This window comes from Agelaius phoeniceus, chromosome 2 (assembly GCF_051311805.1).
Source record: "Agelaius phoeniceus isolate bAgePho1 chromosome 2, bAgePho1.hap1, whole genome shotgun sequence".
In the NCBI taxonomy this organism is placed as follows: domain Eukaryota; kingdom Metazoa; phylum Chordata; class Aves; order Passeriformes; family Icteridae; genus Agelaius; species Agelaius phoeniceus.
This window is the reverse complement of record NC_135266.1, coordinates 6,345,536-6,479,329: the sequence shown is the minus strand read 5'-3', so window position 1 is coordinate 6,479,329 and position 133,794 is coordinate 6,345,536. Positions and strand designations below refer to the sequence as shown.

Sequence of the window (133,794 nt, the reverse complement as noted above, 5' to 3'; positions counted from 1 at the left end):
TTTTTGGTTTTATACTCCACGAGACAGTTCAGGATCTGATTTCATGAGCTTGCTGCCATGCAGGGCCTTTAGAAAATGTTGGAAATTCAGCATTTACTCATAAGGATTTCCTGAGAGAATCTTTTCTGTGGTCAAAACTCTCTGTTTTCCCAGAGTCACAGAGTGGTTGGGGTTGGAAGGGACATCTGGAGCCACACTGCTGCTGGTAGCTCCATCCTATGGATTATTTTAAAAAACTTCTTGGACATGAAGAAAAATGTTTATATTTACACTTAACAGATAAGAAGATTTGAAAAGCACTAACAATTTCAGCACAGGGAATTTTCAGGGAAATTAATGACTAGCCAAGGTTAATGGTCCTCAGCTTCACATTGGCCCATCAACTCTCCCAGTCAGTCATTAATTCCCAGGAAATGCCTTGTGCCTTGATTGTTATTGCTTTAATACATTAAATTCAACTTAAAGGCTTGACTTAATGTTTAGCCACTATAAAGTAAAATACAAGGAAATATTCCCACTGGATATACTCACTGTCAAATATATTTTTGTTTACCTTTTTCTCTGTAGGCATTTAAATAAAGGAATTGAATACTCATTGACCAATTTACTTTGGTTTTACTACTCACAGTACTCCAATAGTCTTTGTCATTTATTTTATATTTCATTAAAGATAGCTTATCTTTCAAATTTGATTGAATGCGCCAAATATAAATTATTATATTTAATGATAAGATGAGAAAATTAAAATTTGATCAGAAGTAGTTCTGTTGTAGCTGATTAGTGCCATACTAATAAAAAAAAAACTTGCAGAAAAATAAAAGACACTATGGGTATTTACAACCTCCAGCAGAAAGTGAAAAATCAATTACTATTTTGGCCCCAGACCAATTGAAAGGTGGAAATGTGCTGGTGCCAGTTTTCCTTGTGAAATTTCTGCCATCATGACCTCCACCTCAGGGAAAAATGCTGTGGACAGGATGATGCCAGTTGTCCTTGTGAAATTTCTGCCACCATGACCTTCCCCACAGGGAAAAATGCTGTGGACAGGAATTTTTTCTGCCATGTTCTGATAAACCTGAGTTGGATTTGAATTTTTTTAAGAAGTCAAATCAAAAAAGTTCCACCACCCAGATTTAGTGTGAATTCTGGTCTAAAAGCATGGCTCCCAGCAATGCTGGAAATGTTCTGGTTTTTTGTTGGTTTTTTTTTTTTTTTTGAGACATTTTACTGTTTAAATTTTTAAATTTTTACTGGTTTTTTACTGTTAAAATTTTAAAATTTACATGTTTACTGACATGTTACTCATCACATATGCTTGGCCACATTTTTAAACACAGCCAGTTCATTTTCCTTCAACACATGAAGAATAAAACTGCTTTCCTCAACATCACACTCAGACTGTCGGTGCTTCTATTCCATTCACTGGCTGAATAATGTACTTCTTGCCATTGTGGAAAGCAGTTGCACATGGGCTGAAAAGGCTGTTCCTGGAACTTGCTTTACCATTTCACAGCCAAGCCCAGTTCCTGGTGCTGCTCCATTAGCGCCAACAGAGTTATGATGGGGATAAAGCTGACACTGTAATGTGCCCGTGTGCTAAGGTGAGCTTTGATTTGATGTGCACATAAAAGCACATCAGAATCACCACTGGATTCCTGTATTAAGTTTTCAGGAGTCTGGGAAATGTCATGCAGTCACTGTCATGCATTGCTGAAGACAGCGTTCACTTAAAAGTCCTTGGGATGTGAGATGATGCTAAGTCAGGCCAAAATATGAGACAAAAGCTGCTTATAAAGGGATGCAGGCTACTTAGTCTCTATTTTGACTGATACTTGCTGGATGAGTGACATTGTGTAAGTCACCTTATCTCTGCATCAGTTTTGCCAGACTTAAAAATGAGAAATCTCATAAAGTAAAATAAAAAAAATATTATTGTCACTTTTAATTTGATACTCCACACTAGCAAGCCTGCCAAGGCAATGCTTGTAGTGTAATTCTGGGCTTCAATCAATTCCCCCTTCCCTGGGATCAGGGGCCTGGAGGATGCAGGAATTGGAAGCAGAGGGTGGAGATGTCCATGGTCATGTCATGGTTCCACTGCTCATCCATGGTCAGCTTTGAGCCGGAGTGAGGAGACCAGCCAGAACCCCAGGGGTTCATGCTGGGCATCTCCTCACCCCACAATCTGGATTGTTGACCTGGCACAAGAAGGAGCTGGCTGCAATGATAATGTGGTTAAATCTCCCAAAAGGCCCAACCCAGCACTGGTGAAATGCACACAAAATCTGGGCAGTCTGTACTCATCCCACCCCTGCAGAAGGGGAACTACAAAAGAAAAGCTACAGAGAAAGAAGAGTGTCAGGCATCCTGAATGGAGAGGTTTTGCAGCATCCTGAGACCTCTGCACAGCTCTGCCTGCAGGTTTGGGGAGATCCATCCATCCATCCATCCATCCATCCATCCATCCATCCATCCACCCTCCATCCATCCATCCATCCATCCATCCATCCATCCACCATCCATCCACCCATCCATCCATCCATCCATCCATCCATCCATCCATCCATCCACCCACCATCCATCCATCCATCCATCCATCCATCCATCCATCCATCTATCCATCCATCCATCTACCATCCATCCACCCACCATCCATCCATCCATCCATCCATCCATCTATCCATCCATCCATCCACCCATCCATCCATCCATCCATCATCCATCCATCCACCCACCCATCCATCCATCCATCCATCCATCCATCCATCCATCCATCCATCCACCCACCATCCATCCATCCATCCATCCATCCATCCATCCATCCATCCACCCATCCATCCATCCATCCATCCATCCATCCACCATCCATCCATCCACCATCCATCCACCCATCCATCCATCCATCCATCCATCATCCATCCATCCATCCACCATCCATCCATCCATCCATCCATCCATCCATCCATCCATCCCTCCTCTGTGAGCATGACACCTTCATAACTGCATTTAGAGCACTTAGCCTGGGTGTGAGTCAGGGAGTAGCTTCAGAGATGATGCACAAATGTGAGGTACCCTGCAAAAATCTGTGTTTGAGGTTGAGCTATCTCCTCATGCAGGACAGAGCTGCTCCAAATTTTCCATTCTTGAAACGAGAGTTTCTTGCCTTCTCCTGATGAAACCTTTGAGGTGTATTGGGCAATCTGCCTGGGCATTGGCACTGCTGGTGTCAGCTTTACAAAACTGCCAGCTCTGCTTTGAATGTGCCACCTTCCCTCTCTCAGCTGGCTGCTCTTCCTCCTCCTTCAGTGTCACTCTTGTCACCCGTGCCTTGCTCAACCAGGGGACATGGTTATGGAAATACCAGGATGGAACTGGGCAGGGGCAGTGGCTCAGGGCAAAAAAGAGACAAAAATTCCTGGCTGAGACAAAAATTCCTGTCTGTGTGTCTGTCACACCCTTGCTCCCCTCAGCAGGTCCTGTACCAGAGCCAGCAGCCTCACAGGGCTCTGAAGCAGGACAGGGCTCTGGTGTGGCCCATGTGCAACAAGATGTGGAAGAAAAGGAAGTTTGGGAATAGAGAGTTCAGGAGAGGAAGGGTGAGAAAGCTTCTAGTGAGAAGTTGACAGGAGGACGTGGGTCTCACCTGAAGAAATGCAGCGAGTGCAAGCAGCTGTCACAGCTCTCAGCACATGAAATTGTTGAAATTGGCTTGCAGTGGGAAAAAGCGGGGCTGTCCTGGGAACTAAACCATCATTTCCTGCCTGTTTGGGGATGGAAGAACCTTCCAGACACTGGGTGAACAGGGAGCTATGCCCAGCTCCTCAGGGAGCTTGGGGCCAGGGCACTGTGAGGCTGTAAACTGATTCCATCCCTCTCAGTGGGGTGCTCAGGGCTAATGATGGTAATTGAAATGTCGACCTTAACAGTTTAATTGCACAGCAAACAAGTATCATCCAGCTCTACAGCATTTTTATATTTATAGAAAGAAATTGTTTTAGCTGCTGTAGTAGCTAGATGCAGAGTCAATTGTTAGAACTGCCACAGATTATCACCTCAAAACCATGTCTGAATCAAGGTATTGCTTAGTATGTGTTAAAAAAATCCTCAATTTTCCTATAGATACCACTAATATAAACACTTCATAGCTGCTAATATTGTTTAATCTCCCCTCAGCCAGCTGCAGAAGTATCCACATTTAATATGTTTTCAACAATTGGTCATTACTTATTTAAATATTATATAAGGAATTTTAATAATTTATCCTATAATAATTTACTTTATAATAATTTCTACAATATATTGAATTTTTCCTCAGTACAAATAATGGTGTCAAAACAGAGACTGAAGCACAGAGGGATTCTGAGGTAAGTTGCATTGAATCTAATAAAAGCTAATGACAATAATAAACAAACAGCACAGCTACTCTCTGAAGGCACTGGATTGCGTAAAGAACTATGAAAAAAAGCCATGTATGAGGGCCTTTCTTGTAATTTTTCAGGTTCTCTTAATATCAGCCATGGCCAGTGTGTTGCCAGGTTTTTCAAACAATACTACTGTGCCTAATTAAAGCACAGTCCTGGCTGATCCCAAACTATTTCTCAGATGATTTCTGAGAAAACTGCTTCTGAGATTACTTCTCAGGAACCACAGGGCACCATGACCACTCAATCTCTGCCCATGGCAGGGAGGCTGGAACTGGAGGATCTTTAAGGTCCCTTCATCCCACATCATTCTGTGATTATTTTCCTGCTTTGTGGGAGCAAACTCTGTGCCAGAGGTGTGAAACAATTCCAGGGCTTGTGGTGCACCACCAGTTTTGAAGCCAGGCCACTGTGATGCCCCCAAGGGTCTCATCTTCAGCATCTCACCTGGGACTTCCACCCTGTATCCCTCTTATCCCAACAGCTGTGGTGGGAGCTGATGGGCTGCAGGTGGGACTGGCTTCTCTTCTGTCTTCCTTTAGCTCAGGGAGGATGTCACCAGCATGCAAGTCCTTTCTGCAAACATTTTATTAATACAATTTGAAAACAACTACCACAACCCACTCATCCCTCCCCCCTACTGCAACACACCATCAGACACCTTTCACACACTCCCTCTCTTTTCATCCAGTCTAAGTTTTTCCAAAAGATCAAAAGCTGCTAAGACTGCTGGCCAAGTCATATTTTCCTCTTGTCAGCTAGTACTATTTTCTTAGCAGACACACAGGATTATAGCTGCCCCTTTATTTTTTTGTTCACTTTTGTTTTGGTTTTGTTTTTTGGTTTTTGGGGTTTTTTGTTTGTTTGTTTGTTTGTTTCAAATGAAACTTTGCTAAGCATGGGCTGCAATTGTAAATAACTTGCTGGAAAGCTATAGCAAGCTGTTCAAAAGAGCATTCTGGCAGTAAAATTTTTTCTAGCCAATTGCATTCTCTGCCTCTGTCTCTCTCATCATTGCCACTGCTCTTGAAGCAAGCTGCCTGTTACCATCTGAGAAGGAGCTCACAGAGGCCTTGATGTGGTTTCATGTGCTCCTTGCCTTCTAAGGACTCTACGTGCAGGTTTGTCTCATGCATCTCTCCTTAGGCTGGGTCACGCAGCACCAGGGTGCTGCACAGCTCACCCAAAAGCCCAACAAACATTTTTATGTAGTTTTGAATTATGTTTTTTAGCCTGCAGCCCATTGCTGTCTGCCCACCTTTCTTAATATTAGTAATCAAGCAACACCCAGGCAAGGGCTCTCTGAGGATGTCGATACAGCACGGCTGAAATCCACCTTGACAGATCACACTGAACAGACAGTTTGTCTTCTAGGATCCATTAAATGAAGGAAAAAGAATTATAACATGTGCTCTTTCTAGGTGTCCAATACTCTCTTTATTTGGCTGGTTTATTTGCCCTCTAGAGCTTCTCCTCTGCCTGCAGCTTCCTCACTCTGTGCTGCACTTTGGCAAAACCCAGGTCTGATAGGGAAGCTCAGCCCACAGAGGTTGTGCACGGGGAGCCCACCTCCCTGGTGAAATTCAGTTCCATCCACAACCTCTTTTCATATGTTCATATTTATACAAAAGCAGCCTTCATGCTCCTGACTCCATTTAATCTTCCACATTTCCCCTCCAAACAGCTCAGCTCCTTTTTATTCAAATCCTCCCCAGATTCACTTCCATTGTGCATTGCAGATGCAGTCCCTTGGCGTAATGAACTCCCTCACAGCTGTAGCAACTATTGTTGAATTGTCAGTTCTATTTAAAATGTCAGGATTAACTGTTACCCAGCTGGTCATCTGAGCAGGAAGAACATGGGTTCATTTGCAGTTGCCTGGTACATGGGAGACGTGAGAGATTTCTGCAGGGCAGCACCACGGCTTGGTGGGTTCAGAGTGAAAAAACTCTGGTCTCATTATTCCCTAATTAAATGCCACCTCTGCCCTACAAATATCTAAAAGAGAAAACACAAAATTGAGTCTAATTATAATTTTCCATTAAGAAGTCACGGCCATGTTTTGTACAGAATAAAAAAGTTCATGCTTCAGTGCTAGAAATAGTTTGTTAATCAAAAAATAAAGTGGCCGAGGCTCTCAAGCCTCAGGATCTGTGTCTTTTCAAAACAAATATTGCAGTTTCACAATACTTGCAACACAGCCTGATCAATGCTAGCACGCAGCTTCATGGATGGATCACTGGTGCTGGAAGTGCTCTCTGTGGAAATTTTGATCCAGTTCTACTCAAAGTCCATAAAATCCATAGGGAATCAGAATTTTGAAAGCAAATATTTCTAAAGCACAGACTTCTGGTTTGGATCCATACTCAGCCTAGAAAGAACATACTTGCTTGAAATGGATTGACTGATTTGACATTAAGATGTTACAGACTCCCTGATAAGTAAGTTCTACAAATCCTATCATTTTATCCACTGTCAGTCTTGCTTTAACATTTCCTCTCCTAGACAAGAGATCATGGCTCTGAGACATTTGTCTCAATTAGTTTGCTTGCCAGTTTAAACACTTGTCCCAATTTAAGATAATTACTTATCATTTAAAAATAAATTCACATAAAAAGGTCTCATTAGAATTGTTTGCAATCAATTTAAATAATTAGCCAAAGATATTATAACATTTTAGACTGATGGTACTGCATATGAGATCAATTTATCATTTCTTGATCATGATTCAAAACATAGGTAAAATAATAAGAAATTGCAATCCAGCCTTGGGGAGTGCTGGGATTTGACTGCCTGAATTTGTTTCTGGGAAAAATATCAGCCAGAAACCATAGTTGGGAATTCAGCTGTTGCTTGCTTTCACTTATTTTATGGAACACAAGAACACAGCACAGATATTAGTCTGATATAAATGTGGGAGGGTCTTAAAGTCAAGAAGCCTCCTGTGCTTCCAGTGAAAACATTATTTATGATCCTCTGGGAAAAGCAGCACCAGGTAACATTCAGCAAACTGCCCAGGGAGGAATGTTGGGCTCAGACACCTCTGCAAATTACTAGAGACAATTTTGTATTTTGTAGGGCCAGGACAGCTTTTGCTGATACCTTGCTTTGTGAAAGAATATAAATATTAGACTAAAAATAAAACCAAAGATTGAAATTAAAGTTTCATATTCTTATACTTAAATGGAAATATAATTTCTTTGTGCACCCCTAAATGTATTCTGTTCTAATGCATCTGAGAAGTGACATGGAGTAGATTGCTAAAATATCTATTTTCATATATATGCATATAAAATAGAAATTCTATTTAGTCTTCCCTTTCCCCTTTACAGGCTAAATAGGAATTGTAACTTTTAAGTAAGTGCTCCTTTTGTTGTCCTTCCAGTGTCATGTTCTGCTGGCTAGGAAGGAACACCCTTCACGATGATGCTGGGATGCAGCAAATTCCATCATTTTTTTGCAATATTGGAAGGGGACAGAGTGCCCTGCATTTTAGGGTACCAAAGTGTCCTCTAAAAATCTTTTCCAGATGTTTGTTTCACTTAAAACTTTTTGTTTTCAAAACATAGCTTTCCAAGTTTGCTCTTGGATGTCTATTGTTTTGTTTTAAGGAGAGTAAAAGTTGTCACATATTCTCATTATCAGGTGTTGGAAAGTTCAGGAAAATCTTGTCAGCAAGGTACATTTAAATTATAACTGATCCTAATTTCCTACCTCTTTGGAACACCAGGAAAACACTTATTTTTTTTTCTTATTACTGCCTTTCCTGATTCATCCAGTGACCTTCCAGACCAAGAGAATGTCCCCTGATACCCCAAAGCATAAAATTCCCTCTGTTTTGTACCTGGGTATTAATTTTGATTCACAACTTCTCTCTTCTCTCTTCTTCTGGACAAAGAGGATTAAATTCTCTTTCCATTTCATCCAGTTGCAAAACACCTGCCAAGGTCAGCAGGGCCAGAATTTCACCCAGAAGTTTCATTCCATGCTAGCTGTGAGGTTCCTGGTGCTGATGGCACATCCCCAGCTGGAGCTCTGCTGCACTTCCAGAGCTCTGCAGGATCCCACTGGGATCACATCCAGGGGATGAAGGGCAGGGCATGCCCTCAAGTGATTTCAGTTCTCCAGCCAGTAAATGGACATAACTCAGAGGGGTTTCTACAGAAATACCTATTGCAGCTTCTCTCTGCTTTCCTTCTCTTTAGCAAGGCAGACCTAAATACAGCTTTTGCTTTTTTTAAAACTATTATTATTATTATTATTATTATTATTATTATTATTATTATTATTATTATTATTATTATTGTTATAATATCTGTTGATGATATAAACATAAACATACCATATATAATATATAATCATATATATATAATATAACATTTTAATATATATATATATAATTTCACATGTATCTGTTTTTAATATACTTTTCCAAGTATAAAAATAGTGTACAAATGCTTGCATATCTGCTATGTCACATGTTTATGTCTTTTACTGCTCTTTAAGAAAAAAAGGGGGATGGACTAGTGTTATTTAGTTTTTTACTGTAGGAAAGTGAAATTAAATATAACTGTGTTGAAGAGTGAAATACTGTTGTTTATATACATATATGTGTATTTCTATATATGCATACATGTATATAAATAAATAAACATTTATATACGTACATATATAAAGACATACACACGTGATTTGAGTTTGCCTGGCCAAACACTAAATTGCAGACTATCCCTCTGGAGATAAAGCTATTTTTTTGACCTTTTCCAGCCTTCCCATGGCTGTTGAACTGAGGAATGTGGCAGCAGTGTCAAGTCTGTGTCATGCCTCCATCATGGGACTTTGAGTGTCGTTCAGCCCACAAGAATAGCTCACTATATGCTCTACACAGAAAAAATAAATTAATATAAATGTGACTGTACTGAATCAGTGGATTTAAAAATCTTTGTGTGTCAAAAATTCACTTTTGGTGTCAGTCCAGCCAAGTACGGTCTCATGGTCATATGCCTCTCACAGTCAACTTCCACCTTGAGAGAGTCATGAAACCCTGCTGCAAATGAGCCATTCTGTGGTTTAAGAATGCATTCAGAATTTAGGCTGAGCGTTGTCAGAGCCATTATTTAGGATGTTTGAGTTCTGAGAAAGCATCAGTTCCCGTGCACCTCCATTCATGCTTTGCCTAGACACAGCAAAGTCCTTTTCAGGAGCATCACTGCAGTCCAGAGAAATCTGGGCACCTGCACGGGGCAGCACTTGAGTGTAGAGATTGACTTGTCATGGCCTGAACTGTGCTCCTCTTTTAGCTCTCCTTTCATCCATCAAGAGAGAGTGAACTGTATTTACAAATACCAGAATTAGCTGCACCATGTGATTAGTTAAGCCCTTTTTTAAAAACATGTGGGCTGGCCCCCTCTCCACCACAAGCCTTATAAATAACTTGCTTCCTGGCTGTTGTGTTGACAAACTGAGCTCCTTCCACCACCCCTGCCACCCCCACCTTCTCCCTTCACCAACACATGCTACTTCTCCCAGGACTTCAAAGTTTATTTATCAAGCATTTTTGAGGGGTGGGAGGTGAGCAGGAGGGAGGGAAGAGGAATCAGATTGTTCCAAAAATCAAAACCATCAATTAAAACCAAATCCTTTCTTATTGCATAGTGGGACACACAGGAACTAAGCCCCAACATATTTTGAAAGTAACACGAAGGTTAGCATGGAGTTGCTCAGGAAATCTTGAACTTCAGGAATCCTGCAGGACTTTTCAGGTGGCATTGAGTGGACTGAAATCCACCCAGGTTCTGCACAGAGCCAGACACTTCCAGCCCTGTCCTGCTTGTCTGGCTCAGTGATGCTCACTCAAATTCCCATTCCCAGGCTTTGCAGTCTTACCTAAAGGCCAGCTAATGACTGGCCTCCTGAAAATCCCTCTCCAGTGCCAGTGATTTGATCTTCAGGATATTCAAAATGAAAATATCCCCCAATTTAAATGCAAAAGCCCTGCTTTATGCATGCATGCACAAACATAAAATACCTTCCAGCAAGTGCTTCACGTCCAGTGCGTTACGCACAGGGCTGAAGTTTTTTGGGGTTTTTTTTTCTGTCACAGCCATCAGGATCCAGGAATAAGCAGCAAGAAGTTTCAAGTGACCCACCACAAGCGTGTTAAATGCACAAACTTAGAGGCAAGGGGTTATCTCTGTCTCTTGTTTGGGAGTCTCCCAAATGCTGACTTGTTTTTTTACCTATACGAGGCATCTGATGTCACTCCCGTGTGTGGGTGGAAAATGCTGTACAAAGGTTAAACAAGTTCTTTCATCCTTGCTCATGAAAGTAGGCTCATATTGCATTTCCAGTAACTAAGTGCATTACTATAACAGGTTGGGGATTTACTTTCTGCGTGCGTCTGTACCTCTGGTGACTAACTGGCCATGTGCTCTCCCCACTCATGATGATGTTGCTTAAATTATTGCTTAATCTGAATGCTCTGTTGGCCAGAGTTCAGAAAGGTACTGCAGCCAACATTTCCCACTATCAGTGAGCAGCCTTTCAGGCACAGCACCACAGAACCTGCTCTGCAGGCTACAGAAATGAACTTTTTAGAAATAAAGTGTAAAGACTGCATCCCATAACACAGCTTGTTTCTTCAGCCAAGTACTCAAACAGAAAGATGTCATGAGTTTAACATAGGAGCACAGGAAAAATCCCACTAGTGGTAGCTTACTATTAAGCAAAAGCTTATAAATTTTGCTCAATGGAGGCCTGAAAGAATCTAGAACCACTGGAGTTACGTCTGTGGATATTATGCAAAAAAGCCTCTCATAAAGTGATTTTTTTTCCCCAGAAAGGCTGTTTAACACATGGCAGCCCAGGATGCTGGAGCAAGCCTCCCCATGGCTGAAATGAGCAGGCCATGCACAGGTTGCACCCAGAGGTGCAGATGGAGGCTGAGGAGCTTGACGTGAGTCATCTTCTGCCAGCGTAGCTCCCGTGCTGCAGGAGGGGAGGTGTATCAGCACAGAGGTGTATCAGCACAGAGATCATCTCAGCTACCTCAGGGAGCCTCTCAGCCTCCCACACTCTGCCAGCTCCACCTTGGCCAGCCAGTTCAGAGGAGCTCAGATGTGTCTGCACGAGCCCCATGAGCTGGAGCGCAGCACAGAGGTGTGAGGTGAAGAGTAAGAACAAAAAACCCAGGTGGCCTGGCAGAAACTGAGCAGAAACTGGGGTGTCTCATGTCTTCTTGCAGGGCTACTGATGGAAATGAACCTGAGAAAGGGATGTGTGATAATGTGGGAGCATCTGCAGAACACACACAGAATCACAGAGTTGTTTGAGTTGGAAAAGGCATCAGTTTCACCTGCACACCTTCCAGATCTACCACCAAACCACGTCCCTCAGTGCCATGCTTGCACTTCCATATAAAAATAATTCATATATTATATAGTAGACCAATTTTTGTTTTTTTAAATACCTTCAGGGTTGGTGACTCCACCACTTCCCTGGGCAGCTTGTTTCAATGCTTGACAACCTGTTTCTGTGAAGACATATTTCCTAATATCCAATCTAAACCTCCCCTTGCTTCTCTCATCCTCTAATTTTTTTCTTGAGAGAAGAGACCAATGGTTACTTGCTCAAAACCTCCTGTCAGGGTGTTTTACCAAGTGTAAGGTCCCACCTGAGCCTCCTTTTATCCAGGCTAAACACCCCCAGCTCCCTCAGCCACAGACCATGAGATTTGTACTCCATCCCCTTCCCCAGCTCCATTGCCCTTCTCTGGACACACTCCAGAGCCTCAAAGTCTTTATTGTTGTGAGGGGGCCAGAACTGAACACATTATTGGCTGAAACTGAAGAAAAACATGGTGACAACCCAAACAATGCCAGGTGAATGGCAGCCCAGTACAAGCATTGACAATTAGTAAGAATTTAGAAAGTCAAAGGCACTTTATTGACTTATAAACTGCAACACTCTGGAAAAGGCTTGGTTCACTCCTGATGACAGCTCTGCAGGAAAGCTTCTGTAGAGTGTGGAATCTGTGGGAAAAAAAATGACAAATTGTGTATTATGAGGTGCAAGACAGGGTGGAAAACATTACAAACAGCATAATGTGATAGGTAAATGAATAATGCACTGCCAACAGGGACACTGTTCAGTTTTGGTCAGTGCTTTTGGAGGAGATAATACAACAACAGAGGGGATTCAGATAAAAATAATTAAAATAAATAGAGGAATGAAGAATTTTCTATGTGAAAAGATAAAAAGGATTAGGTCCATTTAATTTAAAGACAAAATAAGAAGAAATGTATTAGAGGTTTCAATATGATAAGTCTAATACAAATTAAATATCCTGTGCTCCTATTCAATGTTTCTCTCATTCAAAAAGGTGGAAATGTTACATAATAAAAATCCATAAGGAGTGATAAAAGACTGCATTTTTTTCTCACAACACCAATACAAAACCATTCTCTGAAATTCTTTGTTCTAGCAAAATTAAAATGGACTGAATGCATATGAAGAAAACTGGAATATGCAAATTCACGGAGTTCAAGAAATATTTTTCAATAAGTTGTAAACACCAAACACATCTCTGGATTAAACACATCCTGCTCTGATATCATACCAATTCCAGCATACACTCAGGAGAGGGAACAGAAAGCATGGGAGGGAGGGTGCCATGAGAATGGTTTTTCTATAACAAATGACATTATGGCTTTGGATAGCTCATGCCCTGTTCATACTAGGCCTAAGTTGTTCATGAAGGCAAGATCCATCCTTTTCCAATGGCAAAGCTTCTGGCCCTATCCTTGCCCTTCTGTAAGCTCATGAACTTTAAACTCTGTAACTCTGAAAACCCACTGTCAGTGCAGACCCAAATCACGCCTGCCCAGTGCCTCAGGCTGGGATAACACACAGGAGAAAATCCACTTCTGGTGTGAAAGGGAAAAAAATATTTGCCTGACAAATTATTTAAAAACAAATAATAATTCTGAGAGCTATTTGTAACTGGAAAAAAACTAACAAGTCCCAGCAGAGACAGACTGGCAGGCAGAGAGTGGAGAAAACATTGCAGAGCTAATTAATTTATTACATAAATCCATAGCTTAACAAGTGATTAGCACTCAATATAAATGCCATAAGCAAAAAAAAAAAAAAGAACATTAGAGCTTTGAGGAGCATCAACCAGCATCCTTTTAGGAGGGTAGGACCAGTGCAGTATTGAACCTTCAGGAATGAGTGGCTCATAACACACTGCATGGAGTGGCCAGATTTTTCCAAAACCAGAAGCTCTTCCTTCCCCATAGCTTAAAAAGCCAACAAAACAAACCAAACCCCAAAAATCTCCAAGCCCACATGCAGTACAACGAGGGAGAGAGAGAGAGTAAAAAAAAAAAAAAAAAAAAAATTTAAACCCCCTGGTCTTCGTAACCCAGTTCCTCCTACATGCATTTCCCACAAACTGTCAACATCCCACAGGAATCTACCCACGTTACACATCACAGCACAATGCTCCCAACAAAGGCAGCTCAACCCATGATGTTCCAGGCAGCCTTTCAAACCGCCTTCAGTGCAAGCTCCCCAGCTCTGTAATTAGGTGTTAAGTTTGATCAATCCGGGGATTTTTGCAGGCAGAGGATTCTTTGGCTGCTCAGGGTGATTTATGCCTGCATGGTCTGGCTGGAAGGAACAAAGGTTGGTCCCATGAAGAGAATGAGACTTTCCATACTTCTAGTGAAGCAATTAAACATATGTTCGGGTTCACTCCTATTTAAAACAGCCTTTAATCAAGCGTGGGGGCCTCAGTGGTCCTGTCAGTCCCACAGAACTCAAACAGGCAGGTGACTGCTCGCCTAAACAGGCTTTAATTTATAAACATCAATAATAATGTTAATCATCATTATCATAACAACATCTGCTCTGTTTGGCTTTACATGACAACACCAGACTTCAGGAGGGGACTATGATAAATTAAAAGCACAGGTTCTTGCCATAAACAGAGCTGGGGAGACAACACTGGGGATAACACTGATCCTTGCCAGTAGGGTTTTCTTTGGCAGGGTGTTGCAGGGTTAAAATGGCCATTCAAAATATTGCTTTGGTGTGTGATTAACTCTGAGCAAGTGAATGTTCCTACTGACCCTGAGAACTGAAGGGTGTGTCTTATGTTGCATTTCAGTCTCCAAAATCAGGGGTTAGGACAAAAGAAGGTGGAAAATACCATTTTAGGACACCAGCAGGTAAAAGACAAAATATAAGAGAAACTTTTAGGGCCATGTTAGCAGCCAGCTCTCCAGAGGGCTGCCCAGCATGTTTTCAGGTTTTACTAATCATTACATTGGTAGTGTTGAGAGAGCTGCTGCTAATGACTCTTCTACTCCAAACTCTCTGCCTGGAATGGGAATAACAACAAATTTGGCAATCAATTCTCAAAGTTTCAGCACCAATCATGTTTGGCACAACTCACTAATCTAAACATGCATCTGCCTCTGTTTTCACCACACATACCTTAATTACCACAAAACCTGATTTACATCGTTATCTCTCAGGTGCATTCAATGTCTTCCTGCGGCCCCTTTCAACTTCCAGATGAACTTTGGATACACCATCAGCCAGACAACACATTGTGGCTCTTTGCTTTCCAGTGCTCTGTTAAAACTGATACTCTGATATTCCTTTTATTTTAGTTTAGTTTAGTTTATTCTATTTTATTTTATTTTATTTTATTTTATTTTATTTTATTTTATTTTATTTTATTTTATTTTATTTTATTTTATTTTATTTCTTTTTCTCCCCATAACTTTCAGTTAGCAATTATGAGAGCAGTACAGAGCCACGGGCATGGAGAACTCAGTGGTGTTCAGGGACAGCTGCCACACTGCAGGTGACTGTCTGACCACTGTGATAAAGAACAACAGTTCTGCTTACTGTAGAAGGGTTTTCCAGGTGAATTTTTCTTTTTATAATTCTAATCTTTACTCACATTTTCTTGTCTTCCTAAGAAAAATTACAGCATTTTATTACTGGTTGATTTTCTGAAGTAACTTTGTTTTTGCAGTTGCATGCGGTACAACCAAAATCTTTGCATCTGCTATGTATATGGGCATGTATATAAATACAGATACATGCACAATAACACATGTGGAGGTATCTTGATTATGCTCATTTGGGGGAAATATTCAAAATTACAAAAGAGCAAATTCAGTGGTTAAAAGACATATTTTAACTGGGACATGGTGCAATTCTTCCCTCTGATCTCTAATGTGACCTTATGCAAACCACATTATTTCAGGAAATGTTCTGATCTTTCTAGTCAATGATTGTGAAGCAACATTACAAAAGAGGGTTTTCAGGCATATTACAGTTTCTTATTCCATGGAAATGCAAGGGAGGAGGAAAAGCACTCTTACCTTACGTAATCATTCAACACTTGTATTAATGATACATTCATACACCTAAGAACTTTCTGGGGTTTATTTTTATCTTAATATTAATGAAAAACACACTGAAAGACAAATCATAAAAATGAGAAGTTTAATGTCTGAATCATCACTGAAAGGACAGAGTGACAACATATGGATGGTCTATTAGATGGTTCTAAGCCTCTAAACCTTGGGACTGGCCTGAGTGGAGCATCAGACCTCTGAGTTCATGGTGATTTAAACATGAAACATCTGGGGTTTTAGACAATTGTGTCTAAAAAGTAAACCTTCAACTCCCTCCAATATAGTTATTTTTTAAAACATAATGGGTTTTGGTTCTTAAAGTACTTCTGCAGTATTTTGGAATAAGAGAGGTTGCAGTGGACCTTTGCCCAACAGACACATTTGGGAGGAGGATTTGGGGCCAAACTGTTCTGTGTTGGCTCCTCGTAGCTTCACAACACTTGGTGTCATGGATTCCCATCCACTGGGTCCTCTGACTTTGTCAGCTCAGTTTTCCACACCCTTGTGAGCTGCTGTGCTTGAGGATGTGGCACAGGGGAGGAGGGGATAAGGTGGATGAGATCCACTGTGGTTCATCCCCACGTTACACTGGAGAGCTGCATCAACAACTGACAGACAGACAGACAGACAGACAGACAGACAGACATGTTCAGCCCACACCTTTGCCATTGAGTGGCCACAGCCCACAGGAACCAGGAGAGGAGGGGACAGGTTGGGCAAAGAGCAAATGTGGGGATGCTGACCTTTTTGTTTGTTTTTGTTTGTTTTGCTTTTTGTAAAACTCGTGGTGATAGAAAGCCAACATAAATTACAGTTACTCATCATATCTGCAATTATTAGGGGGAGCTGTTCCCCGTTTCAGTCCTAATTATGGTACTAGTAATTTCAGATGTTTTTTTAAATCAGTGTGAGGGACTGCAAAAAAATCTCCCCATGAAAACAAGCAGTGACCATGAAGGTGTAAAACGAGATAATTACAGCCTGAAACAAAGGAAAAAAATGTTGGCATTCAATTACCTCACCGATAATTAAAACTTGCATCTGATGGCCTTAACTGAAGCATCTACTTAGGAACAGAAACCATTTTGTTCCTTGTTGGTCCCAATTTACATTCCTACAACAGTGTTGGAATAAAAAGAGAGGCCAGTGACTAAATGGAGGTGTCTGTGCAGCCTTGAACCAAAACTCTCAGGATTTAAATTCCCTTTACTGCAACATGAACTTGGTTAGGGGTGATTGGCTCTTTGCTGTCATTCACAACAGAAACAGCCAAGCTCAGGTTCAAGAGGCTTGAGAGCTCTCTCAAAAGGCTCTTCAGGCCCACGTGCCTTTCTCTGACTCCGTGGTGGGAGAGCAGTGGGCTCCTCAGGCTCTCCAGAGCTGCTGCAGCACACCTGCCATTGAAAACCTCCAGCAGGGAGGATGAACAGCAGAACTGCTTCCATTTTTCAGGTGGAAAATAGTCCATTGTCAACAGACTCCCCCACAGAAAGCAAAGAAGATCACCTGCAGAGCACTGTAGGGTGGTGATGCCCCCACCCACAGCAGGTACAGCATCTCTCTGAGCACCAACAAGGGAACCTGAGCCTTCCTTTGTTTGCTTTCTCCTCTAAAGGTGTGTTTGGAGGCTGAAGCCCTCCAAGAACATTGAGGTGGGACCAGCCCATCCCATCTGGGGGGACCCAGCAGCCAGACCCCAGGTATCTGCACCAGCTCCCAAAGGAAACTGTCAGGGCTGCACAGCAGAGAAGAATAAATAACACAAAAGGAGGAGGAAGAGCACTTATGAGAAACAACCTCCAAATGATCACATCTTGATGTATTTATTTACACTACTTTTCATAAATTCCACCAGCCACATCCTTAATCCCAAAGATTCTAAACTATGCAGCAGAGCCATTATTTTCCCTGGACAAGGATACATTCATTTTCAAGCCGTTCCTTGGAAACCCTTCTACAATTAAGTCCTTATTAAAACCTTTCAGAATAAATAACAGGTAAACTTAGAGCAGGCTCCCTCCATGTTTTGCCAGTAGAAATGAAAGTGCTGTGTGTCCTGAGGGACAAGTGATTTGTTGCCAATAACTTAACAGAGTGCTCCTTACAAAAATATTCTCTCTTCTTCCTTTATAAGGTCCATGTCCCAGGTGTCTGCTCATGCACATTCCTAAAGTGGATGGGTAAGAGGCTGGGCAATCTCTGCTTCTTCAGGATTTTTAAAGTACCCTTTTAAACAAAAGTTCTTTTAAAATTAATTCATGCCAAAAAGAAGGCAATACCTCCTCTTTTAATGCCCTTAACTCTGCAGGAAAACAAATGGTTCCACAGAACACTAGCAGCAATCAAAGGGCAAACTACCTATAGTTAATCAAAGTAAACATTACAGAGGACACAAATTTGGTTTCTCTTACAGTAAATGGATGTGTATAGATGTCTACTTGGGTAAATGGGCTTCTCAGAAGGTTGGGGTTTTTTTCTGGAGAACACCCATAAAACTTGGAAATAGATATTTTTATGTCCTACTGTGTAGTCACTCATAAACTTCATGTACATTTACTGTAAAATTACCATTGCCACTGATTACTACTGACTTATTGCAAGCCAAAAATTTCTTTTAAACAATCTCATAAGGACTATATTTGCAATATTTTAAACAGCTAAAGTTAATGATCAGAGATGGAATTAAATGGAGCCATTATTTGAAAGCTCTGCTACCATGCAAGGTACTTTTCCCACAATATGCTCATCCCAGCCACGCTGGCCCCCTTTCTGCAAATTCTTTTCCTGCATTGTTCTAGCCCAGCAGTCATTCTGCATATTGACGTTCCTGTGCAAATAGACACGCTTAGAAATGAGGTTCCTTGGCATTTCCTGAACTTCAGAGTGTTTTCAAGTGCACTTCCTAATGCCTTTTACACTTGAGAAAGACTCGTGTAGTTTTAAAGAAGAAATATGAATTCTCATGGCATGAACACATGCTCTGGGATGAATATAGATTTTGCAATGTGTGCCATGCTATCCACTCAGAATGTGCTGCTGCTGTAGAGAGTCACATGCTTGCTTCTCTTGAATAGAATTATGCTGTGAATAAGTCACTGTGAATCAAAGTGTCTCCTAAACCAATAAAGTACTGTACAACAAGCTCAGTAACAACAGAACAGGGTTCAAAGGGTTGCAAGCATTAAATAAAATGTTGAGATGGAGGTGGTCAAACACACGAGGGGATGTTGAACCCTAAAGTCTTTAAGAAACTTTTAGCCTGGTTTAATTACTCAGGAAAGATATTTTAATGCTGCTTTCCAAGAGGTCTTTATCTTGCTGCATGTTATCTTCCCAATAAATTTCTCTTGCCCCTCAGGCCAAATCATTTCAGTAGGAGTGCATTGATCAAGTAGTGTAACGATTCTCTTCCCCCGCACCTGACATTTCTACCATTTCATTTTTACAGGTTTTTCTTTGATTTTCTCAATCATTAGCTGGTTTTATATCTGTGAGAGTGTATGACAGAACAGAGGGGATGCATACTCGGGTTTATTCAGCACAGCTCTATCATCCTGGTTTTACACCAACATGAAATTGGTTTAACACAGTGATAAACCAGGCCTGTAACAGCCAGTCCTTCATATCTCAGGAAGACAGAATTAATCTCTGGGTTTTGGGTACCCTTAGCTACTACATAGTAGCTTTTTGTTTCATAATTAAGCTCACTGCTCTGTTTTGCCAGTCCCTCACATCTTGTGGAAGCCTGTGTGATATCCAGTGCACAGAAGCCTGAATGTGCTTAGTTTTGAGAATATTCATCAGACTGGGGGATTTGGGTTTGCAGACTCCCTGTCAAAGGTATCTCACAGCTGTGGCTTGATAAACTCAAAAGCTCGCGTTTGCTCATCATCCAGAAGGAAAGCAAACTGAATTGATGCATGCAGCTCAAGAAAGAAGTTTTTATAAGGCAGATGCAGAAAGACAGTTCTGGCTTCTGGGATGCCTGTGTGAACAGGAAGGATACCTCTCATCATGCCAGGGTTTGATGAGTGCCACTGCACTGAGCCCGACTCTCTTCCAGCAATGTTTCGACATGCAGGCAGCCATGGCTGTTAGAGCTGCAGTTTTGTGATAGCTGTCACAAGAGTTTTGTTTTCAGCTGGCTTCGTGTGTTTTTAAATCCATCCACAGCTCCTGCCATAAGGAGACATTTGTTTAAGAGGAGAAAGATGTGCTGAGTGATGTGGGAAGAGGGACACTGTGAACACATTCGGAGGGGCTCTCAAGGATGCCAACCCCACAGCTACAGCTCATGATTTCTTCTGGATAGCTCGGGGGCCCTTCCAAAGCATCTCAAGCCATCTGTATCCTGTCTACCTGCTGTGGTTCCATGTCCCTGCCCTGCCTGCTCCCTCCTGTCAGTGTGGGTGGGCTCTTGCCTGCCCACCCAGCAGTGAAATGCATTTCTGCCAGCGCAGCTGAAACAAGGACTGCCAGGAAGGGTCAGGTTTTTGTCAAATGCAGCTCCTGCAGCTGCTGGGGCTGGTGCAAGGACAGGACAGGAGCATGTGACAGGAGCAGGCAGGACACCAAGCTGCCAGTGAGCTTCATCTTCTGGTTATGGTTTCACATCTCACTGAGCCCTGCCAAGGAAGAGAGAGGAGACCTTGTTCCTCATCCTCTCTCCTCCCCCAGCCTGCCCCATTCCCTTGGGGTGGTTCTAGAGATCAGGTAGCCCTGGGGCAAATCAATGCAGAGAATTGACCTGGTGGAAATCCAGCACCTCAGATAAATAAATATGCAAGTAAAAAACAATTTACTGCCAGATATGTCAGCCTGTCAAGTGAGAGGGCTCGCCCTGAGGCCACACAATTTCCAAAGCCAATATGGGGAGGGAGAAGGGTGCCTGCAGATGGGGAGAAAGGGCAGGGGAGATGGAGCAGGACCTTTCTTTTCAGTGAAAGGGGGGCTCTGACTTGGCAGGGCTGCTGTTAGTATAAACACACCCCCTCTGGTTCTGTACCACCTGTGAATAGAAGGTGGTACAGAACCTTAGAATAGAAGGGGGCTTAACAGGGGACAAAATTCATAGAGAAACATTTTAGTTGCTGGAGATTCATTTATCTGGGTTGATTGATTAATTGGCAGAAAGAAATAGACTTCTCTGGACAAGGGGTTGTGTTATCTCAGTTGTGAGATTACCTTATCTCAGTTATATCAGATTACTTTATCTTAGTTGTGATCATGGAAGGAGCCCAAAGACATCTACAACTACCTGAGAGGAGGCTGCAGTGAGCTGGGGTCTGTGTCCTCTGCCATGTCTCAAGTGAAAGGACAAGAGGGGAATAGCCTGAAGTTGCACCAGGGGAGGTTCAGGTTAGATACTAGTAAAGAAATTCACTGACACAGTGATCAGGCAGTGGAATAAATTGCCCAAGGAGTTGGTGGAGTCTCTGGAAGTGTTCAAGAACCATCTGGATGTGACACCTGGGGACATGGTTTAGGGGTGATTATGGTGGTGCTGGGTTGCCAGTGGGACTGGATGAACTTGCAGGTCTCTTCCAACCTTGATGATTCTGTAATTGCACCCTCCAGGGACAAGGCTGCTCTGTGGAAATCTGTAAGAGCGATGGTTTTTGTCTTGTCCATCACAGATCCCTGGAGTTCTCCCTTAGAGGGCTGAAGGCTGGCAGGGTGACCCACTGGATGTGGGCTGGCTGCCTCACCTCCTGGCAGCCCCTGGAGAAGTCACCTGTGTGCTCAGAACCCCCTGACCCCACAGAACTAGGAAAACTCAGTTCCCTCTGCACGGCCAAAGAAGCAGAAATGAGGAGAGGGCAATAAAACCACTCTGCTCTTGCTGCCGCTGAAGTAAAGATAAAGAGTTAACAAAATTGTTGTTCTTTTTTATTTTTCAATGTGTGTATTTAAAAATAGGTAATATCTATGTGTATTTCAAAACAAAGAATATTTGTATTTAAATAAAATTACCCATGTTTTGTACTGCACGTTCATGGTGCTCACCTTGCATTTTCCCCATGAAAACATGCATAGTTTATCCTGACAAACCACTAGCCCTAGTAAGAGCAGACCCAAATCTTTGGCAGGAAATTATGCTACATAATTTAAAGCTATTTTATACTAAGTGTGAATATTTTCAGTCTAATGCAAGGTAGAAGAAAAGCCCCCACTCTTTTTCCTAAATGGATAGGATCTCGATAATTTAAGAAAATCAAAAATTATTTCTGAACATCTCATAGTAAAATTAAAATTCAAGTAAAGGTAAAGAAACAAACTTTTTTAAACATTCTGCAAAGAAATTGCTGTATTTTGCTATTGTGGAATTTCACCAGGACTCACCGAATCCTTTCAGTTCTCATTTTTCGTATAACCAGCTCTTTGTCCTCTAGCTTACACTGATCTGAATTTGCAGGGTTTGCTGCCACCTTTTTCAGTTATTGAATTCAGAAATATTCCTCTTTAAGCAATCTCACCTGTTCTAAGCATATTTTGAAATCATTTAACTGCCTATTAGTTAAACTAATAACTTCAGAATGGCTTTGCATGTGCAGTATGTCAACAGGTCCAGTTTTCTATCCTTAATAAACATACCTAATGATGTTGCTGAATATTTTGTGTCTCTGTGTGCATAGAAGAAAATGAACTCCAAAATTGGTAACATTTGGAGAGCAAAAAAAAAAAAAAAATGGCATCTTTTTTTCTGCTTTGTGAAATTCTTAGGTTTCAGCAGTCATGCACAGGGTGCATATGGTCTGCCAGTATAATTTACCTGAGTTCATTCACCATTTTAGTCAGTGAAAAGCTCACCACCTGTGCTAGATGCTAAAATATTGATAAATAATATATGTGGAAATTAGTTAGTATTAATGTATAAGATGTTGCTATGTTAATAAGTTCTCACTAGGCAGAAGGAATTTGTATAATTAAGATCATTTATCTGTAAAATGTGAGTGTTTGAAGTTGCCAGTGATATGTATCACAACATTATCAGAAATTATTAAAAAATCCACACTGAAAAAAAAGGAAGGGAGCAGTTCTCTACAGAGGCAAGACAATGGAACTCTGGAGATTCTGAAAATTCTTAAATGCTAGACACTCATATAAAATGTTTTGTTTATTCAAGATTTGTTATTCAACTCAAATAAAATGCTTTGTTTATTTAGATTTGCCATTCAATGTAAGTATGAAGAGTGATAAGAATGTTATGTAAATAACTTGGTGAAACTTGCAGGACCCAGCATCATCTTATTTACTAGATGTCTGCTCAATGCCATGAGCATGCAAGACCTGTGCTTTGTTTACAGGTCTGATGGATAATTCAGGGCAAGTAATTCCATCTCTTTGTGTCTTCATTTTTTCACCCTCATCTCTGTGCTGGAGGATACTGGGATGTAGTATTGGAAATACTAAGGGTTTAATTTTTCTCTTTCTGAGCATCGCTGCTCCTACCTCAGAACAGCACAGAAGAGAAATGACAAATACATACAGTATTACAGATTTCTTTGACCCTCCTTGGAAGACAAAAAAGTTAGTTAAAAGATGTTGCTCATTGACACATAAGGGTGAAATTCTAGTTCCATTAAAGAAGATGTGGGTTTGCCACCATCCTCAACAGGGCTGGGTTTCATCTGTCTTTGATGGGATTTTGCACACTGCCCCATTTCAAATTATATTTATTACATCTTTCACTAATGTCTCTAATGTTTCACATTTCACCAATTTTCACTAATACCTCTAATATTTCTCATGTTTCACTAATTTCACTAATATTCCTCAACTTGTAAAGGAAAACCTCTCCTCTGGAGAAATGTTATGCATGAAGAAGGTGACAAGGAGCAGCCATTTCATCCAGAAAGCTCTAACTATGAGAGTCTGGCTTTAAATTTATCACAGAAGAAATAAAATAGCCACCTAAACTGTGGGCATTGTTTTGACTCTAAAATATGCACCTTTGTTCCGTGCCTTGGCTGCCATCAGGTATCAGATGCTGGAGGTGCTGCCCACGATGAACAGGCTGTTTTATTGCTGCTCCCTGCTTCTGTTTTTCCTGAGCTGCAGCAATGAAACAAGCAGGAAAGTTGTTTCTGCAAGGTGGAGTAGATATCTGTTGACATGCCTGCTGATTTTATGGTGGAGGAGAAGGAACAGACCTGCAACTGCTCGCTGTAGAACACTCTTAAACTTGCATTTATTTACATAGCATCTATGGCATTTAGCCCACTGAAGAGAACTGATTAGCAAGGAGGCTGTTAAACAGCAGTGCCATAGCAGGCACTGCACCGAGGATTAGAGGTTTATTTCACTAATTGCCCTCCTGGAGTCTTTATGAGTCAATTCTAAAAAAATAAAGGAGCGCTCCAAACTGTGTTTGGAATAAAAGCAGAGTGATGCTTTTCACAGCACAGAAATCCCATAGATGAGCTCTTTTAGAAATGGGTTTAGGATTTTGCAGCCAAATTTTTCCTCTCTGGTGAACTCTTGCTGTATCCCTGCTATGCTGTTTAACCCACAGCATACTGAAAACCAGACCTGCAGCAGACACATTAAGGATGATGTTGTCTTAGGATGTTGTCTAAGGACAACATCCTTAGGATGTTGCCTTGTCCACCACAGCTGCCTGAGGTGTGTAGGAGCCACACACCTTTGTTCTGAAGAATTTTTTATCAGGAGAAGCAGAAATAAAGCCCTCACCTCTGTGGTTTTCAAAGCTAATCAGAAAAAGGGAGATGTGCACGCTGCACCCTTAAGAGCAGTGTTGGTACTCACACGAAAGGCTGCCCTGCTCCAGCTGCCTCCTGGAGGTTTCCAGGGCATGGACAGCACCACTAGAGGGCTCACAAAGTATTTAAAGGGTTATTACATGTGCTACATGAAAAATTCTCTCATTTTACTTTCTGTTCCCCCATTTGTACAAGTGACAAATTTCAGAACTGAACCTGCTAAAGAGTGCCTTCATTTTAAAGTCACCTCCATTTACTGCCACAGGTTCACCTCCACATGGGGACACTTCCACCTCCTGACCTCTCCTGGGTAAACAGGCCTTCCACAGAAAACAGTTTTGGGCTGATAATGCTGGAGTCCCCAGCCAGAGGCAGCTGTTCTGCAAAGCAACACCTGCCCTTGCCAGTGCTTCCAGAGGAATGGAGGAGTTCAGGCCACCAGATACAGCAATACAGCAAAATTGAGGTATTTTATATGTCAGTGCTTCAGGAAAAGAAAACCAAAAACTCTCATCATAAGCTTATTTCCCTTCCTTTTCTTAAAAATTCAGGGATAACAGACTGTCAGGCATACGAAGGGTTTGTTATATTGTTCATGGGGTCAGGGAGGTTGGCCACCCCTACAATTAGACATGAAAGCTATTGTGGCTATAATAAATAATGTTAACTACCCCTGTGCAAAAATGTGTAAAAACACATTTCCTCTTAAGAATCAAGATCTATCTTTGTTGAAGGGAGAGAATACCAAACTAGAATAACGAGTTTTCTTTTTTGTCTTAGCCCTGAAGACCTTGTTACAACATTTGGTGTTGAGAGTAGAAATGTTCCAATACACAGCCCCAAACTAAAAAATGTGAAGGCAATAATCACAGGAGTATTTCAACGCTAACTGAAATTAATTTCCTTTTTTTTTTTTTTCCTCTCTCTTTCTTTTCCCTTTCCTCTCTGAAACAGACTGCCAAGGGAATTATTATGATTACTCTGCATGTTTTGCAGATGGTTGGCTGCTGCACAGGGTTCTCAAGAGAGGTCAACATCCTATAGGATCCAGCTTGGATGCTGCCCTACAGACCAGCTGAGCTATGGAAGCCCTGAGTCAGCAGAGCTTTTGCTGACATGACTAATTAAAGTCTCTGGTACGTGTCACCTCCTCAAAGCTCAGACTGAAGCCCTTTCATGAGCTGGGACCTGATTTTACTCTCCTATTAAACCCAGTGGATGTACTCTGTTTGTAAGGAGTGGAAGCTGAATTGGACTTTTAACTTTTAAAAATATTTATGTGTACATATGTGCATAAATAGATATTCACATAAAAGCTGTAACTCTGGTGTGTTCAGAAGCCATGTTCAAGGATGTTTTCAGGAGCTTCAGCTGAACCTCAAAAGGTTTATTTTAGGGATACTAGAGGAAAGGACATTGGTTATATCATGTCACTGCTGTGAGGACAGGAATTTTCCTGCTTTTTGGCTTTGCTATATGGCATTCAGTCAAACAGGTCAGAGAGACCATGGGGACAGGCTGATGGCAGACAGCAGGCTGTGTGTTCATTTAATCTGTAGCTTTTTGGGACATAATTGATGAATTTACCTTTCTGGTACAGTGAAGTGGAAGAGAAAAAGGGGCAATATTGACATAATCCTGCAATGCCCACCTGAAGGGTCCTCTGCTGTCTTCATGAATGCCAGAAATGTAAAACACTCTGCTTCCATGATTACACTGATTAAAGATCAAACTAGGAATAGCAGCTGCCCCAAAGGCTCTGGTTGGTTAGGATGCTCAAAACTGTTCCTCCTTTCAAAAATGAGAACAGTAGAACAAACCCAGATTTCAGACGCAAAGAAGGGCAAAGGATGAGCTGCTGCAGGTTTTCTTGGAGCCAACCAGCCCCCCTGACTGAACAAAAATTGCTGCTTTTACTGGGAGTTTGCTCCTGCACATGGCATCAACTCCAACTGCCCAGACCTTGGGGAAGGTCTCCAGGGCTTTACACTTAGAGGGAGACAAATAATTCTCTGCCATTTGAGGCCTTCAGAAGATCACTCCATTCTCCTTCATGTGCATCCTGAAAGAAAACTCCTGGAATTCTGTCTTCACTACAGCAGGACCATCCTTCAGGACAGGAACATGACTCCCTGACACATCCATTTCACAGGGACAAATGCATGGAGGTGATAATGCTGAATAAACTGTCTAAGATTTTCAAAGCCACCTTGAGTAAAAACTGGATTTTCACATCCTTTAGGTAATTAGAGCCCCTGCCATCATAGTCTGAATTTCACCCACCCCAGCAGTCCCTGAAAATGTGGCATTATGCAAGTTTGAGTTTCAGATTTATTGTTTAAAGTCTTTTGGAACCAGTGACTGGCATAGACACATCTCCTCATCTATGTTAACAAGTCACAGTTCCTATGATTTGGGGTTGCAGGCATCTTGGATTTCTAAAATACAAATTATATATTTATGTTAGAAATTGATGTGTTTAATATAATTTATTTCAAGGTGGGCTTTTTCATTTTGACCAATTTTCACAAAGTTGCACACCACTATTTATGCATGATGAGGCTGTATAGACCAATAAAAGCAAAAAAATTACAAGGTAATGTGATGATAAATTGATGATACATTCCTAACTCATCCTGTTGTGCCTTGTTATTGCAGGACTGATAACCACCTCATGATAATTACACATTGCAAAGAGGGAGGGGAATCTGTGGTGGTGGGGGCAATCACTGTTTTGGGTTCATGTTACTTTCTCTGAACTTTATTGGCATGTTTGATTAATATCTCTTTTTTGTGTTTTGAGCTCACAAGGTCTGCAAACTGAAATGAAAACCTCTTGATGGGTCAGGAGGAACAAGGCTTGTTTTGACTCTTGTCAAAAACACAACAATCTGAATTATAGAATAAGAGACTGTTAGAATTGTTTGGGTTAGAAGGAACCTTAAAGATCACCTCATTCCAACCCCCCTGACATGTGCAGAGACACCTTCCACTAAACCAGGTTGCTCAGAGCCCCATCCAACCTGGCCTTGAACACTTCCAGGGCTGGAGAATCTACAACCTCCTAGGGCAGCCTGTCCCAGTGTCTCACCACCCTCACAGTAAAGAATTTCTTCTTAATATCGAATCTAAATCTACCCTGTTTCAGTTTAAAGACATTATCCCTTGTCCTATCACTGCCTGGCCTTGTAGAAAGTCTTGATTCAATTTTTGCCACAAAAACATGCAGTTCTTTCTCCTCTTTGCTAACCATTCTTGATCAAGGCCATTATTTCCAGAAGAGACACCAGCCAGTCTTGTTTCTGTTTGTGAAAGAAGGAGAGCTGTGGAGAGCACGGGGAAGGAGCTGCTACACACAGTGACCACAGGTTTCTGTTGGTCTCTGATTTTACTGTTTCCTAGAGTTCAAAACCAAACATGTCTTTTCATTTCTCACTGGATATGAATGTAGTTTCAATCCCAGAGCAGTGGTGGTATCTGGAGAGGAGTTTAGTCATTTTTGCTCTCTCATTTTACACTCTTATGTCCTTAACCCAATTTAAATGGTTAGAGCACTCTGGGCCAGCGATTCTTGTTCACTCAATTTGCACATGGTCCCCAGCACTACAGGGTCCCACTCCAATGAAAACATTAAGTGCACCTCTGCTAGAAATGCTAAATAATTGATCACAAATACGTAAATCATACAAAGCAATGTAATTTCTTCTCCCAGATTTTCTTACACTGTTATTTATATCATCTTACGGTATCGATAAAAGAAACTTGTAATGAAGTCCCAGAGATGCTTTGATTTAATGTGGTTACAGAGACTATCATTGCAAGTGGGAACAAATAGCCCTAATGGATTTTCTAGTACCTTGTTTTCATCATTCATAATAGACTTTCATCTGGGCTGGTCGGAACTGTAGGATGTCCGTATGTTCTGCACCCAGACTTTAACAGATCTATACTTTATGGCCCTACAGTAAAAGTGATTGCAGGTTTTATAATGTCTGTGTACTGTTCCGACTGAAAGCAATCCATTTAGAGACTTCTGGAAAGTTGAGTTGTTTCAGTTACGAGTGCATGAAGCTGAGACAAGTTCCAGTCAGGCAGCCAGCCAGTTACCTGCCTCTCTTTTAATGAGGCCACATTCCAGAGATCTAACTTTCTTTTCCTTTCCCTGTACCAAAATAGAATAAGTTTTTTGAACACGAGGGGTTTGAGCTGAAAGAATCCTGCCCCTGAGTTCCATCAGTTCAGAGGAAATGCAGGAAGGTGGAGGTCAGCACAGAAGATGCTGGCAGCTGGAAGCAGCAGTGAGGGCAGGATGCCAGCGTGGACGCTCACCCTCTTCCCAAATCAGACCCTTCGGCTGCAGCTCACACTTGACAAAAATCAAGAATTGATTTTGATTCACTGTCTGACCTCAAATCAGCTTTCAAAAGCCGTGTAATGGTTCTTGGCAATCTCACCTCAGGAAAGCAGGAACTAAGGCGACCAGAAAAACAAAATCACTTCCTTCTTTCTTTCTTGTTTTCTTTTGGTTTTTTGTTATGTTTTGTTTTGTTTTTAATGTTAAATGGCAGGTTAATTATACCCTCTACCTAACATTGGAGGGTTCTGCCAAACATTTGTACCTACACAGCCCTGCACAGAGCTGCCTCCTGCCCCCATGGTAACAGCCAGCCCTGCTGCAAGAATCTGGCCCAAGAAAGGGGGAAGGTAACAGGGGAATGTGGTTTTTAAAAGGCACAAATGCCCTCTAAATGCCAGTTCTGCCATTTGCACCTCTCAAGACCAAGAATTACTCAGCCTGAATGTTAACAGTGCCTTTTTCACTGTATGTGATGAATGGATTAATCCTGCTGTTATCAGAATAATTAATCTAGCTTGACACTCCAGGTGAAAAATCCAATATGCTGGATTCCACAGACATGGCAGTGCTTCATAATATTTCATTATTTTTTCAATGTATAATTAATAAGGAGAGTAGGGAATCCAGAAGAATCAGCCAGCATTAAAACAAGCAGAAAAAGGTCAAGGTATCTGGAGTTGAGTCTCAGCTATTTCAATGACAGTATCAATTGAAAAGAAACTCCACAACTGAGAGACAGACAAGATCCAGTTACAGCTGGCTACAACATAGATGCCACTTCCCAAACTACCTAAACTATTTTATGTCATGACATGAATTATTTCTCTCACTTATTATTCTAATTTTAAAATGTTACTATTTTCACAATATATTCCTTGACTGATACATCCAGATGTATCAACTGGAGAGAAAAAGGCAGGCAGCCTTTGGCATTGTCAATCTCCCAAAAGCAGCCACTCAGCACAAAAACTTGTGCATGGCTAAGTAGGGAAAAAAGTGTTCTTTAGTCTTATGGGTAGACAATTAGAGAATGCTCATACTAATCATGTAATTTTATATTTTCAGACTGTCTCCCCAAAGATTTTCCTTGACTCAAACAATACACATCCTTCCTCCAGCTATAGAAAACCATATGAATCAAACCATTATTTCCAAACTCTGTATTTTTTGGCTTAAAAATTACCTCCCCTCTCAACACACCCACATTATCTTCTTATAGGCTTTTTTCCCCCACCCCAGGTTAAATACTCATTCTGAGGCTGCAGAGATGACCATGCAATATTTGCTGTGTTTGGTTCACCTTCCTACCTGGTAAAATAAGCAATAACATGCTTGGAGCTCCTGCATGGACCATTGGGGGCTGACTGATGCAATCTTCACTTGGCCCGGACTCCACTGACCTGCTGTAGCTCAGAACCTGTCCTGAGAGACACAAAACCTTTTATTTCTGTTTTCAGAAGGAAAAAGTGTCCCTCCAGAGGGAGTTGCTAAATGACATCCTCACTCTGCAACAGCCCCAGCTGAAGGTGCCACAGAGCAGTTCTGTGTCACTCCAAGCTGCTCGTGGGGAACCGGTGTGCTGGTGCACAGGCCTGTCATGGGACTTTGGGAAATTTGGGAATGAGAAGAATTTGCCTCAGTTTTTAATCAGAGAAGAAAACAATCCATGGGACAGATACCCAGTTGTGGTCACTTGCCATGGACTTCAGCTGAACAACTTTATGTAGCAGCAGCAGCAGCAGCAAGGTCTGGCCCATGAAGGAAGGTGGAAGGAAGAAGCCACAGTCACAGGGAAGAACAGTGTTTACTCAGAAGTTCTGTGGGTTTTTGGATCAATGTGAAAGGGTTTTATACTATTCAGAGATGTGAAAATGTATTCTTGACCCACAAATCAAATCCCCCCTCAGCCACCATGATGGTACTCCAGTCTTGATGGAGCACTCATGGAAACATACAAAGCAGAATTACTGCTGCCCATTCAAATCTTCTCTAAAATCTTGTGGCACTTTTCAGCCACAAGACCTATTAGACATCTGGCAGGGGTTAGACACATGTCATGGTTAGAGGTGTCCCTGTTCTTCTTAGGGAAGCTGGACTAGATGTTCTTAAAGGTCCCTTCCAAACCATTCTATGATTCTTTAGATTGGGATTTTGAGGCAAGACTTTGGAAGCTGGGGGACTGCAGGATTTCTCCTGTGAGAAGCTGCTGGAAGCTTCCCCTATATCTGACCCCAAACTAGAACAGGGGAAAGGTGTGAGGAGTCCTCCTCTTCCCTGAGGAGGAAGGAGCAGCAGAGATGAGTGACTGCAGCCCCTATTCCCTGTCCCCTTGTGCTGCTAAGGGGTAGGAGGTGGAGAAACAGGGGTGAAGTTGAGCCCAGAGGAAGGGAAAGGCAGGGGGAAGGTATTTGAAGTTATGCTTTTTATTTCTTGTTATGCTACTCTGCTTTTATTGGTAATAAATTAATCTGATTTTCCCGCATCAAGTCTGCTCTGACTATGATGGTAATGGGTGAGTGATCTCTCTCTGTCCTTATCTCAACCCATGAACCTTGTGTTGTATTTTCTTTCCCCTGTCAAGCTGAGGATGGGAGTGATTGGGTGCCTTTGGCGGGCACCTGGCATCCAGCCAGAATCAACCCACCACAACTCATCAGACTTTTCCAAGAGGAAAACTTCATCAGCAGTGAAAGACAAACCAGACCCCCAGAAAGTGTTACTCATCCATGGAGCTAAAGCAAATGTCCAGCAGCTCTTGATCTAATTGAGATCAAGTTTTGCAGCAGAGAGATTGGAAATTTCTGGAACCTTTATTTTAATGGGATCTTGTGGGTTCTCGAGGTTGGGATTTAAGGCACTTGAGATGGTGGTTCATGTTCAGATTGAGGTGTTTATTATTTCTTATCAGTGAAACAGCCTCACAACCATGAGTTCTGCAGCTTTACATTAGCAAGGCACAAAATGGTTAACTATCCCTTGTTAGAAGGTCTTTTAAGACTAAACTATCTAGTTAAGAAAGGAGACCTAGATTATTTTTGCTTTTAACCCAATAACTGATCCCTCAAAGCCCACAGTGAGGACTGTTCTGTCCAATTACAAAACATCACCCAAACCCATGAAGGAGAAGGAAGAAGAAGGTAAAGAACAACCTGTCTCCACCCTAAAACCTCCATCTTGCTTCATATTTATTTCTAAATTCTAAAACCCCAAACACTAATTTTTCCACCCTGTGTATTACATATTTCTAACCAACTGCACACCCGTAATCCCAGTGCTGTCAATCAATTTTTAAAGTCTTCTCCACAGCCTCAGGTCAAATGCAGTGCTCTCTTGCGAGCCTGTGCCTTTCAGCACAGAAAGTTTAAAATTCTCAGCATCCAGAATTCCAACAGGATCTCTTTGGGCGATCCAGTGCTTTCCTGTGGGACCAAAGCTGGATTCTGGAAATCCTCTCTGGAGCAATGGACATGCTGTCTGAGCCAGCTGCTCTGAGGCTCAGCACATTCTCAATCCTGCCATGAAGCAGTTTTCAAAAGTGTGGTGCCAGAGAAGGACAGGACTGGAAGCACAGCCACCAGCCACAGAAACAGACTCATCCTTCAGCAGCAAGGACCATGAGATGCAAGCCCAGGTTTGCCAGTACCCTATTTTAATCCCTCTGCAAACACTTTTTCTTTCAGTTCCTTCACCACCTCAAAACATTTGCTTCTGTTTGGCCCAAAAATATGGTGTAAAGTTTATGCTTGTTTTTTTTTTTTTTTAAGGAGCCTTTTACAATTTAGAAATCCTATGTTTTCAGCTGAGACAGTTGCAGACTAACCCAACCACTCATGGCTAAAACATTATCTTGTTTTTTTATGCACTCATTTTAGTGTCTCTAGCTGGTATTTCTCATTGTACTGTTCATTTTATAACAGGACTACCCTTCAGCATATTTGTGTGCAGGGCTAACCCCAATAGGGCCTTGTTTCATAATTATGTTGAGGTAATACCCAAGGCTCTCAGCAAGAATGATAATAAATGACATGACACAACTGTGCTGACTCACACCTTTTTAAAGCCCAGCTCTTTTTGGGGGACACAAGAGCATAGATGAAAACAGCCACAGGCAGCAAAGAGCCCCTTCTGAACAGCTCCTGGTAACTCATTCAAGTCAGTGGTCATAAACAACAATAGCACAGCTGTTAGATAAATGGGTTGCTTACAACTGCACACAGAAAACTGAAAAATTTCAGCAACAAACCCATTAGCTATTACTACATGAGTGGTACAGGACCTGCTGTTTCAGTAGTGTTCTGCTGGGTCACATAAAACCTGTCGAGAGAGCACAGAGAAGTCTGGCACCCATCCATTGCTCCATCTGTCTGAGGGCAGCTGGGAAACTGCCCCAGCCCGCCCTCAGACTCAGGGAATCTCTCATGTGGCAGCCACTGCCAGGGTATCAGAACTGTGACCAACATGTTCACAAGCCTCAGTTTGCAGTAAATGCCCTTTATCATCTCTCCTCAACACTTAAAAGTGCCGTTTTTTGCAGCTGTTCCAATCAGCCCCACTCCTGGGATGTATATTTTCAAAGCAGTGAAATCACAGACATTCAGCACCACTGGTGGGTCATCTCACCAGCCTATGACCATATCCAGCACAGTTCTCTTCACCAGAAATTTTAAAGCTCATTTCTACCACATCCTATTAACATCTGTAACTCACGGCTCCATGTACAACAGCAGAGAGCACATTCTGAAAAATTCATGATGTATATTAAAGGGACAAGAGTAGGGACACATCAGAACACAAGGCAAAGACATCATGAGCCAGGGCCTGTTGTTTTGTTTCTTAGGGGATTTTGGGGTAAAGTGTTTTTCTTTTATTTCCTTGCACTACATAGTCTTCCTAATTTGTTATGACTCTAAAAGAACAATAACCTAGGATGAAGGAATTAGATTAAGTCCTTCCACTTAGTTAATTTCCATGATCTAATATTTCCCTCATGTTCCAACATAACACTGTGCTCTGCTGACGACATCAGGGCTGAGGAAGTCTCTTAGAAGTCAGATTCAATTCAAGGGCAAGGCAGACCAGAGACCACTTAGTTCCCCAGACAAAGTATTCTTGGTTTAGTGTGCTTGTAGGTGAGCCAGAAACTGTAATGAAAATGCTGAGGAAACCAAGTCCCCTTGGATATAGAAGATCAATAATGTTCTCAACAAAGCTGAAAACAATTCAGAACACCAGTCAGTGTCTCACCAACTTGTACTGTAATGCTTTACTATAGTTTCTGTGGATCTCATTTTTTGACAATATCTTAGAACAGCAATCAATACTTGCCCAGGGTATGCCTCCCCTCCCATTTATTCTATTTTCCAGCCAGTGGCAACAACAATTACTTAAGGACAACTAAGCATTGCTATGTTGCTAATGCTGAGTATTTACTGTATGTGTAACAAGAATCAAGACCCTTCTATGCTGGATACTTCAGAAGAAAAGATCCCCAGATACCCATGCTGGAGCATCTGAGGAATTTCTGCAAAAAATGAACAGCAATAGAAAATCACCAGTGGGTTTCCTACCCTTTCATCCAGCAAATAAAAATGTTACCACAAAGACAGTAGATACTAAAAAGGAATGGACTATCTATCAAGGGGGCTGAGCTTGTATGTAGGAAGGAAGTGAAGGAATTCTTTTAACAATATGGGGATAAGGGTTTGTGGCAGCAAAGTAAAAAAAAAATAGTTGGGTTTGTGGGACTGATTCCTGGTATGTGCTACTTTTGTTTTTCTATTGGTCTGTAATTTATGTTTGCCAGAAATGTCAAAGTGTGAGATGGAAGATTTTGGTTTATGCCCATATATTAGAAGGAAGTAAAGCAAAGCAATCTATCAGCCCAGTAGCTGGTGTTTAACCTCCTTTCTTCCTTGGGCCTTCTTCTCCTGCTCTTCCAAGAGGATGGGAACTGTCTCATTCCCAGGAAGTATAACAAACCCTCGACTTCAGAAACAAAAAGTCTTATTGAGCCTTTGGGAAATGCTCTGAACAACACTGTCCATCTCCTCCTGCAGCAAAACATTGCAGCAGAGACAGTAGAAATGAGCTGGTAGAAATGAGTGGCAGAGGAATATTGCAAAACACTTGTGACTGTAGAGCCCAGTATGGCTGTGTGAGGGAGCTGAACACAGGGACACACTGGGGAAAGCACTACAAACTGCTGGATGTGCTGGCATCACCGAGTACTGAGCAGCAGCAAGAACAAAGCATACACAGCATGAGGAAAATAAAGGTATCACCTGAAATAATTAAGCCAATTATACATTCAATGCTTTTAGGTAACTGCAAGACATGAGTAAGGAGCAATGTTATCCTTGTGTTCAGAACCAGCTCAAGTTTTTTGTTTCCAGATCCTTCTTCACAGAGTTGTCAAAAAGATCTTGCAAGCAAACTCTGGATGTTGTCTACGTTTGATTTCTTGGCCCCAGGTTTCCCATCTCAGGACAAGTGTACCAATAGGAGCAGCACTGGCAGAGTGAGCATGGAAGAGGCCCCTGGGATGGTGACACCCTCACCAAGCCACCATTTCCATCTGCTGGTGTAGCCCCATATTTCTCTTCACAGAGAAAAGCAAGGCACATCTTCCCAAGAATATTTCTGGGTTTCACATTCTCTGAACATCAGAGAAAGGAAAAACAATCCTTATCATTTGCTGTGCCTGCGTTTGTGCCAAAGTAGAATGCAATATGGAGATTGTTTACCCAGAGTGATGGTGTTTTGTTTCCTTGGTCTATCAGGGCCAAGAGTGCGTGTGTGAGTGTTGGGACTGTCGGGTGACAGCCACGAGATTCAGTGCAGTGTGAGTGTTGTGTGCAGGGTTGAGTGCTTGGCAGATTCAGTTTTAGGGGTATAGAATAATATAGTTTAATAAAGTAATTAATTAGCCTTCTGATATCCATGGAGTCCTCCTCATCATTGTCTCCCCTTGTCAGGGCCATCACAGCATTGCAATATGCTGGGAACAGGACAAGGCACTTCCACTGCCACATCCTCACCAACGACCCTCAGCAGTCACAGCCTGTGGGATTTCATCTGGTTTAGGATCTGATCTCCAGCCCACAGCCAAACTGAAGCATCAGGGTTACAGGTGAGGGAAAGAAAAATGCTCTTTTTCTCTGTTTGCATCCCTCCTTCTTCCCACCTCCCAGCCTCCCCCCTCACCTGAATCAATCCAAAGCTGCAGGAGCAGAATCACAAGTTAAAGAGTAAAAAATAGGGAATATGGAAAAAGCTTGTCATAAAAAAGGGTTACTCATACCATCATGAGGAAGCAGGGTGATTATACACACTTTACACAGAGTGATAGAAACAATAGGATTACTCACACCATTTCAAACCCTAATGAAGTGCATCAGTTACACTCCCACAGCAACCTGGAGAAGGAAGACGAGGAAAGTCTGCTGGTGTAGCCTAATAAGGACTTTGTGAGAGAATCACAGTTAACATGTCCCCCTTATGGTTTGCCACAGGCTTGCTGGGGACTGTGGTCCAGGGTTTCTATATGTGCTCAGCAACCCAGTGGGGGATGTGAGTAATTTTTGTATTTTTTACATAGATGTGTGTAATTTTTGTATTTTTCCAGCCTCCTCCTCTTCCAGAGTTATCCCTAACATAATCAGTTCAGGAGGGACAGAGTAGGTAGAGGGAAGGTAGGAACAAAATCAAAGGAGGAAGTTCACCATCAGCTATTTTGAAACTTTGAAGAATACACTTTGTATTTCATTTTAAATCACTGGTGACACACCAGAAAGACAGAGGAACAGGACAGAGCTTCTTGAGTGCAATTCTACAACCAGACCTCCTGGAAAGAGCAAGAGCTGGGTCTACTTTGTGCCTGTGACTGTCAATGCAGTAACTGCAAATGGACCCAATGAAAGGAAACACATCCTCTGCAATTTGGTGCTTTCCCACCTGAGACCTCCTTATGGGAAAGTCCAAGGCTTCAGAATCTTTAATCCTTGACTTTGTGTGAAGTTGAAATAATTCAAAATTAATTACTCACTTCATACTTACAAAAATACTTCACTGCTGCTTCATATAATTTTGACCTTTCTATTATCATGTTACAAAAAAAGAGATAAATTTAAATGTAAGCATAAAAATAAAACTTAAAGTGAATATCATGCATCTTATATATATTGAAATAAAGCAAAACTTTTCGTGAAGATGTCGGTGAAATCATTGTGTTTTGTGCTGAATCAGCACTTTCTAAGCCTCCATCCAGCTCAGCAATTTGTATGCTCTGTACATCTATTCCTTTTCAGCAGAAAAGCTTTCCCAGTGTTTTTGATGGGACCATGATAACTTTTTCATAACATTTCTGCTTAAAATTCCCTTTGCTCACATTGAAAAAATAAGCACGTAGCTTTTTTTTTTTTTTTTTTTTTTCACTTCTTGCCACTGGAGCACCATCAGCTTCACAAGAAGCTTGGAGCTATTCAGTTTGAATAATCTCAAGCAAAACTGTACAGAAGGCTCCTCAGTTTGCATTACCCCTTCCCTGAGTGTCTGAGCTCTCCAAAGGCATGACTGGAACCCCAACACCAACCCAAACTTTTTGCAGCAACCCCTTGGTGTTTCTGTTTATTATCAAGCCTGATGTTACAATACACCCTCCCTTAAGAAAGGCAGTGTTTAATTGACCAAACAAGAAAAACAAATGCTTCCCCAAGGCATAAATTCCATGAACTGTTTGGATGTTTTCTATGAAGCTAACAAACCCTCCTGTCAGTATTTGCAAGACTTAGACACTGGTTTTTCAATGGACTGAAGCAAAGAAGAGAGAGCATTAATTGGATTTTACAGTTTCAACAAGTTTAAAGACATTCCAGGATAAATACTACTTGTTTTATAACAGTGCTCATAAATAATGAAGTTTTTAAGATAGACTTTATACTCTGATTAAAATTAATTTTTTAGTTACATTAATACTGCTAGAATAACAGAAAAAATGTGTGGTTATGTTCCAGACTTACAGGGAAGAGTGTCAGGCCTGCTCTTGAAACCTTCTTTTTAATGTATTTGTATTTAATGTATCCTTGCAATCAGACTACATGTGGAAACACTAAATGCAGCTTTATGGACTTCTGGGGGCTCAGTGCAGCTGCAGGGTTATAATCCACAGATGATCCAAACACAGGAAAATAAATGGGTTCAGTTTTTAGTACCAACCTCATTTACTGACTTCGTGCTGCTGTGGTATAGGTGAACACAAGACTGTAGAGAGAAGGACTAATTCTTTTTCCAAACAAATGGAAAATATTAAACCAGCATTTTCACTGCCAGAAAAGAAAAAACAGAACAAACAAACAAGCAAAAAAACAAAAACAAAACAAACAAACAAACAAAAAAACAAAAAAAACCACTCACAAAAGCAAAACAAAAACCTAACAAAAAAACCCCACAACAACAAGAACAAAAAAAACCTCTTCAATTTTCCATGGTTTTAGAATTGAAAAAAGCACTGGCAAGCTGGAATTCAGGCTCCAAAGCCATTAAATTCCTGAGGATGTCTCAGCATTGTCCCTAGGATCAATGAATCAAAGGCATACCACTGTCTCACAGGCAAGTTCCCTGTTTTTCCCCCTTGCTCTTCCCCCTAAGGGGGAGCATTCCAGGAAGGATGTTGACTTTTACATAGAAACATGATACAGTGAGCCTGGAAGGAAGAGATACCTGCCTGGGACAGGTTTGGGTTACCCAAGAGCTGATGTTTTTCTAGTCATATCTGAAATGATCTGGAAGTGCTCTGATGTGCATGGTTGCCTGCAAACTGAATGCTTCATGCACACAGTCAAAATGTGAAGCTTGTACATGCAAATTCACCTTGATCAAACCCAGGGAATAAAGTTCCTAATGCAGGAGTTAATTCAAATACTATTCAGACCATATTCAGAAAATAAATACAGAATAGCCATCCATGTTGCCCAATCTGTACAGTGCCAGACAGAGTTAATAGTAGTGAATAGAGTTATTTTGAATCCTCAATTCCCTAGCATGATTTAATTATTTCAGTTTATCAATTGCTTTTAAGCTCCAAGCCATATTCTACCAAGGTGGAGTTCTGGCCTGAGGTTTAGTGGCATAAACTCTTGGATACTTTGGACAACTGCAACCAGCTGTGATAAGAGTTTTTAATAACATAGGACTGCTGCAATCCAGGCCTGTTGTGAACAGGTGAACATCTCCAGTTCAACCACAAGGCTTTGAACCCTTCCCTACTTCAAATATGTCCTATTTGCCTGAATTTTTGGTTGAGAAAAGAACTTTACTTCTTGGTCTGTAGATGGGTATCTACTAGAAAATCTGATAAGCCAGCTAGTCTTCATTTTGGAGAGGCTACTGAGCATATTTCCTTAGAAGGTGAACAGTTTAAGCAACATTCCTTTAAATTGCCTGGGTTTAAACCCACAGACCTGAAAACTGCATTATCCTTCTTGACTGCACTGTGAACTTCTCAGCTGTGCCTGAGTAATTTAGGTTTCCCAATACTGCTCATTTTTGACAGAGTGCTAGAAAATGCAGTCTTCTCACCTGGGTTTTGGTTTTGAACAAAATCAAAATTTGAGGTCAGGTTTTGCCCTCAACCTTTTTCATTTGCAGTTGAGTTCATGCTTCTACATAGATTCACCTTGGAGAGGAAAATAACCTTCAGAATTCTGAACAGAATTTGAGGGGCAAAAAACTGCTCATATTAAGGGCAAGAAAACACTCCTTCACAAACCTTTACTAAGGAGTTAACTCATAATAAACATCCATAATTTATAAAATCTAGAAAAAAGAAACCTTGAATAATTAGAGTTTCTACTTATTGGTTACTAACTAGAAATTAGCAATGCTATTGAAATGCCACTTGGTTTTCCATGAAAGATTGGCACATTAAAAAAAAAGAAATTCCTTTTATTTTTTATTACAGCTTATGAGAGTATTGTGTTATTTACTCCCCCAACTATTCAGAAGTACAAATTAGATTTTATGTATTTACAGGACACCCAGAGTTTTACAAATTTTAGTTCAAAGGACTAAAATTGTATCATAAAATTCAAAGCCAAAATTGCTCTGCTTAGAATTTTCCTGGTTTAAAAGTATCAAGCAATCCAAATGACAAAACCCAATCCTATGCCATCTGTATGACCAGCTGGCACAGGTATGCAAACAAATGAAGAACAGAAAGCAAAAGCTAATAATTTGAACCAAATGTAATTATTTATTGAATAATTAACCTTGATACTAATAGTATCAATACCAAGAGACTCTTATACTCTCTTTGCAACAGATGGTAAATTCTAGGGTTTTATAGGACATGAGTTTGGGGCATATAGTTTGGAGTGTTCTCAAGGTCAGCATGTTTGGCTTCAGAGTTTTGTGATATGAAGACAAAAAAATTTGCAAAATTTGCAATCTAATTCAATTTTGAGCTCAGATCACATCTTCCAGAGGCTATATGTGTTCAGATCAACCAAGTTTTTGGCTGTAATCTCTATGCAGTTAGAAAACAAGCAAGTGAAAAAACACTCTGTAACCTAGCTTCATGAAGTTTCCCCAAAGAGTTTAGAGCTTTAAAGGAAAATCCATTTAATCAATATGGCTAATCTTTCAAAAATATTTTTTTTTCCAAAGGATGAGAAAAAAAAATAAAAGACAGTGTTGCTGTGTCATTGACAGGATATTGAACAAAGATGTTTTAGTGGTAGTAGTGGTGTATATCCCCCACCATATCTATTTAGTAGTTATGCTTAGGTAGCAATAAAAATGAGGGCTGGATCATTATTGATTATGGAATGAAGGCCAGACTGGAGTCTGAGCAGTTGGAGTAATCTGAACTCTGTAGACTGCTGGATGCTCCTCTGTGGCACAGAGCACAAACTTCGAGTTTAATGGAAGGAGTAACTATAAATAACATCTCTTCTACTTCATCTCAGGCTGAATAAGTGCAGCCACCAAAGCAGACCAGCACTATATCCACCTGAAAATGCTGACATGATAAATACTGCTAGTTACTTGAGGTATTTTTTTAAAAATTTGTAGTTCCAGCTTATTTAGCATTGGCAAAATTTGACACAGGCACACAAAAATGCTATAATTACTTTCATATCTGATCTTAATAGAAAAGAAGAGTCATTGAATCTGCATTACATTCTTTCCCAAATACTCTTTATATCTCTTTCCCTTGCATCAGGAAGCTTTTACTTCTGTTGTTATCAGATTCAAAGATAATAATTAGCTTTGCTGTATCATCTGCTGCACGAATCAGTTTGAAGTCGTGTCTTCTCTATTTAATTAAAACATGTATGTATCACTATCAAAGGACTTTTTGTGTCTATGAGCAAATTCTGACTGAGGCATCTGTGTGCTTCTGCAGTCCTACTACCAGGAGAGATACAAGCAGGAAAAATAGGTATTTCTCCAGAGAAATCTGTGTCTCTTAAATAATGCCAGTTTGTTTTTACACTATTTAAGCTGCACATTAGTCAGAGTGCAGCCTGCAGAAAACTACTATGAATTTAAGAAAAAAGCTTGTGATGTCATTTCTATACCCTGAAGTGTCTGAAAAATCTCTTTTCATCTCTCCCTCTTTCACCTGAGTGTTGAGAATATAGAGGAGTTTTAAAAGTCTCAGCAAAGGACCTTTTTATTAATAATACAGACTTACTAGGCTTATGGAGACAGTTACAGGCATTTAGTTAACTACAGCATTATGATTAAACATCCAGAACATGAAAGCTGAAGTGTGGTGTTCATATAATTGTGTTACTGGCTTAAGACTTGATATTAATCCAAGATGTTTCACCTGCCAAGGGCCAAAAGCATATCTAAAGACACATTTCAATCTCATCCCACAGCAAGACACAAATAAATAATGTGTCTCATAAAGTCAAATAAAGTGAGGCTGAATACCATAACTGGCTGCATGTTCCTTCCTTCACTCATACTTTAATTATGTAATCAATAATAACATGCTTTAATCAATAATTTTGAAGCTGTGAGTTCAAAGCCGACACCAGAGGAGGAGGTTCTACGGGCAGGGCAGTGCCAGAGATGCATTTTCATAATATTTGTGTCCTGCATTTAGCGCATGAATTTATAGATCAGCACATTTTGAGAGAAAATCCACAGGATTTTCCCATGTACCAAAATCTCTTTTCTATCCTTTGGATTCAACTGCTTTTCTGTCTTAACCGAATCCTTTTACAGGGCATGAACCTACTCAAGGGAAAAAAAACAAAAAACCTTCAAACTTCACAAAGATACTTCAATCTAGAAATAATTCAGAGAGAGCTGGGCTCTCAAAGCTCTCCCGGCTCAGTGCTCTTCCCATCCCCTACCCTAAAATGATTTCCACACACACACACAGCATTGAAATGCTTGTAAATGAAAGCAGTTGCAAAGGAGAGGAGCAGGGTCTGTGCTGGGAACAAAGGGCTGAGAGATGAGTCCCTGCCCCAGCAGCATCCCCGGGCTGGCTGGACCCCCATGGTCCAGGTGAGGCAGAGGCTGCAGCCCCCAGGGAACTTTCCAGCAGCCCTGGTCCGAGGGAGCAGCTCCTTTGTCAGCCACCACATGAGTCAGGCTGCTGCTGAAGGAAATCGTTTTGTTTACAGCAACCGGGAAGGGAATTGCCTGGGCAATTAAAATAATTTCTTGTTTCATAATACAAGCCATACCAAGAATGCCTGTTAGCTGCATTTCAGTGTCAGGTACTTAAAAAATAAACAAACAATCAATCAGGAAAAGTAGGTGCTAATTTCACAGAGGATTTTTAGTAAAAAGCAATCTTTATTTTAATGCCCTCGAAATTTCCGTGCTCTGTACCCAGTCCACGTTCCCTGGGTGGAGGCAGTGGGTGGACCAGGATACCTCCAGAGATTATTAACCTTTGCTGCCCACTTGAGGCTTTACCTGCTGCTGAAGGCATGAATCAGGGGGTGTGCAGGTATTTGAGAGGGAAAAGAGTGAAACTTGAAGTTGTCATCCACTCCCTACCAAGGCTGTCATTGGCAGGGGACTCTCAAACCTCTCGTGGCCATGATGCTGCAGTGCCCAGGGCCAGCCTGGCTCCAGTAAAGTTCATCCATTTTAAGATTTGTCCATGGATTTCACCACCAAACACAAGATTTGCAACAACAGTCTCCCATGTAAGCCCTGACTGACTCAAGAAGGGGAGATTTGTTTTGTTTTGTTTCAATTTTTTAAATTTTCCCACTGTGTGTCTGCACGGCAGAGCTGAAGCCCGAATACATTCCACCTGCTGATAGCACCTGCCAAGTCCTGAAAGAATACCAGAATGATGATCCATCACAGTTAATATTTCTCAAGACCCAAATATTTGCAAGGAATTTGCCAAGCAATTGGTTGGGAAGGAATAATAACCCTCCTTTCTCACGTACACACACCAATGTACAGCTCTTGCAGCAATTCTGAAGAGCCACATTAAATAATGTATGTGCTGCTCATGGACATTTTGCAGCAGGGGGAAGTGAAATCCACAGTGTTACATATTTCATTATTTGTTCAGCCCTATTGCTTGTTAACTCTTTAGTGAAGTAAAGCAATCTCCCCCAAAACTCTTTGATGTGTCCTGGGGTGAATTTCTGGAGAAATACAACATCCTTTGGGATAGAGTGGCATAGCAGGAGGAAACCTTCATCCTGGCAGATTCCTAAACTGAGCAGATCTGATTCATCTGCAATTCTGAGTAAACAGACTGGTAGGTTTTGTTGTGGTTGTTTTAAGGAAATGATAACAATTGATAGAAATGCTGATAATTAACATTTATCAGGTGGGGAGGATTGTGATGGATTCTCTCTCACTGGAAAATATTTAAATCACAACCAGATTTTTTTTTTCCCCCTAAAGATTCATTGCAATTCAAACAAGGTCTGTTCAAAGTCTTCAGAGATTTGTTACTACAGGAATCCTAAACAGATTGCCACAATGGCCTTTTGCTATAATTGTTTGTGTCATCAAGACTTCATAGGGAAAGACAACCCTGCCATGGGCACAATGTCAGAAGGAAAGGTTGGTCTGTGTCTGAAGGGGTTTTCAGTGTAAGACTGAGATAAGGAACAACAGAAGGATGCAGGAAAACAGGACAAACTGATCTACACAGCAATGCCAGGACAAAATTCTGAATCTGTAGGTGTTTTTAAGACACTGCCAACCTCTGCAGCCTCAGGAAGTTTCAGATACTTTGTGAATAAAATATATCAATATTAACTTCTTAATATTTTCTTTCTGTGGGAATAAAAAGTTACTATTACACAGTAACTTTCCAATTTAGTTCAGACTGGCTACACCAGGCCAACATTTCAGGCAGCAGTAGCAGCTGCAGAACTTCTGTTTTTCTTTTGAACCAATACAGAATGTGACCAGAATTGTGTCAGATCTCACAGTCTAGGTAGGGCCAGGGCTGGACAACACTTGGAACAAACATGCATGATCTCTTTGATCTTCTGGAGGGATCCACACCCTTCTTGATTTCTTTACAAGAAGATTTTAACTGTGGTGGAACACTGATAACAACTATCCATAAATGCATTTCTTGTGTCCTGTCAGGTTAATTATAAAAAAATCCCACAATGTCCCTATGAATCTGCAGAATATGTTTTATATCTGCTCTAAAAAAGATGAAATTAAATTAGATGTTAGCTTATGTTCTTAGATGTAAATTATGTAGCAGGATTTCAATTTAACTACCAAAATATTAGATATAACTGAATCTAAAGAAAATAAAATAGTTTAAATGAAACATATCCCCCAGTATTATTTTTTATTTATAAATCCTTATGCAACTATGAATCCCAGAAACTAGTTTTAATTGATAAATATTGCATAAGATCCGTCTTAAATCCATTTTTTAGAGATGATTTGCATTTTAAAATGGACTCTAAATCTATAGTGAGGGCTTATTTATAATAAATATTTAAGCAGACTTGTATCTTCAAGAATTAAATATCATTAATGGTAATTAAAAGGACACAGCTTGTGAAATGTGTTTGGAAATGTTTTTCATTTGGTGAAAACATCAGGCAGGGGGAAGAGGGTGATGATACCCAGCCTAGAACACTGCAACCTGAATTCCCAGTATTTTATCATGAAGGTTGGTGACACTGTGGTCTGTACTTATGGTTTTTGGAGACCAGCATTACACCTGTTACCCTGCAACTGGGGCAAATCCAAAGAGTCTCCCCAGACCTCACATCCAGCTCCCCACCTGTTAAAAAACAGCAGCAGTGTTGGTTCCTGCACCTCTGGGTCTTGCAGGTGCAGCTCTCACCCAGAAGAGCTGGGTTTGCCTATTTGACAATGTGGATGTGTTTAGGGAGAAGTTAACTTGTTAAAAGCCAGCCTTAGCTCTTGTTCCAGCCTTGGAAAGCATTTGGGGATCATTTAATTCATCCCTTTATTTCCCATTTCAGATCTGACTGTTTCTAAGTGCTGTTGGAGCCCTATGGCCTTTTGTAGCTCTCTGAGTACAAATTCTCTTCATAATGAAAGAGGCAATTAACAAATTGCAAAGGAAATATTCTGTCATGGGAAATAGAATTCTACATGTATATTATAGGAAAAAAAAGGAACAGAAATCTGATCTTGACTGTGGTCACCTAAGTTAATAATACTATTTCCATACTTGCACTAATTACTTGCTTCATATAGTTGCTGGATTGATGCCTACAACCAAAGGAAAGATTTAAATTGGAAGGAGTGGTGGGAAGAAAAAATAGTAGAGAGAAAAAGAAACACTGTGTACTATTTCCTCAGATATTCATTGCTTTCCTTCATTTCTTCTTGTCTTTTTCTTTCACTCATTCTGTATTTAGGTTTTCCTCCTTATAGTCACCAATTTAATCCACTAGTTTTGTAATCCTTATCTCTAAAGTATGGAATTTTCTTTCTATCTACACCCACCAACTAGAACAAGAGGGAGCAAAAAAACATTTCTTTGCCTCAAAGGGCAGCATTGCTGTGAGGAAATGACTTTGTAGAAGTGAAATCCTCTCACAGAACAAAATTGATGCTTTTTGCACTAGGGGACATTCAAGTTATTTTTTTGGAGAGCAGCATACTGCTTCACTGAGTGTTTGCAGGAGAGGGCTGGTGTGGCTGAAGGAGCAAGAGCAGACTTCTGCTTCATCTTGTGGCTCATTAACAGGGCCACTTGTGCAGCCTCACGTGATGACATTGGCTGCTGACTCAGTGAAAGGCACTGACAGTGCCACCACCACATGGGGAAGATGAAGGAGTGGCAGGACCAGAGCAGATCACAGAATATCACAGAATATGATATCACAGAAAATCACAGAATCACAGAATATGATGAGCTGGAAGGGACCCACAAGGATCATCAATCCCATTCCTGGCCCAGCGCCATCCCCAAGGGTCACACCACTGACCGAGAGAATTGTTCAAACCCTTCTTGAGCTCTGCCAGGCTGCTGCTGTGACCACTGCCCTGGAGAGCCTGTTTAGTGCCAAACCAACCCTCTGGGGGAAGAACCTTTTCCTAACACCCAACCTAAACCTGCCCTGACACAACTTCAGGCCATTTCCCCAAGTCCTGTCAGTGTCAGCACAGAGCAGAGATCAGTGCCTGCCCCTCCTCGGCCCCTCAGGAGCTGTAACTGCAGTGAGGTCTCACCTCAGTCCCTTCTTCTCCAGGCTGAGCAGACCAAGGGACCTCAGCTGTTCCTCACACAGCTTCCCTTCAAGGCCTTGACCATCTTTGCTACCCTCCTTTGGCCACTCTCCAATAGCTTCACGTCTGTTTTTTCCACTGCGGTGCCCAAAATTGTCCCCATCAGTTGAGGTGAGGCTGCCCCAGCCCAGAGCAGAGCAGGACAATGCCCTCCCTTGCCCAGCTGGCCTGATGTCCCCCAGGACAGGGATGTCCCTGCTGGCTGCCAGGGCACTGCTGGCTCACACTGAGCTCTCCACTGAGCAGGAGCCCTTTCTGTGGCACTGCCCTCCAGCCCCTCATTCCCCACTTGTACAACGCTGGACTGGAGGTGGCTCCTGGTGGTGGGGGCCAGGAGGGGAGCCAGGGGATGGGGGGACTGAACAAATTCCAAGTCACATCACATGGCATGAGGTGGCTTGATGTCACCAGAGATGTGATCCCTTTCCTCCAGGGTGAGAGGGATGCAGGCAATGGATTTCTACTGCAATCTTCAATCCCTGGTCTGATTTAATCTGTGTTTACTGCCTGTGATGACAGACAGGATGCAAAATCTCAACTTCCCTCAGAGACTATGATAAAACTGAAAGGTCTGGCAGGCAGTCACACAGCATTTTAACTGGTAAACCAAAGCTCTTTATATAGAAACCATTAAAACCATCCACATGAAACTCCACAGCACTGTTTTTACAGTCACTTTTCAGAGGGAGTAACAATCTAAAGTTAAACCTTTTTCTAAGGAGGAGTTTTATGACTCCTGGACTTCAGTCTGTTTAGTTTATACCCAGAAAAGTAAAAAAGGATCTGAACATGGTCTGTAAATACCTCTGATAGCAAAGGGCTTTTTAAACTAATGGATTAAGGTAGAGCAAGATCCAACATCTGGTAACTATGCTAACTGCATTCAGGAGCAAAGGCATGCATTCCTATGAGCCAAGACCTCCAACCAAATCACTTGCTCAAGGGTACACTGGAATCCCTCTCAGGTGAAGCCTTGAAATTGAACCTGTGTACCCTACCAAGGGTTAGAGGCTCAAAAGAGGAACCAGTTTGATAAAAAATGTATGGCTTTCGTCAGGCAAGGTGATCATAAATAGTCTTTTCTGGCATTAAAACTATATTCCTAGCATTCAATTGAAGTGGCATAAAGGGAGGAGTATTTAATTTAGAAATTCTTCAATGAAGTGTCTCTTTTTTGCTCTCCTTCTCAAAACATGCCTGTTCAGGAAAAAAGGTGACATGGCCACAGTGTTCACTCACTTGGTGCAAATTCCTACTCTACTCTTCTCCAGAACACTTAGTACCTGTTGAGGATCCACACTTTGACCAGAATATTCAATACAAAGAAAAAGGAAATTAGAAAGAATAATTATAAAGCTGTGTGAAACTTTTTGATATTGGGTAAAAATAGCTCAGGTCAACACAATTGTTCACTTTCCTTGTCCTCTCACAGGAATACTCACTGACTTTTGAGGTCATGTGCAAACATCTATGGCCTGAACCTCAGACTCCTATAGAAATTTCACAATTCATGTGGAAAAGTAATTTCTGAGATATTCCAAACTCCTGGGAGCACTCTGAAAAGTCTTGGAACTAAAACTGTTTTCATAGCCTGCCATTAGAAATCATCTTGATGACAGAGATGCAGTGCCAAATAAGGATCAATTTTTCTCCAGGTTCCTATGACTTCTAGCAACTCCATAAGCAATAATGCACTATCTTTTTTAATATCTTAGGTTTGTGTACTGGATCCTTTGTGCAACTGTTGTGCTCTGGGAGAGTCCAACACTATCAGTATCTCACATACCTGTTACGTGGGTGTTGTGGTAAATTATTTACACTAGAATTAATAATCTATAAAGATCTGTTGGTTGTATTACATAGATAACAGCAGCCTTACAACACTGATATTCCTACATCATTATGACAGATTAATTCAGAAAACGGATGAAATTTCTTAGTCAGGATTACAAGAAGCTTCTATAAGTGTGACCAGCACAGAGATATGTGGATTGACAGCCTGACAAGAATGACACATAAACAAAATCTGCCTTTTCCTGCTCTTCTTCAACATCCTTTTGCTGCTTTAGGATTTGACTTCTTTGGGAATGGATAAAAATTTCAGTGACACCTCTGTGGACAGGAGGATGCTGAACAAGTGTGTCCAGTTTGGTCACTTTCCAAGCTGCAATCCTCCACATGGCAAGGAATTCCACAGCAGCCATTTTCACTTTTGCAAGCTGTTCTTCCTGCAGATGGACCTGGGGCTGGGGAGGACAGACATCCACGTGCACAAAAAGCTTTCCATGAGCTTTCTCCCAAAGAGAACTCATTCAGTGAGCAGCCCATACACCTAGGAGTGATGCTTAGGCAGCCCAAGCCCACAATTTATTCCACTTTGGACTGCAAATTGTGCAAACCACAGTCAGCATTCAGAGCAGCAGCTCAGCACTAAGGCTCATGTTCACCTTCCTGCAGAATGGAGTGCTAATTATTCATAGGGAATAATAGCTTTCACATGAAGTAATGCATTGACTGTCCTCCAAAATCTAGCTTGGAATTTAAAAGATTATGAACAGTGCCAACAAAACTACTCCAGGGGAAAACAACCCCGAATCTTCAAGTTTAGACAAGAGCTTTACTATAAACAAACAAAAGTGTGATATTGTTAAAATTGGTCTTTGAAATTGTCGGTGGGCGATCCACTTTTTTTTCTTTTTTTCATGAAACCCTTCAAACAGGAGGGGAACTTTTACCTTCATATGGCAAAGTTAACTTCCAAACACTACCCAGGGAGCATTTCATAAAGCATGTTGTGATATACAACATGCTCTGTTGCAGAGATATTGAAACAATCACTGCAAGCTCTTTTCTGTAATTACTACTTAAGTCTTAAGGACGTCCTTGAGGCCAAAAAGATCTGGCTACAAAGAACCCAGAGTTTAATTCCATCTTTCACTGGGTTGCCTTTGAACAAATCATTCCTTTGGTCACCAAAGCCAAGCTTTCACTTTTTGAGGACAAGTAATTTTAACATAGAGAGTATTTTTCCCCCATGTTCTCTATAGCAGGAAGGAACACTTAAGGAGCCTTAAGGAACATTTTGTTCATACCAAAAGCTCATGAAAGTTCTCTTTGCACAAGTCTTGCATGTAGGAAACACCTGACACTGATAGCTGAAATTCTCAAGCACCTGGTACTACAGCTGCCAAAAAAAATCAGAATATAAATATATCTGTATATATATATATATATATGGGTGGTGGTTTTTTTAAAAATTTTTTTAAAGATACAGAGGTTGCTGAATGTCCTGGCTGTGTATAGCTGAAAATCAGGCTGAGAAAGGAAGGAACACAAAAACTATTGAACCTTCTTCTGTTTTGCATTCATGAAATTGTGAGAAGTTCAGCAATGCTCACACAATCATGGTGAGTTGCAATCACCACTCAGTTCTTTTGAAAATACAAATTTTACCGTGGCACTCTGTGTCTCACTGACTCAGATTGTCTCAGCTATGGGCATCTGCAAATAACAAGCAAGTGAAATGATGCTGCAGTCCAGAAAACATCACCTCCTTGTCACAGGAGGATGCTTCAAGGTGCCACCATCTCCAGTTTCACCTGTTTTTTCTCACCAAGCTGCAGTCATTTTTAAGTTCTAAGACGCTGAACTTGGCAGCTATGAGTCATAGTTAGGCTACAATATTTGACTGCTTCAAAATAAATGTTCTTTAGCTATTTTACCTTGAGATTACTCAGAAATTTCTGCAGTATAAACAGTAGCTTCACTTTTCACCTCATCTCTTACAAGAACTAAGACAATTTTTTCAAGCCTCACTGGCTTCAAGTTAAGATCAAGACAGGCAAATCATAAAACAAGTGGCTCAATGCTGCACATATTCATGTATCTCATTGCATGCATGGAGGCTGTTCCACTGACACCCACAAAACTGCTCATGCCTCACTGCACATGTAAAGCTTTTGTAGGAGAGACAGGCACAAGGAATTTGGTTCCCAAAGAAGTTCAATGCATGTAGCTCCCACTGCTCCAAACATCTCTGGCCATGGAGATACTTGTGTAGGTATCAGTCTGAAAATCTGAAAGTCTGACCCCAAGAGTTAATTTTATGTTAAAGCTGGGATTTTGCATTAAAGCTACACACTAATATACAGCTACACCAACCTGGAAAGGCAGCATTCTACATAACCAGCAGTAGAAGGATGCTTGGATTCAGACTCTCAGATGATGTAAAATGTGAGTACTTTACCAAACACACTGAAACTACAGCCTTGCAGAAAAAGGTGTGGGGAGTTCTTCTGTTTCTAAAAAAACAGTAGTAATAGTAATAATAATAATTGTCAAAAGATGTTTTTTGAGATCTCTTTTATTTCAGATCTCAAATAAAGAGCAGTTTACCTACAGAAACCTGCAGGTCAGCTGGTGCCTGTTGCTGTAACTTGTGTTACCAGGGAAAGGAGAAGAGCTGATTCCAGCCTCAGAGAACAGAAGAATGTCAGGGAATAACCAACACCTGACAGATTTCCCTGGCATTCAGAGTATGAGGATCAGCCTGATGTCAGATACCATACCAGGAGGAGCATGTCATTATTGCAGCTCAGAAAAATAGAGAAGAAAAAATAGGGAGTTACAACCTGATGGTTGGAATGGAGCAATTTCACATGGCATCTTTCTTCTGAAAGAATATTAGCAAGCAATTTGTTTCACTGTTTTTCTTTAACCATGAATTTTTCTAAAGGAAAAAGTCTGTCTCTCCATGCCTATTCAAAAACCTCTTAGGGAAGCAGTACCTACATGTTGTATGTATCCTGAGTTTGTCATTCCTAGATACCCTCAAGTGAGAATCAGTTTATCAGTTTCATTGCATGTTTTAAAAATATCATTAAACCATCCAATATAATTTTAACTTGTAAAGTAGCTTATGGAAAAGTCTTTTAGACTAAACACAAAATTTCCAGATACCCATGTCCAAAATTTCTCTACTCCTCACTGACTGCAAGTGAAATTTTTTGCTTTATGGATGTCCAAACCTTTTCCATTTTTCTCAACTATTCATGTGTATACATCACTCAAGAGCATATTTAAACCTTCTTTACTTATTCACCTTTTCCTGAACCTGAGGAATACTTTGTGGACCATGAAGTGTTCATAGACAAAATGCTGAAAACCATGGTACTAGAGGAAAGAGTCATAGGCCAAGAAAACTTCTGTTAAAAAAGTGATAAAGGCATTCTTCAGGAATTAAAGTGGAAATTTTCTACATTCAAATTTTGTGGTTTAAGAAAATTTCCTCCTTCTTTATTATTTATGTTAATTGGCCCCTCATTCCTGTGACAATAGCAAAGGCAAAGGGATGATGAATTTTTCTCCTTTTTAAATATAGGGTTAAATACAGCCAATGTCCTGAGCATTTCCACAGCTGAAAACTGGACTCACCACACCATTATCTATTTTCATCACCAGAATCGAATTAATCAAGAAAATCCTCCCTTGGGACAGCAACACAGATAAATACAAAGCAACTTTTCACAGACAAGGAAAAAGTCATCCTCTCTGAACTCCTTCCTTGGCTTTGGAAGGCAGAAACCAATCACTGGTTGATAACTTTGGGATTTCTCATGATGGTGGAAATGGACAGACAAACAAACAATGAGTTACATTTTAGCCCTCTGATCTTACTTGGTGTGTCTCATCAGGAAAATACCTAAAACGTACAACTGTATTTTTACAAACCCACTGTCTCCTCATGGAGCATTTGGAAGGGGGAAGCAGTGTGTTACCATGTAGGATATACGCTGTTAAAGAAACACTGTGTTTTCTCCTTCTTTCTCCTTCTCCTTCTCCTTCTCCTTCTCCTTCTCCTTCTCCTTCTCCTTCTCCTCCTTCCTTCCCTCACTTCCTTGTTGTCCCAATCCATTTTGCAAGATCACAACTGGTGGCTGTGGAAAATGACTCCAAGATAATTAGCAAATTATTAGGACATCCTAAGTGGAATACTCTAAGCAGCTCTTTCCCTTCCCTTCCTCATGAGGAATTTGTATACATACAATATGATAAGGACATTCAAAGCACATTAACCTAAATTATCTCCAAAAACTACTAAAGATGTATTTTCCTATTAAAAAAATCAAAATAGAATCTTTTATAACTATTTTCCCTTGAGAAAATAACATTAAAATGACACATTATTATAGGATATATCCTTTCTTGATCATAACTATAAAATAAATTTTCAGAATTCATTCTTTAAAAAAAAGAAATTTGTGTATTATCTCTTATTGTTGCATCATTCTACTTTTTGCCATATGTTTAGTCTTGGCTGTTTATAAGTGTTTTTCAGGCCAAATGAAATTTTAAAATGAGCATTGAAATTTTTAAAAATACCCTTTTCAGAATGTTTTTCTGTAGGAAATTGTGGAATGAAAAGTTTACAATTCCTGATTTTTCTGTGGAATTGCAATGCAATTCCAAGTTTGGACAAGCATACCTGCTTCATCTGGGAAGGAGAGACTGATGCTATCAGGGATCCCTGGTAAACTGAGTTGGCTTTGAACTGATGACATAGTAATGAAGGTTTTAAATTCCTAAGCCATCCAACTGTCTATTAACAGCTCTTTAAACTTACTGCATACACACTGATACTGATCTGCTTATTACTGCAGAAATTCTAAACATAAACATTATTATGAAATCTCGTTTTAGCCACCAAGAACGAAGAGAGAGCGAAACACTAGACAGCTTTTCTTTGTCTTTTATGCCATGTGTGAGATTGGAGTTAGACATAACAGCCCTGTAACCTGCTCTGGGAGAAAAAGAAGCCCTTATAGGACAAAATGACCAGCATTATTCAAACAATATGGCCTGGGGCTGAAAGGCTTAGGAAAATGTAGGTGCAACATAGGGACAGAGAGATATCACAGCTGAGAAGTATAAAGTACAGAAAAGTGTGTCAAGGACACAGATGTGTGTGCTTTTGTCAAGAAAAGGGACATTTTTTTAAAGCTTAATTAATGGCATAATGCTTTTGTAATGCATGTCAGCTCCATCAGCCAGAAAAGGGTTGCCCAAATGGACAACCCCTTCATACTGTGGGAAAGAAGGCAAACCCCTCTGACTATAAGCAATTTTGCACCATCAGGTGCTCCTCTTGGGCTCTCCTTCCTATGTTGTCTGAAGCAAAGGACAATTACACCGTCTGTATGGAACAAATGCCCTCTTCCCCTGGTTTGTTCAGACCGCTAAATGTGGCTGCCTTCCCTCTTTCAGGTTTTGTCTCTGGACTGATTGTGCTCTGCAGCCTGATTTCCACTTGAGTCCACTCAGGACTAGGATGCTGAAACATGATTGTTTCCACTCCTGGAGGCTGCAGGGTTTAGTGCCACACACTGCCTTAATGAGCTTCACCCTGAGCACGCGACCCAGCTGGCAGTGAAAAACAGGAAGCATTTTGGCACACATTTTCCCTTTGTGGGGTGAGAGAGGAAGCAGACGTGAGCCCTGGCTAACACTGACACAATTAAAATGGAAACAGAGAGCTGCCTTGCCCTTGGTGCAGTGTGAGATAAACCCTGGGTCACCCCTTTAGGCTGTGTCCCTGCCAAGACCCCTGGGTTGGATTGGAGACGTGCGAGGAACATCCACATTAAAATGCACATACAAGTGGTCTCCAGGGGCCTGAGGCAGCAAAGTCAAAGGGAAGTCTGTCTCCCCATCCCCACAAAATCTGCATCAAGCCCTATCACTTCCCTTCTAGTGAGCAAGGAACCTTTGAATTAATTGGTTAGAAAAGTTTGTTAGGTGAAGGTCGCTCTTGTATTTGGAGCACCAAGAGTCTTCTAACACTACCACATTACAGAAATGATGGCATTTGTCTTTCTACTGAGGCATCTGCACTGTGTAATTTACAAGTGCAGGTGTTCTGGATTGACAAAACATGGTGACTTTTGGTGGTAATTCCTCCAAGTGGTCCCATTTCAGCTGTGGACAAACAAAGGATTTCATTCTCCCAGCTTTCTTCTTTCTTGGAACTTCCCAAGCCCTTCTCATAGGTGTGTCCAAATGTGCTTAATGTTAATTCATCTTCATCTTTGCCTCATTTCTTCATTTGGGTATTTTGTAACAGCAGCAAGCATAGAGGAGGGGGTGAAGGGGTGGGAAAACCTTTTCACCTTCTTGTCTTTCCTTGGTAAATAACATTCAAAGCAGCTTGGAAGCTATGTAGTTGTAAGAAAAATATATGATCCCATTCCACACCTTGGGACAGGTTTTCTTGATGTAAACTTAGCAAAGGTGCATGAGAGAACATTTTAGCATGAAAGCATTAATCTGTGTTTCATTATGTCTGTCAGAACAGGATTCTGTGCTGAGCAGAAGCATTTTCCTTTAACTCAAGTATGACATTTCTGAAAGATGCCAAGGTGAAATTTGTATCATCTTCATTAAAAGCCAAATCCTACAGTCCTTATCAATGGCCAAACAAAATTTCAGAGCAAGTTCTACAGGGACCCTTAGAAAAGATAGCAAAATGTTAACTGATATTGGTGTTCAGCACAGTCAGGCTGGCATCTCTTTCTTTTTCAGATGGGATACACTTTTTGTCATTATGTCATGGACAGTGCTTACCTAAAGCAGTGTCATTCCAGAAGCCAATTATTCCCATTTAGTGAGCAGAATCTGCATAATAAGGTGTGATGGCTTTTCCTGAGATGCAGAGGAAGAAGTAATTAAAAAAAATCCCACTGGATAATGCTCATCAGCTTCTACACATTTTTTGGATGAACTGCTAAATTTTGTGGAAAACTTCAACCCCTCATCCCAGTGGTCAGCATTCACCTGTTCTACGTGCAAGGGCTGAACACTCATCAAGAACTGTTTAGTGCTTTCTTGGTGTAAATTAAACAAAAGCATTTTTTACAGTAAAAGCCTTTGTCATCTGTAGAACTCCAAGTAATTTACATAGGAGTCAATATCTCCATCTTGCAGATGGAAAGCAGAAGATCAAGGATGAGCTGGTTAACCCATGGTCATGCAGAAACAAAGCCTGGAGAGCCCTAAAATCTTGACCCCTAAAATAGGGTCTGCATTCACAAACCCAGATGCAGAAGGGGGTATTTTAGAGAATAAAATCCAGCTGTGCTTCCAATACTGTAGCAGCTCTCTCCTTAAAAAGAAAATAAAGAAAATGACTGATAGATACAAAATCAGGCAGCTGGATGAATGGTGGAAAGATGACATTTGATCACCTTAAATGGAAAATACAAGCAATGTAGACAGTCTGCTCATAAGTCATTCACAGGTATGAGTCTATACAAGCCAGTTTTGCAAGAGTTTGTAGATCTTTTTTATGATTGTGTTTCAGCTTCAAATCTTATTGGCATCTACCCACAAACTTGTCATCTCTGGAAACCCCAGCTTACGCTAAGTGTAGGCCCTCTGAGGGTTCTGAAAACACATGGAATAAAAAAAAGGTCAGAAAAGAACTGGGAATGGAGAGGAAACAGATAGAAAAGCAGAAAGAGTAAAGAAAAAAGAATACATTTTAGTGGAAAGAAGGAGGAGAATAAAGAAGATTAAGAGAAGGGAAGAGTCATGAGAAGAAATATAAGAGGAGAGATAGGGAAATTTGGTTTTAATTATGTTTATTGTAGTTCTTCATGCACAAAATTACAAAGTGAAAACAACATAAACAGCTCTGCTGCAGGCATGCTAGGAAACAATCCATAAAGCAAGGAAACGTTACACAGGAGCTTGGAGTGACTTACTGCATTATTCACTATGTAGTAATTGCCCAAAAGAAATTAATGGGACTTTTTTTAATTAGTTTGGTAGATAGCTGGAAAGACTTATAGGATTCTTTGCTGTAGATTCTTTACCTAAATAGCAGATAAAAGATAACCAAGACACTTAGAAGCTAGTTGTAAAATCAAAAGTTAGATATGCTTTGTGCAGGAGAAGCACCCCTGCCCCAGAGCAGGACTCCTCATACCAGAGCAGGATATGTTACTATAGCAAGAGACAATCCCTGCTCAGAGAACTTGAAGGAAACATTGGAATGAAGAGACAAGCTGTGGTGAAAAACACAAAAATAAACAATTTTGCAAGTCCAAACCCTGAACCCCAACAAATTCCCAAATCCACCTATAAAGCTGGGCCAGCTTTCATCTACTCAAATAGTGCAAGGGACAAGCACAACAGGAATAGTTAAGTAATTTAGGTGTGACAAGTTTTGGCAGGGTAAAGTCATTCTCCCCAAAGAACTGCATTCTCCTCCCCTCTGATTAAGGCTAACAGGGGCCCAAATACCACAACATTTTCAAGTATTCCCATTTGTATTCCACATTCTCCCTGTATTCCTAAATCAATGCTCATTTTACTTTCTCTCTTCAAAGAAAGAAACTTCAGAATACACTTTGACCTGAAGGGCTGAATGGAGAGTACCTCCTATCCATAGTAGATTTCTTCATTTCCCCCTAGAGTTTGGATGATGATCACAAAGATTTTTCCTTTCATTTCCTTATTACCTATTTCTACCTTTGAACATTTCTAATTTAGAAATCCATGATTCTTCATCTCCTTCATCTCAGACCTCTAGCTGCTGGATCTTCCCTGGTAGCAGCTAACAAGGCTGGGATCATTAACCAAACAATCAAGGAGAAAATCTAGCTACATGTTAATAGGAGGATATTCTTTCTCGTTATAGCATTAATGTATCTTAAAGTTTCCTGTCAAAATGTCCTTGAAATCTGCTGAGTGTTACCCTTGCCAAACACATTGTCACAAGAATTCTGCCTGTTTCTAACATAAGCCTCTGAGCTGCTTGGTACAATTTCTGGCTAAAAAAGTTAAAAATCAGGAAGCTATGCACCCAAAACCAATTCAACATTGTAACAAAGTGTCATTGTGACCATGTGCACGGGTCTATCTGCGTGTGACCGTGTCCTGCACGGTGTGACTTGGCACCTGAGCTCTGAGCATCTGGCACAGCTGCAGCGCCAGGAGTGCAGCCCATTGTCACCCCAGTAGTGACTAACAAGCACAGCGTGCTGGCAAAACTCGGGCAGCCCCAGACTGCAGGGATGGGCACATTGCACAGCCTTCATCCTGCCAGCTGCCCCCAGCTCCCATCACACCTTCCTGCCCCACTGGCCAGGCAAACACAACTCTCTAGAACAGCCCATCCCCTCTTATGTCCTCAACCTGCTCCACTCATGCTGCATTTCTCTCTCAAAGCCTTCTAACAGAGCAGAAGTGTGTCCATGGAAACCCTCCTTGCTTTGCACTAGCTGCGCAGTCTGTTGCTACACTTTTGCATCGAATTTGTTACTGCTGCTTATTCACTTGGACTGAAATGGTAAACTTGTCTGGAGATGTCCTGAATTATTCATAGGCAGCACGTACCAAGATAAGTCAGGGCATGAGATGCACCTCGGTGCTGAAGTCAACGTGGTGTGTGAGAGTGAATGATGTTGTGTGGCTTTGTGGGGGAGCTGCTCTCAGCCACTGGGAATGATAAGGGATTGGGTAATGACCATTAAGACCTGAAAGCCAATTTGCCTCTGACAATGGAAGCTGGGGGGAGCTTTTTGATACAGCAGCTGCCTTTGCCTCACTTTGATTGTGAGCACAGCATTATGGCCTGGAGCTCCTCCCAGATTTGTGTTTTGACTTTCACAGGAGCAGTTTTGTGGGCGCATAGGGGCAAGTATATCTGATAGAGCTTAGGCAGCTAATTACTTCGTTATGCCTCTCCAGGAAGTAGTTAGATGACTACATATTGACTGTGGCTCCAGAGCTACAGCTGGAAAACTGTCCATGGCAGTTGGATAAGTCAGCCAATCTGTCATCCACCATCAGCTTTGAGCTCATCTTTCACACAGTGAAAGAGTATTCACTATAAAGTATTTGTGCTTTACAAACGATTTCTACCTTCCTCTGAAATCTGATACCAAAAGAGCCAGAAGCCAGTGTGTGTGAACTATGAGTGGACCTGGTTTGAAAATGCTGGGTCCAGTTCTTGTTGCACACCACTCCAGTGTGCATTGTGAGATTTCCACCTCTAGTCTGAGTCTGAAGGATCAGGAATGGGCCTGTTTATAAAGCCATCACTTAATCAGGTACTTATGCTTTTCTAAAAAAAAATGTGTTATCTATTACTCTGAGAAAAAGGAAGACAAAGAGATTCCATTCTGAAAACATGTCTGTAAGCCCTGGATTAAATGTTCACTTAAGCGCTCATGTACATCCTTGTCCAAAATGGGAAATTTTTTTTGAGAACACAAAATCTTTTAGAGAAGAGAATCTTGCTATAGCCCTTAATAGACTTGAGAAGTGTCCTGATTTCAAGATTTAAGTCACAAAAGCAAGGTGCCACATGCCACAGCACAAGTTAATGGATTTAAAAATAAGACAGCTACCTTCATAAACCTGTTGGTTGACCAGTTTGACCATTGGAAAGAGATTTCTCTTTGTAAATGACATGCTCCTATTTAAATTAACTCAAACTTCTCTTTGTGCTATCTTTATTTAAAAATCAGATTTGTACCAGTTAGTAATTTTTCCCTAAAGCACTTTACAGATCTATGCCATCACAGTTGGTGTCTGACTTTCAGCTGTCAGTAATGTAGTACTGCAAGATGTTTTTAACTTAAATTATATATATATACATATATATATATATATATCTTATATTTAAATTACTTCAGAGTTGTGTACAGAGCCCTGTTTTTATACACTTGTTCTCTTTCTGGAGATCATGTACACGTGCAGAGTTTGTTAGGAATCCAAGAATTTTCTGATTCTAATACTCCTACAGAACATGACTAAATATTCAGCAATGCTTCAAATTAAGTTAATGCCCCACCCGAGCAGATCAGCTCTTCAAACAGCCTGCATTCCTTCACCTGGGAGTGGAAGGAAATAATGAAAAAAAAGTAAATAAAGGAGTGAGATGGAAAGCATTTTTGCTGTGCAATTATCCTGATTTTCAACTTGCACTCCCTGAGAAAAAAGAGGGAAGGGCAACCCTTGAAATGTCCCTTGGTCATGGTAGGGAAAAATTGCTTGTGGATCAGTTCTACCATCTGTACTCACTTTAACCAGTATCTTACTCAGACAGGCCACTGAATTTAGAGATCTCCATGCCTCATGTTTTCAAAGCAGGTATGAGTGAGATGCCCCTCACAGCAGGACTTGTGCTCAGCTCTCACTGGGGGCTGGAGCAGGGAGGAGGAAGAGTACTCAGAACCTCTTCCCTTCCATTTTGCAGCATAACATTCTTCTTACTCAGACAATTTTCCCCCAGTGTACTCCATAAGGTAGCACTGAGCTTGAGTTCCTGGCTCACAATGTAATTTTCACACATAACCAACCTGTCTGGGTGGAAAGGCTGGGGAGGAGCATATTTCCACACATATACTTGTTTGAGAGTACACTCATCCACCTCAACTGATCATTTCAGAGTTATTAGGCGAATATCACGATGACACCAGACCTTCCTCCCAAGCCATCTGGAGGGAATAACTCAGAACTTTTGCAAGACTTTTCCTTTCTTCCCACTGCCGTGATTTCATTGCCACAAACCAGCCTGCTAGCAGACAAACCAGGGAATTATGTGCTGTGCTGAGCAAAGCCTTGGTGCAGGCTCCACATTTTGCCATTTAGCTCACGACAAGACTCACATGTTTATCAGTCATACTTGGGAGCATTGCTGCTCTTCAGAAGAGATTTTTGCCTTCTGAGGAGGTGGTTTGTGTTCCATGCACCCTCTGAATCACATTCTGCCTTTTAGATTTTAGTACGCAACGATGACACAGCAAATTACACCCTTGTAATATGAAAACATAATATTTTTCTAGCAACAGTTCATAATGCTGTGACCAGCTGGTCCAAAATGGTTAGCAATGACACATTCTCAAATTCTCAAAGGCATGCTGGTAATGCAGCTCCTCAAATTTCTTAGGTTTAGGATGAAATGAATGGAGCATCTCACATGAAGGCATTCCACTCTGGATAATACAGTAGTGGGAGTTTCAGAAGAGTTGAAGCCTTCCTGAATTTAAGCAGCTCACCTTATTTCTGGTGTCTTGTTCTCATGATGAGACAACATCTTTGATGACATCTCTGTATGTATGCTGATGGTACAGGAAGATAAGGTCACCCCTAAATTCTCTGCATCCCTGAAAATGAGAGAAATGTGAGCAAGGGAAAGTCCATGGCACAGCATGTGCTGCTACTTACTTACTTTGACTTGACATTGATGGATGCATTCAAGTATTTACAAGCTGCCTGATGAGATGACTCAGAGAAAGTTTGAAAGAAACAGCACGGCTGACACCCCTGCTTGAAGGGGGAGGAAGTGGGAGGGAAAGATTGCCTTGAGATCAGAGTTTGTGGTTTTTTAAAATGCTGCTGCTTCACAAGCCCACTCTTTGTGCTGGAGTAATTATGTGGGTGTACTAGGAAAAAAAAGCTAAGCAGTTTGAGAAAGGTCTGGCTGTGGGGAAACCCAAATTTAAAGATCTTGAAGAAGCAGAGCAGCTCACTAGTCTTGGAGGAGGACATGCAAGCCACGTTTGCAAAAGCCAAGAGCAGTTACTGGGCCAGTCCTGGGAAGTTTGGGGTGCAGGTCAGCCATCCATGGGCAACATCCCACCTTTCCATCACCCTCCTGTAAAGCTCCTCCTTTCTGGGGCTGTCCCCAGTCAATTCCACAAGACCTAGAGCAGCACATTTCTCCCAGAACTTGAACACCTCTTTAGTCAAAGGTTTCACCACACGAGGATGTAAATAGGATTAGGGACTAGAGGGTCAAAAGACCATTCAAAACACTTCCTTCTGCCTCTACAATGTGTGGCTGGGCCCTGGAGATGTGTCCTGATGTTCACCAGCACCAAGCTCTCTTAATTAGGGGAAGGCCAGAGCCATGGCAAGGCACAGAAAAGCCACTCTGGAGACCATGTCTGTCATCACTGATTTTTTAATGAGCAGAAAGAAATGTACATCCAATTCCATGAATTACCATTTTTGAGCTGTCAGGCAGGAAATACCTGCACCAAGCTGGGAAGGCACTCCCAGAAGCCATCACATTTAACTCTTTCCATTTTTCTAACTGCTTGTGCAGGTCACAGAGCAACAGTGTAGAAAAAACCCCACAGAATCCAATGTTCTCCACAGTTCCATATGGGAGTGATGCACCTCCTCCTGTTTTTATAACACCTCCCCAAGGGCCAGGGAAGGGAAGTGCTCTTGTGAAGCCAGAGTTGAAAAGGAAGAGTGTGGTTATCTTTTTAAATCATCCCCATCCTCAAGACAGTCTTCAGCAAGAAATCCTCATCCTGTAACCAGCATGGTAAGAAGGACAAATTCCCTGAGCAACCAGTTCCCCAGCAGGAAGGAAGAGGAGGAAAAAGACCATTTCACCTGCAGAGTCCTACCAGGGATTTTGTAACTTACCTTCGTACAAAGAAACCAAGGATCTCAAAGATGTGAGGTGTTTCTTGTATGCATTTCTGCTTTAACTCATCAGATAAACTCATTTCAGAGCCCATTTCAGGCAGGTCTAAAAACAATGCAGGGATGTCTGAGCATCCTTTGTCTGCAGCTCACAGCCAGGTGAGCTCCACACCAGCTGTGGGGGCCTGGGTAGAGGTGCTGCTGTGGAAGTGGGACTTTGGTGTGGATCAGCCACATCAGCAATCATCAGCTGCTGTAGCAGAGGTGCCCCCTAACTTGCAAAAGGAATGTGATGCACAAGAACTATTCTCCACCCAAGGAAATATCACATGCTACTATTTATGTCCTCTAGGGGCCTGGGTAATTCTGGATGCTTCCAGTTCCATCAAATAAAATTTTTTAAAACTTTAAAAAGGGGAGAGAGATTAAGAAACTAATGGAAAATCATAAAATGACTGTCTTTTTTTCTGAAGAAATCAGAGTATTTCCCTCAAAAGTTTTTTGCAAAAATCTCTAATTGCATTACACAATATTTTATTTCCTTGGAATTTTGTTTTTCTGTCAGCCTTTGCTGAAAGGGATATTTTTCTTGTCAAATCTTGTGTAATTACAACAGTAAAGGCACATTTTCCACTATGGTGGTGAAATTTCATTTGGAATGAAAGACATTAAAGAAATGTAGGTGTATTAATGTTGTTGAAAATAGCATTATGTAACAGACATTTGATGGACTTGCAGGTCTTTATTGGAGGTCAGATGCAGGCATTACTCATTCCCCAATGCTCACAGAACTTGATGCCCCTTCTAGCACCAATGAAAAGACTCTAGTGCACTGCAAAAGGAACTGTTTTGGGACACTGGTACAGCAACTTAATTCCTCCTTTCTTTTGGGAGTATAAAAGAGCAACACTCTGACTGGCAGAGTGCAGCAAGGAAATTTGCTTAATTGCTAGAGCAATAATGCTTAATACAAATCATGACACACGAATAAAAGAACAGGAGAAAGGAGCCTCTAGCTGCACAAGAAAAAAGCTTGATGAGATTTTAAAATCTCATGTTCTCTTGCATGCATATATGCAGTGTTTTGTACAGTAACCATAAAAATGACATGTTTTATACCTTTCAAGCACAAGCAACCTGTTTTGACTTTGTAGCACTTGGTGAGTCATTAGAGAAACTGATCTTACTAAAAGCTTTGCTATTTCTCTTGTTCTAACTGAGATCCCTAAAAATAAAGGCTTGGGTAAGATACAAGCTAACAAAATAATGTCCATGTTCATTGTCTCCTCATCTTTGCAATGTGCAGACTTGGGCATCCAGCTTGCCCTTCCTTTGCCATCCAGGACAAATCCTGGCTCCAGAGCTGCTGATCTGAGGTGGAGCCCCACTGTACACAGATTAGGCTTCCTCCTTTCCTGCAAGTGCATGTGGAGGGGAAATGAGGGTATCTTTTTGCTCATGGACTCAGACAATGGGTGATGTGGTGTAGCTGGTGTCCATGATGACACCTGGCTGAGCTCACTCCACCTGCCCACCCACCATGTCTTGGCTATGACACTCTTGGTAACACTAAGCCTCTGGACCTGGAGCTGCAAATCCAGGCACTGTGCCAACAGGTCCCAGGTCCCTTGGCTCATCCCCTGCCTGGGACCTACCTGCCTGCTGGCCCCTTGTGCCCTTGGTTTGTGCCATTCTGAGCTCTGGACACCACCACAGCTGGTGCAGAACTTCCCTTTGCAGCTGAGCTCGGCAGGGGAGCAGCAGAAATTGGAGCAAGAAGACAGAGACACCAGAAAGCCTCTCCCTGTGATCACAGCATTGCTCTCCTTAAGAATCAACCACCAGAAGTGAAGGCAATTTACAGGAGGAAAAGCAACAACTAACCTATAAATAAAGTACTGCATTCCTTCTCAATGTATTTTCCCCCCAAGCAATCAATTAATGTTTCTGCAACAAAATTATTATCAGCTCCTATGAGTGGGAAAGGAGGGGTCTGATGTGAGAGTGAAGGGGCTCTGCTGCACATGACACACTGCAGAAAGAAGCACCTCTCCTGCAAGATGCAGCACACTGCACCCAACAAATGGGAGACATTCCTGCACTGAGGAATCATCTTACCTCTGAATCCAAACATCTGTGAGTTTTATTTACTTGTTTTTGAAGGCTGAACAAGCAGCTATGTGTGCAGAGAGGCTGCAGGGTATTCATTTGCTTTGTTGTTCATGCCTTCAATCTTCCTCTGGCTGGTTGTGAACAGTATTTTGCTGCTAAGTATCAGTGGACTCTTTCATGGTGTCTGAAAGCTTGTCAATAAAAATAACTGCAACAAGAAAAGAACAGTTTTCCTATCATGCAGCACTTTCAAGTTATCTCTTGATAGCAAGCGGTCAGATGTCGCCACTATAAAACCACAGTTTTCTGGGATAATGTATAACCCGAACAATAAATCCAGTATTGTATTCCTAGTCTTTCACATCAGATATGCAGGGCCTAGTGTCACTGCTTTTCCCTTCAGTTTAACCAGGGTTGGTCTGTCTGCTTAAGCTGAATGTTCTTCTGACTCCTACTCCTTTCTAAAACTAACCCACTTCATCTGCTGCCTGAATAAAAAGCTTCGCGTTAGTCACGACATCTTCCTGCACTGTTTTATTCACAAAGTTTGACAGAAAAATACACGTTATGAAACCAACTTTTAATGCTTGATGGAAATAGGTCCGAACCTGCCTGGGCAGCTGTCCTGTGAAAGCTGAAGGCAGCATTAAGAGCAGCATTTTCACCTGCTTGATGTGTTGGCAGGCTTGGGTCACCCACTGATCAGACCAAAGATGTTCATGCTGGGTGGATCAGAGGCCCTTCAAAACCAATACCTGACCTTTGACAGTGGTCAGTAGTAGGTGTCTCAGGGCAGAGGAGGACAAATAAGTTGTGGTGGGAATCATGTTGATTCCTCAACCTGCTGCCTCAAGCCAGATGTTGTGCTCACAGTTTTAGTAGCTCAGGAAGCATTTTTCATGTTGAGTTTTGGTCATCTTAGAAAGCAATTCAGACTTTCCTCTCCATAGCATCCTATGAGTCAAGCATATCCAATGAGCTGATTTATGCATTGATCCACTTTCTTAATTTGCTTCAGATCTTTAGTCTGATAACACTAGAAGATGTTACCCAGAGAGGCTGTAGGACCTGCATCCTACATTCAAAACCAAGGAAGAAAAATCCTGAGCTAAACTGGCGGTGCTTAGAGAGAGGTTGTGACCAGATTATGTCCAGGGATTCCTTTCAATCTAAATCACCCTGCCTTTGTAACTTGTCAGGGTGTTCACCACCCTTTTTAACAAGCAACAATGAACCACTTCCTTCTTCACTTTCTTCTTACCCATCAACCACATCATTGATGATCCCATGAAGGACCACAAACCAAGAGCCCCTCTCTGCCCTTTCCAGGTCTCTTTTCCAGACTCCAGGGTGATTATTCTGTTTTGCCTCTCCCCTTAGAAAAGGATGAGGTGCCCTGTACCTCCACTCATCCTTGCTGTCCTTCTCTCAACCTTTATTAATTCAACTTCATCCTTTCTAAGAGAGGGAGGAAGGACCAGAACTCCTTGCAGAGTTTAAGACGCAAGCAAATCTGGCACTTTGTACTGTCTGAAAATGCATATGCAGAGTATTAGATAAACTTCTCTTAATAACCCCAGTCTGGTCAACTTTGCAGAGCCATGAAACAGCATTTTCCCCGTGGTACTTTCAGATTCCTTTTTCTCTCTCTTAAAGTAATTCTTGATCGCAGTCCCCATCTTACAGCACGCTCACTCCTCTCCTCTCTCCTCTTCATTCTTGCTCTTCCCCAGCAGTCAGGGCAACACTGGTGTTTGTGGGGCTCTAGGGAAGCCAGGCAGTCTCAGCAAGTACTTCCATCACACCAGGAAGCTCTGGCTTGAAGGGAAAGGCTGTGGCTCCTTGACATCCTCAGTCACTGTGTCTTGTGGCCACCACAGCCACTTCTGCTGTCCTGCCCACCTTATCTCCACACACAAAAGGTCACAGGAAGCTTTCTTCCATGTTAACATCTTAAAATGGCTCCACGAAGGAGCAGAGAACATCCAGGCCAGTGCAGGGGATGGAGGGAATAGAGTGGGGCTGAAGGAGAGGGGCAGATGATGGCACTGCACTGCAGAGGCAGCTGTTCCATCAGCTGAGGCTGCTGTGGGTCTGCAGCTGTGCTCACGCTTCTCAGAGAGGAGCCCCTGGAAGCTCAGAGCCTGAGGAAGGAAGCTGCTAATGAGCATCTTTCCTTCTTCCCTTTCTCACATGCCAAAGTACAATTCTTTTAATGGCAAAAGATAATAACTCTGAGATGTTATGATTACACCACACGTTATTTTCCCCCAGCAAATCTTTGCTGGCTTTACATAAAGTCTGTCCTCACAAGGCTGTGTGAGGTGTCTAACACTGAAAGCAGAAGGCTGTCTTACAGAGAAATAAGGTGAAGTTCAGGGATACAAAACTGTGGGATTGAGTTCATGAAGTCTATTAGGAGCAGTCAAGAAACAAGACTTAAAGGTCTGTCTCAGACTTACTAATGTTTTTAACCACTAGAAAAGTTCTTGTACAGAAGGAAGCATTTTTCCATGCAAAACTGCTGGGGAAGAGACTGAGGAAAAGCCTGATGCATGTCTGAAGGAGACATATAATTTCTTTTCATGTTTTTCAAGTATCTTATCAATAGCCTTATCTGCTAAAAGATAAGGCTATTGATAAGATACTTTAATTTTCTCATCCCTAAGTAGGATGACTCAAATTAGATGCCCTCACACAGACTGGAAAGACAATTTTCTGTCTGGGTCAGACTATTCCTCTTTTACATATCCCATTTTGCATACCTTTTACACATCTTCTGAAATCCCTCCAGACTTCTCATCAGAAATCTGAAAAAGATAAGCCCTGCTCTTCTAATATATAGTAATGGGACATCCTCCTCCCAGCCAAGGTTCTCTGCTCTCCAGCTATGGCCCCTGCTAGCAATTTTCATGGGCTTGAGTGAGGAAAGCCTTTCAAAATTTTAGTACTTCTATCCCTGTTCAGGAAAGTACAGGAGTCAGGAACGTTTGAACTCACTGCAAACCCCCCATACTGTCAGTGAACTGTTGTAGAAAATGAGTGTCATACCCACAAGGGCAACAAAGCAGAGGAAGAGTAACATAACTGGTGGGACTTTCATGTTTGTCTAAGGTTTTAAATGGTAGATATTTTTATATCATATGACTTCAAAAATGATATTTGTTCATGTAATTAGAGACTGTACTGTCCCAAAGCAGACAAATTGAGACTCTGTGTGCAACATGAATGTTGTTGTTTCCTTGTATCTGCTTACAATATATTTCTAATGCATTCTTTTATAGATTTTCCCCATCTTATTATTCCTACATATTTTAAAAGTTAAAAAAAAAAAAAAGATTAAGAGAGAAAAAGATAAAGCTATTTTTTTAACAACTATGGCAATGACAATCCTACATATCTCTAAGGAGAAGGTTTTTCTGCATATTCTGGGAGTTACAATCACAACAAGACAACATCAGCAACAACCATTTCTAGCTTTGCAGAACCTATTCACAGTCTGAACTGCCATGCCATCAGGAACTTAGACTGTCCCACCAAACACTTCCCACCAGTCAGTCTCCAAGTGAATTAAGAAGATAGGCAATTATTAATGAACCATTTCACAGTCACACAAAGATACCGGTTTCCAAAAACTAGAAAGGAGATACCTCGAGGAGAGAGGTCAGGAACACTAAAGTTATGGAACAGCACAAGGCTCACTTAAACCCCAAATGATGGTGATGGCTCCCATTACTCCTCCAAAACAAGCAGACAATGACAAATCAGATTTCAGTTTCATTTTGATTTCAGGCTGTCCTCCACATGACTCCATATTGCACCTCCTGTAAGAAAAAGCAAGAGCTTCCCTCAGGCTGTCCCAGGAAGGCCTTGTCCTGAAGCTGTTGCAGGGAAGACAGCTGTAGAAATTGTTTTTCTATGACAAGAACATGATGTGCAGAGCAGCAAGTTTGGCTCCAGAACCCAGTGGAAAGGCAGGATGTGGGAATTGCCTCCCACTCTGGCCATGAACCCAGAACCACATCTTCTCTCTTGGGAATCACCCACTGTTTTTTCCTCTGCTGCCTACTAGAGACCATGAGGATGGCTGGCATCCCACTGGAGCCTGGAGGGGATTGTTTACCCTGTCATGAATATCATGCCTAAGCATAATGGGACTTTATAGCAGCCCACAAGTAGTGAAATCCCAGTCTCTGTAGCCTGAGTGCAGAGATGCATTCCTGCTCTTCCCATCCTGCTGCAGGGCTCTGCTTCTGGTAGCTCAACCACGAGCTCTCCAAAACAAAGAAATACTACTGCAACCACTTCCCTGACACTCTTAACAATGGTCTTTTCATATCCCCCATATTAAATCTGTTGAGATGGCTTTGCTTAAACCTGTACACTCATATACATATTTTCATGCTGAGACAATGTTTAATAAGCTCAGTCCTGCCTGGCTGAACATTTCTATCCAGCAGGCATTGCTCAGGTAGGTTCACAAACCTTGAAAGGGATTACCTGGATACCTTTCATTATTATGGCAGCATCCTTGTAAATAGGGAATCACGGTTGGAATTCTAACAGTGCTATGATCATTCCCATCTTCCCATATCAGCAATCCCACTAAAGCCCAGGGTAAATCTGCCCGAAGGTGAGGACCTGGTGAGCATTCAATACCACCAGCATTCAGTGAGCAGCCTTTGCAAGATCTGGGGGGGCTCAATTTCTACAGTGAGCACTGTTCCCCCAAAACAGGACAAAACTCCATGAAGAACAAGCCTTCTACAGCTGTAATGGAGTTGTGCTTTCAGCTATTCTAGCAAAAGGATGAAGCCCAGAACAGTCATAGTTGACAGTATAAATTAATCCCTCTTAATATTTGCCTTGCAGTTTAATCTCAAATGCCACTAACCTACATATGTTTGAAAACAATCAACTGGTGTCTATTTCAATAGTGGTTGTGTATGCTCTAGAATCAATTTTCCCTATTTGTACTCTCTTCCATGCCTTCATGAGTTTAATCACCTTATTAAAAATGTGCAAGAACTATAAATAAGAGAAAAAGCAAACCTTTCAGCCATGAGGCTGAGTGGAGACATGTGTATCAGTGAACACATTTCCTGAGTAATAGCACACTACACACTTTGTAAAATGCAATTATGCTGTAGCAACTCTTATCAGGAAACATATTTACACTGATTTCTTGTGGCAATAGATCAAAGAACTTATTTTACTGACCTATATCTGTATTTAGTTGTACAGCAGTTTCTTACATAAATAAGCAAATTGTCTTCCTTTTTCTGAATAATTTCCTACTAATGGACAGCAGTTTTCCTGACATAGATGCTTTGCAAAGATTAATTTTTGAAGGCTAAAACTGGTGTTTGAATTTAAAAGAACTCATGGCTGGAAAATTGCAGATGTGTGGAACGCTGGCTGTCTGTAGAGGAAAAGAGAAGCAGAACACACAATGAGGCCACCACCCTGAGAAGATATGAGCAGGTGGCCTTGTCACAGAAATAGAGATTTTTTTTCTCCTGTCTATTTTCTCCTTTGTCTCTACCCACCCACAAAACTGCCTGAAAAGTATAACTAATATTCATCCAGAAGAGGAGGACCAAGGAGCATGTAAGGCTGACAATCCCTGGCTCCTATTCCCTTAGTAACCACGGCTGTGTGGAATTTACTTCCCAACCATCCAACCAGGCTTCCATCAAGACAGGGCCTCCAGTACAGCTGAGCAGCTGATGGTGACTCCTTTGTGGGGGGTTTTAAATATTCTGTTTCCATTCTGCTTTTAAAAACCATTACTAGCTGTGTAAGGGCTCCACACATGGGATAGGTCACCTCTGGGCTGCTGGCCTCTGTGCAGCCCTGCTCATTTAGGGGCCCTGACTTGTTTGGCTGCTTCAGCACAGACAGGAATACCTGCAAGAGCATTTGCAGCCCTTAGCAGCATGTTCCAGACAGAATCAGATGTGGTGTTCTATGATTAATTGTGCCAAGACCAGCTGGGATGAGAAGGGGAGTCAAAGGATTGAAGATTTTTTGAGGGCTGAGTGAGAGGGTCCACAGAGCAGCCCAAAGAACCACTCCTTTGACCTCCTATTCTCTACATCTCTACAGCTGCTATGAAAATTTCTATAAAATGCCTTCTTTTTTTTTTTTAATGTGGACTTGCTAAAAATAGAGAAATTTATGGAAATATAGATGTTAAAAGAGCTTGTGTCACTCTAGGAGACAATATGTGTCAAGGTTGCTTGAGCTGATGTAGGGATTTCAATTTCAGTATTAGGTGTTCTCCTTACCAGTGTTGTTTGATAGAAAGGAAAAAGTATCTTCTCCAAGCCCACCCACTGGAGAAGTTTCCACTTTTTATAAATAAAAAATACCTGGCTCAGGAGCAAGCATGTGAGTGTCCCTCACCCTAGAGCAGTGCTCAAACCCACACAGACAGCATCTCTTGGAGAAGCACAAGCAACTTCTATGGCCAGACCCATTTAAGGAGAGCCATCACAGAGCAGCTGATGGAGTGGTGTCAGGGGAATCCCTTCTGGTGTGAGAAACCCAGATCAAGCCAAGGAAGGGTTTAAATCTGTTTCTCCAATAACCCCAATGTGAAAAACAAGTACCAGGCTACCACCTAGTCCAGAACAAACTTGCTCTTTTCCCTACTTGGAGAATACTTTTAGAGTTCTGCTTCATGCCAGAGAAGCATGGAAACATTACCCAGTCAACTCTGCTGCCTAAATTTGTTCTTGAAAATGGCAACTAGTTACAATTAGATTTCTTTAGACAAGTTTGAAACCAGGTTGGCAAAATGATAAATCTTGCATTATCTCGCAATAATTACAGCTAATTCATTAAAGCTAACCCCAAAATGCAGGTCATTTATTTGTGACAACTCCTCTTTTGGGAAAGGAGTTTTCTATGTCTGGGACAATTTTCATTTAGGTGGAAAAATAAGTTGCTTAACTTGTTTAAATTAATAACATGGAGAAAGAGAGTAATCAGTGCAAGTCCACATTGGGAAGGAGCCCTGTGGACCTGAAAGAGTTTTACACGCCAGGATAACCAAAAGATCACCTGCAAGCTTCACAAACCCCTAAACTCAACTAGTCTGTGGGTATTATGGGGAAAGACATGATACATTTATTATTGAATTGCTTGTGGAGGCTGATCTGTGTCAGCAGACACTGCCATGTGGCTGGCTGCCCTGTCATTTCCTACAGAGATGCTCACAAGTCTCTGAATGACACTGAGGGAATGGTTCAGGAGAGCATCACACGTGTCCCATTAATTCCAGGAGGAGACGTGTCACTGCACTGCACTCTTTTAGAAATTTTCCATCATTACTTACATTGTCTAAGCATTTTGCATTTTCAATGAGTGATGAACACAGAAGTAGAATAAAAACTGATTATGGTTAATATCTGAGCTTGCAGAATATTTTAAGAAGTCAGTTTTACTTGAAAGAAGGAAAGAACCTGCCAAAGGCAACCATGGTTTCGATGAAGAGTAGGTTATATCTGTACCTACCTACATCAAGTGAAATTCCCTTCTAGCATTGCTCTGGGAGGAAGGTTGGTTTAAGAGGTTGGTTTATTGACTGATTGTTTCCTCTAGCCCAGGATATTTCAATATTTGCATGATGGACCCAGAAACCTATACCCTGAAGGGACAGGAGTAATTTCCTAGTTCAGGGGTTCTGCAGCCACAGAGAAGTACTGAAGAACAGTTCAAATCATTGGACTCAATTTCTCTGAGAATAAGGAAAGGCAGATATGCTGGAAAATATGGGCCAGTGGATTTAAGTAAGTGGAAAACAATGAAAATACTTTAGGCTTGGTTTAAAAACACTTGCCAAGTTATTTTGGTTTAAAAACAGAAAGCAGCCACTTTAGCTCATTATCATGTCTGGCCATGCTCCCTTCATGCAACATCTCACACTAGTCTTTACTATTGTTATTGTTAACTTGACTAAAGATATTTTTTGGGAAAAATACTCCCAACTACCAGAACATTTTAAAAAGTATTAGTTACTGCTTTTGATAAAAAAAGTGATGTTTAAAGGAACTGTTAATCCATACGTTCTTTGAAAGGTGTTAATGTGATTTAACCAATGTGTTTTGAAAGTACCACCATTTATTTTCTCAGTCCACCTATGCTCTGTGGGAATTAATGAAAAAGAAAGGTAGAATCCCAAGATACTGAAATATAAGCCAATGGATGCTGATGGATCAAGTGGTCCCTAAGAGGCCTCTGTTGACCACACTGGCTGTGGTTCTTTTACATTGAGATTGTGGTGAAAAACAGGGTCTTTGATGTGCTGAGCTAAATAATGTCAGGGAAACTACAGCCTTTTTTTGGAGACCAGCACCCAGCATTTGTAACCAGGTTGTTCATTTAACATGTACTGGCTTACTAAGTAAAGTAAATTAAAGGCTGAGGTGGCAACAACGATAAGCAGCAAATTTGTTTGTTCAGTAGGGAGCTGAAACGTGTCGGCTCATGCTTTGATCAAGTTAAATTGAGAGGTTTCAAAGTACACACAGGAAATGCTCCAACAGATTAACTTTGTCCCTGGAGGTTCGTCCCAGTCACTTTTCAGCCTTCTGCACTCTGTTATCTGTTTCAGCAATTCTGTAACTTTAACCTCAGAGAATCCACAGAGAAAAGTGACAGTGTTAAAGGTCAAGGGTTGACTTCTAGCATGATGGGCATAATGTCTTGGTCTTAAGAGACAGGCTATTGGACAGTTTTTGGGTCTTAACAAAAAGGAAGGGGAAAAAAAGGAGAGGAAATGGAAAATTAAGTGGTTTTTAAAACAATTTGCTTTAAATGCAGTAAAGGTGGTAAATCATTACTGCAAATCAGTATCCCCACATGCTGTGGAGATCAGTACATTAAAGCCTGGCTGCTGCAAGACCAGAGCCTCAAATTAAGTTGACTGCAGTTGAAGGAAGGAAACAGCTTTCCCTGAAATACTCCCCATGGACAGGTGTCTATAAATAAACACTTTTCCTAAAAGTGGGTTTTCCTCTGTCTGAAATGGTGCCTGTTCACACTGCAGCCAACCTCTCTGTGAGCAGGTTATTTTCACAAAGCTTGTAGGAACTTGATTTTCTTTGAGAGATCAATGGGTTGAAATTTGTCAATAGGTTCAAAAGATTTCGGGGGTGTGGAAGTGACGAAGATACAAGCACACGCAGCAGGATTGCATAAGCCTCATTTCTGCAGGAATCAGGAAAAAAAAGTTGCAGCAATATTAAAAAAAATAACTGAGCAGGCATAATTCCTAAAAAATGCCAGTAGCTAGCCAAGACTTCATTTTTGCTGAGGGCAAAAGGAAAGGGGAGAGCTGTCATTTTCCTCAGTATTTAGGTATTTTAGCCTGTGACATCTGTTTTTGAGAAGTGAGGACATTTCACAGATAAAAACCACTTCTTTCTGAAATAAGGAATGTGGAATCTTCCTATCCTATCAGGGAACAATAAAATCTCCTGAAACTGGTAGATGAGATAGCATTTTCTTCTGTTGCTAATAATGCTGTTCAGCAACAGATCTGTTCATGGAACTCAGTGCTAATTGTGCTGTCTCTCATTCATCATACAAAGTGTTTAAAGCTGCCAAGTTATTTCACTGTTAGGGGTATCAGTGCAAGCACAACTACACAGACCACAGAGATACCTACATCTGCATGGTGAAATAGTCTCCATGGGCATAAGACTTCTGAGTGCCCAAGCCTGACCCTAAAGGGACCTAACTGGCAAAATCCCACTCTAGTTAATAAACCTGAATTAGCTATCAGCACAGTTAGTACACAGCATCTCAAGGGGAACTCAGAAGATAATGTCTATAAAAGCACTTACAAAAAAACATCGGCTGAGATGGGTTTCTAATATATTTGAAAAAATTCTAGTATATTTGAAAAATAGCATAATTCTCTAAGAATATTAAAGGCAGAAATTTTGCAGTATTGAAGAACATAAGAATTTCTTATTTTATTGATGACCTATGGCACCAGAGATTCTGAGAGTTATTTTCTCATCAATACAGGACCAGCTAGAAAATCCTGCTGCTTGGCAGAGCACAACCCTTAACCCAGGGAAGTGACCTATTGACTGAAAAACAACAGCAAATCTAAGTGGTGTGCTAACCCACTTAATTTGTTCTCTTTCCCTGTTGTTGGAGTTAAATGTTAGAAACTTCAAGCATAATCTCAAAATCCAAACTTCAAGCATAATCTCAAAATCCCAAAAATATCTGCTTTTTTCCATTTTCAGTTCAGTTTTGTGTTTAAACTGTCTTCCTATGTATCTTCTAGACTTTTAAATCCTGTCACTTGTAAGGTATTTCCCTTTAAAGAAGAACACATGAACAAACAAGAAATTTCCCTTCTCTGTGACAACTTGGGACACTGACCATGGGTGCTGCTGATTGCTGTGCCCAGGGTGATGTGCTGTGGCATGAAGAGCTTGGTTAAAATTCAAGAGTTGCTGCACATTTCCTGTCCTCTTTAACATCTTTATTTGTACTCCTCTCTGCACAGCCTTCTGGACAATCCCTTTGTGCTTATGATTTTCCTGACCCCTTCATTATCCTACATTAACTTCTTGTTAAAGACTTTCCTGCTGGGAAACCTAGAAACTTTCTTCCTTCCCCCAGTGAGATCTTAACTTAGAAAGAACAGTTATAGCAATAATCCAATTTAGGGAAGAAAAAATAAGACAGCTGCTCAGCCATGCCATTCAGCAGTGAATTTTCTTTTCTTTTCAACCTTCTTAAGTTTTTCAATTTTTTTAGCAATGGAAGCTGTGTGGAGCAGAAATTTTGTTCTCATTTTTGTTGAAAATACATAATACTAGTTATTCATGCTAAAGCAGTTCTAAATTTAAGCAAAAATAAACCATAACCTGAAATCCATTTTTATTTTTTAGAGCTAGCAATCACTCCAGACAATTCAGCACAATTTTGAATGAAGCACACCAGCTTAGCTTTTTACTTGAGATGGATCAAAAATACTCCCCAAATAAACTTTCCTACAGTATTTTCAGCACAGCCTTCAAAAGAGCCAGAGACAAAAAGGAATCTTCGAAGTCTGCTGCACTGAGGCAGGAGGTCAAAGTGCTCACACAAATTGGTAAAGAAGTCATGTTTTATCAGTGACACTGCAATTACGGACGTTTGATTTCTGTTTGTAGGACAAGGTCCTCTCATTGATGGAGAAGCCACCGGGCATGGGAAGAAAGGGATCTTTGTGTGAGGAGCAGCAGCACATGACAGACATCCTTGTGACCGGCTGGCTGACGCAGCCCAGGCTGCCCAGGCTCAGGCTCTCCTTGCTCTTGCTTGTTCCACCCCCATGACTGGAGTAAAAAACCAAAAGAAAACCAAAAAAACCCACCCCAAACCAAAAACCAAATCCACAGCAACAGCCTTTGAAAGAGGTGGCTGTGCTCACAGTTAAAATAAATAGATTAGGAAAGAACAAACTGCAGCCCCCTGGGCAGTGCTTGGCCTGGCTATTCCCTGAACAAGCTTGTTTCTAGATTGCAGCAGGTATCTTTCCCAGAGCTGAAGGGTTCTCCAAGGGAGTGATTTCCCTTTTTATTTTTTTTCCCCTCAGGCATTTCAATAGGAAAGTTAAAAATAAATGAAACGAATCAATGCCTTTTGGCTGCCGCTGTTTCAGCTGATGCCTCCTGTAGCAAAACACAGGCTTGATATGGTGCCTGAAAGCTCTTCACAAGAGAAAATGGGCTTCTCTACACAAGATTTTACAACTGCAGCTTTCCATCCTTATGACTTTGAGTAATGTTTTGCTTCTGAATGTTTATGCTTTCCAGCTATGAGTGAATATATGAAATAGCTCTTCTGTGCAGTGGGAAGCAACCTAACGAGCCTGAGCTACACTGAGGGCACTGGAGGAGTTTACAAACGTGTGGAGAGCATGTGCTGAGCAACCCAGGGGATACCACTCAACGGAGTCCTCTGAGAGAGCTGGGGACAGCACTGTGCCTGGAGCAGAACAGAAAATCAACCTAAGCAAAAAAAGGGGCACCTTAATCTCCAGTTGAATGCAGGTACCCAAATCTCTCTGGTCTAGATTGTGGTCTTGTAGGTCTGAGGAAAAATCTATAGGCAAAAGAAGGCAAGCTGGGCTGATCTGGGTTTTACAGGGCCAGTGTCTTACCATAATTAGGCAGCACAGGAAGTGGATGAGTGAAGGAACAAATAACATGTTCAGCCAATACAGAGCTGGGGAAGAAAAAGTCTCCCTGGGACATTAAAATTTTATGAAATTCTTGCTTTTATCTGCTGAGAGAGGCACTTATTGGTTGGGGGCAACATTGGTGGAGACTGAAGGGGTTGATGATGAGTTTTTTGGAACAGGGTTCAACCCCAACAGTCTCTCCCAACAAATTCCATTCAGCTCTTGTAGGGAGTGAAAGTTTAGTTCTACCTCCAAGGCAGAAGCTAAAAGAGTGCTGGAAAGGTGAATTGCTCCATTAGGTACAGAGACTGAAGGAAAAGCTACATGTGCATGAGCTGCACAGCCACTAGGGAATGTCAGGGTGAATGTCACATTTAACAGTGATCCTGAAAAAAGCAAATAATTATCCGAAGAAAGCAAATGGCAGCACAATCCTGTCATACTAAATATTTTCCTGTGGTTTTGCAAGAATGGAGTGGCACAAGCACCATTAAGAAAAAGCTGCCTACCATCAGAGATCACATAAAGATCAATTCAATTCTGCCCTTAGGCATTTCACAGGAAGCCAGAACATGTTTTGGATGGCAAATGGGATAAGAGGATTTACATACTGGACACTGCAGTAAAAAGAGACTCAGAAGAAGAGTACAGCCAGTCTGCTGCTCCACTGGTCAAGGTAAGGGTACAAAGTTCAGCATTCCACAAAATCTATCTCACTGGCCAAAATCCAGTCTGAGGGCACTCAAGAGCAGTCTGTGAGTGGACTGTGCAGGGACAGCACTCCACAAAGGATGCAGCCCTTAGGAGCCTGCCTGCCAAACAGAAGCAGATGATGAGAGCAGGGCAGGGAACACAGCTCAGCATGCAAGAGATCGAGCACGTGGCAGCACAGTGCAGGTACTGGGTAGGTAACACCTCTGCCCTGTGGCCTCCAAGCCTAGTGCACCAGTGACACAGTGACACAGTGCCAGCACAGCACACCTACTCACGGACACCAAAGCTGTGCAGCCTTCTTAGCATGAGGGGATCACAGAAATGGTTCAGAAGAGGGGACATTTGGCTACTGCTCTGTCCAGGAAGACCAGGGCCAGTGGAGGAGGCACTTGAGGTTGGTGAGAGGAGGCACCAGGACTAACACCGAAGGGGCTGTAGTCACCATGAACACGCTCTAGACAGGATGTCCCTCAAAGGGCTTTAACTTCCCTTTGAGTTCATGCCTGTTGGCCACAGAGGAAAGGAAGTTGTACCCAGTGGTACCCTGGCCATGCTGGTCAGACATGGGTGCTGGGACACCCTGCTTGACTATCCTCAGGTGGCCACTGTCTCCTTCTGCTTCAGCACTGCCTGCCCAGCTTTCCAATCCTGGGGCTTGGCCAGGCAGTGCCCAGGGCATGGGGCCAGCCTGTCTTCCCTGATCAATACCCAGCTGTGGGGTGTTCCTCCACCTCCCTCCAAAACCCCACAGTGCTCTAGCAGACAGAGAAAGCAGCATGTGGCTGGCTAGCCCCAGGCTCCCTGGCCCTTCAAGAGGAAGGCGGCAGGCTCTCTTACACCATCCTTCAATAATTTACTAGACAGGCACTAACAGCTTCCCCCTCTCTGTTGCAACAAGCAAGTCAAGAACAGTAGAGCAGAAGCATCCATCTCTGACATTCCTGCAGGTTTTCTGTAATGGATCACTTTTGATTAATTAGCGAAACAAGTTTGAAACAGCCTGCAGGATACTTGGTGTGTGCTTGTGTCTCAAACTGGAACAGGAAACCAAATCTCTTTCTATAAAACATGAACATAAAAACTCTGCCTTTATTGTTTCCACTTTCACAGGGGTCCTCCTTTCTTTGCTATCCATGTAGAAAAGAAAAAAAAATCTAAAGCATCTTTGCTATTGTACTAGAACTAAAAACAAAAAAAAAAATTTGTTTTGCTCACCTTTCCCTCTCTCACCTGTGAGCACACAGCCATTGCTTGACAAAATGTAGCGCAAACACACAGCATGGCATTTCTCCTGCAGGTTTGCTGTCTAGAGTTTCCTCAATTAAGCCAAGGACTGGTTTCCTACAGCTGCTTACCAGTTCAACACTTGAAGCACAGCTCATCTTTGACAAAGTCCTAAGATGCTGAATGTGGTACCAATCTCAGCCTGCATGGCCAGCACCAGCTCTGGAGTCTCTTGAACAGCGACACACACTGTGAAGAATATGCCTCAAGATGCTCACTCAGAGAATTTTTGTTAATTTTATTATATATTGCCCAAACTACCATTTAAAACAAAACTTTTTAAAGACAGCAACTTTCTCCTTTTTTTTTTTTCCAGAGGAATTAGTCTGAGGCCTTGCACGCTTTCCCACGCTCACAGATTGCGGGTTATAAATGCGTGGGAGTAATGCAGTTTCGATCAGTCAGGTAGGCTGGGTTTCTGTTAGCTGCCTGCATACCTTTGAGCCCTATCAGCACACAGTGATCAGTGGAATTCCTGGCATTTTTGTCATAGCATCAGAGGCAGTACTTTACAGAGTAAATACCAATGACCTGCTGTTCTGTCAGGGCTCTGTACTTACCTTTTATTTTCAAGTCAAAGGTTAGGCCTATTTATGTAAATCCTCAGCCATAGGCCAAGTAATCTGACCTCCTGGTTTTCATTCTCCTAATTGTTTCAGGTATTTTTCTTGAAAAGTTTGGTCAGTTAAAGCTTGGGATCTTTTTTTAAGGTGCCTTTGAAGGGCTCTAGGGGCTTTCATGGCCCACCCAGTTTGCAAAGTGGAAACATCAGTGACCTGATGCCCTGGGCACTTATTTAAAATTCATTACCAGGAAATAAGGTTTTGATATATAGCCCCTCTATGGTGAAGAATATTTTAGGGAACATATGTATGCCATTTTTTACTTTGGATTATGTGATCTCTGAAGCCACATAGAGAGGCAATAATAAATTATATTCCTGTTTGCCCTTCATTTCTAATAAGAACGTTTTCAGCTGTAGATAGTTTTGACTTCCCACATGCTGGCCACTGCTTACAATTCCTTTGTTACTTCACGCTTGGCCGTGCCATTTTATTCATAAAAGGGTGTCCAAAGCAGTATAACAAGAAAAAGAAATTTATTGGGTTTTTTTCAAGCCTTTTCTCTGAGATTCAGCCATGCTTATATTCTAAGATTAAAAAGCAAGATGAATATCCTCTGAATAAGAAAGAAATACAGCCAGTTTACTCATACGTAGAGGAGTACAGCTATTCTAGATTTTGTCCCATCACCCCTGGGCATGGAAGCTACATATTGCCATATGACCAAAACCAGCCACAGATAGCTTCACAGGGGGAGTAATTCTCTCCCTTCTTCAGGTATATTAAAACTAGAAACACTTATCAGGTCACTGCTTTCACTTCTGACCGTGGGTAAATCACATAAAATGCATGCTATCACATCTCAGTATTTATTTCTTCCCTAGCCTTCCTCCTATTAAGTGTCACTTTGAGGTATGCACTGGAAAAGAATAATTAATATTATAATAATAATAATAATAATAATAATAATAATAATAATAATAATAATAATAATAATAATAATAATAATAATAATAATAATATATGGTGCTGATACCAGAGCTCATGCTACCATCAGAAAGCAGCAGCTCTGAACTGGAATTTGGCTTCTGCATTTTAGATCTGTGAAGATCTAAAAGCACAATCAGAGCTGAAGTTTCAGCATCTGGGGCACTCATTATGCAGCTTATTCTCCAGGTATATTCCTTTTAATTATTGGAATAGTCACTTGTCTGCTCTTGGTGAAAAAAAACAGGCTAAGTGAAAAGCACCACTTACTTTCTTCACTGCTCTGTGCTACTGCCTTGAAATACAATGTTCATTTTTTCAGCCTTCAGGTAACTACAGCCTCATTCTGGGGGGAAAAATTCCTGCATTCCATACCCAGCAACAGAGGAACACCGAGGAAACGTTAAGGAACTCATTATAAGTTAAAACACATAAGCTGGGATAGAGTTAGCAGAAATTGCTATGGCAAACAGATGAGCAATGGAGACACAAAATAACGACAATGGCTGGCAAATGGAAGTAAAGTCAAACTGTCAGAAAAGGTGAAATTACAGTCAGGGTCTCAGGCCATCACAAAATGTGGAACCCATACTCAAGAGAGAAATTGTACATTGGGACTTTTCCCCACCTCTCCTGATTTCACAGGCTACTTCCCACTATGAGCCACAATTGCTGAATATCTCTGCAGCAACGGCAACTGTTACTTACAAAGCAAATTTTGAAAATACTTTGACTCCTTTGAACTGAAGGAGATGTTGTTGTTTGGTAAGGCAAGTTCCCAGGGGACACCATTTGAGACCATGCTCTGAAGCCCTGTTTTCTACCAGTTCTACCAAAGTGCACATTTCTGTTGATGTTTGTGACCTCATAAAGAAGATGGGAGCAAATCATTACCATCCTGATGTCTACTTCTTTTCATACATAGATATCTTCTAACATTTCTAACATTAAATGGATGTGACTGCATAGCCTGCCTATGCCCAGAGAGGATGAGTGATGATCTTAAGATTCACCAGCATTGGATGAGGCCAAGACATTGGCACCAACCCATTTTTCTTCCCAAGATGTGCCCAAAACAAGTCAGCATTAACTCAGTTACATGGCAGGGAGTCTTTGTACTTCTCTATATGCCCCTGTTGTTTTGACCTGAGAAGGAGACATCAGGGTGGTGAGATTTAAGCCTTCCAAGCTGGGAACTCACAGCATTTCACAGACCCAAATGGACACATGCTGATGAGTGCAGAAGTCCAGTTAAAGAGTCAGGTAAATGTGGATATAAAATATCCAAGGGGACTGAAGATCTGTAAGTGGATGCAATGGAACAGGTTAAATTGCTGTAAGTTGAGGCTCCCCAAGAGCTCAACCAGCCCAAGTCCTGCAATTTCCTTCTCACCCCAGCCACAAATTCCAGCAAGATGTTGTGTGCCAGTACCAGGACTTGCTATGATCTTACTATGAGCTGGTTCAGGGAGTCAAACCAGGTAAAAAGTAACTCTGCAGAAAAAGCTGAGGCCTTAAAGAAGTTTAGTTCCCTGAACTGGCTCATGACATGACCATGCAAATATCAGTGCTGGCAAGAAGAGAGGGAGCAAGGTGCAAGACCAAAGCTCTGACTTGGACCTGAATCAATTTGGACATGAGCCCTTAAACGAAGAGCTAAACTAGTCTGTGTAACGTCACAAGCATGAAATAATTCCCCCAACTACTGCTCACATTCCTATTTACACAGCAATCCCCTGCTTCAGAAGAGTGCACAAGGACACATCTTTCTGAGGCAACAAACGTTTTTCTTCCATGCAGAATAAACCCATTCCACACACTGCTCAAACACAACCTGCCTGACCCTTAATTTTTCTACTGGGCCCCTAACTAGATATAAAAACTGAACTCTGAGGGCTCTTCAGCAGGGCTTGAACAGCTGACCAGATCTCTGCCAGCCTTTACAGGCTTTTTGAAAGACAAAAAGAGCATTCCAGTTCAGCTCAGTTGGGCTTGCTAAACCACAGCATTCCCAACCAATTCCAGCAGGTTTTGACTCAGCACTATTGTTCTTAAGCACATGGTAGACACAACTTACTTGCTTCCCATTTTGTTGTTTTGTTTTGTTCTAAAGAATTGCCTCACATTCCTCACTAATTCCTGGTGGTGTTTCATGGGATTTTGTGCTTTAAACACACAGCTGTCAGAACGAACAATTCTTCTACAGATATTTCCCCTCTGTAGTTGTCCCTTTTCTCTTTAGAGAAAGCGTGATCCTATATCACTTTTGACTAAAAGATATGTGATCCTTGACAGCATCTTGGCCTTACTCCATAAAAGCACACTGTTTTATTTACTGTCCAGGTAAGCCTGCCTGGAAGATATAGGTAGAGATATAAGGCATTTTTTATTGCTATTTCCTTTAGCATTGAACAATTTTAATGTAGTTCCATCAAGCGTCCACCTTCATTCTACAAGTCAACTGATGCTTCCCTACTTACTCTTTCTGATTTTGTGATTTTGTGGTTTGCAAAGCCAGCTGTGCGACATGGTGCACCACCTACCTCCCCACTGACTGGGTTATCCTGTTTAAAATGCCATCGTGACCCTCGGTGCTTCACAGGGTGTTGTGACAGCAGCAGTTTTGTCTTCTTGGCCAAAGACACAGAAAGATGTACCCCACGTCCTGCTGCGGCCATTTTGCACATTTCCCAAGCAACATTTTGTACACTTCCCAAACACAGAGCAGATCCCACAGTCACAGAATATAGCCTTGGGATCCTCAGTGCTGCAACCCAAAGAGCCCAGCAGGGCTCAGCCCAGCTGCCTCAGAGCCCAGCAGGGCTCAGAGGAGACCCAGGCCTGGTCCCCAGCATGGCCCCCAGCTGGGCCCTGACTGGGTTATCCTGTTTAAAACACCATCGTGACCCTTGGTGCTTCACACGGTGTTGTGACAGCAGCAGTTTCGTCTTCTTGGCCAAAGACACAGAAAGATGTACCCCCACATCCTGCTGCAGCTATTTTGCACATTTCCCAAGCAACATTTTGTACACTTCCCAAACACAGAGCAGATCCCACAGTCACAGAATATAGCCTTGGGATCCTCAGTGCTGCAACCCAAAGAGCCCAGCAGGGCTCAGAGGAGACCCAGGCCTGGTCCCCAGCATGGCCCCTGGCTGGGCCTTGCTCCCACAGCCATCCCAGCCGGTGTTTGCTGCCCCACAGATCCTTCCCTGTCCGTTCCCTTCTCCAGGGTACACCTGGCATGGTGCAAACTGGCATGTCCACACAAGCAGACGTGGCCAGGGGCCGTGTGTGTGTGGTGCATGGCAATGTACAAACAGCCCTTGTGTCCAGGACAAAAACCTCCCCTCAGAGAAGGTGTGAGGACAGCGCGAGTGGAAATACCTGTGCAAGCTTGCATAGCTGCCTTAATCCTGTGACACAGCCTCTCTCAGTTCTTGGTCTGAACACCCTCCCTACATCCACATGCCTTTCCTCTCTTTCACTCTCTGCCAGTGGCCTCAACAACCAATCTGGGCTCCAAGCAGAAGTTCACACACAGGAGAACTGGAATGGTTTCCAGCCCTGTCTTCACACTGCTTGGCTAGGGTGTGAAATGAGGCTTCGTTCTCAGGGGAGGAATTTGGGTCACAGTCAGGGATGGAGTGACCTACTTCAGTATCCTTGGGAATTACTTTTACTCTCCATTTCTGACTCAAGAGCCATGCCCAGACAGATGTATTACCACAATATTGCAACTGCCCTAATGAAACCTGCCAGCCCTGACTGATCTTGGCATCCCTCCTAATACCCCTGGAACCATTCACCCCTCCTGGCTGGTCTGCTGGCACGGGAATAGACAGAGCATCTCGGCAAACCTCACCAGGCCATCTTTGCCCTTTGGATCAGCCCATTACAGAGGGATGTTTCAGCATATGCAATGCAATTACGTCAATATCAAGACGCAGTGGATTTCTCTCCAACACAATTTCATCAAATCAAGAAAAATGTCCTAATTCCTACAGTAAGTTCTCTCCCTTCCCCCTCAGACACAGCATTAACCTTCTCTACTCAGCAACCCACTCACAGGATTGCTGATAGCTACTAATTAAAAAGGTTTTCAACCGACTGCAAAACTGGACTGAGTGAAATGATGAATATCACTGCTGTAGATATGAATTTTAATTTGGATTTCTGAAATAGGCAATTACAGTTTATATGTACTTGTATGTATATATATATATATATATATATATATATATACACATATGTACACACATACATACATATATACACAGACATCCTTACTTATATGTTTTTGGATATTACACAGAGCATGGCCCTCCCATGGATGGGTATGAAGAAAAATACCAAGCTTGTGAATTCAAATTTCATATGTCAAGTGGAAAATGAAGAATATTTAATCCCTTAAAAATGCTCTTTCCACAGAATAGGAAAAGTCCATTTTCCAGGATTTGCCCAACTCTGCCAAAGGGCAATTTCATCCATCCTGTCCTCTATTGACAAGATCACAGCTCTGGACCCTCTCAGCTGAGAAATCATAGTTGAAAGGAGCTGTAGTTTTGAAGCTCAGAGCCAGAGGTAATAAGTCTCTGAAAAGAGACTAGTGTTAACTCTCACTGGATGACTCAGGACATTTCAGCTTTCTCCTGAAGAGCTTTGGATTTAATCTGTACATGTTTTCACACCCAGAAATGAAGCAGATTCAGCAGCTGAAGTCTGGTCTGGATGGCTGTAAAAAATGATTGAAATGCAACTTGAGTGAACCCTAGAGGCTCATTATACAGAAGATACCCTCTTCAGTAGCAACTGGAAATATCATGCTTCTGTTACAAAAAATACACAGTCCTTCTTCTTTGAAGCCAATTTCGAAAACAATTTTTCAAATAAGAAAAGAGAAATTTTGTGAAAAGAAAAGAAACTGCAGTTCACTGGGACCTGGCAGAACTGACTGCAGCATTGCACAGACATAACCCATCCTGTTTATAAAGAGACAAAATGTCTCTTCAAAAAACCTTCCTCCATTCATTTGTACACGAGCATGGGTTACACCCCCACTCTAAAGACTGAGCTTCATTTTCATAAGATGTTTTTCTGCCTCCTCACAATGGATGTCCTTCCATTTACTGCCCCCTTAAAAAAACAAATATATCAAAGAGGTATATTTTTTTTATATTTGTTTTCTATCTGGCTATGAATTATTTTGTTTAAACTGGTAGGCCAGAAGCAGATTTTTGGTTTTCTAAAATCTTATCACTCAAATCTTTGTCAATGCAAAATGAGCAAGAGAAGTGCCTCATTATGAGGGTTTTTAGGGAGGAGAGAGAAATGGAGATTGCTTTCTAAAATCTGGTTTTGATTTGTCCCAGAGGCAAATTAGCTTTCTTTCATTCCAGCAAAGCAAAGTGTAGAACCATTCCATCACTGGTCTCTTTTTAAAAGGATTTCAACAAGAGATATGAACTGTGCCTTCATTTTCAATCTATAGAAGAGTTGCGGAAGTGTTTCTTTAAAGGAAAGAGGCGTTAAGAAATGTTATTGAAATGTGGGAAAATAAATAACTTTTATCCCTCATGATCAATATCAGCAAAGGTGAGGAGACTGTCAGAGGCCTAAATCTGAGGCAGAGCTGAAACTCCCCCTGTTGGCATCTGGTGGGCCGCGCCTGAAAACCATCTTTCCTCTGTCTCCACAAACCTTTGGGGGTTCATTTCCAATGAACAGGTACAAACCCTCAGTTATTTGCTCCTTAATGCCAGCCAGGAGAGAAATTAGCCAGATCCTCTGAAATCTGTGCTGCTGCTCCTCCCTGTGCCTCGCACTTGGCGAGCTGTGATATCTGAAAGTGGAATAAACCTACGTAATGGAGCAGGCTGGTGATGAGAAGCTGCAAAGTAGGAAGGAAAATTAACCACACGGTGCAGCTCAGTGAAAAATAAAACATTAAAGGAAAAGATGCCTCCAGCCATCCTGAGAGTTGGGGAGAAAGGAGCAGTGCCTGCTCAGTGGAGATGACAGGTATCAGGCAGTGCTTTTGCTAGCAGCCCATGAATTTATCCTTGGGTTCACAGGGCGGTGATGGCACTATCAGTTGGTTCATCCATCATCAGAAAAACAAAACCACCACAAATAAACAAATTGATCTATGGAGCTGGCCCCTATCCAATGGCAGAAAAAAAATTAGAAAGAGGAAGAATTACACATGTTAGTCTGGCTATGGGTAGCAAATGAATCTATCATCAAATCCAGCTAATAAGCCCACTGACTTAGTGTCAGGGAAGCTACATATCCTGGAGGGATTCTTCAGGGACTGAGTTTCAGTCATCCTGCCAACTGCATTTGCTGTCATTTGGAGCAAATTCCTACAGCCCTTTCTCTTTTTTTTTTTTTTTTGCCTGTCATAATTAACTTCCCAGACCATCTTTATGCACATGGATCAGGGTTAGCACAGGCAGTGCTGTTTGCCTGCAGACTGAACATATGCTGTGGGTCTTCTTGTTCCCTCCTTTGTACCTAATGGCTCTTCTAACTCTCAAAATTCAGAGTAATGCATCTGACGATGCCAAGGACAAGAACTAACAAGACTTTTAGCACTGCAGAGCCAATACAACTGTGAGGAAACAAATCAGCACCTATTCTTCTCTGTGGAACACAAGCACCTATATCTGCTCACCTGCTGAGAGTAGAAATATTACTTTTGACATTGATGTCAAAACCATAGAGCGACTGTTTGATGGTTGAGTGTTTCTAGCATTGTTTGCCATACAGAAGTGTTTGCTGTTCCAAACATGTTGTAGAAATTGTTGTAATAAAGTCTGCTTTGTATAAAATAATATCTCCATGACACGGCTGAGTGAGGAATTTATGTGCCTGTGGAGAGGGGTGGACAGCATAGACTCAAAACATGCAAGACCTGTGAGGAGACATCTCACCCCTCTCACAAAAGGCAGCAGACACCGAGGATTGCCTTAAGCCATGCCTGGTTTATTCTTTGCAAGAGAAGGAGTATTTTGCAGTTAGGGTCAAACTCTGATCCTCAATAAACACTGAGTGTGTCCTTTCCTTTACACAGTCCTACTGACCCAAGTGCAGACTCTCAAGGAGTGGAGTGCTACCCACAATGACTACAGATGGCAGGATCTCATTCTGCTGTATTGACCCTGCAATTCTGCAGTTCCTGCTGTATCTGTGCTATACTAGCAGGAGGTCTGCTCTGATCTTTCTCTTCTTGTGAAATCATTATCCCAAGAAAAGCTAGATAGTTATTAAATATTAATTGAAATTAAACTCATACATGGAGTTGTTCTGACAACTCATTTTAGTGACAGCAGAATTTTGTTCCTGCTTTTCACATGAAAATGTGAAGAGACTACAAGAGTGTTTCAGCACTGCACAAAAAAGCAAATATCATTTCTGTCTGTTCACCCATGACAGGAAGAGTTAACCACAGGCACGCTGCTCCACAATGTACCACATCATGAGCAGGAAGCCAGCTTCAAGCATCCTTTACACCATCACTGAGTTCAGCAGCACTGAGTTTCTCACCTCTGTGCAATGGCCCTGTGGCCTCCCCACTTCATGTTTGTGACTCAAGTGGAGCACACACATGCTACAGGCACCTGGCAGAGCCCTAGGGAGCTCACTCATCACTCCCCTCCTACAGCATTTCTGAACTGCACAAATCCCCATATGGACCTTACCCATCATGGAAATCATATTTAAAACAGTCTTTTAATGATAAATCATTTGTGGGTGTGCTTGAAGTTCTTCTTAAGCCCTCAGCAAGCACAGGGGTGACAAAGGCACAGGGAAAGAGCAGTGGATGTCAGCAGGGAGTCAGTGTCACAAGTGGGATCACCAGTGGCTGCCTGGGACAGGAGCTCCCTGCAGAACAGCCTTTGGCAGCTGGAAATCCTGGCTTTCCTACTGGAGGCCACCTTACAGAGATACACTATTCCACACCTGTAGAAGCATCTGTGAAGTGACCCAGGTTCAGCTCAGAGGCATCAGCTGTTGTTGTCCCACGATGCTGATGTGTCAGAAGGATGCCATCCACAGCCCTGTGCATCCCCAGTGCCACAAAGAAAAAGACATAGAGAGTCCACCATGGAGAGCAAGGCAGTGGGCAGCACTTATAGCAGCCCCTGAGGAGGCTGCTGGTCAGGATTTTCCTTCCTGGGCATCATCTGCAGCTCAGCACATTGATTGAAAACTCACTCAGATGTGAGGTGCTCCAGCAGCCCCGTGATGCTGCTTCCTCAAGAGCAGAAGCTCCAGCAGTTTGGTCTGCTGTGATGGTGAAGCTCTTCTCTGAGCACAAGCATTAATGCCAGGAGGGGAGCAGTCACAAACAATTTGAACGTGGTTTCATGCTCTTTCATGAGCTACACACAGTGACAAATTTCCTTTGAGCATCCCTTGCATCCCTACCAAGCTACCACTGGTCTGGCTTTAAGACCAACTGAGCATCCACTCTCTTTTCTCAAATGCATTTTCATCAAAATGCCTACTTTTGCTTTAGGATTGCTTTGAATGCTAATGCCTTCATCTTTATTTCTTCAGAACAAACTGTTCGTAATTTCACAGGTTTTGTTCTTTTCTGAACGTGCTATCTGCAAATGGATTAGCTTTACTTTCAGCCTCAAGTGTTTCTGTGCAGGCATTTCAAAGTGAAAGAACTTTGGAAAAACAATTTTCTGGAGTGCTTCAAGAAAACAAAAAATCACATGAAGTTACTTTGAATTATTGCTTTGTATTAAATGACTTCAATGCTTAAAGCTGGAATTTTCAAATGTTCTTCTAACTGTTCATAGAGAGAAATACATAAAATAATACTTCTTAATGCTTTCACTTGTTCTTTAGTCTCAAATCAAGTTCTCTAAATACTCACAATGGTATGCTTTATTCATAAAAGGTGAAATTCATTCATTCTGCATAAATCCTTACTCATCAATCAGGGCAACAAGTAGGAAATGGAGGGAAGATAAACTGCACCGTTCAAAATAAGCAGACTAGCAGCATGATTCAGAGCATTTAAAACTAGGCTCCTGTTCTGAATCACCCTCTAGAGAAGTCTCTCCTTCTCCAGTAAATACAGGGGAGTTTAGGAGGCAAGTCTCCTTTGGCTGAAATAAGCCACTGTGAATTAACCCTTCCACTCAGACCATAATTTTCTTCAGAAATCCATAATGTTCAGCTTCTGGATCCTCTCTTTCCATAACTTCACTGTGGGGTTAAGTCATTTAGAAGGACTTCTCATTTTCCTGAATGTTGCAGTCATCCTTGAAAGACGTAAAACACAATCAGCAGGGGGAAAAAATGAAAACAAAGGAAAAAGTGAGAAGAGCTGAATAAACAATAAAAATATCAGTGCCAAAGGACATTAGTCTTTTTTGTCTGGGGCACCGCAACACATGAGGTCTTTCCCTTGTTCCTATTGCAATAAGAAATGAAGAAAACTTGCCTGCAAATATTTATTTCTATTTAAAATACATTAGTTTGGCCATATTTGCAGTCAATACGTATCCACTTTACTTGATCGTTCCAGCACCCACATTCCACTGAGCTGTATATTTAACAGTAAAATTCACAATTTGCACTGCTTGGTGTGCTACAGAAGCCATTCAATCAGAGAACAGAAATTATTTGACCACAAATTTGCAACTGTAAATATTTATATCTAAGCATTCGTAAATGATGTGCAGTACAAGAATAATTGCCAAATCAATTCAAAAGGCAAAACTGAATAAATTAATGCATCTATGAATTATTCATAAATTTTACCTTCTCATATAGCAAGTTCATTATTTCTCTATGTAACAGTAAGCAGCTAATATGTCTGAGTGCATTTAAAATATCGATTAGTCTTTTGGATACACTATTCAGAGCTTTTAATCAACAGAAGATTTCAATAAATATTAAACTTTCATTTAGGGAAAATATGAGAAATCTTGGTTCTAGGGATAATGCATGCTTATTCCAGAGTATAAGGAAAAAGGATTTGCAATTTATCCAAAATATCAAGAGAATTTTCCATAGCTATTTTAGCTCAGATGAGTGTAATAATAAAGTGTTCAAGAATTAATTGGCCAGGAATCTTTCAGATTTGATTAATCTTGGGAAGATCAATCCAAAAGACAGAGCTTGACTGTTCCAAACAGCTACACACTGTGGAGAGAAGCCCTAATTTTCTCTAAAGAAAATCTCACGCTTCTCTTGCAAGGAAGAAAAGCCCAAGACACATCTCTTATACCTTGGCAAACCTGGGAAACCCTGTGAATGGCTTGGAGACAGGAAATGAGAGCAGCTGCTGGAGGGTTTGCTGTTCCACTGTGAGATGGGGCTCAAGGACTGATGAGGGATGTTGGCCTCACCTCAGCTCCTTGCCCCAGAACTGGGTGTGGGTTTCATGGCACAGCCTTGGTGACAGCACATGTGTGCCTATGGACCCAACACATCTCAAGATCTGCCACTGCTGCCCCTGACCTTCCCTGGGGACTGTGCATTACATTCTGTCTCTGACTTCAGGCAAGAGCTTGGAACAGCAGTGCTGTAGGTCTGTAACTTGAGCACTACTGGCAGGAAAACCAAGAGCAATATTCTCTCTGGGAGGCATCTTCCTGGTTACTCAGGTACAAACACCAGGAACAAGATTTAGAGTGATGGGGGTTTGTCAGCCAAGTCAGTAAGAAATGCTTTTAAAGCTTTGCAGAGGCTGAGGCTGTTGATACAGATTTTATATTAGATTGGTTTATCCCAATTATTTCCAACTGTTTTCTTGTGTTCTGTTTAGCTGGGTATGTGTTTGCATGGGAGACAGAGAGGGAAAAAAATAGAAAAACATTGCCAGGCACATTTGGCTACCACTGCAGAGAAGGTCCAGTCTCTGATCCTATCTTCAGAGGGAGATGGCACTCTACAGTTAACCATGCAGAAACTTCAAAAAGCAGACTGTTGATGACAGAGGCTGGTTTATGAGACCAGATAGTCCAACCTCACAGGTTACTCTGCAGTATGAGGAGGTGTGTGCATCTGCTCTGCTTAGTAGTTTCAAGTACAGAGATATTTCCAGATAAGACCAACTTATCTCTGCAAACTAAGCAGTGAGCAGAGGCTGCAGCACAGAGGGGATCTGCAGACAGACAAGATGTAGCATCTTAGATTTTGAGAGCCCCATTCAGCTATCCTGCTTCTCCTTGCTTTGCTTCATTTTGGTGGTGCCCTCAGGGAGGCAAAGGAAACATTTTTCAGTGTGCACTTACCTACAAGCAGTTTGAAGTCAAACAGGATTATGCAAGATATGAAGATGTCATAGAAATTAAAGGCCATTTCAAGGCTGTCATCTAGCTCAGCCCTTCTTTCCTGAGTCAGGAATAAATATTAATAGGTTATATGTAAAAGAAATTTGTGAAACCCGAAAGGAAGAGGGTAGTGTTGAGAAGGACCCCTCAGTTAAAACTCACTCCACACTTCTATCATACAGTCTGTTCTGCCTCCACTGAAAACAATCTGAAATTTCCTTTTGCTATAAAGCTTTAAACCAAGCTCTTAGCAGCTAAGATGGATAGCTGAGCTATTGTCAAATTTGTGCAATACATGACACACAGGTAAGAAGCTCTTTCTGTGTAAGTGTGTATTGGCTAAATAGTTATGTAGAGATAAGGAAAGCATAGGGAAACTAAGGAAGATATCTGTATTTCTGTATTGAAATTTCTTTAAGAGAAGAGAAAATCAGAGTCTGTGTGCAAGATCACTTTTAGCTTGGTCCCCACTGCTTTTAATAAAATGCAGAAATCAGATTAATTCAATATAAGAATCATGTGCTCATCATCAATCCATGTCATATGCATGGATTGCCAAGTCATATGAATGGATGAAGCCACAAAATGTTACCTTAGCCTGGGTGGATTTCCTTAGATTCCTCCAGACAATGGGAGCCCCAGGAAGACTCCCTGGGATGTCCTCTGCAGCACCTCTTCTCTCTCCACAGAAAAATTCACTCTCACAAAGCAAATCCAAGGAGAGGAGGCACCCCATGCTGCACATGGGCTTTAAGAGCTGTTACACTAGGTCTGCACTAATTCATTCAAAACAAAATTGGACATGTCTTTAGGCTGACTGCCATAGGCCAACCTTCCCAGTTGAATGCTTCATTTTACTAAGAGCTAGCTATAATGAATGAGTTGGCTTTGCAAAAATAAATGGAGCATCTACAGAGAGGATAAATGGCTATCAGACCTAAATGAGGCATTTATCACAGAAGTACTGGTAAAGAACATTTAAGACTACCAAACTATTTAAAATTCAACTTCAGCCTAGGGTGAAATTCCCACTTTTTTCAATACCATGCTGCTGACTAAAAGAGTATTGTTCCACTCTCATCTCTAAACCTTCCTCTCCCATACTGCTGCTTAGCAGACAGTACCCACCTGGCATTTGTACTCTCCCTCCTAAATGTCACAGTTGGTACATTGAACATCCTTTTGCTTATTCACCTATTCATCTCTCTGACAAGTTCTCTATTCATCTGCCTGTCTGACCAAGTTCATTTTGAACTCTGATTGTGTCCTTCAGAACATCTTGCAACTCCACCAACTGAAGTGTCAAATTTTAAAAGCATCTCTTCCATCAGTCAAATTGTTTGTAAAAAAGATAGGTATTTTTGCATCTTATTGCACATCAGAAGTAGCACAAGATATATTAGAAACCTTCCATCTTGATAGCACTGACTTTGAGGATAATTTCTAGTCATTTGTGAAACTGGCTGACAGTGATTATCATTTGACATCCCCCTGAGCAAAATTAAAAAAACATGGTCATATGGAGTGCAGACCAGTTGCATTTTTCATGGAGTCTGGAGACCATTCGGGGCAGGAATGTGAGGAATCCCCTGACTGAACTTGATTTGTGAATGTGTTTGAGTTTGCAAATCCCCATTTAAAAAATGGACCACATTCTGTCATCACTGGCCCGGGGAGGAGCTCTGTCATGGCAAGTGTGAGGAATGGCCAGAGCCAAATGTTTTGCACATTCACTTGAGGAGGAAACAGAAAAAACCTTCAGCTGTTTATTTGAAACTATAAAAGCCCTGCACAGTCACAGAAACAAAAGACTTCAGGTTACCTTTCAATCACTGGTAATGCATGTTAATGACAAACCACATATGTAGCATCACTGCTGACCCTTCACTGGGTTTTTCCAGCCAAGAACATTTTATCCAGGTGACCTTGCCAGGGGGATTAATTACAGTGCAGGCTTCCCCCCCTCATCTTCAGTGTATAAAGCCAAGTGGGAGGCCAGAACCCCAGAGAAGTATTTGAGAAGTGTGAATATTTGTTAAACCTTTTTTAAGCTTCATTTTTGTTCAAGGGCAAATTACAGCACAGCAAATCTCTGGAGTACTTCTTCATTTTGTTCAGCCTGAGCACAGCAATACACAGTTTCTGGAAACCTGCAGTTCCTGATGAATACCAGGAAGATTTTCAAGTTCCCTATCAGACATGTATTAATTTGATTCAGCCCAAGCTTGGGTGAAAGTCTCTAGCTAGAAGAGAAGGAGCTGTAGAAGTCACACACTGATTTTCCCCACTGGCATGTCCCACTCTCTGGGCTAACCCAGTTTCTTGCTGGTCCCATTGGCAAAATGCTCCGTGTCATCCCTCATGTGGGGTGGACAACCAAAGTTTTCCCATTCCACAGCTGTCAAAATTAAGAATATTTCTCACTTTCTTTCCAAGGTATTTCCTCTGCACACCCTGCTGTACCTCCTGCCTTCCTCACTCCTTTCCTCTGAAACATGCACATGGGGACACCCTTCCTTTATGATCTCTCTTCTCCCTATAGTCACATCTTTTAACTTTATGTTTGGGGTTTTTTACCCAAAAATTTCCAGAAAAGATCTGATAATACACAAACCCTAACTATCTTTCCAAGAGCAAATTGCTGTAAGACAGATATCTACTGAAGCAAGTGTTCCTCTGATTTATCACCCCACTCCCTCATTCCTATTGCTCACTCCTACTACTGAGGCTGTACAGACCCAGTAATCCCTACAAAGAAAGAGCTTGACCTTTATATTTCCCAATAAAGGATGTAGAAAGCTTTGGTGCAATTTCATCAGATTTTCTTCAAATACATTATCCTATCCCTACAGACACCACACAAGAACTGAAACCACAGTGAAAGGTTTTGCTGCTGGAGGTAGATTGCTACTTAATAATGGGTGCATGCACATAGATAACTGAGCCAAAGCTGAGATTGTTTGATTAACCATTAATTTTCAGACTTGCTAGAAAGCAGTTTCAAAATCACTAAGAATCACAACACTGATTTGAAATGGAATCAGAACAAAAGTCTTGCTATCACCATGGATACAACAGATGGGGACCCAGCATCTAAGCAAAAACCCTGGAACTTCATACTTACACTGTTGAGCAAAATAGATCACTTAATATTAATATTTAGAATATGTCCTGCTTATAAATAAAATGGTAATCAACATACAAAGCAAATCTTGATCTGTTTTTTGTTGCAGTGCAAGCATTCATCATTAGTTCTTTTTTTTTGCTTGTGTACTGCCTGTGACATCAACACAATGCAACACAACAGTGAGGTAAGCTGATAGTGGTGTTTCAAATGCAAAGTAACTATATGATACTTTAAATTATTTGAGAATAACTATAATTTTCTTGTATTCCCAAAAAAGCCTGAATCAGCCAATTCAACACTCTGATTTAACATAAATATTATTTATTAACTTTGTTAGGACCCACATTATAAAAATATTTAGACACTTTACTCACAGAGATTTTGGTGAGCTTTAGGTATTTGAATGCCTTTATTAGTGTGGATCCCTGACTTTGGTTTACTGTCAGTGATGGATCAAAACCAGTGGAATGCTGATGGGTATTTGGTCTTGTTCCAGCCTCAGCACTCTTTACAACTCTATTATCATTTTTCCTTCACTGACACCTCCAGAGCCTTGTGGAAGATCTCATCTGCAAGAGCCAGTGCAGCTACAGGCACACAGTGCTAATTGCAGAGAGCAGGCACAGCCGAAGGGTCAGGAAGGATTTTTTTCTGTTCCTTTCATGCAAAATTTATTTTAAAAAGCCTAAAACGCCCCAGACTGAACTAAGTATTCGTTAGCCCAGAGTTCTGTCTTGGACAGTGACCACACAGCCAGGAAAAGGTGCAAGGACAAGGTAAAAATGGCATGGATTTAATTCAACACACTTTCCCAGTTTCTAGTGATTTCTTAAACTAGAAACAGCTTTTGCTGATACTTCTTGACAAGATCTTCTGTGATGTCTCTAAGTGCCTTCTGAGCATTGAATTAACACTCTGTCCTGTGACAGGGGATGTCACACTTCCCTATGACATGGAATTCAAATCCTTATGAAAACACTGGGCTTAAATGATGTTTCTACTTCCCTCAGGTTGATGGCTCTCTCAATTCCAACATAATTTTTTATAACCAGATACGTCACAAACATATAGACTTCATAGAGCCACAAGGTGGTTTGGCTTGGTTGGTTTTTCAAGATCATCCAGTCCAGCCCCCTTTCAATCCTCTTTCAAACACCTTTCAATTTAGACACCTGAAATTGAGGGCTAAGTCCATCTGCCCAGATGTGTTCAGGCAATTGCAAGCAATTCTAGCCCAGAAGCCGTGGTAGCTACATTTGTTCAGCCCAATATTACAGATAAAAGTCCTTCTCTGCCTCCTTTCCTCCCCATAAAATTTCACCTGAGACCCAAAAATAACTTTCTGGATAACAGAAATTGGTACATTGCCACAAAATGTTTCCACCTCAGCAAGCTAGCATTTCTGGCAAAAAACAACCTCAAACCTATTTAGTGAGGAGTTTCAAAGAAGCTGTAATGAATTACTTAACTAGGCTCCCCAGGCCTTGCTCGTGGTTCAGTAAATGTGCTGATCTCTGCCTGATGGCACTTGGCTTAGTTTTTGTATCCCTGAAAAATAAACAGAAGGTTTGCCAGTGGCTTTGGTGAGAACAGATTGAGGCTATAAAGAAATCAAGACAATTTCCTTCTGGAAACCGGTAGCTTTCTGTTAATAGAGGAATCCAGAGGAAGAGAAAGCAGCATGACCTGTGGAAAGATTTCATTATCTCAAAACATCCAGCCTTTTGAAAAGGAGGACTTGTAATTAAAATGCAGAGATTGAAAAAAAAAAATAAATCTCTGAGTGTGCATAGTAGCAGCCCTGGAAGCAGCTTCCATGGGCCAGGAGAGGAAGGCAGGGAAATGGCAATGGGCACTGAGCCACAAAAGTCTTCTCAAAGGTGGAAAGTGAGGGTTGAGCTGTGCACTCTGCCTGGAGCACAGCAGGATCAGTGTCCAGCACCAGCTGGGCTCACACACTGGCTGGTGTGCATTTTCTAGGGAGAGTCTGATGAGGATATGAGAAAAAAATGGATATTTTTCCTAAAGTCCTCTGCATCTATTTTCAATGAAGAAAGGAAGCAAGAAAACCTGCAGCTGCTGAATGTCAGATGCATCAAATCCAGGGCTGATGGTACAGCTTTTGCAACTTCTTTCTAGCCTAATTTTGCACTAAAAATACATTATGCCATTTCCTAAAAGGTTTCACAAATGCTTCTAGTGCACCAGGAAGTGAATAATGTTCTTTATCCTGACCAAAAAAAGTCTCAGTTCCTCATTAACCTTTTCACAGGATGTAATCTCCTGTAGTTCTGCAGAAGAGATGTTGCCTAGCTGGGGTATTCTTGCTTCCTGTTATTTCATAGCCCTACGGGGAAATAAACAGGGTTTCGAAGAAAAAGAAAGGAAGTGAAAATGGCAAGGGAACAACACAAGCATCTCTATTATTTTTCTACACCAGGTTATCTCTAGATTGCTGTGCCATTGCCTCAGGTTTAAAGAAACCCAAGGAGAAATCAACAATTCACACACAGTCCCAACTGCTTCATGAGATTGTATCTGCATCAGATGGCATTTAAAGCCCATTGTAGACAGAGTATGATCACACAGGTTCATATCATCCATATCATTTATGCAGCAACATGAGAGGGACCACAATATCAGATAATTCAGGACCCCCAGTGCAGGGAGAAATGATGAGGAGGACTCCATGATACCAGGAGGCTAATTAATTACTATATTATTCTATACTATATTGCACTACATCTAAACTGAAACTGCACAAGCACTCAACAAAATCTCCTGTCTCCTGACCAACAGTCAGGACACAGTTTGCAGATTGGTCAAGAAAGAAAACACTCACACCAGAATCCAATCAAGAAAATTCCTTCAGGTAAATAATCTTCCAACACCTTACACATGTTCCAAAACACAGGAGCAGCAAATGAGATAAGAATTGTTTTGATCTCTGTGCTTCTCCAGGAAAAAGCCTGAGAGAGAGAGAGAATTATGTCTCTGTTCAGAGAACGTGAATGCCACACCATGAGCCCACAGATGTACTGAGAGCAGGAGGACAGCAAGGTGACCTCACTGCAGCATCACAGAGCTCCAGGAAGGACCAGCTGGCCCTGACCACAAGGCAGAGCTGCACAGAGGAACTCCCTCCTCCTCCTCCTCCTTACAGATCCTTCACCATCTCCACACTTCAGAACCCCTGAGAAAAGCTCAGGCTGTCAAGTCCTCCTGTTCAGCCCATGGCCTGCACATAAACCAGGTAAATGCTGTGATTCAGTTACTTCTTGTATTCTCCTCAGTCTGTTCTCTTCCACAAATGCACCTCCAGCACCTACTGAGATCCCCTTATTCAGCTGCAAGGGGCTCTCAGCTCATTTTCAGGACTCTCTTGCCCTCCCAGGGACATTTTACTGCCAGTCTGCCACACCTGTGAGCCCCAGGAGATATAACCATGCCTGGCAGAGATGGCCTTCCCCTTCCACTACTCATCCTCAGCCATTCACTCACTCCCTGCAGCTCACAGTCACTTGGCTTCCTCCCTCCAGCATCCAAAGCATTCCTAAGCCAGTTTGGGAATTATTTGTAGGAAGAAGTCCCTCATGACTGACACAAAAGCAGGGTTGAACTGTGTGCTGTTTCCCAAGGTGATTGCTGGCTGCAAACAGCTGTATGAGGGGAGGGAGTGACAGAGGCCAGGCAGCCTGACCCTCATCTGAGCTGCACAACCAGACAATTAGCCAGAGTGTGTCACACATCCCTAATCTGCACACAAAGGCATTTCACCCAATAACTTCCTGCGTGAAGCAAATGGAGCAAATAATTAAAGCACCATGAGCAATCTTACTGTTGATGCAATTTTGTCACATTTTTTTCACCCGCTCATCAAATATTAGTAAAAGGCATTCCAGCAGTAAAAGAAACCAACGAAGTTCCAAAAGGTAAGTGGACATGCTGTTTACAAAAAGTGCTTTTCCACCTTCTTTCAGCCTTTAGAAACCAGAGGGTGTGGAGGATGCTCATGGACACCCAGCAGAGCTGCCCCTTGCCTGCAGTTCCCACCCAGGGCAGGCTGAGGGGACATGCAGCAACCTGAGCAAGGAGCTGGAGAATAAATCACAGCAGATTCCAACCCAAACACTTCAAGCTGTATTTTTTTATGGCTCATTCTTCCCCTCTAGCTCCACTATTCCAGTCTCTTACAGTAGGACATTGCCTTATATTATAAATACATGTTTACCATCCACAGTCAAAGTAGCAGTGAATAATGTTTGATTTTCTCTCTAGCCAATGGGCATCTGCTGCCTAGGAAGTGATCAATGAAGTGATAAAGCTAAATCAGAGTCATACTGTATATTATGAGAAGAGTCACATATCAAAGCTGGGTTCTGAGGTTTCCAATTTGAGCTATTTACTTGATTGTGTATCTTTCTTGATCTTGAAAGGACTCCTAAAAAGCCTAAATCTTACCAAGCTGTTCACCTTCTTGGCATCCTCTGGCATTGTGTGGTTTTTGTATAAATAAAAACATAAAACCTTGGTAAAAGACCAGAGATTTTGTCCTGTAAAAACACACAGAGTGTGTGGAGCCAAATTCCAGAAACAATGACAATATTTTTCAAAATGAAACTCCTGAGGGTTTTGTTGACTAAACACACACATATAAAACTGAATACTTTTTAGTGCATTTTGAATGCTTAAAATATATTAAAATTAAAGAAAAAGAGAATAGGACTGAAGCAACAAAACACCTCATCCTTTGCATGCACGTTTAATGAAACCAGTATCTCATCCTGGTTGTTTTCTTACATTGTTTTTGAAAAATGGAAACAATTCCTGCTAACAGGCACAACTGAAAATTAACTGTTCAAGCTCAAATGTTTTCTAAGTGTGCCAAGAACAGACCATAAAATGGGGGAAAAAAGAAAGAGCACTAATTACTTTATTTGTCTCCTAAAACTAAACTAACAAGTAAAAGCCTTTAAAGAACACCGGTCAGAAATACTGATATCAAAGGAAAAGACTGCTGATAATCCTGGACTCATTTGCAATGATTTATTCCATATTTTATTGCACAATTTATAAAAGAGAATTGCAGCAATCGGAGCCCTTGCACTGCTACAAGAGATTAAAAGATTTTCTTATCAGACAACTCAGAATTGTGATGATTCACACCTTCATTATTTCTTGAAACACTCCAGCTTCCTCCAGAAGGTACAGCAAAGGTTTTGCATGACTACATCCCTTAAACTAAACAGTGATCCTGTCGTTTTCCCACGGTGCTCAGAACAAGCTAGGGGTGAAAGAGTAACCCTTTTAAGCCAGTTAAACAACCATCATTATTTTAAAATAAATGAAGAGGAGCCGAGTTATTTACGACTCTGTGCTCATGTTTTATGCATGCCTTACCTCGGAGACATTTGATAGCCCCCCACAACACTTGGTTGGCTCTAAACTTCAGCAAGTGTTTGCCAAGAAGGTCACATTGGCCGATTCACACTGAGAAAGGTGAGATTTGGAGACACAGGAAAGTAACAGGACAAATGGGAAGACGCTGGAAAATTATTTTTGCTGCCAGGGTTTCCACACAAGCATAAAACCTGGGTCAGGGAGAGCCCTTTCAGCTAAAAGTGAGTGCCAGTACTTGTCACTGCCAGGTTAAATCAAGGACACGCCCAGCCTTGCTGTGCAGGGAGGACAGCCAGGAGAATGAGCTGCTTGCAAGGAATTTCTTGAAATCAGCAAAGAGGAGCCATCCTACCCATCCAGAGTTTCGTGGGAATCCCCAGCCAACCATTAGCACAGACCAGACTGGCCTCCAGAGTCTGCAAACAAGATGGAAACTCAGAACCAGAGAGTAAGCACCTGAAACCACGAGGGGGTGGTCCAGGGGAGACCTTCCTGTTTTGCAAACAGGTTTCTGGAGAGCAAGAGACCTGAGCAGCTGTGCTTGAGAACCAGCTGTACCCAAATGTCTTGTTCTTCACAACTGCTCCACAGCATCCTCATTCGAAATTTTATTTTGGTTCTGTAACAGGGAGATACCTTCTCCAGATGTGGATTTTACCAGGAACATCAGTTCCTGCTTTGGTAAAACCAGGGGAGGGCACCCATGCCTTTGCAAAGAGTGATGAGGGGCTGTGTTACAAGTCCTGAGTTAAGGACCGTGTGTTTTAACCCCACATCGCCCCCATTATTAACCTCAAATATGCCCTCAAATAAGTCAAGGAGCTCCTCTTTTCTTTTGTGATCTCTCCCACTGCACAATACTGAGCAGAATTTCAGTTGGATAGTGGCAGTCACAGCAGGGATGTGCAGCCTGATGCCCAGACCCAGGGCTGCCATGCTTTCTCCTGCACATAGTCCTGCAGCAGGAAGGGTGAAAGGTCTCCCTATGCCTGAAAGACACAGACATGCCCTGTTCAGGAGGCTGCAGCTCTGTTTTGAACACAAAATGTTCCAAACTACGCATACATTGGTGTCCATTGCTATTTCTGTTGTAATCTCATTGATTTGTGTGGTTTATGGAGACTTGGAGCGAAGCAAAACAGAAACACACCTCTGTATCACCTTCTACCCTGGGAACCCCCAAAAAAGGCCTTTCAGTGACTTTCCAAACTCCATTTAAAGTTTCTTTTTAACTGTGAGTTTCATGGGTGAGATATTTAATAGAATGTGACCCCCCTAGCTCATTTAGCTTTGTAGACAGTGCATTGTGCTTGAGTCTCTCATCCATTCATGCACTTGTATTACCTCATAAAGGTATTTTTTAGAAATAAAACATGAATAGGGAGATTTTTTTTTCTCAACCTTAGCGATTAGCTGGAGATTAGAATTCAATTGAACAGTTTAGTTAAATATGGGTTTGTGTGTGTTGATATGGCTCCCCATTGTCACTGCAGGTATGAGAGGTTTGGCAGTTTCCCAGCTTGGCTCTCCAGTGGGGGTTCATAGCAATTTAAAATGCACTGTCCCACCTTTCAGTAAAATAAAATGAAATACTTCTCAGAAAATGCTTATTGAAATCTTGCCAGTTTTAAGAGAGAGACATTTGCATGAAACTTATTGTTTGTTCCAAAGCTTTACCTTTTTTTTTCTTTTTTTTTTTTTTTTTGACAGAAATGTCTGGTTTTACTTGATTATATATATGCATATATAGTTGGGGTTTGTTCCCCCTTCAAGCTAGCTCTGAGGAAACAATATTAGAAGAAGAAATAATTAGGGAAGCCAACAGTCAGCTGCTTTCTCTGAAGAATATTGGGCAGATGACAAACCCACTACAACATTTGGCACACTATTTATGGGCAGGAAATTTTAACAGAGAAATGAGAAATGACACTCTGCAAATCATGCTGAAGTTCTATGAAAGTTTTTTTTCCTGCTAAAACTGAAGGACCATAATGACAGACAGACAAAAATGAACTTCTGTGCTTTCTCCTTGTCATGATAGTAACTCATGGTTTTCTTAGTGTGAGATATCTCTTTTCCTGAGCAGTGACAACATTTATAAATGGTACTCTAAATGAGAAAGATCTTTGGAATAACCTGTTCCAGGTTAGGCTATCATTACCAATAAAATACCTCTGATTTGCATAAAACATGTAATTTGGGAGGGTTTTTTCCCCTGCTGATGTAACTCCTTTGCTCTTTTAATTCTCAAAACCACAAAAAATGCTCTCAGAAATATTCCCAGCTGCTCAGGTCATGCTCAGCTGTGCTGATACCAGTTTACAGAGAACACATTTAGCACATTAAGTCTTGATTACATGGCAAAATTGGAGACTCAAACAAACATCTCCTCATGCATTAGGGAGCTGCACAGCTACAGTAAGTCCTGAGGCACGACAGTGGAAGTTCCAGTGGCAAAATATATAAAGTAGAGGCAAAAAAAAACCAAACCAAATCTCCCTCTGTGTCCCCCACTGAGCAAGCAGCACTTGGTGCAGATGAGCAGCAGGGTGGTGCAGTGTGTGCAGCTGAGGGATGGCACTGTGACACTTCTCCATCCTCTGCCACAGCTCTGCTCTGCCCCTGGAAGTCTGACCTTGAGCTCAGGAAAGCAGGAGCAGAAAAGGCATCTCCATTTCATTAATCCCAGGCCAGACTCTGAAGGAATGTGACGAAGGAAATGCAGATGCACCTCCAGAGCTCTGCAGCACAGCCCTGTTTCCCAAAGATAGGGATCACAGCTGGGGTTGTGTTTCCAATCCTGCACCCAGAGATCCTTCCTGCCATCTTCCAGCCATGGCAAGGAAGAGCAGTGATGCAGGGTCAGCTCTGTGGGCACAGAAACCTGACTTCACACTCTCATCCTCTCTATGACCTGACTAACCTAGCAAGTGACAGCCCTGTTATAAATATCCAAGAATCATGAGGTGGTCACTTTCCCACTGTCACAGCTAATTAACTTCTAGGAATAACTATGGGAACTATTTCATTTCACCATCCCAAACATGGGCCTGGAGTGAATGTGTGCATCTGACTGAATTGGACTAGAAAAAACACCCCTCTGTTAAACATCAGGGCAGGTATAAATTACTGTGGGTCTGTGCCACGTATTCAAGACTCTGTAATTTGCTAGAAGCAGCACCAAGATTTACAACACAATTTTCAATCACTTCCATCACCATTTTCAATCTCTTGCACATGGCGGTACTTATGATATCAATGAGTTCATCTGTGCAAAAGCCTCAAAAAGTAACTGTGTTCCTAAAAAAAAAGTGTATATAAACTGTCATTTCAGTTTAGAAAAATCCAGGCATAACCTCATAATTAGGAACAGTTAAATTGCCTACTCTTTAGTCAACGGCACAAGGAGAAATTTATTTTGTTTAATAAACTGCTCTTAATGATTACTGTTTGTTTGCTTCCTAAATCTCAGAGTAATCATGTACTGCAAGAGGAAAATGCTGGTGAGGAGGTTTGTCTCCAGAGCTTAAATGACAAAAAAAGTCTCTTCAGTTTTCCAGTTTGAGGGAAGCTTTTCTCCATTGATCTGTGAGCCTTCTGCCAGCTCCTGGTGAAAAAAGGGGGACCTTGCCTTATGGGTGTGGAGGGCTGCCAAGAACATGAAACCAGCACCTATATCTCAGGGACACCAGAAAGCTGTAAAGTGGCTGGATACAGAGCAGCAATTGTTTGATAATAATTGTCCACCATACCTGCATCCTGTTCCTGTTCCAGGAGTTTACAATGGATCAATGTACCCAAAGTGTTTGTACCCAGATGAACCTGGGGCAACCCGGTTCAAAAGACTTTTCTTTCCCTCATCTGGAATGGCCAAAAAATAAAAAAAGGAATTTGTTTTCCTTTCAAAGAGGGATTACAAAAAAACCAACCATGTCTTTCCTGTTCTGCCCACGTGCTGGAGCACAGAAAGGACAGCACAGGTATGAGTGGCAGGAGGGAGGCCACAGCATTCATGATTTCCCTTTTGCAGAAGACTTTGGAGCCGCAGGGTGGTTTTCCAGACAGCTTTCCAGGAACTGCCAGCTGGAATGCCAATGCAGAGAAGCCATGCTTTGCACAGAGACATATGTGCTCTCACACACATGCATAAAGCCTCTGAACTCACTGCAGGAAAGGCTTTAACCCAACAGCAAGATAAGTAAGGTGTGGAAATTACCTTAATGTAAAATCCATGTGCAGATCAGCCCCTTCGATTTTACCACGGTAGCAAGGTGATCCCACTCACAGCTGGGACAAATGCTATTGCTTCCACTTCACTATCTGGTGGCAAAAGCTATTTTAAATTCATAGACAGAAAAAAATGACAGAGCTGAGAGGCTGAAGTTAGAGTGAGCCAAGAGTAGGAAGTGCTGCACATTGTATCCTAGAAACAGCTCTCTGTTCCTCGGTCCTTTTCAGTTATTCATTGGAGAAGGGAGGTTGGAAGAAGTGGTGCAGCTAAAGTAGATATCAGCTGAATTTTTGCCAAGTGGTCATTAATCCCTAAAATTTCAATCTTATTTTCATCAAAATGTAATAGCAGAGACATGACCTGAGACACCCCTACAGAAACACAGCTGAGTTTGAGCTTCAGGAATGTGTTTATGTGTACATGCATGGGAAAAAACAATAGCTTGATGGAACAGCCTGAGACAATCCCTCACCTATGGTACAAAAGCATGTAATTATATCATGTGCTTTTTATCTGTAGTTTGCACCAAGAAAACACATGTGTGAAAGATTGAATGCATTATGATTCAGGAAGCATCTCTTTACCCAGATGAAGATGAGGATGGTTTCCTCCAAAGAAATAAAAATGGATTTTTTCCTCATTGTGAAAGAGAACCTTGTTATGATTTAATGGTCCTATGAGAAAGAGTGCTTTGCCTTTGAGAGTCAAACAAAGCTGAGTGAAAATCCAGAAGATTTAAAAGTAACCTTGGAATGATATGCAGATGCTGGTTAAGATGTAGACAGGCCTGAAAAAAATATCCAGCCCTTCCTTAGAAACCCTCTACCTTCAAAACATATATCAAGCTTAAAATGGAGCAAAATTTCTGCATATCTTTAGTGAAATCCAAAGTGACAAGGAATTCACCTGTTTTCTCTCCCCTTTGGAAGCAAGTCAAGATTGCTTTGGTGAGAGGAGCTAGCATGTTTTGCAAGTTGATATCATATGCAGTGGGGAGCCAGTGATTAAAAAGGCATCATTCTTTTGGGGTTTAGCTTTATCCAAGGCTGAACCTTCAAATAGAGATTCCAGTATGTAGGAGGGGAGGAAAATCTAATTGAGGAAAAGGAGAAGACTGTAGCTTGCAAATTCAGAACTATTCCATCAAAGATAACTAGATCATCTTTTTCATAGCAGGAATTAGAAGTGACAGATGGTCTTGCTGCTGAACCAAAGGTGTAGAAGTCCTGAGATTCAATCTGTATTTCTGGCTCTGAAACAGATTTCCTGTGCAAGATAGAGTAAAAAAAAAAAAGGCAGCATTTCAGTAATGGCCAGTTTCTGCAGACTTCATCTGAAACAGATATAAAGCCTGATTTTTAGAAGAGTGGACTGCAAGCTCCAGTTTACTTTCAGTGGGAAGGACAATGAAAAGACACTGTGGAAAAGACAGCTTCTTTCTCACAGATTGGAGTTTAAAAAAAGCTGAAAATTTAAAAATGCAAAAGCAGTGCCAAATCTTGAAAACTCTGACCAACAGTGTTTCTGAGTGGTGGGTTTACATCTGTGAAATAGAGACATTTACCCCTTTCAAAATTCCTGTGCATCCACAGGAAAATATGACCTCAGACAAGAGAAACAGAGCAGAGGTAACACCAATGACAATACCTACAGGTAAGGCACCTTTTACATTTTCAATTACATAAGCCTGCCTTCAATTAAACCTCATCCGCTTTGTTCACATGAACTGAAATTGCCTATTATGGTGCTGAATTGCATTAAGCATTGAATTTGAATTTTATTTCTGTATGCAGATATATTTTTAGTTGGCTTATGCTTTTCACTCGTTTCTGAAAATGGTAATTTGACTTCACTTTTTCCTCTAACATTAAAATAAATACCACCATAAAACTAGAACTCTGCAGCAACTCCGTGCTTTTGACCAGAAATTAAAGTTTAGCAAAAACGTGGATGAAAACAGCGCTGATATTTGCAGCCTCTGTGAAAATCTGCTCAGGTTGTGCTGTACAAGACTCAGAGGTCCCAAAATACTCACAGGCAGTCACAGCTGATGGGGTTGAGCAGGACATCCCTGCCCTGGCATCTTCCAACGAGCTGAGGATGCTGCAGCACCCAGCAGAGGAGGTGGAAGTGATTTCTGATGAACTCTGGTTGCTCCCATCCTGGTGCTTCAGCGAGGGGGAGGAGGAGGAGAACTCCAGCTGACATGGAAGAGGAGCTTGGGAGAGGATGAGGAAGTGAGGGGATGAGGGGGAGCAGCTCAAACTGCAGAGCAGAGGAATGGAAACCTTCAGTGAGGACTAAAGGTCTGTAGAGAGAGAAGGCAGCAACTGGTACTGGAAAAGGTGCAAAATGAGTCAGCTGAGGAAAGATGGCACTGGGAAGAAAGTAAAAAACTAAACTGGAACCTGCACTTCTCTGTCATCATCATCATTATGAATCACAAAAAAACCTCATGGGCTTCTCCATGGAGTTCCCAGATAACCTCCTGGCTGATCAGCCTGTTACCCTAATTGGTAAAGATCTCTGCTTGGCATCTAATTTTAAAACTGTTAAGGGAGCACAAAGGCATAAATTTAGCTCCAGATGATGGATTGTGTTTTATGATTTTGCTGCATTTTAAAACTGAGCATTTTTTGGGAAAAAGATAAGGTTGTGAAATCAAGTTTTGTAAGAATTTAGTTTGTGCTAGGTTAGAGGTTCTTGTGCGGATTTAATCTGACATACCAAATGTGTATTTTGACACTGTCTTCATTCTTTAGGTATCTGAAAGTTACATGATCTTGCATTATGATTTATACTGAATTTTTTTTCTTTCCTAGTACATATGGTTTTTTTCTGTATTTTCTAGTGTGAAGACTTTGCACAAATGACATGTGAAATTCCTAAGACATATTTGGTAAAAATTAGCTTCTACTGCTGGGTCCCTTCTCTTCCACCTTCAAAAAACTTCCATGCACCTTCACATGTTTGCTGAATTCCAAAGCAAAAATTAAAACCCAGAACAAAATTTCCCTTTTTTATTTTTACAGCAATTTAAAAAAAAATTCCCTATCTGTGCAATTATTTGGAAACAACGCTCTTTGTAAAACAAGTCAAAAATTACACGATAAATGAATGGAAAATAAAAGTACAGTCTCCTGTCTCCTGATGATACTTTGCTATATTGTCAGGGAGAAGCTGAGCATTTGCTGCCCTCAAGTGGTCTCCTGTTTTTTGTTTCTACAGACATTCACAATGATGCTACATCCCTTTAATAGCTTAAGTTCAGACCTCGGGTTTCTTTTAAAGAAAATTGAAAGCTTGGAGCAAATAGAATTCAGATTTGATTTATAAAACACACAAAACATGTGTTTTAAAATGTATAAATTTTTTTCCTCTTTAAATATTAGAGAAATCTTTGGCTTTATTTTGCCTATTCTTCATCTCTGCTCTACTGCATGGTAGAAAAGGATGCTGACATACACAACCACACAAAGTGTGGATTTCAAAAGACCTAAGTGTTGTTGATTTTGTGGCTTTGAGTTTTGGACTATGCAAAACAAACTGAAAAATACAGTCTGAGAAAAATGTTATTGCTTAAAAAGGCAATTGTAATGGAGAAAAATTGAGTTTGCCGTATCTTCATTGAAGATCATGCTGAATTACTGACAATGGGCTAAAAATGGTCAGGGAAAATGGGACTCCTATCACACTTCAGAAGTGGATTATAACTGACTCAGGAGCTAATTCAGCTGCAGCTCAGACAGCTGGGTCAGGTTCTAACTCAGTCAAAGTGAGCAATAAGAATTGTGTCTTCACACTGCATTACAAGAGAAAATACCCTCTTTCCAAAGATACTCCAAACAGAAACCTTCTGTAACAACACTCATGCAATCTTCACCTCCATTTCCAAAGCAGCACCAATTCCTATTGACTGCAGAGTGTTCAAGTGCTCCCTGGGCTGGAGCTGCTTTTATTCATGCTCTGAGCCCAGGAGCACCAAGGAAGTGCAGAACTGGCCCATTTATCAGGATATGAATGTGTTATCAGAGCATTCAGGGCCCCTCTGTGCCAGGTCCCAGGGTGGTGTTTCAGACAGGCACAAAGCAAGCAGATGGTGCCTCAAGGATAATACACACTCTTGGTTACAAGGAAATGCAACAATCAAACAAAATGCAAAAACTGGGGAATAGGACTGGGACAAAAGGAGTGAGGAGAGCAAGTTCCACATGGTTCCCCACGTCCTTATGCAATAAAAAACATCTGCATATTAACATGAAATAACAGCTCTGGATGCATTTATATTTTCCTCCCTCTCCAATTTTGTCCTAATGTCCCTATCCCTCTGACATATGTTGCAATCCTATTGTGAAACCAGTAATTTTCTGAAATGGCTGAAAAATAGCAGGTGGGCATGACACGAAAAGGCTAAACACCATCATTTGGGACAGATTCCAGAGGAGATGTATATTGCACATACTAAAGAGAAAAAAAAAGGAAGGCAAAGGGGAAAGGGATGGTAAACAAAGCCAACTTTTCTATTTCCTTCTAAGATCATACATACCCTGAACTAGGAAAGCTGCATCCTTTTGGACTGCCACCTGGGCAACCCTTGCTCCTGCCCCTCAGGAGCCTGGCTGGTGCCAAGGCAATGCCAGGGAGGTTTCTCTGCTGTTTTGGGAAGCAGCAGGAGCTGCAGAGCCTGACACAGCCAGCACAGCACACCGAGCAAAATGTTTCATTATTGTGCAATTGCTGCTGGTGCTGCAAGCTGAGAGCCTCAGCTGCCCCCTCACCTGACTTGGCCTTCAAAGCCCAGAGGTCACCCTGGTGGTTGGGCTTGTCTGCTTTTTACAGAGCTCCCTTCCCTCTCAGTTTGTGAAACCATGCCCATTTTTGTACCTATTCCCTAATCCATGCAGGAGCACACGTCCAGTCTCAGAACACTCTTCTCTTCACAGCTGACAAAGTCAATTACACTTTGGGCTTGTTTGGCAATTTTAGCAACTGCCTCTCTTCCATTTCTCCCAAGGGGTGGTAATGAAGCTTAGGCTTTGGTTTACACCAGGAAGAGAAGCTGCAGAGATCACCTAATTCCCTGCATCCTGCCTGGATACCATTTCCCAAAGACTTATTTGTCTGGGGGAAAGTGTAGCACCCCAGAGCTGCAATAGAAAAGCCCAGCATGTTATGTGATGGGAAAACTTTGGGGAATTTCATGAAGCAACCAAGTGGGAAAGCTGAAGGGTTTAACACAATGCCTATAATTCCAGTCATTTTGTGAAAACATCCAAGCATTTATTCTAAATAAAACAAGTACCTACTCTAGACTTGCAAATACTCCATCTTTAAACTCCAATACTTTATGTTCCTATAACAGATTTTAAGATTATATAACTTGCCAAGTAACATAGACCTTGTCTCCATCACACCACACCTGGTTTTCTGCACTAGCAGATGTCATGCAAATATCAAAACATATGTATCAGGAGAAGAATCTAAAATGCCACCAGTGGAAAGATCAGCATAGTTGAGTTCATGAGGTGGAAACAAGAAAATCCATCTCCAGAGCTGCTTTAGTGCAAAAAAAGCCCTCAGGATCCACAAGGTGTAAGGACAGTGCTCAAGGAGATGTGTGTATCACCCTACTCTATCTGAACAACAACAAAAAAATCTGCATATAAAGAGAGGAGTAAACACATAGTGGTTTGTTTTGCTTTATTTACTTGAAAGGTACTTGTAAGTGAAATACAGCATGTCTAATTGTAGATGGAGAAAATAGGGATTTCCTTCTGCTCTTATCAATGTTAAGCACAGGACAAGAAACAGAATACACAGGGAAAACCTGACCTTCTAAAGAGGAACATTTCTCTTCCTAAATCCTCTAGTTCCTAATTCAGGCATTGTCAATGCTGTTGCTGTGAAATCCTTCACACTGCATTGCATGGCCCTCACTGCTTTGTAGTCCTGCTCCTGGTTTTGCTATCCCCCCACCATTAATTCATTCCTGTGTTGTTTCAACCTTCCTTCTGCTTTAGCAAGGAAGGAGCTACAGAAAACAGCAAGGAAGGAGACTCACACAATTTTTTTTCCTGCTATATTGTAAAACTGAAAAGCCCTGAATGGAACAGTTTGATGGAAGAAGCCAAGAAACCAGCTTGTGTGTGTTTAGATGGAGAGGAGCAGAACCTGCAACATCTCTGCAAATAATGTCCCTGGCAAGGAGTGAATGCAGCCTCAGAGACTCTGGCTCTTTTGCCATTCCCTAATAAATATATGAGAAGTACAGCACCAATGGTCAGCCAGACAGAACACACACCAGAACAGAATTTATGATTGAACAGGCAAACAAAGCAGCATTTACATTTCTGAGTCTACAAATCTGGTCGAGCACTGGAGCAGGAGTAACAACAAGGAAGCCCATAAACAAACCAATTCACAGGGAGCAGGGCAGAGAAAAGGAAGGTGAAGCTTTTGCTGTGTTGTTGGGAAGAAAGGTTACAGAAGACACACACTCTTGCCAAGAGTTAACACAAGGCCAGCCATGAACTGCTGTGAGTCTTGTGACAGAATAGAGGTCTTGGACTAGAAGTTAAGCAGCAAAATATGAGCTACACGCTCACGTTATGGACCCAAGAACTCACACATCAACACATAACTTGGAGTTGTTAAAAGTTCCTTAATTAAAGGCACATTTGTGGCTCACTTACTCCAGCCAACAGGAGAGGTTCTGGTTTGTAAAGACAGGCAAGATCCAACCCAGGAAAAGGCATGCAGAGAGCATGAGGAGATAAACTTGCAAGAAGGAAAATCATGTTCTGAGCACAGACCCTTGCACACAACAAGGTGAAGCACCAGCAGCTGGCTCAGAGGGGAGGTGTTGCTGTGCAAAGCACCATCCACACAAAGCAATACAAAAAGCAAGGTGAAAAATCCAGTGTTGCCCACAAGCAACAGGGACAGGGAGCCCAAATGTCCTCCTCTGGTCAGAAGGGGCAGAGTCAGGCATAAAATAAGAAATCAAAAGTCTCCATACTCAAAGGATAGGAAGATTTAAAAGCATATAATTGGGGCAGAGTGAAAGTCCGTGTTCCTCAACACTGTGGCCAAATATCAGGCAAACAGCAGGAAAGAGAAGTCCAGAGCACCACAAAAAGCAGAAAGGTATTTAAGGTGGACAGTTCTACTTTATTCCTTGTCTTCTACTAAACATAATTTAAAGTCTTACTGTTTAATTTTGGAACACAACAGTGGTTCTGGGTAAGACACTGATTGAGGTCAATGGTTTAATTTCTTATCTTTTCTATTGTCTTGCAACATGAGGTTGGCAGATTATTTTCTTCTCCACATCACTACTTCACCTCCTAAATTTGTCTATTCTTGAATACTTAGATAAGAGAAATTTCCTGCCATGGAAAAACTCCTGTGAGTTTTTACAGTGCCTGGTATAGGGACCTTAACCCTAACTTATACCTCAAGGTGTTACTAAATTTGAAAATGGTCACTTACACATTTTACAATGCCTGAATGAGGGAGCTTCACATTAATGAAGAAAAAGTAGATCATTTTACCAAAGAAACATTATTTGTAAACCAGGCAGAACCAGCTGATGTGAGAGAAGACCCCAATATGGGGACCACCATGACTGCACCCTGCAGGACTGGTTTCATGGTGTGTGGACACAAATTCAGTCCCTGAATCCACACCACTGCCTGAGCTTTGCCAGTGACTGCTGTCGTTTCATGTTGTGGTGGTTTCTTGTGACTTTCTGCATGAGTGGGACCCCAAAGTGCCTTTTGAAACAGGGACCTCAGCACTAAAAAGAAAAATGCTTTTAAAATCTGAGTCTATTTGTATAAATCTTGGCCCAAATCTTTAAAAAAAAAATATATATATATAATTGATATATATTCATATATATATATAATTGATATATATTCATATATATATAATTGATATATATTCATATATATATATAATTGATATATATTCATATATATATTCATATATATATGTATGTGTGTGTATTTATTTCAGTACTAATTATTAACTTTTTTCCACAGAATTGTAGAAGATGCCAGGTATGAAAGAGAGAGGAAGAGGCAGCTGGGTTGAAAGCAGAGGGATTTTTGTGTCCCATCAGAAAGTAGAGCTGAGGGCATTTCTACATCTTCAGCTGCCTTGGTGAAGACCTCCTACAAAAAGGTTTACAGCAGCATTTCAAAATACCACCATGGAGGCAGGAAGATGGTGAGGAAATAAATATGCAGAAAAGGTAACTGGAAACCAGATGAAAAAGCAATATAAAAGCACAGTGTGTCTGTGGTCTCCACTGTTTCTATTCCTCTCACCAATCTGTGACATTAGGTAAACTGATTTATAGCTCGATCTGTTTGTTATTAAAAACAATTGACCAAATTCCTGGTCTTCAAAAGAAGCTACCACCTCTATAAATTAGGCTACTGCAAAGTATCTCCCTTTTTCCTCACTCTGGCATTCATTTGCCTCAGATAGACAGCTATTGATGCAAGGTAAATATTCTTTTACACCTTTCCTACAGCACGGGGTAGGTGAAGGAAGAGGGGCAGGTGATAGGGATTATGGACTGCAGCAGGTCAGGAAGATCACTCCGTATGACAGAAAGGGTATTTCCACTAATAAGAGATAAAAAGGGGATTTCTAACATTTTGGATACCATTTCAAACCACTGTTGCATTTATTTTAAAAAAAAATTCAACCGCACAAAATTTGAGACGTTGAGGTGTGCCAAGGATTTATTCACTGTGTTACTGCAACCAAGTTCATTCCCTTCCAGATGCTTCTGTTGGCTTTGTCTCACCCATTTCATTTCTTTGGGGCAGGGAATATTTCCTTGTCTGTGTTTTCACAGAAATCAGAGCAAGGGCACTCCAGCCTTAAGTGACATCCCTTGCTGATATTTTAATAATAAATATGCCTAAAGATTCATTTAGAGCAGATGGGCTCAAACTCTTCCAACAAGCAAGGAAGTTAAAAGCTGGTTTTGGTTAAGGACACTTTGAATAAATTCAGGGTTCTGAACCCACAGACAGCTCGACAGAACCAATTTAGCCACTGGTAGCCCCTCAGGTGAGAAATGTAATCTGCTCCCATAAAGCAGTTGCAGCATTTCCTTCCACACAAAACTCTGCTGCCCACAGCAATTCCTCACCAGTCTGCACAAAACTGAGCTGACCTACAGATGCTGCTGGGCCTGGGGCTGGGGAGGCAGGAAAATGGCACTGAATCATTTGCAGGGAAGAAAATTCAAAAGTAAAAAACAGAAAAAAACCATTCAAGCAAATAATTTAAAAAAAAACCCCATCAAAACACAAATATTATTGGAAATGCAACTCTCAAAGGGAACTCTCAGAATACAAGCAGAGGAAGTTCTCTTTTTCTCAATTAAATGAAAGAATAGCAACTACTACAAAGGAGATACTTAAAAAGAAACTCAACGCATCCCACATTTAGTTAATTTATGTAGTTGCCAAGTTCACCTATTTTATTACCAATAGAAAAGTGGAGGGTTTTTCAACATTTCGTAGTTATGAGTATCACATATTTTACCATTAGAGCACATTCACAGAGTTTTCTAATTTGTATCTCACAACTGATTCTTTAAAGTGTGTCATATATATATACTCATTAAAATGCTGGTTAATCAGTGACCACATATTCCATAAAGGGGTGAGGGAAATGGAGATATTACAGACCAATTGTCTATTTAAAATTATATTTCCCAGTCTAGGTTTATCTCCAAATTTTCAATTGATTTCCTTGTACAGACCCCAGCAGCTGCTCATCCCTAGACCCAAAGCAAATTCTGTACCCATTTCACTTAATTCCTTCACATGTTTATTCATTTCAATACTATGTTTTTTTCACTTCTGACACTTTCCAAGATGTTTTCATTTTTCCAGGTGATGTGAATTCTGCCATTGATTCTGCTGACCTTTACAAAAGTAAGAGGAGCCTTCATTTTTACAAGTCTCCCATTAACATTCAAAATGTCTGTGCCACATTTCCTCCAGCCAGGTAAATTCAGCTGAGAAGATTAAATGGTCTACTTAATTTGCTGATTCCAGCAGAATCGTTCAGACTCACTTAAGGTACCCACATTTAAACCAAATGATTCATACAGTGACTTTGGAAACCAGAGGAATTCCTAATTATTAGCTAAAGTGTTAGTGGTAATGTAAAAAGATTGTGGATGGTGTCTCAAGGAATTTTAGCTGGTTGGGTCAGCCTTTTTTGGGAGGTTAAAGCATCATAGCAAACCACAGCTAATAACTGTGCTTTATTAGCTACTTCTGGTTTTCAGCTGCTGTAGGTTTTAATTCTCAGCATCCTTCCTTGCCCCACAGATTGAGGCTGACTAGGTTGGATATTCCTGTCAGGAATTTACTTTTCTCTGCAGTTTTGAAATACTGCTATAGCCTTTCATTTTTGTTTGCTCTATTCTGAAGTCCTTTCCTGGTCCTTCAGTGTTTTTGAAATGCCCAGTTTGCTTAAAAGAGGGTGCCTAAGTCTCCTTCACATTTAATGGGATGTGAAACCTAGAAACAGACAAATTGTTTCTGTACCTCTTGCAGTATCTCTGAGAACATTAAATACTCTTCAATTTCTATAGCACTTTTTACAGGCATCACAAAAATGAGCACACTTTACTGCAATATTAAATAAAATTACCATTAAACAGAGAACTGACTTCACCCTCTCCTGAATTTATAAGGAGTAACCACATTCAACTGCTCTTTCTTGACATCACACCAATCAGTCTCTGGAGGATCAGAAAACCCTTTGAAGAATTATTTTTCTTTCCTGGAATGCTTTAAGCAAAGTTTCCAGGAGAAGGAGGCAGACCATAGTCCAAGGTGACTTTCAAGCCTCCCATCCACATCTCACACAAACATTTCTGAGCTGCAGATTTGGCTGAAGTGACTCACCCAAGCCCTGTCAATAATCAAACAGAAATGCCTGGGCCAGTGCAAAGGGCCAGCTGGGGCTGTGTTTGTGCCTTATGCAGAGCCTCAGATGCTCTAATGGTTCAGATACTCATGAGGAGGCTGTTTGTGTCCTCAGAGCCTTTTGAAGACACACAACAACTTTCTAGTCCTGGCCTGAGTCACCTTCCAGAGAGAGGAGCACATTTATAGGCTGGAGTTGTGCTCAAGCAAAAAATGGTGAATGCAGGGACCCAACAGCAGCCCTGCATCCATGAAATAAAATCTATAGGCAGAAAAAAAATCTCATTAATATGAAATCCTACCAGGAGGATTATGAAGACATCTGCAGCAAGACAGCTGTCACAATATTTACTTTTCATATGACAGGGGGGAAAAAAAACCAAAACGTTTTAGACGCTCTTAAATTGTAACATCTTAATTTGATAATAGCAATTTATATTAAACACACTGATAGAAGTTTGAGAATAGGGGGTAATTTAGAAAGAATCAGGTTGCATGCAACATTACAATTCCAATAGAAACAAAATGTTATTTGACAAATCTAGAGTAAATCAAGTTGATTTTTCACTGATACCACATACTGCGAGTTTCAGCAGAAAAAAATTTCCTAACTTCTTGGGAAAAGGGATTTTAGTAGATGCCTAAAGAGAACTCTCACTTGTCCAGGACAGCCAGTTCTGGTTTAGTTTGTACTAAACACATGCACATATTTATAAAATAATCCCACTGTCAAATACAGATACATTGAAGAGAAGGTTGGGGTGGGGGAGGTCCTGGAAATAAAGGGCTCTAATTGCAATTGCTTTTGGCAGGAGATAGGCAGGAAGCTTAATAGTTTAGTATATACCTTAATAGTTTAGTATATACCACACAAGTCACATTCAATAAATTCCCTAAGTCTGGTAGGCAAGTCTCAGTCAGTTGAAAACATCAGCTGAGACAGACTCAGTTTGTTTCCTTCCACTTTGATGCAAAAACATAAGGACAAATCTTTTCCTTACAGAAAAATTATCATATTGGTGTATCTATACAAAGACCAATTACTCTCTGCTGGAAGAGAGTGTTACCACAAAATCAGCCCCTTCTGTTTGGACTCATCAGAAAGACAGGCAGAAATCATAATAAGCACAAGCCAAATAAGCCATGTGAAATTACAGTTGCAGAGGAGTTTATCATATATGGCTCCACTTTGCCTGAGGCTCAGGAAGTTTCAGGTTTCCTGCTCTGAAGTAACTTCTCAGCCAGGAAATATGAGGGTCTATAAAAAATAACACTTTTCAATATATATCTGTTACATGCATTTTAAAAACCATGTCAGAGAAACAAAGGCAAGAGGAAGTGTGAGTTCCAAGTCAGCAGCAAGTATCTACCATTTATTCATGATTTTTAACTTGTGTTTGGGGAAATGTCCTTCTGAGACAAACCAGCCCCTTCCATCCCTCCCCTGCTTTTCTACTCTCTAGAAGAAACTTCCACTGTATTTTGCCATTACCAGTGTTATTTCCAGGTATCTGAAAGTTCAAATGGTCTCATGCCATGAGAGATATTTTCTTCTTTCACCCCATCCTGAATAAGCATATCCTCTGTCTGGTCTATAATGTTCATTTGGCTGAAGTTCTTCCTTCCTAGCTCCCCCTTAAGCACAGACACACTTTTTCTACATTTCAGGTCTTAAAATCTGTCACCTAACAAAGAGCTGAGAACAGGAGAAAGGAAAGAATAAAAGCTGGTTTGTTCCATTGTGGAAATCCTCCATACTCTGTCCTAAGAGGGTCTCCCAGCTCAGATATTTACCAATTCCAGATGTTTCCGTGAGAGGATTAATCCTGCCCCCACAGCCCCAATGAACCTAATTGTTCTATAGCATCCTGCAGGATATGGAGAGGGGAAAAAGAGGGTATTTTCTTCTTGACCCTTAGCTGCAAAACAATTTGTACCCTGAATTTGGGAACAGACAGTTTCTCCAATGCTCCCACAGTGTAAACATGAGCTGTTCTCTGCCCTCAGACTGTCTCATTTCATTAAAGATGCAAAATTGGTTTTTATTCAAAGATATAACAGGAGCAAACTCCTAAACTACCCACTGGTGTTTGCTTCTACCCTAAATTTTCTCAACAGGCGTTTGGGAGGTTTTTGATCTTCAGACATCTGCAATTCACTCTGTAAATAAAGTCCCAGGTAAGATAAACAAAGCAGTATATGAACAGCTTAAATCTGGCTGGTAGAGCTGGCTGGCAGTGCACAGTGCATTTTTTCAGCAGGTAGACACCAGAAACTTGCTTCATTTACTTCAAGAATGCACTGTGAACTTCCTGAATGCAGCACACCTCTGGAGCCAGGAGTGGATGGTTTAATTACCTTCAGGGATGGTTTAATTACCTGTGCTGTTCACAGACACAGCACAATTCAACAGAACCTCATGAAAAAAACCCCTGTGGTGAAATTTAACACGCTAAAGGAAGGTGGAGTGGGCTTTGGTGTTGATATTTTTTCTTGTAACACCCAAAGAGCATCGTGTGCTGTGATGATAGAACTGCTCAGCACCAGGTTACAACTGAGGTACTTGGGATGCACTCAGGATTTTTAAAAACCCAACAATAATCCTCTGCCTACCATCTATGAAAGTCCTTAGCTACATACCTGCATTTTTGGGCTCCTTTAGGATGTAGCTGCCCTGTATCCCCTCATCAGGAATCACAGTGGGGATCACTGGACTCCACAGGAATTCCCAAGGCACCACAAATTAATGCCACCCATTTGCAAAACACCCTCCAAAAATCTGCCAAAATTTGAAGACTAAAAGGCGGGCTGGAACAAAACAGGGGTGTAAGATCAGACTTTAGGCTCTTCAGTACAGACTTTTCCTTTCAAAATTTTCTACTTCCCAAATAAATAACGTGTAAGAAGCATATATGGGGTTATAGAACATGGTTTCTGAGAGAGCAGCTGCCCCACCAGCCCAATTTTCAGAGTCTCTTCCCCTTTCTCTCTCTCTCTCTCATCTGGCCTCCATTATTTCCAGGATTTCTTTTCAATGAATGCTGAACAGTAAGAGTTATTTGCCATCATTTCTTCTTAATTAAGTGCAGAACTATAATTAAGTTAGAACCAGTAAAGCACAGCATACTTGAGTTATTTTATGTTTTCTTCCAAAAAAAAAAGCCAATAAAAATAAAGAAATCAAGAGGCAGGATTGAAGAGTAATAAGGAATTTTGAGTTCTCAAAAGGAAAAAGCTCCAAGTTTGTTGTCATATTTTTCTCTGTAAATCAGGTTCTTAGGAAAATCCTTCCAATTAGAAATATACATTCAGGTATAAACCCTCCTCTCTTCCAGATTTGTAAAGAAATATGCATAGCTAGATTTATATCTCTTTACCTTGCCCTAGTAGAAAAGGCTATTAGAAACAATTAAATGATTAACTAATTAAAATAGCAGCTCACCATTAACAGAAATTTTTGTCTTACATTGAGAAGTAGCAGAGTGGAAAATTATCATTCTTTTGCCAGCAGAACACCAGGAAGCTCTTCAGAAGCAGTGTGAAAGGGAAAAAATCACTTTCTTACCCAAGGAGTGCTTTTTTTCCCCTCACATTATCACCCAAGTCAGTGCTGCAGAAGAGATAAATGTCTAAGAAACAGAATTACTTTATGGATTAACTACAAGCAATCAGGCTGCAACTTCATCAGCATGTTGCCATTTTACAGCTGGGCACTGCTCTGATCTCACTGGGCAAGAGAAGGAGCAATGCCATTAAAACCAGAGAAATTGTCTCAGCAAAGCAGAGAGAAGAGCTTCCCTACCTTGGCACCTACATCTGCCTCCCTGTGCTGGGTGATGGAGATCAGCTTCCCCTAAACTGGAGCAGGGCACTTTGGTGGGGGATGTGGGCTATTTTTATTTGGAGCTTTTAATTTGAAGTCCTTATTTTAAAGAGTTTGTCTCTTTCTTGTTGAAATGCAGGTCAAAATACACAATTGCATGACACCAAGTTGCTGACATCACTTGCATCCCATGATGTCATGAATGCTGTCAACACTGTGCCATATTTATAAAGTAAAAAATAGCCTTTTACAGAAACAGCTCACATTTTCTCTGCTGCACAGCTCTTCTCCTTTTCTTTTATGCATATAACATGCATAATTTACTTCCCTATGCAAATAAATCCTAGCCTTTACTCAACCCCTCTGGTTGCACCTATTTATAAAGGATTAATTCAAAGGCATACAATTTCCTTTTTCACAATTTCCTGTTCAAGACCTCCCTGTAACACCTTTCAAAGACAGCAAACAAGTTCCCAAATACCTGCTTTTAATCTTACACAAATTAAGTAGAAACAACACCACCCCACCACAAACTAAACAGAAATTAAACACCACCTCCACATCCCCACATTTTTTTTTTCCTCATGTAAGGCAAACCCATTCAGCCTGTGAGCTGTCAAACACACTGTGTTCCTTGGTTAAGGAAGGGAAAAAATAAAGATGCATTGTGTTTGGCCAGGATGGCAAAGCAATGTGCTTCTCACCAGTTGTAAAACTGCCCTCCTAAAACCACTGTTGCCACTATTTTTGATAATTTTTCAGCATTTTCTGATCAGCCAGTGATCAAAGGTGGAAATCACCTATTCCTTTGCATAATCATATTCAGCTACATTTTCTCCCTGGGGCTGGACCATCTTTGCAGGAAGTTCAGCAGAAGTTCTACTGGAAGATTCCCTATATTGATACTTTAAAAGAGTTTTGTTTTCATTATATTATTTAAATCACCCTTCTATTTCCTACTCAGACATGTGGCAATAATAATTAGCAGCAAAATAGAGAATTTTGAGTAAATTCAAACTAATACATTCTCTAGCAAAAAACCTGACAACTTTCTTCTTCATTACACATTTCCCCAATTGCCTGTAATTCCCTAAGGTTGGAAGACCTGCCCAAGGAAAAGCCATGGATGCCATCACAGCTGGCTGGGTTATCTTTCTTCTGCAGTTTTTAAAGGAGGTGGTGGATGGGGGGAAAAAAATCTAGGAATTATAAGCATTAAGCCTTGAAGTTAAAAGATGTGGTGAGATGATTTACTTAATTCAGTTGTGACTCTTTGGATTTTTGCAGCCATAATATCATTCAGCCAATTAAAATGGGTCTCATACACTTAGCTGTAGATAAAACATTGTTATTAAGTCCATTTTGCACCACTGCAAAAAGGCCACTGCTAAGAAAGCCTGAACTGCATTTCTCTGAGCCATCCTCTATATGTCATCAAGCACAGGTTTACTTGGTGAAAAAGCAGAACATGGGAGTAACACACTTGAAAAAATACTGATATTATTATAAAAACTAGTATTACAAAGGGTATCACTTTCACAGCAGGATGCTCCTCACATAAATGAAATAACACAAGATCATTACTAACACTTACATTCCTTCTTTCAGAAATTTCTCAAGGTGTATATACTGTGTGACATTGTTTTTTAAATTAGAAGAAGTTAAACTCACCTGCCAACACCTCTGAATTCACAAGGATTGTGAAGAGCCACTATGTGTAATGCAGGAGATCTTTATAATGTTGTATTTGGTTGGGAGCTCCACTTCTGCTTTTGCTTGGTTTGACACACTGCTCCTCCAGTGCTCCCCTGCTATCTAAATTGATTAAATCACCCTGACTGGTGGCAAAGGGGCTGGGACAGCAACACAGACATTAGTTAGACAGAGTAAAATTCACCCAAAGAATATTTTGTGACACACCAAACACTGCTGCCACCAAATGCATACTCTGTTGTGGTGTCAGTTAAAACTTTAGTTGTAGTTCTCAAAATTACACTTAGAACAGCCCCATTTTCAGTTGAAGAAAGAAGCTGGGTGTTATAAAAATCCATTCTAGGAATGATAAGAAGTGCAAGAAAAATATATTACTTAGAAAATAAAGGAACCTACTCAGATCTGAACCTACTTAATAGAAGCATTGGAAGAGCATAATGGGAGGAAGGACAGAACTGCAGGGCCAGAGTTTGTAGAATTCCTTTGCTGCAGTTGATTTCATGGCAGTCCCTACTTTGCTGTGCTGCAAATGTGGGTTTTGTGCATCTACTGAAGATCAGGATCACACCCACACTGCAACCAGCACATCCCAGTGGAGCTGGGAACTTCTGCTTCCCAGGCTTTTCAGCCAGGAATACAATTGTGCATCCCATTGCAAAACAGAAATCCCATTGTAAATGCTAGCTCCAGCTAGCATGTACCTAAATTGCAGGAGATACAGGGAAAGCCATCCAAGCTCCTGTGGAACTCTATTCTCTCTCCAGGAGCTGTAAGTAGGAACCTCCCTCCCAGCACCCCAGGCACACTGATGTTACTGATGTTTTTAAATGCTGCTGCTCTCCCTGTTTTTCTAACCTGCCCTATGGATTTTACTGCCCACTCACAGCCACCAGCACTTGAGCTGTGTTTGGATTAACCCACAGGTTACTTTCCTGTGGTTTGTGCTCTAGTCAGTCTTACACCCAGATCCAGGAGGGAATTTGCTGGAGAACAGAAACCACTGACAGCAGATGCTGCCACAGACCAGGTATCCAAGAGAAACCTCTGCATCCAGAGGGAAACCTCCTGGGGGAGAGGGAGGACCAGGACTGGAGCAATGTCCCAGAATTCTGGTGAAGGTGTGGTTTGAAAGGACATGTTTCCAACAAAAACCTGGCAATACAGCACTGGAAATAACCCACACCCAGCCAAACTCAGCTGCAGGCACTCCAGAACTGTGACCGTGTTCACAGGGGTCCCAGGATGAGGGAAGAGATGAGGATCTGACTCCATGTTTCAGAAGGCTGATTTATTGTTTTATGATATATATTATATTAAAACTATACTAAAAGAATAGAAGAAAGGATTTCATCAGAAGGCTGGCTAAGAATAGAAAAAGAAGGAATGATAACAAAATCTTGTGTCTTGGACAGAGAGTCCAAGCCAGCTGACTGTGATTGGCCATTAATTAGAAACAACCCCATGAGACCAATCCCAGATGCACCTGTTGCATTCCACAGCAGCAGATAACCATTGGTTACATTTTGTCCCTGAGGCCTCTCAGCTTCTCAGGAGGAAAAAGCCTAAGGAAAGGATTTTCCATAAAATGTGTCTGTGACACAGAGCAGCACAGGTGAGAGGTCCCAGATCCCCCCTTGCTGTGACACCTGGGATGGGACACAGAAGCAGAATATTCAAAGTTCATTTACTGTCCTCTCCCTCCACCTAGGAGGGATCCCCTGCACCCAGACCACATCTGGCAGATGTTTTCCAAACCTTTCAAGACTGCCATGAAGGAGATGCCATGGCAGGAGCAGATGAGAGGGCCCTAAACCAGCTGGGATTGCAGGATTCCCACACAAACACCCTCTCTCTAAAACCAGTAGGATTTTGACACGGGTGTCATAACCTCCCTCTGCCCCAAACACACCCCACCAAAAATTCTGGGCTCCAAACGTGACCAGGGGGATGAACATACCTCCCATTCTCCAGCAGAGAACTCAACATTTTTGTGGCTGTCTTTCAAACTCTGAGCTAAAGTTTCTCAAAATCTAGCATTTATTTTGTGGGAAATTCCACCTTTTTCAATGAAGTTTTACTCTCAAAGGAAAAGATGATTTCCAAAGTTTCCCATGGAATAAAACCCCTGAAATTAGTTTCTTTCAAAAAGAATAACTAGGAATTTTCAACTATTTTAAAGAAATTTTTTACTGCTTAATTTAGATACACTGTTCTTATATTATTTAACAAATTGAAATGTAGGAAATTGGTGGTTCACAAATTAAATATAATTCATTAATTCATAAAACATTAATTTTTTATTCCATTTTGAAAATCATTAATGACAGCAGCAATTCAACATACACTGAAAGCTTTGCTCTTCTTTCTGCTTGAAGCTTTTTTCTCTGTGCTGAAGGTTTCATCACATTTTTACTGACAGAACACATATGTAAGATTAAATCAAATTTCAAGTAAAATATGCAGTTTCTTTTTGCACCATCTTATTCTGATTTATTATTTTATGATACATATTATATTAAAACTATACTAAAAGAATAGAATAGTTTCCATTTTCTAAAATGGAAACTACTACTACTACTACTACTACTACTTTATTACTATTCTTATTATTATTGTTGTTGTTGTTGTTGTTGTTGTTTTATTCTTTGTGAAATTGCTTGGAAAAGATACTCCATGGGCATATTTCCACATAAAAAATTCATCAGATTTTTCTGATAATCTCTTTTCTGGCTAATTGCACTGGGATTTCCATGAGGAGGGCCCCTAAAAACCTCACTCAGTCAAATGCAGAATTTTGTTTCCTCTGTATACTTCCTTTTGGGATCTTGAGTGCACATACTTTCCCAGCATGGACCTTTCCTTTCAAAATTAACCTGTTCTCCATTTCTCAGATAAACAGACCATTAAGGGGCATCTATAAGGCTGCAAAAAGTGGTTGCTTTTATTGAAAATACACATCCAGGAAAGCTGGTGCCCCACCACCTCCCTTTATGGCAGTTTCAATTCTGCTCTCATTTGTTACATCCAGGCTTCTGCTCCTGTGAATGCTGATCAAACTTCTGCTGAGCCAGGGGAAGGGGCAGGAAGGATTTTTACCAAAGTGTTTGTTTGATTTGTTTTGTCCTTCTTTTTCTCAAAATCAGAACTGAGATGACCAGAAGTTTGTGTTAATTGGCAGTAAATTAGATTAAATAAAATTTCCCCAGGTAGGGACAGTTTTGCCTGCATCAACTGCCTCAGTCACTTGTGCTTCTCTGCCTGCACTGGAATTTATGACAAAATAAAACCAGCCTTATAAGCACAATGACAAAGCAAGCAGTAATTTCACCAAGGAAACACTCTCCTCTCTAATAGCACTAATGTGCAGGTGTTAAAATGAAGATCCCAGAGCTTTTACAAAAAAATATTTCACATCCACCTACTGTAAACAACATCAGACTCCTCACAATATGACAAACCAAGGAGCACAGGATGCTTATTCTGAGAGCAAGCAGGCACAGAACAATCCTATCACAGATGAATACATAAAATAATAGATCTAAACCTGACATATAATCCCATGAAACTATTTTCAAGATTTAAGCAGTCCTTTCTTACAGAGTAAATTTTCCTACCTTTCTGCTTCCTTACCTGGCAATAATTCATATTAATGAACCAAGGCAACTTGTCTGACTGCAGGCACATAACACCACTGAAGTCAAAACTTCCTAAATCCTTTCATTTGAGACTTCCTGATGGTCTGAAGTGCATATTTGGAATGTCAGAGTGCCTCACACTGTCAGATTTTCTATTGCCTCAGATTATTTGTCACAGAAGGCTGTCAGGGTCAGGTGCATCAGAAGCCTCCAGGACTGACCCCTGCCATGGATTTCTTCTCACAGGAACGGGGAAGACATGAGGGGAGTGAAGGATGTCAAAATCTCAACCTATAGGGCAGCAAAACCCCGTGCATTTTACAAAGTTACAAAGTAATAATCCAGAAAGGATCCTAATGGATGAAGCTGACCCCATTCCCACCTCCCTCCTGGTGGCACAGGGTGCCCAGAGAAGCTGTGGCTGCCCCATCCCTGGAAATGCTCAAGGCCAGGCTGGATGGGGCTCTGAGCAGGCTGGGACAGTGTGTGCACCCCTGCTGATGAGAGGCAGTTTGAAACAAGATGGGTTTGAACGTCCTTTCCACCCCCAAACCATTCTAAGACACTTTACAAAAGCAGAACCTGCATGAGGGAGCACTTTGGTTGAAATTTAAAATCACAGATGTTCCAGGTCTGGATCAAACCAGGAGGGGCTGTGCTTCAATCTACCAGCAGCACAAAACCAAACCTCCACCCTGAACATCCTCCCAACATGGGCTCATCTAAAAGGAAAAAGGTTTAAAAAAAATTTTAGTTGTCTGCATCTAGGGAAAAAAGAGGAAGTAGCAAAGAAAAGAAAGCAGGTATTAGTGAATCAGGGAAAACTCTTCTACTTTCATACAAACTCCTTTATAAACTTCTTGAAAGAATATTTTGTTAGTTAACTCAGGGGTTTCCTACCTCTTTTTTTCTGTGTTCTCATGTTTGTTTCTTCTTGTTGTTTGGACTGTACAAAACAAAACTCTGCTTCCCCACCCAGTGAGGAATTAACAGCCCCTGTAAACTGAATCACGACGTTTGAACTTGCTCATTCCTGTTATCAACGTGATATTCCCCCTTCCTCCTCCCATTCTCCAGGTTTCTGAAGGAGGCCACTGTGTGGCAGCCCAGTACCAAAAACAGATGGCAGACAAGGTCAGCAGTGTCCCAGTGAAAATTTATCATGGCAGTAAATAAATAGGGAGCAAATATTCAACTCTTTGTGCTGCGGTCACAGATGGCAGGAGTGAGAGGGACAGGATTACTTGTTCTGCTGCTGAAGGAGCCACTCCATGCAGGTGTAGTCAAATATTGTGTTAAGGATCTTCTCCCAGTCACCTTTGCAGGGAAATACTTTGCAGAATAACAGATCTGACAAAATTTCTTGGTGAAGTTTCAACTTAAAATTACCTTTTTTGGTATCATTCCATTTAATTCATTATACAACTTTTATTTTAGAAAGGTGAGTAATATACCAGCTCTTACATAGTCATAAAGTAACTTTTAGCTTCTTTCACTGTTCCCAATGAGAAGCACTGCAGCTGATATAATGGTGAGTTAAAAAAATAAACAAGTCCACAAAACTCAAACCCCACCATTGTGAAGGGAACTCATGCAGGGAAAATAGAACCTGAATCACACAAATATTAACATAATATTTCAGTTCAAAGACCCCAAAGAGTACCTGTGTCTTCTCATTTCTGAAGTGTGAATGATGATTTCCCTTTAGAAAATTCTAAAATAAGCATTCAGAGAGCTCCAAATCTGGGTGTCCTGCATCACACCTCCTTCTACATCCTGGACAAACAACCAAGTCTGTGAAAATCTCTTTTTTTTTTTTCTCATTACAAATATGTTCTGATGTGACTTCAGCCTCTTGAGCTGTGACCTCATCCCATCTAGCAAGCTGAGTAGATCTGCAGTTCTGATCACAGTTTGGATGGACAGAGCCAAGGAAAACCTCGCCTTGTCCCACAGCTCTGAGGCTGAGTCAGTGGTGGAAGCTTCTCTTCTGAGTCAGCACTGAGTCACTGGTGGGGCTCAGTGCTGTGGGAGAAGGTATTTCCAAAGTGCTTCTATTAAAACACAAACCAGCTTCCAGCTGAGGACTAAACACAGCTCTCTTCAGCCAGGACAGTGAGGGCAACAGCTTTGCACAGGTAAAAATTCAGAAAGTCAAGCAGTCTTTTATTTCCTGCATCTAGAAGCTAGAGGATTTCATCTAATGGTTAAATAGTAAAACCTTCACATCAGGCAGTGACACTGCTCTGTCTGAGGGGATCAGACTCCTCATCACTTCCACACACAGAGAATTGGAGCTCCAGTCCTGCTCCTCCCACCCACATTTGCTTACAAACAGAGCCATGGACAGGCTTCATCCTCTCATCCTCCACCACCACAGCTCCTCTTCCCTCCCTGTGAAATGGAGCTGGGGCACTGGATGTGTGGCCCCATGTAAACCCAGATTTCCTCTAGAAAAGCCTGCAGCCACAGCAACAGGGCAAGATTGTGAGGGTAAAGGTAGGAAATGCTGCAGGATCTCCAGAAGATTGTGAGGGTAAAGGTAGGAAATGCTGCAGGATCTCCAGAAGATTGTGAGGGTAAAGGTAGGAAATGCTGCAGGATCTCCAGAGCTCACTCGGGACTTAAACCCTTTCCTTCCTTACCTACAGAGAGTCTTCTGAGCAAGTATAGGGTAGAAAGGTGTCCACATGCAAACCCTTGCAAGAGTTCATCTCTTTTTAACAGCCTGTGTGAAAAAAATTCTGGTTTTGGTGGTGTTTAGATGCCCAGACACTGAACAGTACATGGGACACAGAGACCTTTGTCCATTATACCTTCCAGGACAGGAGAAATTGCTTCAGCTCCTGCCTGGTGCCTGGAGCCAGACACTCTGTTCCTGTCCTGATTTCACTGAAGCCCTTCCATGTGCCACCCTCTGGAATGCCCAGTGGGAATTCCTGAGGGGCTGAACATGGGCTATGCTACCCCACTCAGCCCCAAATCCTCTTTTTTCTCACCCCTGCTCTGTTCCTCCTGTGGTGCCCGTGCAGCTTGGCCACTGCTCTCCAAACCATTGTCAGCAGTCTGGGGACAGCAGAGCCCTCAGGCTGCTGGAAAAGCAGCCAGTGCCCAGGGTTCTGTCAGCTGGTACCAACAACTGATGCTTAAATCCAGAACAGACACCCAATTCCTCAAGTCTTCCAGCTGTTGGCACCGTGGGGTCAAGCCCACAATCAGAAGGTTGGTTTAAAAGAATAAATTCCACAGGGAAATGCACAGGGCTCACAGCTGTCACACTGAATATGCAAAGCTGAAGAGGCTACACATGTTCTCACTATAACCACCTTGGGCTTCTTCTTCTGCTTTCTCTGGTGGCTCATTCCCACACAGCCTTTGCCTGCAAGGTAGAAAAATATCCCAATACTTGTCTCGGGATCTCTCGCTGCTCACAGTGACCCCGAGAAAATTTAGAAAGTCTCTTTTCCCAGCCCGGTGCTTGAAGAAGGAGTCAGAGCTCTTCAGTTCTCAGTCTCAAGGTTGTTTATTGTTCCTTATCTATAAAATTCTTTCTCCTGTCCAGCTGAGGTCCATTCAGCAAGACAGTCCAGGTACTCTGCCTGCCCCCAGGGCAGTGTTATCTTTTTATACTAAAAACTACGTGTACAATATTTACAATTACTTTCCAATCCCTATCACCTATGTCAGACAGTGAGCTTCTACTCTAAACCAATCTAAAAGTGCCAACATCACAGCAGAAGATGGAGGCCAAGAAGAAGAAGGAGAAAGGCTGGATATGCCCAGATCCCTCCATCTTGCCCCCTGAATCCTCATTCTAAAAGACCCCAAATTCTACTTTTTTACCCCATGATAAATTCACTATCATTCTACTTAAACTGTTGTGGCTTGCAGATCTTCATCTAAGGTTGGTAACTTGCTCCATGGGTCATAATCAAAACCACAGGGGCATCTTGGGCTCTGTGCCAGGGTCTCTGAGCCCCCTGGCAGGGGTCTTGGCTGCTCAGGACAGCCAGAGGGATGTCCTGGGTTCTGACAAATAGTCTGCTCATTCCAGTGCTAGCTTTAGGTGTACAGATAACAGTAAAAAAGTCCTTAAGGATAATTTTAGGTCATCCATGGGCTGCATTTTAGAGGTCTGGTACAGCTGCATAACTGTATGTTAATTGTCATATATTTACATACATTTACAAAGCACACGTGGCTTTCTCACCAATGCAGCTAGAGAAGCATGCTCACTGATCTCCAGTTTTAACTCAGCAAGACTTTTTTCTTTTTTTCCATAGGAAAATGCCAGTTCCTGAAAAATATGCATATATATTCTGCAGGAACAGATTGATTGAATCAAATCTTCTAACAGCGAGCAAACACACTTCCTAGGGAAACCTGCTGGTTTCCTGCTAGCTCCTGGCCTCCCTGGGAGCTTCCCTGGTGAGCAGCATGTCTGGGCTCACAGGCTCCCTGCTGCAATCATCACAGGCAGCCCTGTCCTTTTCTGTTTAAAATTACGAAATAAAAATCTTTCTTTTATTAATTAAATGAAATTTCATGTTCCTGCTCTGTGGGAAGTGAAAAATTCCGAGATATTTAATTTTAATAGAGAAAGAATGCAAGAATGGTGATAAACTTGCCCATTTCTCCCTCTACAGGAATTTGAGGTTCTGGTGAGCCCTTCTTACTCATCATTGCTTATTCCATTGCCCACCTCTGGCTGGGTAAAGACAACTGATGGAAACCCAAACCTGACAAATTAACATTTGAAAAAAGTTAAACTAACCAACTGCTATGAGTTTAACAACAAACAGGAGCCTACATTCCCCAGAGACCAACCATGGAGAGCAGCTGGCAATAAAACCTGATTGCATGTGGAAGTGGTTAGGAAAACAAAACAAAACAAATAATACAACTTCAGCACGCAAAGTCAAACTTCTAATCTCACCCAGGCCTTGGGAAAAAAAATAATCAAGTAGCAGAAAGAACAACTCAATTTTTAAGCAGCACTTTCCAACCATGAATCTCAGAAAGTTTAACGAAGTTTAAAGTTTTACAAATAGAAAAATATGTGGGATCTCAGCACATCGTTCCCAATGTCCAGAGATGCCAGGAGAACCCTTGGGGGTCTCGAAAACCCTGGAATGTTGTCAAGAGTGTTTGGTGGCTTGATTTTGATCCATCCACAGAAGTAACAAGAGTCTGAGGACAAGAGAATCACTTTAGAGTACAAGGTGTAAAAGAGACACATTTAGAGGGTGAGATATAGACTTTAAGGTTTTTGGTACAGGGGGGTTATGGAGACAAGATGGAGGGATCAGGGCGTGTCTTGTCCTTCTTCTTTCTTCTTCTTGTCCTCCATCTCCTGTGATGATGTTGGCACTTGGGGATTGGTTTCTAGTGAAGGTGCACTTGCCAACATGGGCGAAAAGCATTGGGAAATAAAGGTAAATATTGTATACGTAGGTTTTAGTATAAAAAGACATGACCGCCCCGTGGGTGGTCAGAGAGTGCCTGTGACTGCCTGCAGATCAGACCTCTGTTGGGCAGACAGAAAAAATTTTGTAGATAAGAAATAATAAACAACCTGAAGACCGAAAGCTGAAGAGTCCAGACTCGTCCTTTGCATCGCGCCCACCAAAGAACCACTCTACCCGTGTCGGGGCAGAGACAGACAGCCGAACCCGACAAAAATACACATAAAAATAATAATAATAAGGAAGATGAGCAGGCCAGTGGTAGGTGAGCAGAGCATGTTTCACAGCCCAGCACCCAATCTCCAGGAATGCATCAAGGTGAGTGAAAGACTCAGATTCTTAAGGCAAAAACCTTGTGCTCTTCAGTTGTTGCCTGTGAGCCCTGGACTGTTCTGCTCCCATTGCCAACAGGCAGAACAGCCCCAAAGGTTGCAGGATTTCCAAACAGCTGGAATGATTCCAACATGATCACCTTCTCCCTCCTATAAGCCACTTAAATGAACTCTTCCTCTTCAGGGACATCTTTTGTGGCTGGAATCTGCATCCCTCTGAGTGAAGGTACAACCAAGAAATATATTTCTGTTCTTACAGTAGCCTCCATTCCAACAACACATTTCCTACATGGGGAAATGGCTGAGGCTTAACTTTGCCCATCCCAGAGAAGAGTCAGAAAGCCCAGAGACATCTGCCCAGGATCCTGAGGGAGCATTTCAGCATTGTAGCATCTAAGCCAGCATGAGATAATGTTTTGGCTATCTGCTTGGGGTAATTTGCATGACGAGCACACGATCCATTTGTGGCTGGTGTTAAAAACATTTCGGATTAGGGCTGTAAAGGGTGTGAGAGAAACCAAACAGACATCTGGTCATACTGTTGGAATTTATGTGGGAAGCAAGAGAAGGATCTGCAAACCACCAAAAAACAAGATTTAAACATAGAAATGGGGGGAAAAAATCATAGTTCAGCAGGCCAGGATGGCAGGTATGAGGAGGCTGCTCCTCCTGCTGAGTTCTCCACCATGCACTGCTAGGCCGTATAAGTGCAAGGAGAATTTCCATGTTGAAAGATACAGAGGGATTCTCTAAACCACTCGTGCAGAGAACAGTGTGATTAGATTTTCTCTGGCAAGAAACAGACTTCCAGAACAGATTAAAACAGCTCTGAAAAAAAACCCTGTGACTGTGGTCACAAGGGTTTTCAGGGTGAAGAAGAGACGAGAATGTTGACTCCATGATCAGAAGGCTTGATTTATTATTTTATGATATATGTTACATTAGCCTATACTAAAAAGCAATAGAAAGGAAAAAGTTTCTTGAGAAGCTAGCTAAGCTAAGAATAGAAAAGAATGAATAACAAAGATCTGTGTCTCAGAGCAAGAGCCAGCTCTGCCATGAGTGGTCAAGAAATCCAAACACCCACAGGAGACCAATCACAGGGTCTACCTGTTGCATTCCACAGCAGCAGATAACCATTGTTTACTTTGGTTGCCGTAACTGTAGCTTCTCACAAGGAAAAATCCTAAGAAAGGATTTTTCATGAAAGATGTCTGCGACAAAACCCCACAAACTCTGCCTTGACATAGCCTTGCAACAAGCACGACACATCCACCCCTCCTTGCAGCAAAGGCATCTAGGGTAGGTGTTGAAGAAAAGCTTGGTATCAAAGATGGGGAAATTAATTTTTATACTGATTTTTTCAGCAGTGAGAGTCATCCCTTTTTGGTTTTATTGCTGCCATTTCTTCAATGCAATAGCTGGAAAACCTGTGGGGAGAGAAACCAGGTTTTTTGGTTGCAAGACAACACCTGAGCCACCAGATCATGGCATCTTTCTGCACAGAAATGGCAGTTACAGGCACAAGAGAAATATCCCACATGAAAAACAAATCAGAGAAGAGACTTAACATTTATTACTTTTTCAACAGGATTTTTTTGCTTATTTGTTGATAACATAGATTTTGAAGGGAGGAAAATGTAACTGATTACAATGGAAGCATCCTTTTTTTAAATAATTCTCAGTTTACTTAAAAGCTCAGAAAAGTGGCAGCTCCAGCAACCAAGGCATTCTCCAAACCTAGGCATTTACTATAAATATTATTTGCTGTTTAAAAGCAAAATGTCTTCCACTAGTGGACATGCTGCCTCTTGAAGGGAAGGAGGAGTTTCTCCACAGTCCTAAAGGAAAATCTTGCTTTTTAAATTGATAGTCCTACACATATTTCAGGCAGGACAAATATACTCAGTCATTAAGACTTGTGTTTTGAACAATACATTATTTTCATCTGCAAGGAAACATCTCCAAACTTTGGGAATTACAGACCCAAATCTTCATTTTTAAAGTTAATACTCAATATGGTCACCTTTGGCACAAAATGGACTTGCAGTTTAGACAGGCACCACTGATAATTCTGAGATAGAGAAAAGAACTGAACCTAAAATTTCTAGAACTTGGAGAGCTCTTAGAGTGCTTTGAGAACTGAATGATCAGCTTGAGCAAAAATAGCAGTACCATGAACTTAGCAGTACCCATGAACTTATAATGCCCAGTCAAACCGAAGACAAAAAAAATTTAAAAGTTGGCTTGTCTTGCACTTCCAAGTGAAATTCCAATGTCCCCAAGGCTGAAAGCAAGTGCTTGCAAAACTTAATATAGGAATCCTTTGCACCTTCCTATTTTATGTGAGTTCCTGAGTTAGGAGCAGATGGGTTTTGCAGATTTAAATCTTTGGGGTTTGACTGCTTGAGGTGCACTTAAATACTTCTCATTGCTGCTATTATAATGAACATATTTCACCAGTTAATAAGGTAGCAAACTTTGAAATGCAGGCAGATGGGCAGCGTGGGAATTCAAGTGAACTTGTGTTTCTGTGGGATGGAACAGCCTTGTGCCATCAAAGGTGAAAATTGTTAATGGCTAGAAGTCCAACATCTGCTACACCACCTTCACATGGTTCATGTGAAAACAAAATCCATATGAATCCCTGGTAGGAAGCAGGACCCCGTGAGCCCCCTTCAGGCTCACAGGATGCCCTGACCATCCCTGCCTGGCTCGTGCCCAGCCTCCGATTTCACCTGTCACATGAAGCAGGGCTGAGCAGCACTTCAGTAAAATATCAACCTGATACTTTTCCTGCTTTTAAACTACATCCTTATTTAATATTTTAGGGAGATAATATTTTTAAATTACTATTGATTTCTATTTTACACTTTTTTCATGTAGCAGCAGAAAGCTTCAAAAATGAGACTGTTGCTGAGACTGATTTTGCCTTACCAACATTTTCCTTATCACCATTCTGTTTAATAAAAGATATTTGTTAAGAAAAAAAATTGGCTGTTTTTTTATTTTATCAGCGTTCACCCTGAAAACAATATTCGAAAACTTGAGCAACAAGCAGAAAATGAAGCACCCTTTCACCCTGAAAAACTTGTATTTGATTTGCAATAATTTTTATTTCAAGACTTCTAAACTTTTTAGTATACAAAGCAAACATTTACATACACATTCTCCTCATCAGAAAGGATCCTACCTCACATTCCTTCATAGTTTCAAGAATAGAAATTCTTGAAACTTGCACATTCTGGTGCCCTAATGAGTCTCAAGGCAGAGGTCACTCCTCCAGCTAAGGTGACTCTTGATTAGGGTGTGTAGGTACTTGCACAGAGGAGTTGTTTGAAAACCTTCTACAACTTTTTAAGCAGCTATAATTAGAAACACTGGCACAGTTGAGTGAATCAGAGCAGCCACACCAGTGCTGGACAGTGGAACAAATGTGCCTCCCTCCCTCAAGGAAGAAGAAACCATACATAAAGAAAACATACATAACTCTGCTGGTATAAAAACCCTAAATTACCATACCCCTAATTAGTTAAAAAAAATATGCAAAGTCCAAGCCCTGGGAGAGAGTTGTGGTAACAGAGTTCATTGGCATTTCCATGGATAAATATCATTTGAGAGCTTATTTATTGAGTAAATGTGGGTGTTGGTCACCTGACTCAGTACAGATTTTTCCAAGAGCTATTTTACAAATTACTGAGAGAAACAGGTAGGACAAAACTGCTTCATCCTGCTTCCCAGGACATAGCTGCTTCATCCTAAGGAAGGAAGATAAAGCATGTCAGGTAAATCACACCCAGCAATGCCTGTTCTC

General features: G+C 41.4%; 1 long non-coding RNA gene across 1 annotated transcript; it reads right to left on the bottom strand.

Moving 5' to 3' along the window:
- Window positions 1–12,342: 12,342 nt before the first annotated feature.
- On the bottom strand, window positions 12,343–106,398 carry LOC143693443 (uncharacterized). Its single transcript, XR_013181139.1, has 4 exons — window positions 106,078–106,398; window positions 104,028–105,308; window positions 60,739–60,846; window positions 12,343–12,451 (listed from the first exon to the last, which is right to left on the bottom strand). It is a non-coding gene; the product is annotated as an uncharacterized LOC143693443 (long non-coding RNA).
- Window positions 106,399–133,794: the final 27,396 nt, after the last annotated feature.